Source organism: Helianthus annuus, chromosome 12 (assembly GCF_002127325.2).
Source record: "Helianthus annuus cultivar XRQ/B chromosome 12, HanXRQr2.0-SUNRISE, whole genome shotgun sequence".
Taxonomy (NCBI): Eukaryota; Viridiplantae; Streptophyta; class Magnoliopsida; order Asterales; family Asteraceae; genus Helianthus; species Helianthus annuus.
In genome coordinates, this window is record NC_035444.2 from 71,882,364 (window position 1) to 72,026,542 (window position 144,179).

General features: G+C 38.1%; 4 protein-coding genes and 3 long non-coding RNA genes across 9 annotated transcripts; 2 read left to right on the top strand and 5 right to left on the bottom strand.

Annotated features, from left to right (window-relative positions):
• The first annotated feature begins 16,853 nt into the window (after nucleotides 1–16,853).
• Nucleotides 16,854–18,678, top strand: LOC110899169 (salutaridine reductase). Its single transcript, XM_022146040.2, has 5 exons — nucleotides 16,854–17,016; nucleotides 17,082–17,322; nucleotides 17,781–17,858; nucleotides 17,936–18,118; nucleotides 18,194–18,678. The coding sequence occupies exons 1-5, from the start codon at nucleotides 17,003–17,005 to the stop codon at nucleotides 18,572–18,574; spliced, it is 897 nt and encodes a 298-aa protein (XP_022001732.1). The 5' UTR covers nucleotides 16,854–17,002; the 3' UTR covers nucleotides 18,575–18,678.
• Nucleotides 18,679–19,224: 546 nt separating this feature from the next.
• On the bottom strand, nucleotides 19,225–20,121 carry LOC110901599. Its single transcript, XM_022148410.1, has one exon. The coding sequence runs from the start codon at nucleotides 20,119–20,121 to the stop codon at nucleotides 19,225–19,227; it is 897 nt and encodes a 298-aa protein (XP_022004102.1).
• Nucleotides 20,122–22,884: 2,763 nt separating this feature from the next.
• On the bottom strand, nucleotides 22,885–23,605 carry LOC110903174. The gene is made up of 2 exons (XR_002571715.2): nucleotides 23,243–23,605; nucleotides 22,885–23,150 (listed from the first exon to the last, which is right to left on the bottom strand). It is a non-coding gene; the product is annotated as an uncharacterized LOC110903174 (long non-coding RNA).
• Nucleotides 23,606–24,242: 637 nt separating this feature from the next.
• LOC110903173 lies at nucleotides 24,243–26,250 on the top strand. 2 transcript variants are annotated; one of them, XR_002571713.2, is made up of 4 exons: nucleotides 24,243–24,549; nucleotides 25,087–25,263; nucleotides 25,373–25,544; nucleotides 25,862–26,250. It is a non-coding gene; the product is annotated as an uncharacterized LOC110903173 (long non-coding RNA). The 2 variants fall into 2 exon arrangements; XR_002571714.2 differs by lacking the exon at nucleotides 25,862–26,250 and having other exon boundaries at nucleotides 25,373–25,786.
• A 15,529-nt stretch (nucleotides 26,251–41,779) lies between these two features.
• LOC110903172 (epoxide hydrolase 4) lies at nucleotides 41,780–72,805 on the bottom strand. 2 transcript variants are annotated; one of them, XM_022149308.2, is made up of 4 exons: nucleotides 72,131–72,805; nucleotides 51,079–51,171; nucleotides 42,099–42,166; nucleotides 41,780–42,022 (listed from the first exon to the last, which is right to left on the bottom strand). In XM_022149308.2, the coding sequence occupies exons 1-4, from the start codon at nucleotides 72,791–72,793 to the stop codon at nucleotides 41,896–41,898; spliced, it is 951 nt and encodes a 316-aa protein (XP_022005000.1). In that variant the 5' UTR covers nucleotides 72,794–72,805; the 3' UTR covers nucleotides 41,780–41,895. The 2 variants fall into 2 exon arrangements, with proteins under 2 accessions (XP_022005000.1, XP_022005001.1); XM_022149309.2 differs by lacking the exon at nucleotides 51,079–51,171.
• Nucleotides 72,806–93,663: 20,858 nt separating this feature from the next.
• Nucleotides 93,664–100,331, bottom strand: LOC110899167. Its single transcript, XM_035981295.1, has 10 exons — nucleotides 100,279–100,331; nucleotides 99,650–99,705; nucleotides 99,369–99,377; nucleotides 98,121–98,195; nucleotides 97,944–98,016; nucleotides 97,809–97,857; nucleotides 96,748–96,864; nucleotides 96,603–96,621; nucleotides 94,125–94,215; nucleotides 93,664–94,033 (listed from the first exon to the last, which is right to left on the bottom strand). Exons 1-9 carry the CDS (start codon nucleotides 100,329–100,331, stop codon nucleotides 94,133–94,135), a joined length of 534 nt encoding a protein of 177 aa, XP_035837188.1. The 3' UTR covers nucleotides 93,664–94,033; nucleotides 94,125–94,132.
• On the bottom strand, nucleotides 94,286–96,547 carry LOC118484730. Its single transcript, XR_004874198.1, has 3 exons — nucleotides 96,122–96,547; nucleotides 94,964–95,018; nucleotides 94,286–94,520 (listed from the first exon to the last, which is right to left on the bottom strand). It is a non-coding gene; the product is annotated as an uncharacterized LOC118484730 (long non-coding RNA).
• Nucleotides 100,332–144,179: the final 43,848 nt, after the last annotated feature.

The window sequence follows — 144,179 nt, forward strand, 5'->3', positions numbered from 1 at the left end:
GTGCGGCACCTGGGTTCCAAGTCCTACGATCAAAACAAAAAGATTGTTGGTCAGAAGTCTCATCACGGCCCCATGCTCAGCTGAACACGGCCCCGTGGTCGTGGTTACAGTGATTTTTTTCCAGATCCCTGTTACTGGAGAATTCAACACGGCCCCGTGCTACACCAACACGGCCCCGTGCTCAGCTCTCTATAACTCGGAAAATAAAAACTGCCAGTAAGGATGCTGGGTACGGCTTGTGTCCGACCAGGCACGGCCCCGTGCTGCAGTCTGCAGAAACTGAAAAATTTAGAAAAATCCTATAAAAAACAGAAAAATAAGAAAAACGATTAGGCCGTTGATTCGTAACTTTCATAAAATCCTTGTGTCCCTGGCAACGGCGCCAAAAACTTGATGCGTGTGTAACGTGATATGTTTTTGTTTATATTTTAAGCCCTTTTTAACACTTTAGTCAAGTTTTAAATTTATAAAACACGATATTCTACTAACACTAAACACACATATGGGCAAGTGCACCCATCGTGAGCGTAGTATAGCGTTGGTAAGATACAGAGGTCATCCAAGGACACAAGAGCTTTTAGTACCAGTTTATCCTCAACGTCTAATCAAATTAAAAGTTTTAGAAAAGGTTTTAAACATGAAAATAAAGACTAAAAATGCTGAAAAATAAAATAAAATAAAAACAGATAGACAAGATGAATCACTTGGATCCGACTCGCCTTTAATGTAACCTTTGATGATTTCCGCACTTATGCACTTTTTAAGAGATTATCTTAGTTATAGTAGTAGGCCCCTCTTTTGAAGGTGACGTTACCCTCAACCCAGTAGTTTGAGTCAGCAAGGATACAACCCTAAAGGGTCAGAATATTGAAAGATAAGTAATTAAGTTATTAATGCGTAATGTGGTAGGCCCCTCTTTTGAAGGTGACATTACCCTCGGCTAAGTGGTTTGAGTCAGCAGGGATACAATACCAAGTAGCCGGGTTAATGTATTAATAGTAGTTTACATATGAGGGGATCAAGCCATTCGCACCCCCGCTATCCAATACCAGTGGGTATTGAAGGAGGTCCTAGTAAGCTTGACCCAGGTTCTTGCAGGATCTATACACTGAACAAGGGAAGAACCTTACCAAATCATTCCCTTAACCCCCGACCAGGTAGCCAACACATCTCTATATAGGCTATAGAGATATGAATGGTGTAAATCTTTTATTTTATATAGATAGTAAAATAACGCCAAGACACCACGGACAAATGATAAGGAAGTCCCACCTTCAACATAAGAAATTAGTTATTAAAGTTATTAATACAAAACCAAATAAAAAGTGCGAAAAGATAAAAATCAAAAGTATTACATTAAATGCTTGTCTTCATCAAGTGATGTAAGAGACTTAGGCAAATATGGCCTTTGATTGTCAAGAACTCATACTATCAATCTTGGATCTCGAGACTACTATACACACTCTAAGGTGGATGATGGATGATGGTGGTGGATGTGGGTGTTGTAGTAGTGGTGGAGTGGTGGTGGAGTGGTGGTGAAGTGGGAGAGAGGTGGTTTGCCAAGGGATGCCTTTGAAGTGAACCAAGCACCCCTATTTATAGCCTGCACAGAAGCCCGGACACGGCCTGTGTCCATTGGACATGGCCCCGTGTCCACTCTATTTTTTTCTTCATTAATTGCAATTGTCTGCATTAGGCTCCACACGCCCCCGTGTTCGCTGGGCACAGCCCCGTGTGCCGAAGCTTATCTGTACTATCAAGATTTGCTGGATTCTGCGAATCTTAGCGTTGACCGCAGCCCGTGTTGAGCTAGGCACGCCCCCGTGCTGGGAATAGAAGCTTTTATAGCTTTGTCTTTTCTGGAGACATCTGGCCACGCCCCCGTGTCCGCTTGGCACGGGGCCGTGGTCAGCCTTTTGTTTCTTTGTTTTTGCTTGGGAAGATGCTTTCGAGGGGTCGGGCATGCCATGTTTATTCCTTTTCTTTGTATTTATGTTAGATTTGGCTGTATATTTGTTCCTTTTGTTCAATTAAGTTCATTTGGTCCTGAAATTACAAAAGGAAGACAAAAGCACACTTTTTCCAACATTAGTACTAAAAAAGGGTTAGTTTAATGCCTCATTTGATGTAATTTATATCTTGCATTTTACACATCAAGGCACATGTGTATCACCCCAAAATATTTAAAAGCGGTAAAAGAGGAGACTATGTACTCACTTGATAGTGCTTAATAGTCTTGAAATAACAACCAAGAAACGCTCAAAGGATCACGGAATCAAACGGCACCTAATATAGGTAAGTATGTTAATAAACCGAACCTAAATTTGAGGATCGGATGGAATTAGGTCTCTTAAACCAAATGAGTATTGGAACTCATATAATATGGTTTAACAAGGCCTACATTCTAAGTTGGAACCTATCCTAAGTGCTTATGACCCGTTATGACTCGTTAAAGTAGTTTACGCTACTTTAACGTGTCGTTCGCACAAAAGCGCGTTCGGACCGCCTAACTAGTCCTATGACAAGTATTATATGCCTTAACATGTCTAATAACATTGAATAATCAGTTTAGATGTCAAAATTTAGGTTACATATGGTTAAAATGAAATTATGCGTAAAAAGGGCATTTTGGTCATTTTCCGAAGGCATATAAACTATCTATCATACAACTAACTAAACAAAGTGACCATAAGGTATAACCTCGGAAGGTTATTCCCTATACAACTATGGTCACAAAATATGTTTGGTCAGATCCTAATGATCGAACAAACGGGTCGGGTTCAAAAATCCAAGCGGTTGTTTAGACCGCTTAACTTACGACCCTAATTAAGCACTAAACTAAAAGTGACGAGTTAAACATGTTAAAACATGTTTAACTAAGTTGGAAAACATGTTTGATATCAAAACAAAGTGTTTTGATACCCGAAAATAGTTTCGTCGTAAAATGCGCACAATCGGCATTTTGACCGAAACTATGACTCGTCACTACGCCTAATCAACGTGGTAATCAGTAGGTATAGTCACAAGGGACTATAACCATCGTGATTATGCTCATGTTGCAAAGTTTAAACGAACTTTGTGTTGACCAATCATGGTCAAAGAAGAAAGTCAAACATTATTTGACTTTCATGCTTAAAATGCATAACCAAGCATGAAAGAAACTTACAAGAGGTCCAAGCTTGGAACAAGAACAAAGAAAACTGATGTTTGAAGCCTTCAACCAAGTGGGATAGCTTCAAGAGAGCTGAGGGAGAAGAAAAGGAATGAATGAGCAAAGGTTGAGGCAAAATGCTTGGGTATTTATAGAAATCCTTGATCCATTAAGATTATTCCACATGTAATTGAGTTGTTCAAAGCTTAATCTTGGCCATACACATGTTGCCCATAGATTTGAATACTTGGGGAGCACTTAAACAAGCTCCATGTATTGAAAAAAACCATTTTAAAAACCAAGGAACGGCAGCTGAAATGCAGATTTAAATTTTTTTGGAAACTGGAGCTATGACGTGGCGCGCCACGGACACCTGGGTCTGGCACGTGGCACGAGGGAGGTCAGTTAAAAGTTTCATGTTTTGACAGAACAGGTCCCTGCATGTTTAAAACTTGTTTTTCGATGCGTTTAAGCCCCGTTAACCCAATTTCAAGGCTCTACAAGGATGTCAAAGTATAGGGGACTTGAAATATGCTTGAAAATATCTCGGATGTCGGTTCGTTTGGTCGTACGATCAAGTTATTCGGTTAATTACGACGAAACACGAACGGATGCGAAAAACGATCCAAATTACGCGACGAGTGGTATTTTAGCATTCCTATCACTAAAATAAAATATTTTAATGATTACAAAAATTTTTGGATGTCCGGATATGTTCGGAATGTAAGATATGCGCGTAAATGCAAACTTATGCACTTTTTGACGCTTTTAGTCCCTGTTGGTCAAATAAGTTTCTTTTTGCACACCGAACCCCTCAAAGCTTATTTCTAAGCTATGTAAAGGATATTTATGGTATGTTTAACATGTGATCATGTTCCGGAGTGTACGTTACTATATGAATCGGCAGACTTTTGCAGTTTGACGCAAATAGTCCCTGTAGTCGAATAAACTTGTTTTTGCCATACCAAACTCTTTAAAACTTATTTCTAAGTTACGTAAAGGTTATTCAAGAAAGCGATTTAGAGTTTAAAATCGAACAAATTCGAAATGTGCAATAATGTCAAACATAAATAAACAAATATTGGGGTCAAAACACATTGATTTATTAATAATTGAAATGTTCAGAGTTGTACAATGATTACACAAACACAGTTGTCAAAAATGACCCTAATAATAGTTTCTGGGTCAGGATTGCCCCCTCTAATCAGATGCACTGGAGGATCGAGGAGCTAGTTAGGAAACTATTGGAGTTTCTGGGTTTTTAGTGATAAGTGTTTGTTTTGTTTATTCTCTGTTGGTAACCCTATTTAGGATTGCATGCCACCAAGATATTTTAGGAGGAAATTCAAGGAAACTTGTCAATGGTGTTTGATTTTATTCACACCAAGTTTTGTTAGTCCTTTACGAACAAGTGGTGTGATTTCCATGATAAAATATCAATATAACGGGTTTTTGGCTAATTTGTTTTTCTAATTGTTACTTGATGGTGATTAACTTCGCATTTTTTAATCCATTCACATTTGACGATTGAATTATCTAAATATTGTCTTACGTTGTCATTATTGTCCCTATAATAAAAACGTCAATATGTCACCAAAAGCGAGACCAATTTCTGGAATTTAACCATGGGAGACTTGAATGTCAGAGCTTATATGAATCGATGCAATGATCCGGCTAGGTTGGTTCCTCGAGTGGTCAGTCCTGATTGTGTTAAGGTTGAAAGGTATATTTGGGAATTGGCGCCACAGATTCGCAGTCTGGTCGCGTCAGCGAAACCCACTACCTAACTGGAAACTACTTCACTAGCAAAGTCACAGACCGATAATGTTATTCGCAAAAGTAGCCTTGACAAGAAGAGTGAGACAGGGAAGTTGTCAGCGAAAGCTATTGCAGACAAGAAGTTCGATTGGCAGGAGCACTCTAAACTTAGATCTGGGGATTCAAGGAAGCAAAAGTTTGAGAGTTCAAGGAAGGACTCTGATGAGAAGTGTGAGAAGAAACTTAATACTGGTAAGGCATTTGCAGCCAACACCGGTGGTCCAAGGGAAGGATGTGAAAAGGAATGATAAGGATGACTCGGTGAGGACAACTCAAGGAAAGAAACTAAGGAAATGCAACAGATTCGGTCGATGTGGACATGCGATCCACGAGTGCTATGCTAAAAGCACCTTGGATGAAGTCTAGCTTGAGGGATGCTTAGAATGTGGAAAACATGGATATATCGGGCGAGACTGTCCTAAAATGAAGTTATTTCATGGTTTTAGTATTCGTTTATGCGAATATACTTTTAAGTATTGACTTATTACCAGGGGAGCTTGGTAGTCTCCATGTTGTGGTTAGGATGGATTGGCTATCCAAGATTGAAACTGAGATTGATTCTTCAGAGAAGCTAGTGTGAATACCCCGCCCTGGTGGTGAAGCAATAGTGATTCTTGGAGAACGAACAAGTCGGAGATCGAGAGTCATTAGTATTATGAGGATGTTCAAGATGTTGCGGAAGGGTGATCCTGTATTCTTGGTCTACGCGGTTGATACAAAGACTGAAGAAAGATTGAAGATTTCCCTTTAGTTCGTGAGCATCCAGAATTTTTTTCCCTGAAGACTTACCTGGAATACCCCCTACAAGAAAGATCAAGTTTAGGATTGATCTTGTTTAAGGTGCAACACCAATTGTAAAATTTCTTTATAGATTAGCGCCTTCGGAAACGAGAGAACTGTCGAATTAGCTTCAAGAGCTACTAGACAAAGGTTTCATTCGACGAAGCTTTTTGCCTTGGGGAAACATCTGTTTTGTTTGTAAAGAAGAAGTATGCTTCCTTTAGGATGTGTAAAGATTATTAAGAACTGGACAGACTAACTATCAAATATCGGTACCTACTACCGAGGATTGATGATCTGTTTAATAAATTGCAAGGATCCAACTATTACTCGAAAATTGATCGTGTTCAGGCTATCACCTGTTGAAGATTGCTGATGAAGATGTTCCGAAGACTGCTTCTAGAATGCGTTATGGCCATTATGAGTTTTTAGTCATGCCTTTTGACTTAACTAATGCACCTGTAGTGATCATGGATCTCATGAACAGGGTAGGCAAACCCTACTTGGATAAAATCATAATAATATTCATTAACGATATACTTATCTATTCATGAACCAACGAAGATCATGAGAAACATGTGGAGATTATTTTGGAGCTATTGAATAACGGGAAGTTGTATACCAAGTTCTCTAAATGTGAGTTTCGGATTCAAGAAGCCATTTTCTCGGACATGTCATAAATGAGACAGGTATACATGAGGATTCATCAAAGATTGAAGAGATTAAGAATTTAGAAGCACCAAGGACTTCCTTAGAGATGCGATAAACCTTAGGAATCCCTAGTTACTATCGGAAATTCATAGAGAATTTCTCTAGATTAGCGCAGCCATTGACAGTATTGACCCAAAAAGGATTAGAAGTTTGATTGGACTGAGAAGTAGGAGAAAGCTTTTCGGTTGTTGAAGGAAAGGTTGTGTAGTGAACCTATTCCATCCCTGTCTAAGGGAAATGATGATTTCGTTGTATACTATGATGTGTCACGTTTGGGCCTTGGATGTGTGCTTATGCAAAAGGACAAAGTGACAACCAATGCGTCTAGACAATTGAATGTGCATGAGAAGAACTACACAAATAACGACTTAGTTTTAGGAGCTAATGTGTTTGCCTTGAAGATTTGGAGACATTATGTGTATGGCATGAAGTGTACGAGTTACAGTGACCATAAGAGCCTCCGGCATATCTTGATCAGAAGGAACTCATTGTGAGACAACGACATTGAGTAGAATTACTCAATGATTAGGAAGGCGATATTCCTTATCACCAAGGCCAAGCCAACATTGTAGCAGATGCGTTTAGTAGGAAGGAACAAGAGAGCCATTCAGACTTTAGAGGATATGTTGTGAACATGTGCGATAGATTTCGGTAGAAGTTGGGATACTCATCTGCCAGCTGAGTTTTCCTACAACAACAGTTGTCATGCGAGTATTGTAGCAACTCCGTTTGAAGCATTGTACGGAAGGAAGTGTTGATCGATCTTCTGTTGAATTGAAGTTGGCGAAAGGAAATTAACCAAACCTGAGCTTATCCATGAAACCACCGATAAAGGTTTTCCAAGATCAACGAAAGGTTAAAAGCCGCCATCGATCGACAGAAGAATTACACGGACAATGGAAGGAAACCGTTGCATTTCGGGTCGGCGATCGTGTTTTATTAAAGTGTCACCTTGGAAAGGTGTAGTTAGGTTTAGAAAAAGGGAAAAGCTAAGCCTGCATTATATAGGTCCTTTCAAGAGCCCATCTTGAGTGGATTAGTCGCTTCTAAGCTCAAGCTACCATAAGAATTGAGTGAAGTACATGATGTGATTCATGTATCCAACCTGAAAAAGTGTCTGTTAGATGAGACACAGACCATACCCCTGATGAGGTTTACTTAGGCGATAAACAGAAGTTTATCGAAGTACCTGTTGAGGTTTTAGATTGGAAGATTTAGAAGCTTAAGAGGAGTCGGATTAAGTTAGCAAAGGTCCGCTGGAATTCCAAACATGGACCCGAGTTCACATGGAACGGCATGACCAGATGCAATGAAAACATCCGCATCTCTTTCCATCTAGTGCGAAATCCAAACATGTAGTGTAAAATCTCGTGAACGAAATTTCCTAAACAGGGGGAAACTGTGACACCCGACTATTTTGAGTCCGTACCGTACTAGTGTGCCACGTGTAATGAATAAATGAAGGCAATATTTATTAAATTTGGTGCTAATAAGTAGTACTTGATGTGTTGGTAAATCCAAACTTTTTTAAAAATTATGTTGGCAATAATAAGATAAACGCTTATCGCGTAACGAACAAAATGCGAAACGAATGTCGGTGACCGCCCGATTAATGTTAAAATCCTTAAAATATTCCATTGTGATTAAAATTCTATATTTAATCGTATTCTTGAAGAAAAATTAATTCAAAACGCTTAAAATCCCTATTTTGAGAATTTAAGCGCATACTACGCAATCCCGCACGTATACTTCAAACTACAGACAACGCAGCTAGTCTAGGCAAATAAAATATTGTTTGGCAATATTATGGTGAGTTAATTTTTATAGAATGATAAAAATAATTTTAAACACCTTAAAACGTGATTTAAACGCGATATAAAATAGCCGGTAGTCAGTTAAATACCTGTATTTGACTATACATGCAAGAATGCATGTAAAAGTGTGTGTGTGTGGTGTAGGTGTCGACCAAAGAGTCCACCTTTTTGCCACTTTCTTTGCTACTTGCGAAGTGTCAATTTTTTTCTACAACATCATACATATTACATGCATCCATGACAAAATTCAAGATTAACAAAATTCCTCCACTTTCTCACTCTAAAAACCGTATACAACATCACCATTTTCATTTCAATTCTTCTTGATTATTTCTTGAAGAATCAAATGCCTTCCAAGCCATTTCCAAGTTTCATCAAAGATTTGAAGGGCAATCCATGGAGTTTTTTAGAAGATGCAAGCTCTTTAACACAAAAACCATCATAAAAAAAACCCATTTATGTTCTTGTAAGGTATAAATATATTTTAAAATTTATATTTTTTTTCTTGATGATGACGATGATGGAAAGTTTCTCAAAAGGTTGGAATTTTTCACAAACTTGAAATCCAACAACAAATGGTTTTTAATAAAATTGAAAAATGGAAGATCATGTGTGTGTGTGTGTGTATATATATATGGCTATATATATGTTAGAGATTGTGTTTTGTTTAAAAGTTGATATTTGATTTTGATGATTCTTGAAAGATTGATGCATGTATGATCAAGAAGGATTTTTGAATAAATTTCATATAATGGATGATGAATATATAAAAATTTGATTTTTTAAAGTATGTATAGGTATATATGTGCGTCGTATATATGAATATATGTATGCATGCATATGAGTTTTGTAGGCTAGTTCATAAAAGCATGAAAATGTTACATGCTTTAAGGTTATGAATGATTTGATGAATGATTAGATGAAGATGATTTTTTGAATTTATTATGGTAGATGCATTTAAAAATCTTGGATAAGGATGATATGATAAGCATGCATTAGGTACTTGTACATAAGCATATATGATGATTAAATGATCATAAGTTGGTTAATTTGAAATGATAAGATGAAATTGAGTTAAAAAGAATATGAACATTAAAAATAATGTTATATGATGTGTTATGATGACACAAAATTATGTCTTAAGTTTGGTAACTTTGCATGTTGTACATGAAGTTTGAAAAGTAGTAAATGACTGAAATTGCATGATTTATGTGTCTTATGTGAGACCTGCACTATCATGAGTATAGCCACCATTTTAATCAGTGAATAACACGTGTTATGTTAAAATATCAAGTCACGAAGATTTGGGATGGTTACAGTAAAGTTCTGTAAAAGACTATGCGTTAAAAACGGTAAAAAATCGGCTTTTAAAGTGATTTTTGCAAAACTATTTTAAATCAGAATGTAAACTGATATTTTTATGATAAATATAAGTATTTTAACTAATATTAAGTAACTTTTGTGTTTGGCTAGTCATACGTGACTTCCGACACCCGAAAACGTTACCGAAACGTTAAAATACGCATATTTCAACGTACGCGAAAACGAGATGTTCACGGGTGAACTTTATATATTACAATGTGATATGTTAATATGAGAATGTGTAATGTGATATTAAGAGTTGACATGATAGTAGGAGTTTAGACTACGCATGTGTGTTTGTACGGTTAAAACGATAAACTATTTTAAAAGTCACATTGTGCATAACTTATTAATCGAGCATGAAAAATACATAGGTTAACTTGATGAATTATTTTGTGTATAAATTCATTAAAAATGATAAAATGTATACGTTGATGTGATACGTGTATAATGATATATGATAATATGCTCACGTTTATGTAAATATCTTACGAAGCGCAAATCGTAGATATATTGCTTATAAATAGGTGTGATAACGGATATAACATAATGAGGGTCACGAATAAAATCGTTCAAATCGCGAAAATCTTAATATGTATATATGTGAACACATATATAAATAAATGTATATACATAATCAAAATAAAGACTTTTCGAGAAAATCTCAAAATATGTGAAAATTCTAAGTATTGGAAAAACTTAGTTGGTTGTAGAATAATTGGTTATTAAATCGTTCCTACTTAATTTAGGACGTGTAGACCAATTTGAGGGATTGTGATAAAATAAAACCCACCCAAAGGTGAATATCACTAAGCCCCTCTTTTTGTTGTTTTATGTATTGTTTTGGGGGAAGAACACGCCTTTAAAAAGGGTAATTAAATGATTTAGTATGAAACATGCTTTTGAATAAATGTGTTTTAGTGAATGTCACGAGAACCCCTTTTTACTGTTTTATATATTTTTTAGACGAAGAACACGTCGTTATAAAGGATAAGTATACGTTTTTGTATAAAATATACCTTTGAATTATATAAAAGTATATTTTCATGGAAAATATGATTTTCGGAATGATATAATAAGTTTTATGGAAAAACATGGATTTGGAAAGGTGTATGACTTAAACTGTTTTCGAGGAAAACGGGTTTTGATTGATATAAATATGTTTCGGGAAGAAACGAGAAAAGATTACGGTGTTTTAGGTAAAATAATCATGGGATATTTTGAATTTCGGTTGGGAGAAGTTTACCGTGTTTTAAGAGTGTAAGTGATGGTCAGGCTTACATTGCGTGGGGGACAGTGGAAATTTGCACAATATTAGATATTAAATTATTATCTAGTAGATTATATATTGATGTACTTGAGGAAGCACAATGGATGCATACATGCTAATTTTTAATCATTTAAGTATTGCACACGTGGAATTGTTGATAAATCTATCGGGTTGACAACCCTGTCGTGATCGGTAGCTACGTGTCCACATAGCGGCGAATTGTATTCTATAATTGTCTAGTACTGATTAAAACCTCAATCGTAATATATAGCTCATAACGTCTTGAAAACTTACGAAACTGATAGAATGGCGGAATTTAATATCAAAAACCGTGGGTACAAGTTTTCATCGGAGACATGTTTATAAAACTACTTCGGATGTATTAACCATGGATTTTTCAAAGAAAATAAAATAAACTTTCTTAAACATATATGGATGTTTTAAATCAATAAAAATCTACAATAAGAAAGTTTTTCCTTGTACAAATTGTTACGAATTTGGATATGTGAACTCACCCTCCATTGTGCTGACACTTGATTTTTACTTGTTCTTCAGGTACATGAGTTCGGCTTCGGGATTTTGGCATATCTTATGGTAGTGATGCTTGTCATGTTTAATAATGTTTTGGACAACTTTTAAAACTAATTTGGGACCGTGTGTATTTGGATCCATAAGTATCAAGACAACTATGTTGTAATTATGGACTCTATTACTTTAAACTCTAAAGTCATGCTTTAAATAAGTGTATGTCCAAAATAAACAATGCGTCGACCACTAAGACGTTTACGGGTACCAACCTCCGTCACCGCTACGTTTGTATTTCCGCTACGACGTTTTTGGGGTGTGATAGAAGTTGGTATTAGAGCCAATGGTTGTTAGCGAACTAGATATTTTCTTAGGAAACACTAGACTTCAACCAAAAATTTTTTAGATTTAATTCCAAAATTTACGAAGCCAATGATTTAAAATAAACATGGATTTTAATCATGTATGAAGATTATAAAGAGTTTATGTGCATACTTGTTAATCTGTTTATCTATGCCTTATGTGTTATTTTTTCATTTTGAACACACACTTACTTAGTACGGTTACATTCCATCACAAATGTCAAACTCATACGAGATTATCGATATTCATGAATCCGAGAGCGAGCATGAATTCGAGACCTCTCTGACCTCAGTCATACCAAAGTTGCCACGCACTACCTTATAGTTTGTTGACATGCCCAGTCTTTCCTCGTCATTTTATGTTGGCCCCACTACTCTTGCCAGTCAGGTTGACCCACGTTACGCCCATACAAGTAACGGTTGGATTGACAATGGTGATTCGATTGTTCCTCCCTCAACTTTTGAGATTGGATAATCACCGGGTATTATGCATGTAGTCGAAAAGCTAAGATAGAGGTATTTCTATGATTAAAGAATCTATCAGAATAGCACAGATGGTGGACGCCACTGTCGTCACGACTCGGCCTTTAGAGCCATTGATAGTTCCACCCACCGCTATTGTTTAGCCTACGTCTGAGTTCCCTTCGCCAGTCATACCAGAGTCGTCCGTTCCGCAGTCTGAGACATGAGCCGCTACTACTCCTGTACTGGTTTATGCCCGTTGTAGGAAGGGAACTCGACCCACTGGAGATATAGCATCGACTCTTAGAGCCGTTACTGAGCCTGCTTTGAAAAAGCAAAAAGGAGTTTGGATAAACCGATACTCTCACTGTGATCGTCAGATCGTAACCAGACCTGGAGACGACCAAAGGCAAAGTGAAGGAATCTTGAAGGCCAGATGAATTGGAACCATGAGATTCAGGAATTACACGACAGTGCCATGGATCAGATGCACTTGAGGATCGAGGAGCTAGTTAGGAAACTGTTGGAGTTTCTGGGTTTTAAGTTATAAGTGTTTGTTTTGTTTATTCTCTATTGGTAACCCTATTTAGGCTTGCATGCCACCAAGATATTTTAGGAGGAAATTCAACAAAACTTGTCAACGGTGTTTTTGTTAGTCCTTTACGAACTACTAACAAGTGGTGTAATTTCCATGATAAAATATCAATATAATTGGTTTTTGGTTAAAAAAAATTTCTAATTGTTACGTGACTGTGATTAAATGCGCATTGTTTAATCCATTCACATTTAGTGATTGAATTATTTAAATATTATCTTACATTGTCATTATTGTCCCAATAATAAAAACGTCAAAATGTCAATTTTCAGAACTTAACCATGGGAGACTTGAATGTCAGAGCTTATACGACTCAATTCAACGATCCGGCTAGCTTGGTTCCTCGAGTGGTCACTCTTGATTGTGTTAAGGTTGAAAGGTATATTTGGGAATTGGCACCACAGATTCGCAGTCTGGTCGCGTCAGCGAAACCCACTACCCAACTGGCAAAGTCACAGACCGATGATGATATTCGCAAAAGTAGCCTTAACAAGAAGAGTGAGACAGGGAAGTCGTCAGCGAAAGCTATTATAGACAAGAAATTCGATTGACAGGAGCACTCTGAACTTAGATCTGGGAATTCAAGGAAGCGAAAGTTTAAGAGTCAAAGAAGGACTCTAATGAGAAGTGTGAGGAGAACTCAAGGAAAGGAACTAAGGAAATGCAGCAGATGCGGTCGATTTGGACATGCGATCCATGAGTGCTACGCTAAAAGCACCTTGGATGAAGTCAAGCTTGAGGGATGCTTGGAATGTGGAAAACATGGACATATCGGGCGAGACTGTCCTAAGATGAAGTCCTTTCATGGTTGTAGTATTCACTTATGCGAATATAGTTTTCAGTATCGACATATTAGCAGGGGCGCTTGGTAGTCTCGATGTTGTGGTTAGGATGGATTGGCTATCCAAGAATGAAGCTGAGATTGATTGTTCGGAGAAGCTAGTGTGAATACCCCGCCCTAGTGGTGAAGCAATAGTGATTCTTGGAGAACGACAAGTCGGAGATTGAGAGTCATTAATATTATGACGATGTACAAGATGTTGCGGAAGGGTGATCCTGCATTTCGAATTTTAGGATCATTATCCTCACTTTCGGCTATCTCTTGAATTTCCAGAATAATTCGCGAACCGCCAGAGCAACCAGTTCTGGCTGCGGATCTAGGTTGGGTCGGGTTCGCAATTGGAGCTTCCGGGTCACTAGGATCCCTTATCGCATACGCAACGAGAGCAGTTTGCTCCATAAACATGCCACTTTCCCCAGTCGTTTCTTAGAAGTTAAAATTTACATATGTAAGGCGCGGAATCTTCAATGCGTACCGAAGAGACATAACGGAACCTGGCAAATAATAACAAAAAGATGTAAGATTCGTGTAAATAAACCAAAAAGAAAATAGTGTCATAGCCTGAATTAGGCCAAATCACTCACGATCTTCCCTACAAACTATCACCAGCCAGTCCCTATCCCATGCTCCCATATCCTCTGACTGATATGGCCCAAAAGTGAAAATGTTCTGGGAGAGGACGAATGGGGCTTCGGTTATCAACCAAGTTCTGGGCCAAAACTTGGTCAAAAACAAGGTTATCTTTAAGCTTGAAATTCATAGACTGATCCTTGAGCCTCCAAGGTAAATCGGCCGGAAGGCACAAGTCGTCTAGCAAGAAAAAATGAGCTTTCCAGTTTTTTAGACTGGACTTCTCCTCTGCCGAAATGCTGGGGACAGACTTCCGGTGTGCAAATGTAAACCAATCTCCGGTCGTGATAAATTCATAAAAACAGCGAAAAACATTTAAATCTGGCTTACGGTCCAAAGCCCGACAAGAAATTTCAGAATGGTTTATACTACTAAGCCAAATGGGTTGGGTAAGGTGAACTCGAAAAACCGAAGGACTTTTATCAGAAATTTTGTGAAAGGGACATAGTAGTTAGCAAAGTTATACACACGGGTTTAAAACTCAAACTTTCCGGCCAAAAACGGACGCCTTGACTGATCTTTCCCAGGAAGCTCAGGGTTTAAGAAGGCAGGGATCTGATAAACTCTAACAAACTTATCTAGCTGCTTCTGCGTTAAAACACTAAAACTCACAGACATATTTTCTTTACCTGGAACCATGGTTAAAGAAAAAGGCGAATGAAGGAACGCACCTTTCGTAGATTAGGAAGAAAGGAAAGGAATGACCACCGGAGGTGAAGGTATTGCTTGTTGGCACAGACAGAACAAAGGAGAATAAGAGAGTAGAGAAGAAAGGATAAAAAGAAGAAAAGAATCTCTCTTAATATAAGCAAGAGGCGTTGAAGGACAGCTGGTCGCCGACTATCCAATCAGGGGTCACGTCAAACGGGCGGTTACGATTCCCGAGGTGGGAACACTACAGACACATGAGGATGACTAACAGACTTGTGCCACGTCATCTTTTTTGAATGACCACGCACATCGCAAAATTTCATCAAGTCTCAACTAGAACTTAATGAAACTGGGGGACTCGTAGCTACATGACCGAGTCCAAATCCCGGCCAAAGGCCGGACAAACGTTTACCCATACAAAGTCTGGACACTCAAGGCACCTTTGCCAATACCAAAAAGGTCCGTCCCTCCTCCAAGAAAAGGACGCACATCATAAAGTGCGTCCTACTGGATGACGTCATCTGAAACCAACTAATATAAATATCCTCTCCAAGTACACCTCAAGTACGATTTTCTGAACACTCGTCCTTATTTTCTCTCTCTAAACAAATACTTATCCTCACGCTGGAGGGTGGTCGTAGAGTGGCCCTCCCACATCTGCGGTGAGCCTAACTGTCTGTTGCTTGTACAGGTTCCACTTGTTTTCAGGCTTATCGTGGTTGAACCAGTGTTTAGTCCACTTTTTAGATCTTAAAAATTGCCATCGCCACCAACTACCTAACCACCACCGCAGCACCACAACTCGGCCTCACCACCATGGCACCACAACCACACTACCACCACCACCACCAACACCGTCACCATCACTATCACCATCTTCATCATCTCACTCCATAGATGAAACCGAGCATAACACCTCCAACCACCATAACCCATCTAGGCGCCACCATTGCAACACCACCACCGCCCCATTTCTCTATCTACAAACATTCTCCCTAACACAGAACTTGTTGGAATGTTACCATCCGGGTATTGGTCGATCTGTTTGGCGGAATACGCCGACGGTTGGTGAACCTTTCGTCACCCCCGATCCAAACAAAGTCCGTCACCACCGCTAGGCTGCCACCAAGCAACTCAGGCAGCAAGTGTTTAGGTTTCCGGCAAGGCTAGTAGAGTGCTTTGTGAGATACATTTGTGTGTGAAAGTTGAATACGTAGAGAGAGAGAGGGAAACCTAAGATAAGTGAAAAAGTGAAGATGGATGATGATCCTAATACATCTAAAAATAAAAGTGACAAATAATATAAGGGAAATATGGAGTCTGGTGGTGCTACTTTCTTTTTGGCCTCAAGCTATATAAAAGGTTAGTTAATTTGATTGTATATACACTCACAAGATATACCATAAAAGAAAAAAAATTAACTTGGTAAGTATAAACTTTTTTAGTTTATTGTTGCTGATTCAAAGCCCGGATAAATGAGGTGGCTTTGTATAAAGAGTCTTCGCTTTTTGAGAAAGGGCTCGAGCACCTTAGTTCGTTTTAGGTCTTCAAAAACGTTAAGCCGACCCTACCTAAACCTCCCAAATGAAGGTTAAATAGAAGAAAAAAAGGCTCTATATTGCATTTTTATAATATATAATCAATCAAAATATATTATATTAATCTTTATATCTAAAAATTAAAATAAATGAAAAAAAACTTAGCACGAAGCGGTGTGAAACTCCAAAAAAACACTTAATTTCTGGATATCTAAATTAAAAGTTAGCTTTCTAGGAAATAGAATATAATTACTATCCAGTTTTTATAATATTTGTACAACTTTTATTGCTGAAACTCTATTAACTAGGAAATGTGGACAAACAGGTGGAGGTATAGAAAATTGAGTGGTTCAATCGGGAAAAAAAAAAAAGAAAAACTCAACCAATTAAACTGAGTTATTATTCATAAAGAATATGTATTTTATATACAGTATAAAATAACAAATCAAACAAGTTAGATTACTCTGACGAACAGCCGTTGAAATCAAGAAAATGGTATCAAAAAGGTACTCACAAATCCTCTTCTTCTCTAAATATGTGAAACTTGAAACCCTTCACCCGTTTTGTTTAGGATTGCTGTTGTTACCGGTGGAAACAAAGGCGTTGGTTTAGAAGTATGCAGGCAGTTGGCCGATCAAGTGGTGGTGGTGTTGACTTCAAGAGACGAGAAGAGAGGTGTAGACGCAGTCTCCAAGCTACACTTTTCCGGTTTACCAGATGTCATTTTCCATCAATTAGATGTTACCGATCCTGCCAGTATCACTTCCTTGGCGAATTTTATTGATGCTCGCTTCGGGAAACTTGATATATTGGTTAGACATGCTTTTCGTTTTGAAATCTGTATATGAAATTGTAAACTTAATCTAGATTAGATTGTCTATATTCAGTTGATCAGATTTGCAACCATTAGTTTGCTGTAATTTTGAAAAGAAAATAACATAAATGAAAAACCATGACTTAAATTTGGTTTGGTTCAACCAGCCAAACTAGTCAGTTTGGTTCGCCTTTGTATCTAGAGATTAAAAAATTTTAAGGTATTCATATATAAATTCCTGCCGATAGCCTCTTGGCCTAGTGGCACCAGATGTTTATTTCCAACAAAATTGGTGTAGGTTCGAGTCTTAAAAAGTGAGCAATATATAGGTGGATTTTTAGGAGTAAATTTTCTGGAGTAAATTTTATGTGGGGGTGTGTTCGCCGTTCAAAAAAATAATAACACACAAATCCTGCATAACATGGTCTCAATCAAATCTTGTTATATATGCTATAGGTAAATAATGCAGGAGTCTCTAGCACTATTGTGGATGAGGAGTCGTTTCTGAGTTTAGACCTTGAGTTTCCAAGTGCGGTAAGGCTTGTTCTTGGTCGAAAGACAATGAATTAACAAACCCGTTGATCAAAACTTTGTGTTTATCTATGACATAGTTGATTGAAGAAAAGGCCAAGGGATCCAAGAAAGTTGTAACACAAACCTTTGAAGGAGCTCGAAAGTGTATGGAAACCAATTATTATGGAGCTAAACATGTCACTCAAGCTTTACTACCACTACTTCTTAAATCTACCTCACCAAGAATAGTCAATGTCTCATCCAAATTGGGGCAATTAGTGGTAAGAAAACCACTAAACCTTTTCATGAGTATTGCGATGCTATTTGATATATGATCAATGTTTATGTTTTTGCAGAATGTGCAAGACGTAAGTGCTAGAATGATTCTGAGTGATTATGATGGACTCACAGAGGAACGTGTGGACGAGGTTGTGTGTGAGTATATGAAAGATGCCAAAGATCAGGAATTCTTGGTAAAGAAAGGGTGGACTAGTAATCTTTCTGGTTATATAGTCTCGAAAGCGTCTCTTAATGCCTACACAAGGATCGTGGCCAAGAGATTTCCCTCTATTTGTGTAAATGCAGTTAGTCCTGGTTTAGTTGCAACAGATATGACATTTTTTAGAGGAACTTTCACTGCTGAAGAAGGTGCTAAAGGGCCAGTGCGCCTAGCATTGATCCCTAATGGTGGGCCCTCGGGTCAATACTTTTGGATGATGCATGACTCGACATTTTAGTATCAAGAACAATTGAAAGTTGTTATGTCATGTTGCCCAGAATCTTCTTAACGAACAATGAAAAACACAATGAACGAATAAACTAACCTTGATTTCTGAATGAATACAAATTGTGAATGTATGTACAAGTGAATGATATGAGAGTTTTTACAATAGAAATCCTAACCCTATTTATACTAACTGAAGAGGTGCGAATCCAATAGACGTGTCCCTTGACGAAGAGTCGTGTCTTTTGATCTTGTGGCTCTTAATCGATTTGAAAAGTTGCGTCCCTGTGTTCTTGTTTCCTGCCGTCGATCAGTGAAGGGGTGTGTCCCCTGGATGTGTCGATTCTTTGATGTTGTAGGTTATTAACTTTCAAGTTGTCATATCTAGTCCCCGCACTTCTATCACTAATCTAATTCTAATAAAACTAACTATTAACTAATTACATAAGGAACCCTAATACTTATAGGATGTGAAGAGATTATGATTTCATTCACCCCCCTAATCTCGAACATCCTTAAGTTGCACCTTGATCTTTCTCCATGTCTTGCTTGCCATCATGTGCTTGTTGAAGTAGATCATTGCAGTCTTCTTTGATTGCCATTAGGAGAGTTGGTTCCTCGTCTTCCTGTACCAGATTTGTTTCTTCTCCTCTTTGATTTGATTCAGGACAAACAATCTGAGGCATAATGACCAAACTTTTGGCAATTGTAGCATTTTATCTTGCTTAAATCCTTCCCAAACTTCTTTTGGTTGCTTCTACTCTTGTAAGCATCATGTGATGAATCTTCATCATCATCTTCTTGTTTGAACTTTCCATCACGCCATTTGTCTTGCGATGAGTTGAACCTTCCTTGTCCATTCTTCCCAAAACGCCTTCCACGACCATAGTTCTTATCGCGTCGCGTATACATAAGTTTCTCTTGATTATATACCGGGTTTTCATCCATCAAACTGGTCCTTTCTTCATAGGCTTTCAACCTTCCAATTGTCTCGTCTAGCGTCGTTGTTTCTAAATCAGCGAATTGTTCAATGGTTGCAACAATTTGAACGAACCTTTTTGGTACAGAACTCAGAAGTTTCCGTACTAAAGTTGGTTGATCAAAAGTTGATCCAAGACCACTTGCCCTCGTGACAATGCTATTTAGTCTTGCAGTGAACGAATCGATAGTGTCTTCCTCCTTCATCTTTAACATCTCAAACTCTGTTTTGAGCGTTTGAAGACGTGCCTTTTGCACTCGATCTGCACCGATGTGTCTAGTCTTTAATGCATCCCAAATTTCTTTTGCACTCTTGCAACTTGCAACTTGTATTATCATATCTTCCGGTAGTGCTTGAAATAAATAAGCGGTCGCCATCATATCCTTCTTTTCATCCGCTTGCGTATTTTCTTTTGGTTCTATCATTTCCCATAAACCGTTTGCCCTTAAAATGGTTTTTATACGGATTGCCCATACCGTATAGTTTGTAGACTTTAAGATAGGACACTGAAACTGAGAGAACGAACTACCAACTTTAATCACTACTGCGTTTGACTGAGAGGCTCCTCCTGAATCCGCCATAATTTCTTTTCCAACAATTTTCACTTTCAAAACTTTGGTTTTCTCCTAAAACCGAAGTCTATGATTCCAAAAAATTCACACTAACTTTCTAACGTGGAATCAAACCAATTTCTAAACCTTATATAAATTCCAGAAAAAAATAGAACGTAGAACCTGGAATTTGCGAACCGACCGACTTCTCTTATCGTGATTCTCCGCACGGTTTTCTGACTTTTCTTAACAACCCTCTTGGCTGCGTTTTTTTTTCTTCCTGCTTGATTCGCGACTCTCTAAATACAAACCAAAAATCAGCCCCAAACCCGCTTGATTTGCGACGTAAACTTCTCAACCGAACACCCTCTTGATGCTTTGATATCACAAAACTTCTCAGATTTTGTGTCTTTTGCAGATTTCAAACTTCTCAGATTTGCGATTGATTCTTCAAACCGGAATACAAATTTCTCAGATTTGCTTCCGTCTTCTTTAACTCGAACCGTGGCCTCTTGCCGTGATTTGAATTAACAAAAAACTCAGAATCTGAACACCCTCAGTAATGATCAGATAAAAATCGAACACCCTCCTGATGAACGATTAACGAACGAACAACAATCGTACCCGCTTGATGCGATTGGTGTTAAAACTTAACAAAAAACAACCTAATCGATGCCTCCTGCGTGATCAGAATTGTTAGGGAATTCAACCACCCGCCTGATGATTGTTTTCCGAAACGAAATTTGAGCCCTAGGCTCTGATACCACTGTTGCCCAGAATCTTCTTAACGAACAATGAAAAACACAATGAACGAATAAACTAACCTTGATTTCTGAATGAATACAAATTGTGAATGTATGTACAAGTGAATGATATGAGAGTTTTTACAATAGAAATCCTAACCCTACTTATACTAACTGAAGAGGTGCGAATCCAATAGACGTGTCCCTTGACGAAGAGTCGTGTCTTTTGATCTTGTGGCTCTTAATCGATTTGAAAAGTTGCGTCCCTGTGTTCTTGTTTCCTGCCGTCGATCAGTGAAGGGGTGTTTCCCCTGGATGTGTCGATTCTTTGATGTTGTAGGTTATTAACTTTCAAGTTGTCATATCTAGTCCCCGCACTTCTATCACTAATCTAATTCTAATAAAACTAACTATTAACTAATTACATAATGAACCCTAATACTTATAGGATGTGAAGAGATTATGATTTCATGTCAATCGCTGATGAATTAATGATATTGAAATATATGTAGTTGAGAGAGTTGGATGACTTCTTTCATTTGGTAACAATAATCAAGAATAAAATGCAATGAAAGCTGATGTTGTGTTGCTTGTACTTCATTTAGATATGTAATATTTAGGAAGACATCATGTACCAAGTAATTATATTATATATATATTAAAATTATATATATATTAAATTAAATTAATTAAAATTAAATTAAAATTAAGTTAAATTAAATAAAAATTAAAATTAAATTAAATTAAATTATTAAATTAAATTAAATTAATTAAATTAAATTAAATTTAAATTAAATTATATTAAAATTAAATTTAAATTAAATTAATTAAATTAAAATTAAATTAAATTAAATTAAATTAAATTAAATTAATTAAAATAAATTAATTAAATTAAAATTAAATTAAATTAAATTAAATTAAATTAATTAAAATAAATTAATTAAATTATTTAAATTAATTAAAATTAAATTAAAATTAAAATTAATTAATTAAAATTAAATTATTAAAATTAAATTAAATTAAATTAATTAAAATTAAAATTAAAATTAAAATTAAATTAATTAAAATTAAATTAAAATTAAAATAAAATATATTAAAATTAGAAGTGAATGAATAGTAATATATATAGTTTTTTAATACTTTTATTATTTTCTTTACTTTTTAAGTTGGATAAGCTTGTGTCAACCGATACTGGTGTCGAAATACCGGTACACTTATCGATACATGAAGGTAAAAGCCGTCACCAACCTGGTATAGAAAACGCCAAAAGTCGGTATCAAATTGATTTTGAAATTCTTTTAGTTCGAGAAATTCGACACTGCTATCCGGTACCATTTGCTCATCCCTGATCACGGGTACCATGCGAACAACAACGGTATCATGCAACTTTTTTTGTTGATTTTCTTCAACTTTTAACGATTTTTTTTAGTTTCAGGGGTAGAGATGAGCTCGGTAGCAACCAATACCGAATCGGTACTGGTACTGAAAATACCAGTTACGGTACTGGTATATAAAGGTAAAAACCGGTAGCCAACCAGTACCAGGAACGCCAAAAGTCGTACCGAATTGGTACTTAAGATCTTTCGATTTAGGAAATTCGGTACCGGTAGCCAGTACCATTTGCTCATCTCTGACCACAGGTTTCATACAAACAACATCATTACCATACAATTTTTTTTGTTGATTTTCTTTTGGTTATTTGTTAGTGTTTTTTTTTTATATTTTCTTTTTATTCTTGTCAGTGGTTCCGTGCGCAATATGCTCGTAGTAATTTCGAAACATATGTAAACATAGACTAAACAACAAAATACGTTCGCCGCAACGCGGCGATAGTAAAAAAGATATGTAAAATTTAGGAAGCCATCAAGTACCAAGACGTGTTGAAAAAGGCTTGCACTGTAACGGTATCATAGCATGGTCGCTGTAAATGTTTTCTCCCTTAGTAAATTAAACTAATAAATCATTTTCAAAAACAAACCTAATATATGGTGAACTAGTAGGTAACCCGCGCGTTGCGACGAGACTAAAATTGAATCAAACTGTATCCATACTTTAGGATGTAAAATTCATCCCAATTTTTTTATTTAGTCGATATATCAAACAAGATTAAATATGATGCATGTAGTCTGTAAGGCAGAACACAATAACAAACCAATGATCATGCAACTTCTGTCTCTCTTCTTCCTCAAACAGTTCATATGGTTGAACACAGAAACCGTCAAGATTTCCTAAAACAAGATTAAGAGACCGTGGTTGGATGCTGGTGTTAGACTGTTTCATACTGCTTTTAACTCGTTCGTGCTGCCCCTTGGTAACCTAACAATTTAATGAGAAATTATAACTAAACTTAATGTACTAAAAAAATAACAAATCATTTGTTTACATATGATTCGAAACAAAATAAACACCTTTATATGTGAAATATATTTGGCACCATCACTACACCCTAAAAAAATGCCTTGATTTAAATAAGGCTCAGCTGTGGTTTTCTATACCTGTTGAAAGAAACAAAATGAAGTTAGAGAATACGAACATTGACCCATTGAAGGAGACATGAATCAGTTGCAGAAATTGATGATTGAGTTCAATGGTATTGAATCGATTGCCACCAAAAAATCCAGTCACCTTAAGATAAGAACAAAACATGTTACATAGTAAAAAAAAAAAAAAAAAAACAAGTAAAAAAATCAAGATCCATCATCCAACTACTTACATTTGATTAAATGCCACGTTGTTTTTGACCCAAAACTTTTAACGGCAATGTGGCACACGGAAATAGCAATGTGGCACACGGAAATGCTGAATGTGACACCCGGCTATTCTGAGCTAGCATTGTACTGGTGTGACATATGTTATGATTATATATAGGCACTAAAATTATTAGATAGGACATTTAATTGAGCTAGTTGAAAGTTTGACAAACTCAAACTTTGCTAAAAATTACGTTGGCAATAATAAGTTAAACGCTTATCGCGTAACAAACGAAATGCGAAACGAACGTCGGTGACCGCCCGGATAATGTTAAAATCCTAAAAATATTCCGTTATGATTAAAATTCTATTTTAATCATATTCGGGGAGAGAAATTAATTAAAACGCTTTAAAACACTACTTTTCGAATTAAAGCGCATATTGCGTAATACTGCGCGTATACTGCGAAATACAGACAACGCAACCAGTCTAGGCAAATAAAATATTATTCAGTAATATATTATGGCAAGTTTACTTTTATAGAGTGACAAAAATAATTTTAAACGCCTTAAAACACAATTTAAACGTGAGATAAAATACCCCCTAGTCACTTAAATACCTGTGTTTAACTTTATGTGTTATATATATGTGTATGTATACATGTGCATGTGAGTGTGTGTTACAAGAGTCGACCAAATGAATAAAGTTGTGCCACCCTTCTGTTAAACATTGCCATGTGTTGATAAAGTAAAGAGTGGTCCAATCACATTTCATGCAAAATGACACATTCCAAGATTTAACTTTCAAAAACTTCATCTTTCTTCTCCATCACAACATCACGGCCGAACACCTCAAGAACACACACACTTCAAATTTTTCAAACTTATTTCTTGAACATCATGGCCATTCCAAGCTAGTTTCGGGTTGGTTAGAAGATCTAAAGTTGATTTCAAGGTGATTTCAAAGAGGAACAAGCTTGTTTTCATCAAGATTCTCATCATAAAAACCCACTTTGTTCTTGAAAGGTATTAAGTTTTATTTCTTTTAAAACTCACTTGATGATGATGATGATGAGCATGATTCTCGGATGCTTGGATTTTTACTATTCTTGAAATCAAACGAAACAAATGATTTTTATAAAAATAAAAACATGAAGATATGTGTGTCTGATGTTGGACAAAAGTTTATGTGTGTTTATAGTTTTGTATTTTGAATTTTGTATGCAATAATACTTGCAAGATGATTTCTTGAATGAACAAGATAATGTGCAATGTGTTAGAGATATAAAGGAATGAATGAAACTTGAATTATGATTTGAAAATAATATTAGTATAAAGGCGTGTATATGGCCGAAAATTAATAGGTGTGTTTGTGAGTTTTTAAGTTGTAGCATGTTCTTGAATGATAGTTAAAACGCACGTGTTTGATGATTTGTGTATCATATAATAAATATTAAAATAATGATAGTTAAAACGCATGAGAAATATGTTTAAAATAATTTGATGAGTTATTTGATATATATTAAGTATCTAGACATGATATATATATATATATATATATAGGTAAAGAGTATGGTACAAATATGGTTATCCTACATTATGTACGCTATATTGTGAGCTGTACAAGTGTCCTGATTCAGTTCGGTTTAAGAAGGTTAAATCAGACAATTAACCTAACCATCAGAGGGCAAATTCGTCTCTTCATTCATTCAGCGAGAAGTTTGTTACACTGATATCCCGGTAATTATTATTCAAATCAGTTTCAAATTTTCTATAATTCACAATTTGCAGTTTTCGTTCGTACGTGATAGGGTTTCATTCAATTTGTCTATTTTCGATGGATCCACAGACTAGCACTGGACGAACAGAAGATGATTTTGAAGAAAATCGACCGATCGGTGATCATGCTCAATTATCTGCTTATCAGAGAGTTTCGATTGAGGATGTTTTAAATCCGCGACCTGCAAATCCAATTCCAATTCCAGTTTCAAGTTCAAGTGCTGCAAACGAGATTTCTATTGGTAATTATGTTAATTCAGATATCTAAATTGTTCGTATAATTGTTTTTTTGTTTAAGCGTAGCATTGTTGTAGCTGTTTTTGTAGTTTGAATGTTTGATTACACTTATGTATTTTTTTTGAGAAGCAGCATGTATAACTTCGCATTATTACTCTTTACAATTCGCATTGGTTTTGTTTTTTTGTAATTTCGCATTTGATTATGTAATAAATCGCATATGTAATTCAGATTAATCAATATCATCATTTCGCATGCTTTGATCAGACAATTCGCATGTGTTTTATATGACGATTTATGTTTTATATTTTGATTCATGTAGATGAAAGGGTTTACACTCCGGAGGTTCAGGCATCAGCTACACCTGTTGTTGGAATGCAATTTATCTCTATTGAACAAGCATACGCGTTTTATCAATCATATGCTAAGTTAGCTGGTTTTTCTATTCGGAAAGGTGGTGAAGTATACAGTGGTGGTATAATCAAAACTAAGTATTTTGTTTGTTCTAAAGAGGGACATAAGCCTCTGTGTATTGATGATCAATCGAAGTCAAAAAAGCAATTCAAAACAAGGAACAGGGGGACTATTAGGACCGGATGCAAAGCTCAACTTATGATTTGCACTCTGGATGGTAGATTATATACAGTAAAGAAATTTGTTGATGGCCATAATCATAAGTTTGTATGTCAAAATGACATTCACATGCTCCCAGCTTACAGACAATTGTCAGGTGTCCAGGAGGAGATGGTATGGGAACTTGGCACTTTAAACCTTGGTCCTGTCAAAGCTTTCCATATAATGAGGAAACGTTATGGTGGTTTTGAGAACGTTGGTGCCACGGTTGATGATTGCAAAAATTTTAGGAAGCGAATAAACAGCTATATAGGAGAATATGACGCTAACATGGTAATATATAGGATGACTGACAAAAAAAAATATTTAGCTGATTATTCGTTTGAATACTCTGTTGATGATGGCAAACGGTTAACTGGGTTGTTCTGGGCTGATGGTTTATGCAAGCTTAACTATATGGAATTTGGCGATGTGATATCGTTCAATGCAACCTTCAAGACAAACATGTTTTGTTACTGATTTTTCGCATGTTTTGTCTGCTAATGAGTCTTCAATATCGCATGTGTAGACAACAGAGTGGTGTTGAATATATCGCATGCTTTTCCCCCCTGGTTTCGCATTTGATTTTTATTAATTAGCATATAATAAACGTGATTTGGCATTTGTTGTTCAGGTACAAGATACAAGATGGTGTTTGTTCCGTTCACATGCATTGACAACCACTGTCGGAATGTAACACTCTCAGCTGGGTTATTGGTGATGTGTGTAAAATACAACATATAAATTACATCAATTAAGGCATAAAACTCACCCTTTTTAAGTACTAATGTTGGAAAAAGAATGTTTTTGTCTTCCTTTTGTATTTTCAGGATGAAATGAGCTCAAATTCACAAAAGAAGCAAAAAGACAGCTAATTCTAGCATAAATACAAGAAAAGGGATAAAAGTAGACTGCCCGAACCCTCAACGGCATCCTCCCAAGCAAAGAAGAGAAAACAGAAGCCCACACGGGGCCGTGCTCAGCCAGCACGGGGCCGTGCCCAAGAAGCAGCAGAAAAGACAAACCTGTAGAAGCTTCTATTGCCCACCACGGGGCCGTGTCCAGTGAGCACGGGGCCGTGGCGAAAGTACAGCAGGCGCATTAATTGTAATTGTGAATTACAATTAATGAGGAGAGAGAGTGTCAGATGAGCACGGGGGCGTGTCCAGCGGACAGGGGGCCGTGCCCAGCCTTCTGTTCAGCCTATAAATAGGAGTGCTTGGTTTCATTCCATCTCATCCCTTGGCACACCACCTCTCTCACACTTTATCCACCACCCACCACCACCATAACACCATCATCCACCACCATCATCCATTGTCCATCGTAGAGTGTGTGAGTCGTCTCGGGATCCAAGATTGATAGTAAGAGTTCTTGACAATCAAGGCCATGTTTGCCTAAGTCTCTTACATCACTTGGTGAAGACAAGTGTTTAGTATAATACTTTTTATTTTTAATCTTTTGCACTTTTTATTTGGTTTTGTATTAATGACTTTAATAACTAGTTGCTTATGTTGAAGGTGATCTTTCCTTATCGTTTGTCCGTGGTGTCTTGGCATTATTTTACTGTCTATATAAAATAAAAGATTTTCACCATTCATATCTCCACGGTCTATATGGAGGTATGTTGGCTACCTGGTCGGGGGTTAAGGGAACGGTTTGGTAAGGGTCTTGCCCTTGTTCAGCGTTTAGAGGTCCTGCTTGGGACCTGGGTCAAATTTAGTAGGATCTCCTTCAATACCCATAGGTATTGGATGGCGGGGATCCAAACTCTTTGACCCCCTCATAAGTTAACTACTATTAATACTATAACCCGGCTATTTAGGACTGTATCCATGCTGACTCAGACTACTTAGCCGAGGGTAACGTCACCGCCAAAAGCGGGGCCTACCATAATTTGCATTAATAACTTAATTCATTATCTTCCAATAATCCAGCCCTTTAGGATTGTATCCTTGCTGACTCAAACTACTGGGTTGAGGGTAACGTTGCCTTCAAAAGAGGGGCCTACTACAATAACTAAGATAATCTCTTAAACAAGTGCAAAAGTGCGAAAATAATCAAAGGTTATACTAATACACGAGTCGGATCCAAGTGATTCATCTTGTCTATCTGTTTTTATTTTTATTTTATTTTTCAGCATTTAGTTAATTTTTATTTTCTTAGTTTAAAAACATTTTTCTCACTTTTTGATTTGATTAGACGTTGAGGATAAACCGGTATTAAAAGCTCTTGTGTCCTTGGACGACCTCGGTATCTTACCAACACTATACTACGTCCACGATGGGTGCACTTGCCCATATGTGTGTTTAGTGTTAGTGAATATCGTGTTTTATAAATTTAAAACTTGGCTAAAGGTGTAAAAAGGGCTTAATTATATATCTAAATTATATACACACCAACACACATCAAGTTTTTGGCGCCGTTGCCGGGGACACAAGGATTTTAAGAAAGTTAGGAATCAACGGCCTAATCATATTTTTATTTTTCTTTTTAATTTTTTAGGATTTTCTTAGTTTTTCAGCTTCTGCAAAGCTCAGCACGGGTCGTGCCCGCTGAACACGCCCCCGTGCTCAATCATTGGAACTGGCAATCCTGTTTTAAGTCAGACAGTAAGCTGAACACGGGGCCGTGTCCACTCAACACGCCCCCGTGCCCAAGATTCTCTTACTGAAAACAGAACCGTTAGATCCCGGCGGTTGGTAATTTCTGACACAAACATGAGTGATAGTAATTCTTTTTACTTTCGGCACTCTTATGGTATGTGGTGTCAATTATGTGGAGGCGAACATGAAGAATTAAAATGTTATTTTCTAAATTATAGGCCCCACTATATAGACCCACCGATTCCTTATAACCTTAAGAGGGGCGAAAGTAAAAATAAGCACTATCTCTCCCTCGAATGCACCCAGCCAGATATTCTAGGGGAAATGCTCCTTGACGAGTTATTTCAACTAGAAGAACTAATTCTAAATTGGTCAAAGGAACTTAGGAAGGATTTTATTGATCCGCCCCAAGACGATGACCATGAGGAAATGTTGGAACCGCATTCCGACAACCTCGTTGCTCCCGAAAATACCTTCATACCTAGAAAAGACTTGGACGATAGTCGTCCCTGTGCCGATTGTGCCGTGAAGGACTCTCCATCGACTTTGTTCGGTGCATACATAGACCTGAGCGATTCGGCATACACCTTCTTTAACGAGAGCCCGGAAAAGGGTTAGACTTGTCCACCTAGAATGAAAATAGGAATTACCCTCACCGATAACCTCTTGCGTTCTCGCCTTAGTATAGGACAATTAAGGTATCTTAGGCACTTTGGGGTTGTTCCAACAAATCAAGAACCACCCGATATAAATAAAATCCTTAAGAGCAACAAAACTCCATAAGACAGCCTCCTGACACGGGGCCGTGTCCGGTCAACACGCCCCCGTGCTCACCCAGAAGATTCTCTGCTGATTTTGTCAGAATACGGACAAAATGTGTCAGGATTTTCTCTGCACACGGGGCCGTGCCCAGCGAACACGCGGCCGTGTCCAGCGTGCTGTCATTTTCTTTAAATGCAGCCTGATTCCTGCTCATTTTTTACCACTTCACTAGACAGAGATTATTCGCTACGGATTCTTGTTTGAAGTTGATTGTATAACTTTGTTTTAAATTATCTAAGCTTAAACCACAGTAAAAAAATTATGAAAATAATTTAAAACCCCAAGAATCCTTAGCCAAAAATCCTGCAGACAACTGAACACGGGGCCGTGCTCAGCGAGCACGGGGCCGTGTTCGAGGTACTGTTTTGCAAATGTTTAGTTATCTTCTGTTTCTTTCACAGAAAATGGCCAGCAGAACTAGCGGATCATCTTCAAGAAATAACCGAAATGGGAGAAGGTCGTCCACAGCAGAAGACTCCCTAGTGAACTACGTTTACGCCTTGAGGGAGGCCATAGACGAAATGACGGGAGTAGAAGAAGCGTTAGTGGACCGTATTAATCATCTGACGGTGGGGTTGGAAGGCTGTCTTCGAGAAGTGAACCTCCTGCACCAGAGGTTAAACCTTCTCGCCTCCCCGCCTTTGGTTCCCGTAATAACCCAAAGAGCGTGGAATGTAGTGCCCGAGGTCATCATTCCGGCCGAATGGTATGCCATGCACCAAGGGCTTCAGCAAAGGGTGATGCAAGGAGTCCCGGTGAATGTTCCTCCTCAAGCCGCTGAGGAGAATGAAGCCGCTTTCTTCCTTCCAAGGGAGATAGAAGAGTGGCTTTGAACAATAACCGAGGAACCATTGGCTAAAGGTCTTACTACATCGGGAAATTATTCCCGAAATTTTCTTAAATAAGTAGAACCCTTTATGATAACCTCATGTATCCCCCTAGTTATTTAGTTAAGTTTTTAGTCTATTTTAAAACTATATGTAATTCTCTACGTTTACAATGAAGTGATGGTTTCTAAGGTTTGATGGTTAATAAAACACACTCATGGTGGTAATGGATGAAAAAGGGAATGAGAAAAATGGCCCCATGCACAAAGAACGGAGCAACCCGACATAAATCTCCATCACAGAAGGCTCAACACGGGCCGTGCTCAACCAACACGGCCCCGTGCTGAGCCACCTGCAGAAAAACGCCCAGTTCAGGTAACTGGACACGGGCCGTGTTCACCAGACACGCCCCCGTGTCCAGGCTTCTGTCTCATTTCTTTAATTTCTGTTACTGGCACCTGAACACGGGGTCGTGTCCGGTCCCCACGGGGCCGTGTCCAGACTGCCAGTAACATAAATCTTTGCTTTCTAACACCACATTACACATCCAATCAACCTAAAAATTCATTTTTGGGACACATTGAGGACAATGTGTAATTTAAGTGTGGGGGGGGGGGGGGGGAAGCTAACACTTTGAAATTTTGCAAGTCCTAACAACAAGCCTTACACAAAACTCTATTGGAACCGCTAAACACCCCAAATTTTTTCAAAAATTTTTCATTTTTTTTTACTTGTCTAAAGTTTAAGTTAGGAATCACAAGATTAATAAGGTTATATTTTTATAAAATTTACAACCGAGAGCGTCGTGATAACAAGAACCAACATAAGAAAATTATGAAACGGCATAACAAGCCTAGTTAAAATTTGATTATATATACTTGATCACATTAAAAACCCATTCCCACAAAAGTGAGTTTTGAGCCTTTATTGAGCATACAAATTTACATCTTTAGACTAAATGCTCATTTTTCGTTTCTTGTGTGAATAGCCGCTTGGTTCTTACAACTCTAGAACTTGCCATGACGATTCATTCCCGGTCCTTACCAACTTAAACCCAAGTAAGTAAATGATGGAGGCATTAGGACTAACCATTTTTCTTTCTACACCATTATTTTTCATTTTTTTACCACCTACCCAAAATCCCCCTAGTTAACCCCTTTGAGCCTAAACCTTTCATTTCATTACCCTAAACCCTTTTTACCCACCGAAAAACCCTTTTTATTTTTCACCCTTTATTTTAGTAACAAGCTCGGTTTTTCGCAAGCTCGTTCTTTTATGTGACTGATCAAAAAATAATAATAATAATAATATGATGATGAAGTTAAAAACAAACAAAGCTATACAAACAAGAGCTTGTTTGGAGAAATACTTCAAAATAAAAAAGTCACTAAAAACAAAGTGTGTTACGAAAACCGATGCTTTTTACGTTTTTCGCCCTTTTACTAACCACTAACCCAGCCACCCACCTTTAGCCCAAGCCTAACCCTTCACCCAAAAAGTCCTCTTGATATTTACAAAAGTATAAAGTTAAAAAGGAGGAGGATTGATTGCTTGGCAAGCCTATGGAAGGCGTAAGTTCCATGCTGCTCTCGAGTGATTCACTAAAAAATACACCTTCGGCCGAGTGTTGAGTGATTTATCCCGTGAGGTATGTGAACTTGTATATAAATGAAATTTAAAAAAAAAAGCATGTTATGCCCAAATAAGTAGTTTATCCTATGAAACGTTCTAAATAAATCATAACGAATAGGATTGTAAATAAATAAAAATAAAACCCAAAAAGATCTTGGATTCCCGACACTCTATGACAAGCCAAAAACCTTCTCTTCTACCCATTCCATTTGAGAGTGAAAGCCTCATTTAAAAGAGTTTTGCTTGAGGACAAGCAAAAGTTCAAGTGAGGGGGTATATGATGTGTGTAAAATACAACATATAAATTACATCAATTAAGGCATAAAACTAACCCTTTTTAAGTACTAATGTTGGAAAAAGAGTGTTTTTGTCTTCCTTTTGTATTTTCAGGATGAAATGAGCTCAAATTCACAAAAGAAGCAAAAAGACAACTAATTCTAGCAAAAATACAAGAAAAGGGATAAAAGTAGACTGCCCGAACCCTCAACGGCATCCTCCCAAGGAAAGAAGAGAAAACAGAAGACCACCACGGGGCCGTGCTCAGCCAGCACGGGGCCGTGCCCAAGAAGCAGCAGAAAAGACAAACCTGTAGAAGCTTCTATTGCCCACCACGGGGTCGTGTCCAGTGAGCACGGGGCCGTGGCGAAAGTACAGCAGGCGCATTAATTGTAATTGCGAATTACAATTAATGAGGAGAGAGAGTGTCAGACGGGCACGGGGGCGTGTCCAGCGGACACGGGGCCGTGCCCAGCCTTCTGTTCAGCCTATAAATAGGAGTGCTTGGTTTCATTCCATCTCATCCCTTGGCACACCACCTCTCTCACACTTCATCCACCACCCACCACCACCATAACACCATCATCCACCACCATCATCCATTGTCCATCGTAGAGTGTGTGAGTCGTCTCGGGATCCAAGATTGATAGTAAGAGTTCTTGACAATCAAGGCCATGTTTGCCTAAGTCTCTTACATCACTTGGTGAAGACAAGTGTTTAGTATAATACTTTTTATTTTTAATCTTTTGCACTTTTTATTTGGTTTTGTATTAATGACTTTAATAACTAGTTGCTTATGTTGAAGGTGATCTTTCCTTATCGTTTGTCTGTGGTGTCTTGGCATTATTTTACTGTCTATATAAAATAAAAGATTTTCACCATTCATATCTCCACGGTCTATATGGAGATATGTTGGCTACCTGGTCGGGGGTTAAGGGAACGATTTGGTAAGGGTCTTGCCCTTGTTCAGCGTTTAGAGGTCCTGCTTGGGACCTGGGTCATATTTAGTAGGATCTCCTTCAATACCCATAGGTATTGGATGGCGGGGATCCAAACTCTTTGACCCCCTCATAAGTTAACTACTATTAATACCATAACCCGGCTATTTAGGACTGTATCCCTGCTGACTCAGACTACTTAGCCGAGGGTAACGTCACCGCCAAAAGCGGGGCCTACCATAATTTGCATTAATAACTTAATTCATTATCTTCCAATAATCCAGCCCTTTAGGATTGTATCTTTGCTGACTCAAATTACTGGGTTGAGGGTAACGTCGTCTTCAAAAGAGGGGCCTACTACAATAACTAAGATAATCTCTTAAACAAGTGCAAAAGTGCGAAAATAATCAAAGGTTATACTAATACACGAGTCGGATCCAAGTGATTCATCTTGTCTATCTGTTTTTATTTTTATTTTATTTTTCAGCATTTAGTTAATTTTTATTTTCTTAGTTTAAAAACATTTTTCTCACTTTTTGATTTGATTAGACGTTGAGGATAAACCGGTATTAAAAGCTCTTGTGTCCTTGGACGACCTCGGTATCTTACCAACACTATACTACGTCCACGATGGGTGCACTTGCCCATATGTGTGTTTAGTGTTAGTGAATATCGTGTTTTATAAATTTAAAACTTGGCTAAAGGTGTAAAAAGGGCTTAATTATATATCTAAATTATATACACACCAACACACATCATTGGCATCAGAGAGTGTTGAATCATATAAATGGCTTCTAAATTCATTTTTAAAGTCATTTGGTCGGCAGCCTAATGTTGTTGTGACGGATCAAGAACCTGCTATGAAACAGGCTATTGAGGAGGTTTTCCCTATTAGCAGACACAGATTGTGTATGTGGCACATAATGAAAAAAGTGGCAGATAAGGTAGAGCATGCAACATTTTTTGTGTTTTTGTTGGTGTTATTTTTTATTATTATAGCTTTTTGTAATAGACTGATATAAAATGCATTTATTGTTAAAGGTTGGGCACGAGTTGTGCAATAATGATGAGTTTAAAAGGAGGATGTGCGACATTGTTTGGACTGATTCGATTGAGCCCGAAGAATTCGAGAGACAGTGGAAGTTGGTGATGATTGAGTTTGGTCTTACTGAAAAAAAATGGATTGATGATATGTTTGGGATGAGATCCATGTGGATTCCGGCTTTTTACCGGCATGAGCCAATGTCAGGTCTTATGAGAACAACTTCAAGTTCAGAGAGTGAGAACTATTTTTTTTTTTGTCAGGTTGCTAATTCACAACTCACACTCGTAGAGTTTATGAATCATTTTGATGGGGCAATGGATGTTCAAAGGTTCAATCATAGAAAAAATGATCATATTTCAAGATATACTGAGCCAGCTGATTGGAGTCAAACTACATTGGAAAAAGATGCTGCTAAGATCTACACCAGGTCTATATTTTTTGATCAGCAATTAGAGATACATGGAAAAATTTCTGAATGTTTGCCGATGGACACCAAAGTTGAAGGTCCACGTATCAGAATATTGCCGAAGGACTTTAAAGCACATGGAGATGGTTTATTGGAGGTATTTTTCATGTTTTTTTAGATATGCGAATTTGTTACTTTTACGTATGCGATTTAGTTTATTTATTTTACATTATTTTTTAGAAATGCGAAATTGTTATGTTCCACATGCGATATTAATTTTACTCACTTACATGATTGTTTAAACATGCGAAATTGTTATGTTTATACATGCGATTTTAAATCTTATTATTATTTTTTTTTTTTGGTTATTTGCTAGGTGTGGTTCAAGAATCTCGAGAATGATGTAACTGCACAGTGTAGCTGTTTGCGTTTTGAGCAGTATGGGATGCTATGTAAACACATCTATTTTCTTTTCAAGATGTTTGGTGTTAAAGAAATTCCAAACAAATATGTTACGAAGAGATGGACGAAGGATGTGGTGCCCAATGAGTTAAATGTGAAGTATAATCTAAATATTGGTGGTAAGGATGTGCAACACAAGGCTAAACGGATTGCTTGTGAAATCATTCATACAGGGGAGTATTTGGTTAGTAATTTGATTTCCGACCTTGATCAACTTGTTTTAGTGAGGGATCAAATGATGCAGCTTAAAGAGAGAGTTGATTAGAGTCGCATAACCAAGCAACTTGATCCAAAATTTGACCGATTTTCAAAGTTGATTGGTTATTAACAACCAGTAACTAATGCTCCCTCTACTGTTCGTGTGCCGGCTGGTATAAGAAACAAAGGTCGCGGCTCGCATAGAAGGATTAAATCTAAGAAGGAACAAATGATCAGCCGCAAAAGGAAAAGGTCAAGGACATGTAGTGTATGCAATGTAAAAGGTCATGACATTCGGACTTGCGGCGAGCTGAAAGCCAAACAACAAGGTAAACAGCAAAAAAAGAAGATGAAGGGTGTCCAGATTGAAGATGGTTTGAGAGACAAAGACAATGAGGGTGAAGACGACGAAGAGGAAGATGATTTTGAAGATTACATTAGTGATGATGGATCTGAAGAAGAAGATCAGTGGTAAGAGGTGTCTGGAGATGAAGATGACGAGGATGAGTAATGTTTTTTTAAATGTAAATGCGAATATATATAGAAACACATGCGATTTTATATTCATTTATGTATATCATTTTTCACATGCGATTTTAGTATTATAAACATGCGATTTTATATGCATCAGTTTATATTTAGTTTATATGATTTTTCAAATGCGATTTCTCTTTTAATACATGTGATTTTGAGTTATCTTGTTTTTTTTATGTTATTATGGCAAAGATCCCTAATTCATTCATGTGATTTTAAATTATATTAAAGCATAAGATTTGTTCAAAACATATATCCAAAATACAAAATAGTGGTTATTGTCAAACACAGCTACAACCATAAAACGATTTAACAGAAATTTAGTTACTTGAAGCAAAGATTTTGTCACGTTCAGTAGAGCTGAACTCCATCTTCTCCTTCACTGTGTTTAGAGCATCTGTCAGGAAAGAGAAGGCTAAGTCATCAGCTCGAGATTGCTCTTTTATGTGATCCAAAGCTTTGTCTCTGAAGCTTGATGGTGGTTCTTGAAGTAGCTTTTCCCATACTGCTTGATTGTTCTTGATTTGTTCAAGGATTTTGCCCTGCACATCAAGAACCAGATGAGAAGAGGTGACATCAGTGCTTATTTCTGTCAACGTGCGAGTTGACAATAGCTCCTTGATTGCAATGTTTTTGATTTTTTCCATATCTTCAGATGCCATTTTTGTTTTTGTCTGTGTTTTTGTGTGTGTTTTATTTGGTCTTCTATGTCTTAATATGGAAGGTAGTTATCAAGGTTTTTTATATTAATATAGTAAATTTATTATATAGGTAGGGTGGTAAGTTCAGTAGTATTTATTGTAAAAATCATCATTACATGTCAAATTATAGTCACATCGTTAATAAATTAAGTTTTTTTTATATAAAATAATATCATTTTTAGTTTTTAAGATTGGTAGTTTTTTTTTTTTTTTTGCATTTTTATTACAAAGTTTTTTTTTTTAAGTTTTTTTTTGCACTCTTCCTTATTCGAAATCGCACTTGATTCGAAAGTAATTCGCAAACTGTAAGAAACAAACATTTAAATATCCTTTTTATGATATCGCATGTGTAATTTATCTGAAATCGCACACTATATGAAAAGATTTTGTAAAGTTTTGAAATCGCACGTGCATTATCCTGAAGTTCGCAAACTATATGAACTCTCAAAGAATTCTTAACTTTTTTACTGATATCGCATATGCATCCCATGAATTCGCAAACTATATGAAATGTCAAAGAATTCTTTTTATATCGAATTCGCATTTGCATTGTCGACGTTTCGCACATGATTTGACAAACTGCATCATCTTCTTCGATAGTCAGTGCATACAGAATTTCTAAATTCATCAGAAGTTCATTTTTCCCAGAAGAATTTGGTGAATAGGAATCGATCGATTTGGTGAATAAGAATCGATCGATTTTTGGTTAATTGTTATAATTTCGTTTTTGGTTTTGATTTAGGATCGTTCGTTATGATTTTTAAGGTTTTGTTTGCCGTTTATCAGGTGTTTTGATCTTAAATTTGACGTTTTTAACCTTGGCGGTTTCTTTTTTATGAATCCTATGTTGATAAATTTAATAGAAAAACGCGCTGTTTAAGGAAGATGATCTGACGGTTGTGGACGACGCGTACATAATGTACGATTAGAGTATTTGTATGATAACCGGCCTCTATATATATATATGTGTGAAATAACATGATATGTGAATTTTGATGAATATTCTATGAATATATATATATATATATATATATATATATATATATAGGATTAGGTTCAAACGTGAACAAAATCCTAAGAGTGAACTGCGTGAACTGATATGGGCCCTTGATTTTTATGATCTTGAGATTAAAGTTAGTGGCATGATGGTAATTATTTGGTTAATTTTTTCCATTTAATTAAATACAAAAAGGGTATATGTGTAATTTCAATCTTAAATTGATTGCATAAATCTCTCAAAAATCAAGTAATCAATTATCCTCTTAAATTGATTGCATAAATCTCTCACAAATCAAATCATGGATTAGGAAAGATGTAACTTAATTCAATTATTAAAATAATTATTTGTTTAAATGCGATGTACACATGTGTATTCTAATTTTGCCCTCTTTTTAATGCGATGTACACATGTGTATATCGTCTGTTTTTGTGATATCTCGGAATTTTTTTTACATTGAATGTTGATGTACACCTGTGAATTACTGTACACGTATGTACGATGCTGAGTACACATGTGTACTGTTCTATTTATATCCAAGTACACATGTGTATACCGTTGAAATATGAAGGTTACGTGGATCTTAAAAATCAAAATTTGAATTCTGGTGATGAAATCTGAAATAAAAATTAAAATTGAAATCTAGTGATTTGTTGTTTGTTTTGATAATTATCTTATTAATAAATAAACATAATGTGGATAATGAATTTAAATTAGGAAAGATGTAACTTAATTCAATTATTAAAATAATGATTTAAATCTAATTTTTTATATAATTACAATCCTATCCTTAACAACTAAAAAGGAAATCAAGGGTCCATATCTGCTCACGCAGTTCACACTTGGGAGGTTGTTCACGCTGGAATCCTACCCTATATATATATATATATATACACCGAATATGTCTATACTTATGCATATATGTTACGAAGCGCAACTCGTAGACATATACTGCGAATAAGTAGACATTATAAAGAGTCACCAACAAAATCGTTCGAATCGCGAAAATCTTAATATGTATATGTATATGGAATTACATATATATATGAATGCCAACATAATTAAAAATAAAGATATTTCTTGAAAACCTCAAAAAATATGTGAAAATACTAAGTGACAGAGAAACTTGATTATTTTAGAACAATTAGTTAATAGATTATTTCTATGTAAATTAGGATATGTGGATTTGATCCAATTGATTTCTATATTTAAAAACGCACCCAAAGGTGAGTGTCACTGAACTCCACTTTTACTGTTTTATTAACTGTTTTCGGGGTAAAGAATACGTCTTTAATAAGAATGAACATATGTTTTTGTATAAAACATGATCTCGAATTAAATGTATTTTAGTGAGAATTCACTAAAACGTCATTTTTACTATCTTACATAATGTTTTCAGAGAAAAACATGTTATTAAAAGCTAAGTATATGTTTTCATATAAAATATGGTTTTAAATTATATAAAAATATGTTTTCATCGAAAATACGATTTTTAGAGTATGATAATGCGTTTATAAACTCAAAAGATGAATGACCTAAACTATTTTTAAGAAAAACGAGTTTAAAAGTGAATTATACTGGTTTCGGGGAGGAAACTGGGTAAATAGACGACGTTATGGGTGTAACGATCGTAAAGATTTAAAAACGAATTTTTAAATCTAATTTGGAACAAATTCATAACGAAAATTTAATATTTATATAATCAAAATCATAAGTATAAGTTTTCATCTGAGATAGGGTTGCGAAGTTATTTCGGACGAATTCTTCCATGAAAATTTTTATATAAAATCCGGTACATGTCGATTTCATTTAACATTACAACAACATCATTTTTATTAAAATGAATGTTATATTTTTAAAACATATATAAATGTTTTCAAATATGTAATGGTTTTTAGACCACTAAGGGTCAAAAAAGGAAGTTTTTCCTTTAATAAAATATTACGAAAATTATATGTGAAATCACCCTACATTGTATTGACACTTGATTTTTAATGTGTTCTATAGGTACATGAGTTCGGCTTCGAAGAATTTTGGCTAATGTTGTCATGTGGTAGTGAACGGGTATGGTCCCAAAAAGCCGCGCAAACCTTTTTCAGGTCGTGTGCTGGACCATACTCCTTATTCAGCAAGCTGATAAATCTTAGACTCGCGCAGGTTACTTAAACAAAGACTGACCTCGCACGAGGTCCAAACAAGAGAGAACATCAGTTTCAGCACTTAGCATTCTGAATGAGAGCCTTCAGCACCTATAACCCTGCGCGGGCTAGTTACGTGCTCAGCAAGGGTCACACAGGAGTTAGAGCGCAAGGCCACTTCAGAGAGTACACAAGGTACAAGTGGCAGAAAAAAGAGCAAACCAGCGTGCACCAGGCTGTGCTCTATCATGCTCCACGATCGTTTGACGAACAGGAGACAATAAGTACACAAGGACGTCTATGTGGCACCAATCAAGGGGCGGCGACACCTGCCCCATGATCTCCACTTACTTGCTGATGGCAGAGGGACAACAAGGCCGACAACAAGGACACGTGGCTCCAATCAAGGTGCGCCAGCACCGGAGATCTTCTAGAAGGCACTAACGGTCGATACCAGTGAGACAAGAATGATATTCTCTGTTGTCACCTTCCGGCGCAAGGCCCATCAGCCCATCTCTTTTTACACCTCTCCGGCTATAAATAGAGGACCTTCATGCACAGGTTAATTCACTTTGCTCTTTTCACTCTCACTCTTAACACACACTTATTTCCTCAAAGCAGATACTTATTCTCACGCTGGAGTCTGGTTAAGAGGGAAACCCACATATTCCCCTCTAAACGAGCTAACGGTGTTCTGTTTTTCAGAAATATCGGATCATTACGGAGCTCAGGAAAGCTAAAGAAGATTAACCCTCATGTTTGAAACATAAACCAAACTAATTAACTCTAAAATTAGTTCCGTGTTTCTTCATTGGCGCTCACCGTGGGGCTCGAACCCACGACCACAAGGTTAAATTTTTGAATTATGTAATTAAACTATGTTAGTCACTTTTTGAATTATGTGACCATGTTTGTAATAAGACCCCTAAGGGTCAAACTACTATGACTTGCTTATGATGACGTGGTAATCTTAAAAACTTTGTTTTTAAAATAACGAAATATCCAAATTAACTAAAGCATCGACCACTAAGACTTGTATGGGTACCAACCTCCGTCACTGCCACGTTTGTATTTCCGCGCCCGACGTTTTTGGGGTGTGACATTGAAGAGGATAGAAAAAAATAAGGCAGATAAGCAAATTAAGAGAGGAGGGCGGGGGAGTATTCATTTATCATAACTTGGCTCAGGGGTGTGAGTGACAAAACGGGCAGGTCGGGTCAGTTGCACAACAAGTTAGAACTGGTTCAGCTTAAAACAAGCAGCTTTAAAAATTCATGTGAAATTGCTTCAGGTCAAAACAGGTTGAATCATATTATCGACAAAATCCTGTAGATCAGCACTGGAGAAATGTGATTAGGTCAGCATATGGATAAAACAAATGAACACCATAACAAATATGTGAAATGAATATAAAACATCGTGATTATCATATATTATTTAATAACTAAATTTGATGTTTAATTTTCCACCATTTCGAGGTCGTGTTATTAGTAGTGTGTACAAGTAAACGAAAAAATAGTCGTACATGTTATGAGAGAGAAATGTTCGGCTTAGTGCCCCCCCCCCCCCCCCCCGCAACGTTGGCGGGGCAAAAACCAATTTTACCTATTGGTCTGGGTATATTATGATTTTACCTTCGGTTCAAAATTACGAATTTGCCAATGTTCAAAATTATGATTTTGCCCGGTTCAAAATTACAGTAATGTCATCACTTTAGGTTTTGACAGATTACGATTTTACCTCAGTCAAAAATTACAATTTTGCCATCTGTTCAAAATTACAGTGTTGCTATCGTTTTAGTGGTTGACTCAATTTATTTTTTATTCGTGTTAAGGAACTGCCTAACACTCGTTCATTAGTCATGAAAATTACAGTTTTGCCCCAAGTTAAAAACTACGGTCTTGTTATCGTTTTGTTTTTTTTTTCTAGCAAAACTATGATAGTATTTGTTTAACTAGTTGAGAAATATTCGGCCTACCGCCCCGCAACGCGTACTGGGCATCAACTAGTTAAATAAATTTAGAATACTATGATATCCCAAAAAGGTGATCAACAACTAGGTTCATAAATTTTAAAAACTGAATTTCATGGTTTCAGGTACTACATGAATACAAAGCATTAAAAACCAATACGAAGTGTCTAATGAATACTTAATCATCAAGTCAGAGATACTTTGTGACACGCTCAAGAATACATTTAAGAAGTTCATTATACTTGAATGGTTGCTCTAACGGTATTAGATGCCCTGCATCTTTTACACAATACAATGTTGTCTTGTCTCCCAATCGCCTATAGTAACACATAGTGATCAGTAGTCACAATGTTACAGCTTCAAAAGGCTACAAGTCAAAGGGACATGACTTACGCTTTCATGGTCATAGCAAGGTCGAGATCGAAGATCTTGTCATAATCAGCCCACACCATATGTATCTCCTGTGAAAATATCAAGTTAGAAGCACATTTGTTGTTTACGTTAACGCTTGCGCGTCGCACATATGTAATCAAAATGTGTTTTTTTAAGGTTGAATACCATAAAAACATCTTCCATGTATTTTCTCTTAAAACTCTCTTAACAAGCTTTTACATATTATATTAAAGTCTCTCTACATGTTAAATATGAACAAAATTGTGTTTTTTCACATATTAATACTACGTGTGGAAAAATAAGATATATTGTTTTAGATTGGACATTTGGACACGTGCCATGACAAAGTCTGTTCAACATTCATCTTTCTATTTCCATTTTATAATTGAGTAAACTTCCGTTTTGCTCCCTATGGTTTGGTCACTTTAACGGTTTTGTTCAAAACCTTTAAAAATAGCCATTTTACTCCCTGATGTTTTGGTTTTTTTGCCAGTTTGCTCCCCGCCTCTAACTCCATCCAAATTGTTTGTTTTTCCATTTTGCTCCCCGCAGGGAGCAAACTGGCAACAAAACCAAAACATAAGGGAGTAAAATGGCTATTTTTAAAGGTTTGGGTCAAAACCGTTAAAGTAAACAAACCACAGGAAACAAAACGGAAGTTTACTCTTTATAATTTAATAAACTGGTGATAATAACTAATCCTAAAATAAATTTAATAAAAATACATACAAGAGCGGGTACGAATTAACATAAAAAACTAAAATAAAAAAAAACTAAAAACTAAAAACAGATAAAACGGTCTATGTAAATTTAGAATGTTAGAAATTAGAAACAAAGTATTTTGGTCGTTGTTATAATGTAATTTGTCAAATAGTATTTTCATTATTTCATCTAATCATAATGAAGAGAAATTTTTATTTTAAGTTTAACATGTAAATTTTATGATAAAGAGTAGAACGTGTGTTTATTTTTTAAGTGCAAAACTGTTTACCGACTTTTACAACGAAAAAAATCTAAATATAGTGCGAGGTTCAACGTGGAATCATAAAAAAATAGGAGGTTGAGAAACCATTTCTTTAATATAAATATAATATAAAAAATCAATTTAACATTTAAAAAAAAGAAATTTTAAAAATCTTTCTGAGCTTTTATATATAAAGATGTGTAGAAGCCATTCAAATTAAAAAAAAAAATCATTCTTGTTAAAAAAAACCTTTTTAACTGTTTTTTAAGCGTCTTTTTATTTTTCTTTAGTTTTAGATTTTTTTATTAAAAAGAAAGGCTTCTACATTTATTTATATGCAGAAAGAAACTTCGAATCTTTTTCCTTTTTTTCTAAAATCTAACTTTTTACATGTTGAATTGATTTTTTTATATATTTAATATGTTAAATGTATGGTTATCTGGTTTCTCATTTTTTAGGTTCCCCATTAAACCTCTCACTATATATATATATATATATATATATATATATAGAGAGAGAGAGAGAGAGAGAGAGAGAAACGGTAAAATGATAACCACCTTGAATTTTGAGAATCATGAGAATTAGGCCTTCAAAAGAATTTTTCTAAAAAAAATCTCAAAAATCTTAAAAAGAATCACTTGTTAGCAAAAAAATAAAAAATAAAAAAATGTCGCATTCAAAAAGTTACATCAGCTGTAAAAAAAAACTCATTGTCGTAACAAAATTTACATCAGGCGCAAACAAAACTTACATCAGGCGTAACTACCGACTCGACAATTTTTTTTTTTTTGTTTTTTTTTTTCACAAATGTGTTTATAATATTTTCATCTACGTTTGTGCCAAAAATTAGAGCCCAACTTGCGCGGGAAGGAGGAGTTCTCATAGTTCTCACAACTCGTGGTGGTTCTTAATTGAACCGAAGCCTATATATAGGAGATGTATCACGAAAATACTAGTTTAAATAAGAAAACCAAAAAATTAATTAAAAAGGCCTAAAAAGCATACCAATTTTTTTTAAATTTTTTTTTAAATTTGCTATATTTAATATATAAAAAAATCAAAAAAAAGTTGTACTACACATGTGCAATAATACGAAAAAGCCTAAACCACCTAACCCACCCCCCACCGACACCCCTAAAAACCTAAACCCCCTCCCCTTCCCCCCACACCCAAAAATCTAATCTTAATCCTAAACCTACAAAAGAACCTAACCCTAAAAGCTAAACTAAACTCAATAGCTAATTTTAAGCATATAATGCACATGTGCAGTATAAGTTTTTTTTTTTTCGAAAAAAATGCTTTTTTATACATTAAAACTAGCGAATTTTTATAAAAAAAATGTCATGTTTTTAGGCTTTTTTAATTATTGTTTTTGTTTTCTCATTTATATGTTGTTTTCTCATGATCCTCTCGCTATAATTATATATATATATATATATATAATTATATATATATATATATATAATTATATATATATATATGGAGAAGATCATGCGAGAACCACCTCTTATTGTGAGAACCGCGAGAACCAATGTGAACACACAAAAAATGCCTAAAAATAACTAAAAATCACACAAAAAATTTTTTTTAAAAAAATCGCTACTTTTCAAAACCAAAAAAAAATTAAAAAAAAAAATTTTGGCTTCTAAAAGTAGCGATTTTAACATAAAAAATATTAAAAAATTCAAAAAAAAAAATTTAGATTTTTTTTTATTTTTTTAGGTTTTTTGGGGGTTTAGATTTTAGCATTTTAGCTTGGGGGGAGGGGGGGTTTAGGTTTTTGGGGGGTGGGGGAGGGGGGTTTAGGTTTTGGTTGGGGGGGGGGGGGGGGGTTAGGTTTTCTTTAGGTTTTTTTTAGCATTTAGCTTAGGGGGGGAGGGGGTTAGGTTTTTTTTTTTTTTTTTTGGGGGGGGGGGGGTGTTAGGTTTTTTTTGAGGGGGGGGGGGTGGGGGGGAGGGGTGGGGGTTAAGTTTTTTTTAGGTTTTTTTAGCTATTTTAGGTTGTGTTCACATTGGTTCTCAAGGTTCTCACAATAAGGGTGGTTCTCGCATGAGCCCCTCCCTATATATATATATATATATATATATATATATATATATATATATATATATATATATATATATATATATATATATATAGGGGAAGGTTCATTTGAGAAGAAAATTTTATTGAGAAGAAAAAGAATAAAAGGGTATAATTGTAAAACATTAAATAGTTTTTTTCTCATCTCATTTATCATGATGTTTGACTAATTAATTAGTCATTAAGACTATAATCCTCCACACTAAATATTTTTGCCTACACACATCAAAAGTTATCCTACACATTTCGAAATTTATCCTACACATATTGATATTTATCCTACACAACTCGTAATTTATCCTACACGCATCGTATTTATCCTACACTATAAATGAATTTTTATTTTTATTTTTTGTGGAAAATATATATTTTAAAAATAAGTTACAAATTTAATATAGTTAGTTATTAAAGATGAAACTACCAATTAATGATGTATGTAAGTTTACTAATATACCCTTATAGTTACATTAAGTACAAATACTAAATGAAGTCTAATGAAGCATTTCTATTGGTTGAAATTTCTTTTTTTTTTCTTCTTACAAAGAATTTCTTCTCATTTGAACCCTCCACTATATATATAGGGTAAGGATAGTGTAAAATGGGCCTAAAGTGTGAGAAGTGTATTATAACACTATATATAATACTATATAACACCATATAAACACCGTATAACAATATGTAACACCATGTAATACCATATAACACTATGTAACACTATATAACATTATATAACAAATATAACACTATACATCTATCATAGACATGCTATCAGACAACCTATAGTGTTATATTCGTTATATAATGATATATTGTGTTACATAGTGTTATATGGTATTATATGGTGTTACATATTGGTATACGGTGTTTATATGGTGTTATATAGTATTATATACAGTGTTATAATACATTTCTCACACTTTGAGCACTTTTTACAGGATTCTCTACCTGTATATATATATATAAGGGTATGATCTAGAGAAAACACATAAAAGTGTGAAAACGGTGAGAACGATTTTGGTGTTGACATGTGGCATTGATGCTAACTTACACTAAGGGTGATATTTTCAAAAAATCCATGCACATGCCAAAGACTTGCGCATCTAAGTCAGATGCAATTCTCACCATCTTTTTTAAACTTTCGTAACCTTTTAGTAGGTGGTTATTTTTTTTTAAATTACACCACAAAATCGAGTGTTTTATTGTCTTTCCAATGAATATACTATTGTTATACTTTTGAAGTTAAAAAAATAACATGAACTGAGTGTTCAAATAAAAACGCCATAAAAACACTAGTTCAGAAAAGCGTCATGAAAAACTCAGTACAAAACACCATAAAACACCGTGTTAAAAAACACCATAGAAAACCTAGTTGAAAACGCTATAAAAATATCTAGTTAAAAAAAAACCATGAAAAACTCAGTTTACTAAGTCACATGTGCTCTAGATCTGTGATTTTTGTGCGTTTTTGTTCAAGATGTAAAAATGGTGAAAATGAGAAAAACTCAGATCTGGACCCGAATATTCAGATCTGTGCTAAAACGAGTGTTGGGTTTTATGTTTTTCTCCTAAATATTCAAGTTATCATCATCAAAAACCGTTTACAAAGCGTTTTCATCAAATCTGCATATGTACACGGTCTCCTGTGTTCTTGATGTTCTTCACATCTTCATATTTTGAAAGATGTAAAGAACTTCGAAGGATCAGGTTACTGTTTCGAAAGGTCATCTTCAGTACTTTGAAAGATCATCTAAATTTTCGAAAGGTCAACTTTCTGTTCGTAGGGTCATTTTCATCAACAGAATCGAAAGATCTCCTTTATCCCTTAACAGCCTCGAAGGATTAACATCAATTTATCCCACCTCCCCAACACTTCGAATGATCCAACCCATTTCGAAGGATCATCATTCACAACAGAATTGAAAGATCAAACAAATTTTCGAAGGGTCAGATTAACCAAATTCGAAAGTTCAACAATTTCGATGGGTCATGTTCAAAAACAGTTTCGAAGGATCAGATGGTGACACTTCGAAGGATCATTGTGCTGTTCTTGTCGAAGGATACAGTTGATGTTTTGCTTCGAAAGATCATTCTAATCTTCAACAGCCAACAACTTCGAAAGTTTAAACTGATATGTTCGAAAGATCCGTGTTTGACTTTCGTTTGATTCAGAGTTCGAAGGTTGCTGTTTGGGGCTCGAAAGATTGATCAGATGTATCGCAGTTGAAAGATGTTGGTGGCTGTTTGGAGGTGTGTATCGAAGAAAGGGACCAGGAGAGAGAAAGAAGGTGATGTCGGCTGTGATGTTCTTGAAGATGTAAAGTAGGGTTGTTGACTTTGGAGAAAAGACAATGACTTTTTGATCCATGATATGTTGTCGGCTGCTTATGTTTTTTTTTAAAGAATAGGGTTGTTGAACGACATGGTGGGCCTAAAAAAAAATTTAACCATTTTTATTATGGGCCACATGGTTTTAGATGAAGTTTTGACCTGAAACTATTGGACCGAACAAAAGGCCCAACAATGTTGGAACAAAATTTTCTTTGGTCCAAATTGTCTTTAGGGAAATGATTAAAGATGGGATCCTTTGAACAAATATTTTAGATGAGACCCGTCTTAATTCAGGTCCCTGTTCCGTAGACACGTCTCTATTCTGTGAGTTGCAAAGTGGGGTCGGGTATTCGCGAAGATTATTTGACCGGGCTTCTAAATGTCGACGCCAAATCCGTATGGGTTCGGAAGCGCGCGGGATGATGCGGTATGATGAAAACAAAAGATGATGATATTTTGAAAATTGTGGGGTAGTCACGGTTACCGATGCAAATGGCAAAAATGGTGACGCGACTATAATGGGCCAAAAACAACACGGTATGTTCGCTTCCGCACGTCAAAATTTATGATTGTTACCGGTTATTCGGAAATGTTCGAAAGGATTTTGTTTATTGTCATATTCTCGCATTTGAAGACGAACGTATGAACCTGGAACGTCTATACCGGTCCTAACGAGTCCACAAAGTCTTTGGATCTTTGGGGGGATACTAGTCCGATCCTACGGGGTACTAGGGGACGTTCTTATTCAACTAGAATATGCAAAGAAGAAAGTCGTTTTCGTGAATTTTCGGAACCGAGAACATTCAATGAAGATTGATGACAGTTCCGCTCAGTGGAGGGAATTGGTGAACAGTTGAAGATAAATTCTACTCAGTGGAGAGAATTTGTTATGTGAAATTGACGACAGTTTCTTTGAAGTGGAAAGAATCTGTTAAGGTTTAGAGATTTTACCAAAGAAATGGGGGGATAAAAATTTCCATATGTTGAATTTCTTCGGTAAATCTCTAAACGCAATCATAGGTGGTAGAGTTTGTGATTTTCTGGTGATACAAACAGTTCTGCGTGGAATGTTTTGCACAGACACATATTTGAGGATTTTAATTAATTCTCCAGCCAGCGTGAAGGGTTTTGCACGGAAACATACAGGTATCTAAAGTCGACAGTCGTTTCAACGCGCTGTTTACTGAAGACCTGGGGAATCTTTATGGAAGTTGATAGTTCAAGGCTGAAGACCTGCAGGATTCGGTTTTGGGTTTGATGTTTCTTTGGGATTTTACAGGGATCTGGGGGTAACTCAATTCGTTGAGTTTGCAAACGATGTACTTGGTCAAGCTGACTTCCTGGGTACTGATGCTGAAGATCCGTAGTGCATTACGTGGTCAACTTCACAAAGGCGAGACAATGAGATCTGGATGTAGTTCAACTAAGCGTGCCGTTTGGTTGAGCTTGCAAGGGATACACTTGGTCTAGCTGACTTTCTTGAGTGTTGATGCTGAAGATTAAAGTGCTTTACTTGGTCGATTCCACAAAGACGGTTTACAGAAGACAGTTCACCAGAAATCTCTATCAATGTAGTATGCTTGAAGATCAAGACTTGATGCAGTTTTTTTTAAAGAATGGAACCCTTATCAAATGCCGGTTGGCGTATTGGAAGATCAGCGGAAGATCGGTCAATTGAGCCTTTTGAGGAAATTGCACAACACCCAACATGGATATGCGTACTTTGAGGGGGAAATATTAGACAAGGAGCATCAAGATACTACTTACCTGGATCATCGGTCAAGGGGGAATTTGTTAACGCACAGAAGATGAATACTTGACTGAAGATCGATTGCAGTTGCATTTTCAGCATTCGACAGCAACGGACAAGGGGGAATTTGTTGATGCAGATTTTGTGTCCGATGCTTGTCGAATAGATTAGTTTTAATTTACGCTGAATTTGTAATAGTTAGTGAAACGGTCTATCGAACGTGTATAGACCCGCTCGTTTGAAGTGGTCAAACGAGAGGGTTGTTGGTTTGACCGTGTGTGTGTTGCTAGACAAATTATGGTTGTGTTATGTTTGGTGTCGAAGGATAAGGCATCGAAGGATTATGAATATCCTTCGATGAGCTCGAAAGATACCCATCGAAGGATGAAGATGGACCTCGAAGGATATGTTATCCTTCGAGGTATGTATGTGTCTTTCGAAAGCTGGATGGTCGACAGATGATCTATCGACCAGTCAGTGTTATCCTTCGACCGTGCAACCTGTGTTTGGTATAAATACCAACACTTTGTCATTTGCAACACAAGAGTGAGAGCACAAGTGTGTGCAAGAGAGTGAGAGGAGGTTTGAGACCTCACCGGGAGAAATCACCACTTGATTTCTCCCTGGATGTATACTTCTTTGGTATTAGTTCGGTTATCATGTAATCGGGCCGACTTGTAATGTTTTACTACCGGATTAATGCAAAGTTGTTTGTTTATCATCTCTATCTTCTTCCATCTATGAACATAATCATGAAAATCACGGTTTCGATCCCGAAACCCGGACCTTCAAAAACGCCATAAAAACACCTAATTCAGAAAAACGCCATAAAAATCTTAGTTGAAAACGCTATAAAAACACTCATTTCCGAAAAACACTATAAAAGCCAACTGAAAACGATATAAAAACAAAAAGTTGAAAACACTATAAAAATATCAGCTCATTTTTTTTCGAAAAGCGTATCAATGCTATACTCGTTAGAAAGATATAAAAACGCTGGATTTTATAGTGTAATTTTTTTTTTAAAAAATAACCATGTTTAAAAAAGTTATGGACGTTTAAATATGATGGGGGAAATGACATGTGATTTGCATGTGCACCATTGTTTGGATATTCCCAATTTACCCCGCGTAATTGTAAGGCTTCCAAAATTTACAAAAAAGTCATCTCATCAATCTCATGTACAAATCATAAAGATATTGTGCCTGAAAATCGTTCTCACCGTTTTCACACTCCAGCTGTTTTCTCCTGATCCCATTTATATATATAGGGAAAAGTTTAAATGAGAGCGCTAAATATTGTGAGAACCATAAGAATGAATAAAAAAACCACAATAACTTGGTCAAAAACAATTTAAATTCAGAATTTCTTTTTACACTTATCATTATTATTTGAATACAATATTAGAAATTAAATTTACACGTTTAAATCAACACAAATTCGTAAATTAACAAAATTGTAAAACCCTTATTAAGTATGATTTTGAAAGGGGAGATGAAGTATTTAAAGAGAAAATTCTTTTTTTTAATGTTGTATTTTAATTATGATAAGGTTTGTATTAAAAAAATTGGTTTTGTTTAATTTTCTCATTCGTTCTCACGGTTCTCGCGATATTTAGCGTTCTCAAGATAACACTCTCCTATATAGATATATTTTCTATGTTTAAAAAAATAAAAAAAAAAAAGTGTGAACGTAAAAAAAAATATAAAATTATATTGGTTATTTATGGTATTTATTTTTTTTAAATGTTTAACGGTATAATCATTGTGCAATTTGAAGTATATTTTTCATATAATATGATGATTTAGTAAAATTAAATACAGATTATTAATTTTACAGGATAAAATTTTAGTTACCTGCGAATAGCTTGTATGTGAGGTAGCTTCGTTATCGGAAATGACCAAATCCTCTAATAGCTCATGTCTCTCCTTTCTGTTAGTATACATTATCTTCGAATGACATACAAGATAATATTATTATGTTTATTACAATTTCACTACAAGAAAAAACCCCTATAGAAACGACACCTATAGGGATAACAAAGGGCCTCTCTATAGATCACTCTATAGAGACGACATGTCGTCTCTATAGGGTCTTTGTGCCTTTTAAGATAGCCTACCTTCTAGAGACCACATATCCTCTCTATAAGTTGAAAATATTTTTTTTTTTTGCTTTTTTTTACTTGAACTGGAAACTTTAAAAAACATTTTAACTTATAGAGACGAATTGTTGTCTCTATAACTTTAAATAATTTTCTTTTAATTTAATTTTATTAATGATCAATATGTATGAAAATTAAAATAAAACCAAAAAATAAAATTTAACTTATAGAGACGACATGTCGTCTCTAAAAGTTTGATAGTCAAAAAATTATTTAAATTTAGGCGGCATAATTTCCTACCATTCCAAATTTGTTGTGGAAAAAAAGACTAACCTATAGAAAAGACATATCGTCTCTATAGAGAAATATAATTTTGTTTTTTTTTTTAGTTTTGGTTAATAAATAATTTATTCTTGTTTTTTAACTAATATATATATATATATATATATATATATATATATATATATATATATATATCGGGGATGGATCATGAGAAAACTAGTTTAAATGAGAAAACTAAAAAACTAACTAAAAAAGCCAAAAAAACATACCAAATTTTTTTTAAATTTTTATAAAAAAATCGCAGCTTTTTATGCATGGAAAAAAAATTTCAAAAAAAAAATAATAAAAAAAGTTTTTGGTTGTATTGCACATGTGCACTATTACAGATATAGTGCACATGTGTAGTACACATATAATCACATATATTGCACATGTGCAGTACAACAAAAAAAATTTTTTTTTTTTGAAAATTTTTTTCTAGGCATAAAAACTAGCGATTTTTTTTTATTAAAAATTGTAAAAAAAAAAAATTTGGTATGTTTTTTAGCTTTTTTTTTTAGGCTTTTTTAGTTAGTTTTCTAGTTTTCTCATTTATATGTAGTTTTCTCATGATTCTCTCCCTATATATATATTTAACCCTATAGAGACGACATGTCGTCTCTAAAATATTGGACCATGTATGCAAAAAAAACTTCAACGAAAAATACATTAGTATGCTACTATGACATATTTCTGCAGTATTTATTGGGCTTTTACTGTAGTATTTTTTTGCTTAAGTTTTACTCTTTTATTAGGGTAAATTACACTTTTCGTCCTTTATGTTTGTGCAATAAATCAGGTATGTTTTTTCTTCTTATATGCATTAGATTTTCTGATCTAATTTTCCTGCATTTTAACATGTGTTAACAGGTTTAAATTTGTTTGATTATTGGTATTTTTTTGTTTAAAAACCTGGAAAAGCAAAATTTTTAATATTTTTTTATTTTTTAAGACTTATAGAGAGGACATGTCGTCTCTATAGCTAAAAACAATATTTGATATTTTTTCAAAGAAAAACTTATAGAGACGACATGTTGTCTCTATAAGTGAAAATTATAAATAATTTTATTTAAAAGAATACCCTATAGAAATGAAAAGTCGTCTATATAGATGAAATGATTAAATTGTTTTATTAAAAAGGAAATACTAAAGAAACAACAAGTCGTTTCTATTGGTGAAAGAGGTGAAATTATTTTATCTATACTAAAATCCTATAGAGAGAACAAGTCGTCTCTATAGGTGAAAATCTGTTTTTTTTTTTTTTTTATAAAGAAAATCTATAGAAAGGATAAGTCGTCTCTATATAGCTTATATGATTTTAATTTTTTTTAAATATAACCTATAGAGACGATATATCGTCTCTATAGGGTTAAAAAAATATTAGAATAAACATTTCTTTTATTTAGTAAATATTATGTTTGATTTTTAATTTTTTTTTGCACAAACTTGTAGGGACAATATGTCGTCTCTACAAACTATTCTATAGCAACGACTCCTATAAGGACGACTTGTGTAGCCTATAGGGACGAGGCTGTAGAGACAAATTTTATAGAGACGATATGTCGTCTCTATAGGTGAAAAAGGTCTATAAAGACAACATGTCCTCTCTATAAGCTGAAAAAATGTCCTCTCTATAAGGTTTTTTTTCTTGTAGTGCGTGATTAGTACGTGTTCTTATTATGCTTATCCCGGAAAGCAAACTGATCTATTTTGTACATGCATTTCATAATAACTCTATATATTCGCTTATAGTACATATGGGTAGTAGGGTTTTTTCTTCACCAAGTTAAACCTTTCTGAAATTAACAGGTGAGTTTCATATATAAAAAAAATATCACAGAAGAGTATGTAAATGTATTTTTAATATCACAAAGAGTATGTAAATGTATTTTTGGTAACCCTGAGAACTATTATCAAAAAACGATAATAAACTCACCGCACCCGGGATTACCATGCTGAACTGTTGAAATATGTTGATCCAATATTTAAAAATAATAGTTTAAGTTTTATATATTTTTGTTCTAAATTGCTTTATTTTTATATTGGTATTATATATTTGGTTGAGACCAGTACTGGATGTGGTGCAAAGCTAAAATGGGCCATATGAGCTGAAGAGATAAAGGAACTCATGGGCTGAGCTGAAGTATGGATGTGGGTTTGGATTGGGTCGGGTTGGGTCATGGTAGATCATATAAAAGAGCATCCATATATTTTCCAAAGTTGTCATCTCTCTCTCTCTCTCTTTAGTGGCGATTAGGGTTTGCTCCAGATCTTGATTCGTCTTGAAACAAATCCTCGTGTTCTTGTTTAGTTTGTGTCATACAGAGATAATTGTTGTGATAATCTCTAAGATTTTTATAGAGATGTTAGGGCTTGTGTCTTGAATCGTTTATTGTCATATTTGGGTGAATTAATGGTTTTGGTTTGGGTATATGTGTATGATCTCTAGATCTATGATAGATACTGATGAAACAATGGTTAATCGGGCAGGTTTAACTCACTGGTCTCGTCAAGAAGGGTTAATCCCTTCCTCTCGAGGATCGCTGGCCGGATCACCGGTGGGTTGATCTCCTGCACAAGGAAACAAATCGTGACTCGTAACAAGGAGGATGGGGTGGGGGGTGCTCCTTGTTACCACTCTCCAGCGTGAGAATCAGTAATTTGCTTGGGAAGCAAAGTAAGATAGTAGTAGTAGTAGTGAGAGAGTTGTGAAGAGATACCTCAAACCTGGTTTGGGGTTGGTATTTATAGCCGAGGAGTGAAGGAGGAGGTGGATGGATAGACTGACGGCATGCTGCACCTTTGCAGGTGTGTCAGACATGTCGGCCGGGGAGACGACGCCACGTCAGTCTGTCGCTTATGTAGACCTGACAGGTGACTGCCATTGGTTCTACTTGCACTGTGGTGTCAGTCCCACTTGTTGAGCGTATAGGATGCGGTGCTGGCCGCATCGCTGCCTGCGGTAACATCTGATGTTATCGCGTCTCTTGCTTGTGATCAAGAAATACGCGAGATGCAGTGCTGGCCGCATCGTCGCCTGTGGTGACTGTTGCTGTTATCCAGCTTCCTTGTATTGATAGAAGTGTTCACTGGACGCGGTGCGAGGCCGCATCGCTGTGAATACTTCCGTTTTCATACATCAGATGTGATGCTATGTCGCATCACTCTACCGTTCTCATGTTCCAGGTAAGTCCTCCTTCATCACTAGATAGATTGGATTCAACCCTTGTGTCGACGCGTTCTCGCATGGGCACAAGTTGTTGGCTGATGGGGGTTTTGATAAGGGTAATGGTCACTCGCGGTCGATGCTGATGCGAGATCTGGGACCATACCCCTTCAAGTCCCCCCCAGTCTAGTGTTGCTGCCACATGCAAGTTGTATGTGGGAGGAGTACTGGACTATGGTGTTTAGAAGGTAGTTTAGAGTCTGGAGAAGATCCTAGACCATGTGGATGGTCTTCTCTGTTTGTAAATCAAGCTGGAGGTCTGGAAGGGTCATTTGACGCCTCTTTCGTACCGGTGAAAATGTTTCGTCTGATGCGAAATTCTCAGCCTTTGGCTAGTTGCCACCTGTTGGTGTGCCGAACCAACTGTGGGAATTAGTTGGAGGAAGTGTACAAACTTCGAACCAATCTCTGAGATGGTGGTTGAAGGTGTGCACAAACTTCGAACCAACCTTTGAAGTGGTGAATGAAGAAGAGAGCATGCTTCTCCCATGATTGGATATCTAATGATGATTCCTTTCGTAGGGTGTTCATGTTCTTCCCATTAGCTCTCAAGTAACCGCACGTCCTTTGCGGTTACCTTGTTGCTTGACATTGTTGGCCACGGTTGTGGGAACAACGTTGGGTACTTGCGTCATTGTTGGCCATGTTTGGTCGAACAATGTGATTCTGGATAACGGTCAAATAAACATGATCATAGGCATGGTAATGCTTACCATTGTTTATTGTATCCAACTTACAAGTAGGGTAACAAAGTCATAAGCAGACTTGTTACCGTTTGTTCGATCGCTTGTTGTTCGACAAGGGCTCGTATGATCATCGGGGATCTTGTCCGCATCTTTTCCTTAGGCACCTTCCTTCACGCTCCAATACCGAGGAGTTTTTCCTTGAAGTAGTTTCGTTCCTCAATGTGGAGTTAGTTGTGGCTCTTCCGTAACAACCATTTGCGGAAGCTATGGTTATGTCCGCAGCGACTCATGAGTGTCTGCGGTTTTGCGTTCCCATATTTGCTCGAAACGGGTGTGTTGCTCGGATGTGGCTCTTGAAGGTTCAGGAGTCAGGGTTGCTGATGTGCGCACGCGTACATTCCCTTCCTTCTTCTTGTTAAAGAAGGGGTGCATGCACCCTCTGTGGTTGTGAACCGGACAGGAGGGATTTGAAGCTTGAAGAGAATGAAGGCAATGCGGTTTACCTGTGTCTGAGATGCGGTTCAGTTCAAAGAACAACCCTGGTTCTGAGTATCTGACACACCTGAACGGGCTCGTGTGTGTTATTTCCGCATATTCCACGTGTGCTCGTGGGTAGTGCGGACAGGTATTATACCCCCTTATAGTGTGGAGATATATATTTTTGCCTATTTTTAGGGATATGTAAAAAAAAACGACATGCGGTATGGGTTATGGTGCGGTATACCAGAAAAACCGCATGCCGCTTGTAATTGGATAAGGTAGTCGCTTTTTGTTGCATACGTGGTTGATCTCACGTGTGAGTTGGTGGAAGTTGGTGAGATCTTTCTGGCATGTGCTGAAATGAAAGGACGTTTGCACTGCCCGAGGCATTAAATGCACTGTAGCAAGGAGTGTAAACGTCTCCTTTGTCAGGCGCGTGGGCGGCCACGCGCGCGTGATAACCGTCAGCGGAAACGGCGCTTGACACGTGGTGTCGCGCAATTCGTTCTTTTTGAACGTGATGATTCGTTTTCTCCCTCCTCATTAATTGCGATGGGTATATAAGGGGAAACCGTTCGTGGTTTCCCCTCACTTGTTCGAAATTTCAAAAAATTTGCCGGTGAGAGAAAAGGAGTTACTTTGTCTTCTCCGATCAATTGTTTGAAGTTTCCGGTGAGGTTGTCTGAGTTTATAGTGTTCGTCTTCTTTATTCCTGATGGCTGAACCGTCGAGTCCACACAATGTGGAGGGTGAGAACCCTGAACAGCCGGTCATAGCAGCTGATGAAGACGAAGATGATGACGTTGATGTTCCCGGTGGTGGGTTACCGGTGTTGAAGTGGTCGAAGGGTGGTTTCAAAACCCTGATAACCACCGTTCAGATGGCCGACGAGTGGGATGCTACTTACCCACAAGAGGGGGATACCGGTGCCGATGCTCCGGCCGGTTATATTACTTTGTGGGCTGATTTTTTCAACGACGGCAACCTTAGGTTGCCGGTGACGGTGTTCGTTGCGGAGGTGTTAGAGTACTATCATCTCCATATCTCCCAACTTAGTCCCTTTGGAATGTTCCGAATCAGGAACTTTGAATATACTTTCCGTGCCCATGGCTTGCCCATTACTGTTGAAAATTTCCGGCGATTCTACCAGTTGACGGTGAACACTGGTTTTTTCTCTTTTACTCAACGGCATGGGAGCTTGAAGTTGATGACGCCTCCTAAGGGTGTGACAGGCTGGAAGAAGAAATTCTTCTATGTTAAAGCCTGTGCGGTCTATGCTAGCATGTCTTTCAGGAATGTCAATGTTGGAGTTTCTGATGAAGATATCCCTGTTGCCACCACAAAGACTGTGGATTGGTTCTCTAGGCTGCGGCCTATTGAACTCAAGAAGTTGGATAACAATCAGCTGTGGGTGTTGCGGATGATGCTCACTAGACCGGATAGGAAGGCAAGGCCCGTTTTGCGGGAAAAGAGTGGTGGTAAGTTTGTTACTCTTTGTTGTTTTCCTTACTTCCTAGTCCTTGTAATAACATGCATGCATGTGTTGTATCAGTGGATGCGGTTGGCTTGTGGAGAATGTTCGAGCCCGATTTCGAGGGCCGGGTTGAGCTTATTTCGGTTGAGCTGAAGAAAGGCTTCAACCTAGAAATTCTTAGCAACTTCCGCGTACCGACGCGCGCAATGTTGTATGCCCCTGTGCCGGGAGACGCAAGAGGTATTTCGTAAGTTGCATCTGTTTTTCCAGTTTATCTTTTTAACTGGTTTTCTTGACTGTTTCAATGCAGGTATCCTTGCGGATTTGGGGAAGTTTGAGAAGCGCATCCCCAAAAAGCATGCGGAGAAGAAACCGGTGAAGAAACCCGTGCGGGGTCGTGGCAAGGGGAGGGCTGAAGGCTCGGTTGCCCCTTCTTCAGTGTCTGAAGCCGCAGGTACCTATCGATCTTGTTATCGCGGATATACCGATTACGTGGTAGTATCTGACACCCTTGAGGGTTTGGGTGTTATAGGTAGTGGTGCGGCTGCGGGTGGTACTGCTGCAGGTCCCCCCGTTGTTGGTGAGAAAAGAGGACCAAAGCAGAAGGCTGCTGGTGGTGGTGAACCAAAACGTCGGAGACTGCAGTCCAAAAGGGCTGCTCCGGCGCAAAAGAAACCTGCGGTTGCTGCTGGTAAGTATATCTTTTTTCATTATTTTGTATGTACAATGTGTTGGATTAACAATTGTTGCTCTTTGTGTTGCAGAATCCCAAGATGCAGGGTTTTCTTTTTTTGACTTCCCTTCGTCTCCCTTGCATACCGCTGCTGCGGGTGCGGGGGTGCCGAAGGAGCCTATTGTGCCCAAGGAGCCTGCGGCTTCTTTTGTTGGGCCGGTTCGCGATCCCACCGTGGAGAAGACGGTGGAAAAGACTGCTGCCCAGATTTTCGATACTGTAGATTCCTCTGACAATCTGATCTCTCCAAATGAGGGTGATGGATTGGACTTGAGGTTTTCAGATGCTGGTAAGCAGAAGTCTGATGCTGAGGTGCGGCAGCATGATGCTGAGCCGCCTAAATCTTCTGCTGATGAGAAGGCTGCTGGTTCTACTTCTGGTGGTGCGGGTTCCGATGAGTCTCCCATTCAGCCTGGGGAGTCTGAATTGGAGTACTATTACCGCACCTACACGCAGGATCGCGGTACCGCGTATCATCGACCTCCCTGGACTGTTATGCAGGGGGATGATGTTTCGAACGATCCTTCCGCGTTGTAGGGAGATTCTGGGTGGTTTGGGTACCCCCTTTTAAGTTGAACGTGCCCGTGCCGCGCCTCGTGAGCTGCGCATCAACCAGCTCTCTTCAATGTTAGTAGGAACTTCCATTGTGGCGAATGCCATTTTGGAAGATTACAAGGTGCTGGGTCGCCGCGAGGAAGAAGCTGCTCGCTTACGGGCGGAAGCAGAGGAGTTGGTCAAGGCTGCTCGTGCGGGTGCGGAGCAGCTTGAGAAGGATAGAGCTGCTTTTGAGAAGCAGAAACAGACCTCGGAGTGGGCTGCCACTGCTCAGCTGAAACAGGTTCGTACTCGCGCATGTAAGTATCCCTTGCTTTTCTATTTGCTTAGATTAGTATCCGAGTCTTATCATCCTGTTATTGCAGATTGTTCAGGCTATCATGGATGCACCTGAGACCGCGACTGGTTTGGACTTGGTCAAGGAACGTGCCCGCGATGCCGGTTTTAAAGCTGGTTACAGCCGCTGTGTCAGTCATATGAACGTGATGTCTGCAGGCGGTTTTACCGCAGAGCGATCCGGGTTTCGTGACGTGGACACCGAAGGTCGCCTGAACGCGGCTGTAGCCTCCTTTTATGATAGGTCCCTCTCTTGTGTGGAGAAGTTGGATGATTGTTTAGAGGCTGCGGATTACGTTGATCGGTTGCGGATGCTGTATGCCGATGCAGAAGAGGAAACTCCCGTTGGCGGCGGCGAAGATGACGCGGGTACCAGCGGTACAAAATAGGGTTTAGGTTGGCTAGCGTGCCCCCTTTTTTGCTTTCGTTTTGTAAATGTGGGAAACCCTATGTAAATTCATTAAGCATCGCGTGGGTGCTTGAATTTTTTGAATGTAAAGTTTATTGTTCAATTTGTACAAGTGTTTTTAATTCTTGCATGTTTGAACGTATGTATGCGGAACTTTACCCATTTGTGAATGGGGTCAAGTATATTCCATACCTTTGTCGTATGAGTACGCGTCAATTCCGTTATTTACCCCGTTAGGGTTTTAGAATTGTGTAAGCTTTGTAAAAACTTATATCCGGAACTCTACCCATTTGTGAATGGGGTCAAGTATACTCCATACCTTTGTCGTATGAGTATGCGTCAATTCCATTGTTTGCCTTTTTGGGCTCAGGAATTGTGTTAGGTTAACAAAAACTTGTCTATCCGGCCGGATAAACACTCAAGTCTTTTTGCCTTTTGCTGGCCTATTACAATATTTGTGTGTGGTTACCACTTTTTATGAGTATCGCGAATGAAGATTTTGCCAATCTGTTTTTGGGATACCGCAAGGTGGAACACGCATTTGTAATAGTAGTAACAAACAATAATGTATAAAATTGCTTATTTATTTATTTGCCAATGGCCTGCGGCCCGATAGGTTACATAGAAAATGTAGGAACATGGCTTACATATAACAGCGTCGAAGCTGTTGTGCGTTCCATGTTCGTGCGATAGGTTCGCCTTCTAACGTTTGTAATTTGTATGCGCCTTTCCCTAAGACCTCTTTGATGAGGTAGGGTCCTTCCCACTTGGGGGCAAGTTTGCCTGGGCGCTCAGCATTAGATGCTTCATTGTCGCGTAGGACGTAGTCTCCTGGATTGAAAGTACACATGCGGACGCGCGTGTTGTAGTACTTTTCAAGTTTGGATTTATATTTGGCCTCGTTGATGGCAGCGTTTTCGCGCCTTTCTTCCAAGAGGTCCAAATCGATCCTGCGTTCTGTGATGTTGTCTAGTTTTTCAATAGCCAACATTCTAGGAGAGGGGAGACCTACTTCCGCGGGGATCACCGCTTCTGAACCGTAGACTAGGCTGAAGGGTGTTTCTCCGTTGCTCGTTTTTGGGCTAGTACGGTGAGCCCATAAGATACTTGAGAGTTCGTCGACCCAGCCACGCCTGGCTGTTCCCAACCGTGCCTTGATGCCTTCGACTAGACTTTTATTGATACTCTCGACTTGGCCGTTCCCTTGCGGGTGTGCCACTGATGAGAATATGTGCTAAATATGTAGTTCTTCTAGCCATTTCTGGAATTCGTCGGCAGCGAAGTTGGTACCGTTATCGGTAACAATGCACATTGGTAAACCGAAACGGCAGATGATGTGTTCCCAAATGAATTTTCTTGTTATCATAGCAGTGGTTGAGGCGAGCGGTTTTGCTTCTACCCATTTTGTGAAGTAATCAACCGCTACTATGATAAATTTGACCGCACCCGGAGCGTCAGGGAAAGGTCCCACGACGTCAATTGCCCATTTCTGAAAGGGCCATGCGGTTGTGACGGGGACTAAGTTGTTCATTGGCCGCAAAGTTTTTGGAGCATGACGTTGACAGTCAATGCATTTGCGCAACTCTTTGACGGCGTCCAAGTGCATGCCGGGCCAGTAATACCCGGCATTCATGATTTTGGCCACTACCATGCGTGGTCCGGCATGTATGCCACATATGCCCTCGTGTATTCCTCGGATGAGGTATGTGGCATCCTGCGGGTTGACACATCGCAGGAGTGGCCCTAAGTATGATTTTCGGTATAAGATACCGTCTCCCATTTGATAGTGGCACGCTTTGTGTTGTAACTTACGTGCCTCTGACTTGCTTTTGGGAGTCACACCTGATTGCAGATATGCGATAATAGGTGTCATCCATGATGTTGTACCGTATTGAATGACGTTGAATTGGCGCAGGGGTACCGAAGGATTTTGCAGAATTTCGATGCGTATCTCCTTTGCCAAGTGCTGGAAGCTGGTGGATGCGAGTTTTGATAGTGCATCCGCGGACTTGTTTTCACTTCGATTAATATGTCGGATATTGAACGAAGCGAATTTGGATGTTAGTTGCAGGGCTTGCTCGAGGTAGAGGATCATGATGTCCTCTTTTGCGGCATAGTCGCCGCGTATTTGTCCTGCAACCAACAAAGAGTCGACGTGTGCTTCCAGGTGTTGCACGCCGAGTTTGACTGCTAAACGTAGTCCTGCTAACAGGGCCTCGTATTCTGCCTCGTTGTTTGTGCTTTTGAAATCGAGGCGGATTGCATATGTAAGCTCTTGGCCGTTAGGGCTGACGAGTCGCAGACCTGCGCCCGCACCTTCCTCGTTGGAGGCACCATCGGTAAATAGTGCCCATGTTTCTGAGGAAGATGGCGTTGGCGTAGGATGTTGTGCTTCTTCGCATTCTTGGATGCGATTCACCGGTACTTCGGCGGCGAAATCAGCTAAGACTTAGCCTTTAATCGCGGGGCGCGGTTTGTAGTGTAGCGTGTGCGCGCCCAGCTCGATTGCCCATTTTGCTAATCTCCCAGAGATGTCAGGTTTGGATAGGATCGGGCCGATCCTGTAATTGGTTAGCACTGTGATGACGTGATTTGCGAAGTAGCGTCGCAACCGTCTTGAAGCATGCACCAATGCTAGCACCAACTTCTCCATGATTGAGTAACTCGTCTCTGGGTCGTTGAGCATCTTGCTGATGTAATAGATGGGTGTTTGAACTCCCTCCCGCTCCACTATCAATACCGCACCCACCGCGTTGTCCGCGGCGGATAGGTATAATATGAGTGGCTCATCTTTGCGTGGTGCGGTTAAAGTTGGGAGTTGTATCAAACACTCCTTCATTTCCCGGAAAGCGTTTTCAGCCTCTGCGGTCCACTGGAATTGTTCTTTCTTTAAACAGTTCCGCAGGGTCTTGATAAAAGGATAAGACTTAGCTGCATGGTTGGCTAAGAATCTGTTGAGTGCTGCTAGCCTGCCGGCTAGTCGTTGCATCTCTTTCATCGATGAAGGTGATGGCATGCGCTCGATCGCCTGAACTTTCTCCGGGTTTACCTTGAATCCATCTTTAGTCACGATGAACCCAAGGAATTTGCCTTCTTCCATTCCAAACGAGCATTTCCCTGGATTGAGCTTTATGTTAACGCTTCGCAGAGTCTAGAATGTTCTTTCAATGTCTGTGAGCATGGTATCTTCCTCCATGCTCATGACGACTAGGTCGTCCATGTAGATTTCGACACTTTTGCTTATTTGGCCGCGGAAAGTGTCGTTCATCAGCTTTTGATAAGTTGCGCCCGCGTTGCGCAACCCAAACGACATTTTTGTATAACAGTAATTCCCGGTGGGAGTGCGGAATGCCGTTTTGTCTTCATCCTTGACTGCCATTTGTACCTGATGGTACCCTTTGTAGCAATCGAGGAAGCACTTCCATCTGAATGGTGCGAGATTGTCGACTTTTTCGTCGATTTCTGGAAGCGCATAACAATCCTTGGGGCATGCTTTGTTAAGGTCTTTGTAATCGACGCACATGCGCCAGCCCCCGGACGATTTTTCTACCATGACTGGGTTGGATAACCAAGTCTGGTATTTAACTTCCCGCAGGATGCCTGCGGAGAGCAGTTCTTCGACCTGCTCTTGCATTGCCTGGTTTTTAGCGGATCCAAGGTGGCGTTGGCCTTGGATCACCGGCTTGATACCTGGTAAGGTATTCAAGTGATGTTGCGCAATATCACGCGGGACTCCTGTCATGTCTGCGGGTGTCCACGCGAAAATGTCTTGGTTCCTGAAGAGAAGCTGCTTCAGGTGCGCTTTGATGGTCGGGGACAAGGCGTGGCCCAATGTAACCTTTTGTTCTGGGTATCTCGCGTTGAGAACCCATTTTTCTGGTTGGTCGTTGGGAGTGGGCCTTGCGACCTTGGTCGGACGTACTTCGTCCGACATCATGACGTCCCTGCGGGCATAGATTATCGCGACCCCTGATTCGGTTGGGAAACCGACCGCAGAGTGGAGGACGGATGTAATCATATTGAAATCTCCTTGGGATTCTCTCCCAAGGAGTACGTCATATCTGGAGGTGTGAGGTAAAACCATGAAGTTTACCTCTTCTGTTCTTGTGTGCCTTCCGCTGGTAAGGCACACAGGAACAGTGATCTGGCCCAGAGGAAAGACAGTTTCCCCTGCGAACCCGGCCAATGGGTAATCTACTGCTTGCAACCGATCTTTGTCCTCCTGGTCGAACTGGTTGAAGCATTGTTCGTAGATTATATCAGAAGTACTGCCCGGGTCGATGAATAGACGCTCGGTGCAGTAATGTGCCAATTGGCCTAAAATAACGACGGCGCGCCTATCGCGCGGTCCGCCTCGGACTTTTGGAAAGACGACTTGCTCGTCTTTCCAGTCATTGTCCGGCCTTCTCGCCGCTTTGCGCGGCCTACCTTTGCCTCCGTTGATCATGTGAGTGGAAGCCACGTACATGGTTCTCTTTCCGGAGGAGGTACCTTCGCCATGAGGGGTGATGCGTTTGGTGGGTTTTTGCCCACCTGGCAAAAGGTGTTGCAGTTTCCCCTCTTTTAAGGCCCGCTCAATCTCCAACCGGAGACTGATGCAGTTGTTGGTGGTGTGGCCCGAGTCCTTGTGATACTCACAGTAGAGTGTGAGGTCCTGATTTTTCTTGGACTTCATTGGTTGGGCCGGTCGCAAGAATTGCGGGTCCGCAAGAAGGACCTCGCTTGGCGACATGGTGATCTCGGTCCAGTTGCGGTCCCGAGAATCTTTGTTTGGTGCCCGGTTGTCCCGTTGAGGACTGCGTTTCCTCGGGTTAAACGAGTTGGTCCGCGGGACATACGGTCTGGAAATATCGCTATTCCCTACGTCCCGGTTGCGTTTATTGTTACGCTTGGACCCTTGGTTGGAAGTTTCGGCCTGGTGCTCCGCCTTTGCCATATGCGGTTCGAGGGACCGCTGTGTCTGGGCATATGTCTTGACTGCGGCCATGACATCTTCCCATTTTTTAGGCAAGCCTTCTTTGCCGGAGATGGTCATAACCACCTGCTTATCTTTCACGGCCTTGATGAAATGGTTCCGTGCCATTTGATCTGCCACGTCGCCTATTTCTAGGCACTCTTTATTGTATCGGACAACGAATGCTTCTAGGGATTCGTTGTCTCTCCGCCAGATATTCATGACGTCCAACGAGTCACGCGCGTGACGTCGTTGCTGGCTGAAATGAGCGAGGAATTTTGCATGAAAGTCCTCGAATGAGGCCAGTGATCCCACTGGCAAAGAATCGAACCAAGCCCTGGCCAGACCCGTAAGGGTCTGGGGGAAAAAATTGCACCAAGTGGGTTCGTCCCACTGGCCATTGCACCCTGCGCCTATGAAAATGTTCATGTGGTCGTCCGGGTCGGATGAACCACTGTATTTCCCAACGTTGAATGGGAATTTTGTTGTGGTGACATGGGCGTGGGCTATTCGCGGGGCGAATTTGGAGTTTTAGGCCGCAGCTTTCGGCCTATAGGGCTGGTTCTCAGGGCGTTTTGCAGCCCTGAGGTATGTACTGTGGGGGTGAGTGGGAGGAACATAGTTGCGTCCTCCCGGTCTGCTGCAGGTGTCATGCGAATCCCCACAATATGTACGGTCGTCCGGGTCGGTACGACCATACCCTTCGGTGTACGGCTGTGGGCCCAACCGGCTCTGAATTCCAGAGCCATGTCGGGATGCGGATCGTTGCCTGTTCTCAACGTAGGGATCTAGGCGGGTATGCACTGGTCCCCTAGTGTGGGATCCGTATGTGGAATCATTCTCGTTGATCGTGTGGACCGAACAGTAAGATGATCCGCGGTCTTCACGTCGGCTTCTCGAAGCCGGACGTGAATGTGCCCTGCCTGCGTATTGTAAAATACGGTCGGCGGGGGTGTGCGGTGCTGGGGTAGGCCCAGCTTGTATCTGCGCTTCCGCACAAGCGCGGTTGTATGTTGCTGTCAGCAAGGTTGCCTGCTGGTCGTACCGGGCATGAACGTTCGTGCCTGGTGGGATCACAGATGCGTACTGTGATAAGTCATGTCCAAACGTAAGGGAGGGACCCCTTTGTGTGGACGTGCCGATGTGTCCGGGTTGCGATGTTGAGGGATTGACCCCTACCGGACTTGGATTTGTGGGATCTTGATTATCCCCAGTGTTGTTTTGGTGATCAGTCATGATTTTGAGAGAGGAAAAAAGGATGATCGAAAAAGTGCTAAGAGTAGCGGTGGGCGCCAATGATGAAACAATGGTTAACCGGGCAGGGTTAACTCACTGGTCTCGTCAAGAAGGGTTAATCCCTTCCTCTCGAGGATCGCTGGTTGGATCACCGGTGGGTTGATCTCCTGCACAAGGAAACAAACCGTGACTCGTAACAAGGAGGATGGGGTGGGGGGTGCTCCTTGTTACCACTCTCCGGCGTGAGAATTAGTAATTTGCTTCGGAAGCAAAGTAAGATAATAGTAGTAGTGAGAGAGTTGTGAAGAGATACCTCAAACCTGGTTTGGGGTTGGTATTTATAGCCGAGGAGTGAAGGAGGAGGTGGATGGATAGACTGACGGCATGCTGCACCTTTGCAGGTGTGTCAGACATGTCGGCCGGGGAGACGACGCCACGTCAGTCTGTCGCTTATGTAGACCTGACAGGTGACTGCCATTGGTTCTACTTGCACTGTGGTGTCAGTCCCACTTGTTGAGCGTATAGGATGCGGTGCTGGCCGCATCGCTGCCTGCGGTAACATCTGATGTTATCGCGTCTCTTGCTTGTGATCAAGAAATACGCGAGATGCGGTGCTGGCCGCATCGTCGCCTGTGGTGACTGTTGCTGTTATCCAGCTTCCTTGTATTGATAGAAGTGTTCACTGGACGCGGTGCGAGGCCGCATCGCTGTGAATACTTCCGTTTTCATACATCAGATGTGATGCTATGTCGCATCACTCTACCGTTCTCATGTTCCAGGTAAGTCCTCCTTCATCACTAGATAGATTGGATTCAACCCTTGTGTCGACGCGTTCTCGCATGGGCACAAGTTGTTGGCTGATGGGGGTTTTGATAAGGGTAATGGTCACTCACGGTCGATGCTGATGCGAGATCTGGGACAATACCCCTTCAGATACCATGTTATTATGACATGGTATGAGAGCTTTACGGCTCTTTGATATGTGATTTCTTCCGCTGTTGTGGTTATTGTGAGAAATTAGGGTTTTGTTCGATCTTATCTCTAATAAAATATTGTTTGGTGACCAGAACTTGGTGTTTGGGGTTTTTTGTTTCAAGAAGTGTGAGTGTATGGTTGTAGAACCCTACTATGGTTTTCTTGAAGCTAATATAAGAGTTTTATGAGATCTGTTCGAAATAGCATATTTGTTATCTTTCTAGCATCTGTAACCTTAAGTGAAGGTTATAGATCTAGTTTCTTGGAAGGAATCCTAACTTGGGTGCTTTGAGGTTAGATCATTCCATTCTATTTGTTTTATTTCTTGTTACACGAATTACTTTAGTTTAGGCATTGTTTGATCAAGTTAGGGGTACCATTGTTGTTGAACATAGAAAGCGACACCTTGTGTTCTATGTTGCACCGATCTTTTCAGTGCTGCATACTGTTGTGATCACATCTTTTCTATGATGCATACTTTTGTGATTGTTTAAATTGTTTATCAACTATGTGCTTGGTGTTTGTTAAGATTATTATAAGGCTCCTACGTTAAGACTTGTCATGGCACTCTTGAATGACGAACAAGGAGTCTTGACACTAACATAACTTCGCGTTTGTGTGCTTGTGTGTATTTTCATACACTATTTGTTAATATCATGGCTGATGGTGAAGGTGTTATAGTCACCTTAGTAAACTAGAAGCAAGTGATACTTTGTATCCCCATGCTAGTGATTTTGCTAATTTGACTCTTGTAAATATAAAACTAAAAGGAACTAAGAATTATAACATTTAGGCTAACATAATGAATTTAGTTCTTCAAGTCAAGAATAAGCTAGGGTTTATAAATTGTACTTATCTTAAATCTACAGATAATGAGGTTCTTAGTAGACAATGGGATAGGTGTAACTCTATTGTCCTCACTTGGGTATTAAATTATGTGTCTGAAGAGTTATATTTAAGACAATTTTATTCAAAACTTGCTTCTGATGTGTGGAAAAAGATGAAAGAAACATATGATAAAGTATATGGTTCTATGGTATTTGATTTATATCAGAAAATTAATTCTTTTTTCCAAAATTGGTCTTCAATTTCTGAATATTATCATAAACTGAGTATTATGTGGATATAACTAAATCAGATACTTTAGTTGCCTTCTTGGACATCTAATGCTGCTAAAGAATTTAATAATTTCAATCATATGATAAAGCTAGTGCCGTTTTTCATGGGTCCTGATAAATCAAAGATCAATTATCTTCTGCTAAAGAAGCCTTTGCTATTGTGTCCAGGAAGGAGTCTCATAGGAATACTAGTCACAGTTCTAATAAATTCAGTCACATACTTTTGGACTTGTTTCTAAAACTAATCAATCAATTGAGTCAAAGAAAAAGTTTATTTAAAACTGAAATCAAAATCTTAAGTGTAATCATTGTGAGAACACTGGACATAGTATTGATAAATGTTTTGAGTTAATTGAATACCTTTCTTGGATGAGATCAAGAAGGGGGTAAGGGAAAAAGTTTAATACATGTAATGCATCTATGTCTTAGAAGTGATGATTCTCTGACTATTCCTGCTAGTTCTTTAATTGCTGAGTAGGTGTTTAGGCTTGTGAGTTTATTAAATGATAAGTCTAGTGATGGTTCTCAAAGCTGCGTTGAGTAGGTGTTTAGGCTTGTGAGTTTATTAAATGATAAGTCTAGTGATGGTTCTCAAAGTTGCTTTGTGTGAGGTAGAATTACACTTTTTTCCAATTCTATGTGTTAATAATTGTGTATATACACTAGCTCTATTGGGGTGTTAAGGGAACATGGTGGATAATTGATTTAGGGGCAAACCAACATATGGAAATGTCTGAAAAAAATATGTCTAACTATGTAGATATTTCTAAACTAAGTATTAAAGTGAAACATCCTTGAAGTACTAATGCAGTTGTAACTAAGATTGGTGATTTAAAATTAAATGATGAAGTTACATAATATGATGTGTTTGTAGCCCCTGATTATTGTATCAATTTTATTTATGTTCATAAACTTGCAAAGGATAATAAGTTGTTTGTTGGTTTTGATGAGAATTGTTATTAGATAAAGGATCTATATTAAAGAAAGTCCTAATGGCTGGTAGGAAACTAGAGGGTTTGTATGTTTATGGTGATAATTGTTTGTCTTAGATAAGGTGTGTTTTAGTAGTTTTGTTTTTGTTGATCAATGGCATGCTAGACTACGCCATCCTTCTAAGGTGGGTTTTAGTACTTTTGTTTTTGTTGATCTATAGCATGCTAGACTACGCCATCCTGCTGATGTAGTATTAACTTCTTTAAAAAGGATATTAAAAGTTATAAATGTTACAATAAATAATCCATATGAAGTGTGTCATAGGGCCAAACAGCATAGAGAGCCTTTTTCTTTGAGTGAACATAAATCTAAATAAGTAGGAGAATTTATTCACTTAGATGTTATGGGACCATATAAGGTGTCTAATGGTGGTAGAGGGAGGGTTGTTGCAGATTTAGGGGCTACTATAGTGGAGACTCAACAGTTGAGGGTATGTGGTGGGTGGCTGCAGAAGGTGGGTGGTGGAGGGTGGTAATGGTGGTGAAGGTGGCTATGACAGATGGGCGTGGGTGGTTGAAAATCTGGTCGTTGCTGGTGGTGGAGGGTCGTGGTTGTTGATGGTTGATAGTGGTGGATGTTGTTGGTGGTGGAGAGGTGTAAAGACATAGAAAGGTAGAGAGACAAAGGGGTTTTATATGTATGTATACATATATATGATATTAATTTTATTAATTTATTTTTGTTTTATTCATTAAAATATTTTTACATAAATGGGTAAAAAGACTAAACTACCCTTATGTGTTCATATTTAGAAGAAAGTTTTAACTAGTTTACAACAAAGGACATCATGTGTAGCATTCGGAAACATGAAGTACAAAGCTCAACAATTTTAAAGGCAAATGACACCGCCTGAAATTTAGTATACAGATAAAGGACAAAACTTGTAATTCACTCTTTTATATATTTTGTTTTGTTTTTATATAATTGGGTTGAGACTATTTCTGGATGTGGCCGAAGCTAAATTGGGCCATGTGAGCTAAAGAGATAAAAGGAACTCATGGGTTGAGCTGAAGTATGAATACGGGTTTAGAACGGGTCGAGTTGAGGTGCATCATTATAAAAGAGTATGAGAATGGATTTCAGCCATTCATTCCACATATTTTTCAAAGCTCTCATCTCTCTCTCTCTAGTAGTGATTAGGGTTTGTTTCATATCTTGATTTGTCTTGAATCAGATCTAGGGTCGGCCCATTAGGGTAATTGGGCTAGGTGACGACTTAGGACCTCCGAAAAAGTAAGGCCTCCAAAATTTAAAAAAAATAAATCTATATTTATAAAAAAGAATATTATATTTACGGTGATTTTTGTTAACATTAATACAAGTGTAGTCTGGTGGTAAGAACAAGATTTGGATTTTGTAGAGGGCTAGGTTCGAATCTCACCTACTACCCATTTTCAAAATTATTAATCACTCCACTCACCCTTTTAATAAAGGGTTATAAATGCATCATTTTTAATCACATCTCTTAATTTAATAAGCTAAAATATTTTTTTGTCCACACATTTTTTAACATGATATGTTCATGTAAAATTTCATTTAAAAAAAAATCGTTTCTAACTAATAACAATAGAATACTTAAAATAAGTAGCATATTTTAATTCCTTTCACACATAATGTAAATTGTTATTTGTTAGGTTAAACTCTTTTTACCAACTTAGATTTGATTAATGTAGTAGATCCTAACATTATTTGATTAGGGAAATCATCTAGTTGATATAATGGTTAAGTGCTTTATAAGTTTCTTCATAATATATTTCATGTTAGATACAAACCGAAATTACGTGCCTAAAAAATTAAAAAGGACCTCGAATTTTTAATTCAATTTAGGTATCCAAAATTCTAGGACCGGCCCTAATCATATCCTTGTGGTTCTTGTCCAGTCTGTGTCATATAAAAGATTATTGCTGTGATGATATTTGAGATTTGTATAGAGTTGTTAGGGCTTCTATCTTAATCGTTTATTATCATATTTATGTTAATAAATCGTTTTGGTTTGGGTATTTGTGTAAGATCTTTAGATCTATGATAGATATCATGTTTTTTTTTTGACATAAAACAACAAGATCAAATTAATGTGTTGGAAAAGGTGACCTTCACAAGGTTAAGATAAGATCTATGATGGATATCATGTTATTTTGAGATCAACAAGGAGATCAAGTTAAAGTATTAGAAGGAGTACGATCAAATAGAAACTATATTTTGTATACAAACTGTAAGAACTATTCAAAAAGTGTCATGTGTCATTCAACCAATTATAGATAAATGGTGAAACGATAACCTAAATAATATTAATTATTTTTAATTACTTATAATTATGTTAACAAGCAATTAATTCTTTATTTGGATCTTCCTTTTGTTTTCAATTGTGCTGATAAAGAAAAGTGCTGATATCGTTTCACATATGTGCTAAAATCAATTATCTTAATTAATATTAATGTGCTAATATAATTTAAAAGTACTACTTTTATGTATGTATTGTTTTAGTATGTGTTAATTTAATTGTTTTAAGTGTGAGGATCTGTTCTTACGGTTTGTAGGATAAATATGATTTGTACCGGAACCAACCCTAGTATTGGAAAAGGTGACCTTCACAAGGTTAAGGTAAGATCTATGATTCGATGTCATGTTATTTTGAGATCAACAAGGAGATCAAGTTAAAGTATTGGAAAAGGTGACCTTTAAAAGGTTAAGGTAAAAAAACCATTAACATTTGGAAGCAAGATTCATAACTAACTAGTAATAAGACCTGTGCGTGTTGTGGCGCGGGTGCATTGCAAACATCGAACGGATTAGTCAAAGCGTTATGTGATGTGTGAACCTTATAAAAACACGCGTTTTGACGTATCCGGTTGAACTCAACGTAACATATAGTTGCATTGCGATTGGATCAAAACATAACACAAATCGAATTTATACCGTACAATCATAACGTATTATATGCGACCCGACTAACTTGAATTTTTACCGTCAAGTCAAAAACTCTCAAGGGGTCAAAGTGACATTTTACAAAGTTCATAAAAAGTTATGGGGTTAAAAATTATATTTCCTAAACTTAAGGGCTAAGAGAGGGTAATAATGAGATTTGACAAAGTTGGGGGTAAAAAAGAAACTATAACAAAGTTGGGAGTATAAAGAATACTACCATAAAATTAAAGAGTAAAAAGCAAACAACTTTTTTTTTTTTTTTTTTGTCAGTGGCTAATGCCACCGACTTTCTACTTTAAGAGTGTATAGAATATCTCCATTTTAAGAAATCATACCATTGCACCAACCTTCAACGAAAGTAGTTAAAAACAAAGTTCATGACTCACCTCAAGAAAGTGTCGATAAACGAAATTAGGAAGCCACGGGAACTTATGAAAGCCAAACGAGAACAATCTCTTCATGTCCCCTATAGTTTTGGGCATCAAAAGTTCCGACCACCTTGTAAAACCAAACTTCTTATAAAAGTCACTGCTAATGGACTCCGTCAACTCCACAACAGTTGCCGACACCACAATAGACTTGACCAACTCGGGGTACAACTCAGCCATCTTGAACCCAACCATCCCTCCATAACTTAACCCCACCAATGTCACCTTCTCCACTTTTAGTTTCCCCAACCCCTTAGCCACAAACTCGGCCTGAAAACTTGCTGACCTCTCGTTTCTATCGGTGATCGACCCACCGAAGAACAACAAATCAGGCACGTAGACCGCATATTCCCGGGTCAATGCCAGAACTTGTGGAAACCATGTGAAAATTCCATCCATCGTGAAAGCGTGGAGGAATAGTACTGCAGGCTTGGTGGGAGGAACAAACACGAGATCTTGGTCCTTTTTGGTAACGGTTTCTTTTGGAACCCAAATATTCATCAAGGTTCCTGGCACTATCTCTATGGTTTGTGGGGTTAAACCAGCCACCTTCACGAGTCCATGAAGGAGAGGGGTTAGCACGGCAAATGCATTTACCATTTTATTACTTCTTTGTATCATTGATAGAAAGAAAATAGAGATTGTGATATTGTATGTATATGCATGATTGTGACACTAAATATTATTTGGTAGGTGATAGAATTAAATTACCAAGCCCATATATTTTTTTTTTATTTTTTGGGAAGAACGACCATTATATGTGAAATATTATATATTATCAAGTTTACAACTTATTTTTGATAATGCATTTAATTTGCATATACAAATAATAACATTACACACTTATTTGATGAATATATAGGTTAAGAAAATCCCATACCTAAATATCTATATCTATATTCAATATATAAGTAACTAGTATCTCTACGTGTCACTATGTAAACCATACATTTTTTCGGCTTCTATTATTTGATTAATTTGTAGGGTGGAGATATGATATGAAGTTTATTTCGCTAGGAAACATAGAAAGCAACCATGATCGTCCAATTGCACAATCTACGGTCTAGATTAAAATCAAATTAAAAACTGTCATTTAAACACGCTCTCCGGGCTTTCAAGGGTATTATCGTCAAATTTCAAAATAACCGTCATTGAATATACACAGAAACGCTTCAAAAAAAAAGTTCATTACGTTTTACACTTCCATTAAACGATGACAAACATATAGAAAACTGAGAAAATCATACTCCATTGGAGTTCATGGCGTCTTCGAGAGATAATTTGAAGGTTTACCTTCGAGTTACTGAAAAGAAATCCGTCTCTCAAAACCCTAAATCATCAAAGAAGCCAAAAACATCATCAGTTGAAGAAAACATAGATTAACAAGTAAATATTAGCCGAAAATCAACAATGAAACAACATAGTAGTAGAAAACGCAAAGAGATTTCAGACAATGGTAATTTTATGTATTTTTGCTTTTTAACTGAATTCAAGTTATGTTTTATGAAGTGCAATAGACTTAATGTATCATATCCCTTCCTAAAAATTGTTAATGAGTGATATCTTATCCCTATCTTATCATTGAATTGCTTAATTAGGTTTGTTATTAGAGACTGCATTGCGTTTTACGTTAAAACTATGACCTAGGGTGCTAATGTTTTTTATGGGATTTATATATTGTGAACTAACGCGTTTTATCTTAATAAATTTGCAGAAACAAAGAGATTATTATTATGATAATTGTAATCGAATTTTAAAACATTGCGTTTTATCTTATCTTTGAATTTGCTGAGATACATGTGTTGTTAACTATTGCGTTTTATCATAATACTTTATCAAATGCTTTTTTTTTTCTTGACTAATCATAAAAAACAAAATGAGATTATGTAATGTTAATTTGCTATGTTAAATTTAATGTGATGTAAAGTATTGCGTTTTATCTTAAAACTGTGAATTACTGCTTTTTATCTTTATAGTGTTAGCTAATGCGTTTTATCTTAAATTTGTTAATTGACATTGTTTCATTATTTTGTTTAAAGTTAAAAAACAAGAGGAAAAACAAAAAAGGAGAAGAAAGAAGGTGGTGATAGAATCTTCAGAAGATACAGATTCTGTTTCAAAGGATGAAAATAATAGTCGAGCTATAATTCTGCATACTTCTGAACAACAACAAGTAAATTCAGGTAACATAAAACGCATTAAACAAATTTCATGAAAAAAATATATGTTTCTAAAACACTTCAATGTATCAGATGATGATTTTGTTGATCCACCACCAAGAGTGAAACAAACAAAATATCAAAAGAAGGAAAAAGCAGAATCAAAACCAAAGAGATTATTGAGGAAAAATAAAACAGAAGAACAACAACCATATTATGATTACGACGGAAAAAAAATGAACATAAGATGTGCAGTCAATAATCTAAAAGATTATATTGAAAATTTGTCAAAAGAGCAAAGGAAAGTTGTTAGAGAAATAGGGTTTGAGAGCATACTATCATTCAAGTCGCATTCAGTTCCACGCAAATTCGGATATTGGCTGGTAAAAAACTTTGATGCTGAAAATGATGAGATAAATACTGGAGATGAAAAGATTAAGATCACAACTGAATTGATCCAAAAGGTATTTCAAATACCAAATGGAAAAACAGAGATTGAGGAAAAATTGAGACCAAAAGAAACTGATCTTATAATTAAATTCTGGCGCGGTCAATTCAGCAAAGATATTTTGAAGAGAATGTATGCTGCCAACTTGATTAAATATTTAAAATCAAGAAATGAGCTTGGAAGACTGTTCAAACTAAACTTCTTGGTTGTATTTTTTATGGTCTTTGCAGAGGCAATGCAAAGTAGTAACTTTAATCAAAGATTCTTGCCATCGATAAAAAGTGACAAAAAAACCCAGGATTTTAATTGGTGTGAATATATTCTGAATGTTCTAAGGCGTACAAGAAGACAAGGCCTGGAAATGATAAGCTCTTCAATGGACCTATTGCATTGTTAGCGGTATGAAATCTGATCTTTCATTATTGCTACATATTTGCTGAATGCTTGTTTAGGCTGCTTGTTTATATTCTTTGTTTAAAATATGTTTGATTAAAACGCAATGTATATAAAGTTACAAAACGCAATAACTTGTTTATATTATTTGTTTGTTTGTTTAAAACGCAACGTTTATAAAGGTACAAAATGCAATAACTTGTTTATATATATTTTTTTCAAACCATGCTTTATTAAAACACAATGTTTGTGTAAAACACAATTTATTTAAAGTTATAAAAAAAATAGTTGTGTAAGTTGTTTACAATGATTTACATTATAAAACGCAACAAAATTATAATTGAGTATTTTTTTTCAAACGCAATGATTCATACAGATTCTATATGCTTACAAAAAACTAGGATTTGACGATGTTGAAAACACTGAAGAGTTCTCTCTAGATAAAATTGACTCTACAACATTACAAGAATTTGAAGATGAATTGGAAATTGCTGCGCAAAATGAGGGGAGAGGTCTTGTAATGGATAAAAAGAAAAAAGAGAAAAATGTCAGAAAGAATAAACAAAAAAAAGAAAGATGAGGAGGATGAATTTTATGTTTATCCATCTGAATCCGAGAATGAAAACGAAGAAATTTTTCAAGATGAATATGAAGAAAAAGATGAAGACGATGCTGAAGAACAACCAAACATCAATATCAACTCAGAAGAGATAGAAGATGGAAACACCTTACTTAAAGTTGCAACAGACTGGATTGAACAAGAGGATCAAGAGGATGTTCAAAACAACCAACTTAAAAACACAAACAGAAAGTGGAGGATCATGGGAGCAATTCTTCGTAAAACCATCAAAAGGAAATAAAGATAAAATGTGGGTAGACAGTCAATGCCGATTGCGTAATTTCATGCCATCACAAATTCAAAGTGAAGGTCTTTCTGACATTCATTCAACAAAAAGTGGCGATGAAAATATGAAGAACATTGAAGGTAAAAAATCAAATGAAGAATATGTTGTGTCTGCCTTGGATTATCATTTTAAAGGATTTGAAGAAGTTTTCGAAAGCATCCAATCACGCAAAGATGAGATCATTGAAGAATATCCAAACAGTGAAGTTGTTCATAACAAAGTAAATGAATGGGCGTCATTGATTTAAAAGTTCAACGATCAAGCTAAAAAGCACAAGAAAGTTAATGTTGATTCAACTCTGATCGAAACACCATCAAGATTTCTAAATTTGAGCCAAAATGAAGACACCGAAAATTAAATCATTTCAACTCCATTGATTGTAAAACGCAATGATGATGCTACAAAACACAATGAAGATAACACAGCTGTAGTCCAGCCCTCCAATCCAGAAAAAAATCATTGAGAATGAACCTACATCGAGTCTGCAAACACACATTGAAAACCCTTCACCGGTACAATCATCATTTAGCGAAGAAACTCCATCATTAATGTTGGAGATAATCAAAAAGACAGATGAAGAAGAAAAAAAATCAAATAAAAAAATTCAAAATGATGAGGTACCATCCTTTGATTTGAAAATTTCTCAGTTGTCTTCAAATGTGGATGAAAATGAAGTGGAAGTTGATACTACTCGCCACGCTGCACAAACCGAAATTCAAACGGAATCTGAAAATAAAACAATCGAAAAAGAAGTTCAAATTACTGGAATAGAAACAATGTTTGAAAGAATTGAAGAACAGAAAACTGAAAAGGAAATCAGTGATCTAATTCAAAACACATCATTCCTCAACCCACAAGAAGATCCGTATAAAACACCTGCAAAATCAGTTCAGCAAGAACAACCAACAAGTGATATAACCAAAATAGAACATGTAATCACAAAGATGGTACGACCACATCGAGAGAAAAATGTACCAGAAATATTTTGTTCACCATACTATCAAAGACAAGTAGCAATGAAGGAAGCAAGAACAGCACACGAAAACAACATATCAGGATATGCTTTCCATGCAGAAGGAGAAATAACGTAAAAAATCATTTATATACACTAACACAAAACAAAAATCAAAATATTATAATTTAATTTTTTTTATTTGCAGGGACAATCTCTTTGAAATTAGAGATCATGTATTTTTGTCGAGATATGGTGCAGAAACAATGAGGCCAGGATTGGAAATCACCGGAGAAGTAATCAATTGTTGGGCATATATTTTGAATGAAGAAGAAAAAAGAAGATCAAAACACAACAAAACTCCAAGATTTTTCTGTACTATTCGAATGCTGTTAAGATCTATAAAACGCAATTTGTCTGTTTTATAGAAATAATATATGTTTAATGAAGTTTTTTGAAGTTTGATTGAATAAAATTATATAAAACTCAATTGCCAGTTTTATTTCTTTCATAAAACGCAATGTATACTTTGTTTGAATGAAGTTTTATAAAACGCAACTGTATGTTTTATTACCTTCATAAAACGCAATAATATGTTAATTTGTTTAATGTTATGCAGGCTTTAACATCTAGTGATAAGGAAGAAACTGAAAAGGAAGAAAAAATGATAGAAGCGTTCACAAAGAACATTGAAAAAATTCTTCAAGGTGCAAAGCTAAAAAGCATAAAAGATTTTAAAATTATCCTTGTCCCGATTCTCCATTCAGAGCATTTCTTTGTGATCTCATTTGATCTTGAAGAGAAACAAATATTCATCATTGACAACAGTGTGAAAGCGGTCACAAATAAAGAAAAATATGCTGATGTGCCTGAAAATACAGTAAGTTTTCCGACTTATGCTTTTAAAACACAAATATAAACCACCTAATCTTTTTGTTTTTTTTTTCTGTAGAGGAATGCTTTGGCAGGTTACCTTAAATCTGTTGGATATGAAAATGCAGATGATATAAAGGGCATAACCCCTGTTAGAATGGAGATGAAATGGAGGACACAAGATAACGGCATTGACTGTGGTAAATTCTGTATGCGTCATATGGAATGTTATAATGGCGAAGAAGTCGAAAAATGGGATTGTGGGTTTAATGAGGAATATGAAGAACCTGCAATTATCAAGAAGGGTAAAAACAAAAAACAAGTGAACAAACAGACCGCACAACTCGATGATTTAAGAAGAAAGTTCATCGCAAAGATATTATTGCACGAAATCAACGAACGCAAAGATTATGTTATTGAGGACTTAAAGAAGTTTCGGAACCTCAGTGCGAAACTTAAAAAACAATCTTATGACACTAGTTTAGAAAGGATTAAAGAGAGGCTTGCTCTTGCTGGTTTACTTTGATTTAGAAATGCTACTTATTATAAAACGCAATGTTTTTTCTTTTAGCATAATTTTAATATAACGCAATATTTTCTTGATCTTGCTGGTTTACTTTGATTTAGAAATGCTACTTATTATAAAACGCAATGTTTTTTTATTTTAGCATAATTTTCATATAACACAATATTTTGTTGATATATTTGCTTTAAAACATATACTTAGAGTTACAAATGCTGCTTTTTGTTTGTTATTTTAAAACACAATATGTATCCTTTATTTTAAAGATATTACTTAAAATTTATACAATTTATCAATAAAAATTTTAAATAATATGTTTAAAAGAAAGGATACATGTATAGTGAAATGCTATTATGATAAAATGCAACATTTTAATAGTATGCTATAACTCAACATTGTCTATTTAGTTGTTGTTTGACATAAGTTATTTTCTAAAACACATTACAAAGTGTCTCCTAATTATTCATTTTGGACCAACCTGTATAAAAAGCAATAAAATTATTAAACATAAAACATAATAATTTAAAACGCAATATCATGAAAATGATAAACATAATGCATTAATGGTAAAACGTAATTGTTTTGTTATATTAAAAAGCAATTCTATTGATAAAAATGTTTGGGGATCTTATTGTATAATACATAAAACGCAATAATAAACCTATATAAAAATTGCAGTTTATTATATCATAAAACGCAATATAATACCTTTGTCTTCAATTTCCAAACATATAACGCAATATATCTTTATAACGCAATACAAGTTTTTTTACTATTTTTATAACGCAAAAAAAAAATAAATAATGACAATAATGACAATCATAAAACTAATATATTATACTCTTTCTAAAACGCAATGTTATAAAATAAAATAATAATAAATGAGGAATTGATAAAACAAAGAAAAAACTAATAGCTTAATGACAAAGAAATTGATTAGAAAAAAAGCCTTAAAAAGTCTTAAAAAGCCTTTTGGATTCCTGATAAAATACTGTATGATTGAACAATCAATTCAAAGAAAAAACTAAAATATAATCATATTTATTATTAACACACTTGATACCAATCCCTCTACCATCCATTATATAAGAACAAAAACCCTAAATTATTTTCACATTCCTCATACACCAATACCCAACAACAAACGCACACAAAAACCCTAAATGGCTAATCAACAACTATCAGTTTGGTGGGTTAAAAGAAAGAATTTCGTTCTTTAATTTCTTGATGGAAAAAAAATAAAATACCATTCTGTTGCTTCTGTTCTTCAAAACTGCAATGAGAATGTGTTGAGAAGGATGAATGAAATAGGTATACCACCTGCTTGTTACACAAATCAGACAGCCGCACTATTCAGAATTCTACACAAAAGATTTGGAAATCCGCATCAAACTGCAACTGAAGAAGCCCAAGTTACATCTTGGGAGTTCATAGAGGAAACTTTCAAAGTTTGAGTTACTTGGGACGATGGTGATGTGGAGATATATGACCCAAAGGACATATCTTCCAGTGAAGATATACAATTTTTGAAGCAATTATCTGAAATACCAATCATCAACAACTCTGCTAGCAAATTTGTAGAGAAGCTTCAAAAGGCAGTAGTCTCACAGGTTGAACTTTGGACTGAATCTGAAAGTGATGAGGAAATCCCTAATGGAAGCTTAGGGTTCTCATCTGAAGAAGAAACAAACTTTGATCCATGATGCTGATCTTGCTAGTAATTTTTATTTAATTTTGTGATTTGTAAACATCATCTTTATTTTTAACTATCATCATCTATATAACGCAATGTTAATGATATCCACTTGCATTTCATGTTTAACTTGATCCGTGTTATAATAAAACGCAATAATCAAAAAATTCCATTTACAGTATATTGTTCTATGTATAAAACGCAATAACAATATACTGTTGTTATCATAAAACGCAATTAACCAAAAAAAGCTGATATTTATGGAGGATATCACAAAACGCAATAACAAAAAGAGCTGAAACCTATACATCATAAAACGCAATGACAAAAATTTTTTCTTTCTTATTAATATCAGAATTTGACAGAATTTGTATACATACTTACATTGTATTGCTAGAACCTATAGCATTAGAAGAAACCTTATGTTTACATGTGCGACTGTTATGTCCTTCTCCACCACATACACGACACGATTTCTGGATCTTTGATGATTTCTGAATTGCAATCTGACAATTAGACTTGATCCTTTTTTGTACACCGCATCCTTTGGTCCTTATTTTGATCGGGACACGAATCATAGAATCTGACTTTTCTAAGTTCCCTCCAATATCAGCAAATCTTTCTTTGCGACTAGGAGGCGGCGCATCAACCATAACCTCATCCGCTTTATCAATTTAACTTTTAATATGATCTCTGTAACGACACAGCTCATCTAAATCCCCAACCAACCTATTAACCACATACTCATTTGCAACAACGATTTCTCTAAAAACTTTATCAATTCCACTATTCCTACCAATTTCATCAAACTGAATATTGCAATGATTTGATCCATTTGAAACAACATCTCTCATCCATCTTCTAAGAACATATCTTCTAGGAAACTCAGTTATATCATCATACCGTAGAACATAAAATATATGGTGGCACAATATACCAAATTGTTCAAACCGTTTGCAAATACAACTTATACCTAAACCATCTTCTTGTTTGCTGTATTGAACCTGTAAATAAAATTAAAAAGCTATATAAAATTAGTAAAATGTAATATAAAACACAATGAATAATAAATATAATACAGAAATTAAGTATATGATCATATAATGATAAAACGCAACAAATGATGGAAAAAAATAAAACGCAATAGATGTGTAAAACAATATAAATTTAAAAAATTACCTTGAATAAAGATGTGCATGGCTGTTTGAAATCCTTTATTTCATAATATTGAGCATCACCCACAGTATCATGAGACTTTGACATACACTTTGTAATGGCAGCATCAATTTCAATCTGAACATCTTTAAAAATTGTTTTGGTATATATTTCTGATGCTTGTTTCTCCAATACAAAGTCACTCTAGATCTTAGACTGAATATATGTAACACCCCCAAAATTCCACCTGCGGAAACCCCGCGAGGCGAGTTACGCATCAGAGTTCGAGCCACCAATCACATTGAACCAATGATAGATATTAAATACATCATGACATTAACTACTAATATAAAATGTCAACATGTTATCAATTCTCAAAAGTTGTGTAGCGGAAGCATGTATTAATTCGTTTAGTAATAGTTTCATGATAACATTCAAAATCAATGTAACGTTTATAAGTCACCCAAGAGTCTCGATCCATGACCACTCCAGCACTCCCAGATAGCAAGTCCATGTTCCAAACGTTAACGACCTACAAGCATGCAAACAAGTGTGTCAGACTACGCTGGTGAGTTCAAAGTGTTGCTTACGTGTTGTGTTACCAGTTATATGTTAATGCGATTTAATGATGCGTTACGATGTTGCTCATGTTAGATACCCTAGGGAGTGTGCCCATGTGTATCCCGGGAGTGGGTACCCCTTAACGACCGTTTGCTATGTTGCCATCGTTAGATACCCTAGGGAGTGTGCCCATATGTATCCGAGGAGTGTGCCTCTAACAACCATAGCCCTATCCAGATAATTAGTTCACGCCCGTCCTTACGGCCCGGTGTGAGGTTTCCCACCTAATAGCGCTATCAACTAATCACCCCCATTGCCCTCCAGGCAATACCCAAAACCGATTAAGTTGTTTACCCATAGTTTCCCTTCCAAGTGTTTACCAGTTGTCCCAAACCACCGGGACGCATGCTTGAGAAAAGTGCAGTGAACTCACCTGGGATTGCTCGGTAAGATTAATTACTCGTTCTAACAGTTGCTCAAATGCGTCCTATCATGATTTACCAACCATATTCAGTTCTACATTCTCGTTGTACAAGGTATGTTATCACACACTACACACGTTACATTCACGAAATATTCTCACCTTTCATGCAGGTTATAACAGTTAACTACATCACACCCGATCCTAGTTAACACCGTTGATCCGCATCACATATTTTCATGGCAAATACATGTTCACTTCACTAGGTTAAGTTCCAATCACACACAACAATTTTTATTCCATAATACACACCCTAGTTCCAACACTACCACATTTGTTTACTAAAGTGCACTTAAATAACAATTTGATCCAGCCCCAGCCGGCCAAACCTGTCAACAGCCCATCAGGTGACGCAGATGGGCCATGACCCGTGCGACCAAATTTAGTTAGTGCGTGTTCAACTGCACGCAGCCCACATGTTTCCTCAGCCTGTTGATCTAGTATTCTGCCCATATGCCACAACTATTTTGCGGCCCAGTATGCTCGGCCCAATCCCATGTACCTTGTTATAATTCCAAAACTCATACATATCTATTATAAATTATCTAGTGACAACATGTAAACAATCCATTTAAATGGTGGCCCAAATCAAACCGCCCAATCAATATATGATCCAGTTTAGTGGTTGTGTCATATGAGAACTAACCTAACACTCTGTGTTACAATCGGCCCACAAACATTGTTATCATGCATACTAACATAACAACTAATTCCTTGTTAATGGATCTCGGCCCACTTATCACATACTCAATTCATAGTATTAACAGCCCATCAATCATAACATAATATTAACTAATTCAGGTCTTAGTTATTCTCGTCAAGAAATCATGTAACCATTCAGCCAATGACCTGATCATAAACAACCTAACCAACTATGCGTCCACAATTCTATCATTAATATTGATTTTCAACCATAATTCTAATTGCATACAACTATCAGGTTATAATATTAAAACAGATTTATCACTATGCATTCGGAAGATCACATGTAGCATATTAATCACTATATATCCAAGAAATCATATACAACATATTAACCGCTAATTGTTCACAAGACCACATATAATAGGAGACCAAAACAACTTAAAGAGAGTAACCTACTGACCGGAAATCAGATGAAATTGAAGGGAAGGCTCCACGGATTAGAGGTATTGCCGTCAGGTTCAAGAGAGGCCCTAGGGTTAGCGTGTTTTTTTAAGAACTAATGTACGTACCCCTGGACATGTAAATATACGCAACTCAAAGAAGGTTTGGGCCGGTAATTCTCAAAGAAGGTTTGGGCCGGTAGTTATGAGTGTGGGCCGTGTGAATTGAGAATGTGGTGTGTAGGTGTATGGCATGGCCCAATGTGCGCGCGGCGGCCCAAGCTCATGTGCGGCCCTTATGACTAAGCCCGAACACTACAACGGATCCTACCAATCATTCATACACAAGTAACTCACATTCGGCAGATTTAACATAGCCGAAATTCAATAATAGTTTGGTATAACAAGGACGTGCAAAGAGAGGATTATGAGAAGTTAAAATCACCAAACAAAGCGTTACAAAACTCGGGAGTTCGGGTTGTCACATCATCCCCAACTTGAAAGAAATTTCGTCCCGAAATTTGACAAGTAAGAACTGAGGAGTGAAGTGAGGAAATTAGGATTATTGCGGATTTTGCTCGGGTGTCACATCCTCCCCATGTTACAGAAATTTCTTCCTCGAAATTTAGGCTATATTATACTCTAGGCTCCAATTATGAGTTTGTCGATAATTCACTATACACGTAGTTAAATACGGTTTCACGAAAGTTCACTAAATAATATATAAGTCATATGGCATATAAAGTCAGATAACATATAAATTCACATAAGTTATATTTCTTTATTTGTTCAGGAATAGTGTTCTAATTGTTCATCAACGTTCGAGTACAACCCATGTGTAATTCCGTATTTCCCCGAATTACCGTTATGTGAGTGTTATGCATGAATGAGTGTTTGAGGTAATAGAGTTTGTGTTAATTGTGTTAAACTAAAAATGTCTTGCCCTTAAGTAGAAACACAAGTTGAGTTAATAGGAGCTTGATAATGAAGAATGTTGTGACAAGTTATGCTAAGCTCAAGAGATGCTCACAAAAGTTGAAATACGAGTGTGTCATACATCTGTATGGCATTGCCTGATGCATTTAACATGTGCGACCGGGGGGGGGGGGTTGTTGCACTAAATATAACTTGGGTGAGCTATACGCCTTCGAATTTGGGGACTTGCAAAAAGGCAGTGTTTAGTTATCATGGATGTTGTATATTAAGTAGCCAACACTTCACGAAGCAAGTGTATCTAATGTATATCTAGAGCTTACCAGAATTGAGGCGAATGTCGTACATCATAAACGAAGGGTCGACGAGATAAACCGAACTGGAAATACGTTAAGGTAGTTTGTTACAGGCTAAAATGCTCAACCCTCAAATCACGTGTGTCGGGTGCACCACCAAGATTTTCTCGAAGCAAAATATGTGAATGTGATAAAGTGAGTGTAAGAGATATATGTTTATATATGGTATCGCTACTGGCGATCAGAACTGGTGCAGTCACCCCTATCGAAGATCAAAGGTGATGCCATCGTATGTAAGAATTCGAGAAAGAAAATATAATTTCTTGGAACAGGTGATTCAAGCAATTCAATCAATCGATTGAATGAAAACTCAAGTTAGGCATTAATCCCTATTTCAGACTGGTATCATCTTGACTCGTTCGTTCAGAGGGAAAAGAGATTTTCAGTTGATATTGATCGTGATATTTTGGTCGCAGTTGGTTGTAGTAGATGACCAGCCTTCGGTCAAAGGGAGATAAGCATGGAACAAAGAGGTCGATGAAGCTATACATGAGTATGGTGCTTTCACACAAGAGGGGATTTTTGACCTTGGCATACCTTACGTAAGTAAAAATTTTATTTTTATGTTATTGCACATTGATGATCTTAAGTATGACTCATTCCTCGAGTGACGTTCGTAGAGAGTGATTTAGCCAAGCGAGGATTAGCGTATAACAGGGCTATGCAAGAACTATGGTATTCATTTTAGCACAACAAGATAAGACGCGAAGAATATACCAAAACGCGGTTATCATCAATCTGTTCCATCTAATTGTTTTAGAATCATGAGTAAAGTGGCAAACCCGATGATGATGGTGTAGTTGGTTGCACACACAAGCGGTATAAGTAGAAATAAGGTGACACTACCGGTCATTGGAAGCGTTACATTGAGGGTGTTGACACAATAAGAATTATGTTGAAGAGTAACGGTTGGTCGAATTCATAGTGATCCGGTTTATTCGGAGCGTTTTCCACAGTCATCAAGCCTGCCGTATGCGAATAAGAATGGTTTACTAAAATCTATGTACGAAATTGAGTGTGTAATTAGTCGAACATGTATGAAGCCAACCTTGAAGGGTTGAACTAAGGCGTGTGTATTAGGAACATCAAGTACGTCACCAAAAGGTTTCATTACAAGGACACGAAAATATTTTCGAAATGATATGGTCATAAAATAATATACAACCATCCTCAGAGTACAAGAAGTGATCACTACGTATCAAAAGAAGAGTTTATCAGGTTATTTTTAAACTAGAGCACAATGTTATAGGAGTTTATGCGTAGACAATCGAGAATGTAGTGTGACCATGATAATGGAATGATAGGTTTATCTATATCAAGAACAGTAACTAACTGTCACCTTAAACGGTAAGCGTCGGCCAAGGCAAGGGCTAGGGGATAGACTAGTTTAGAGAGGAAAACTGTTATGTAATAGCAATTCTAGCAATACAAGGAGTAAGATTATTGTTTATGTCATCATGTTTATCCGAGAGTTGATTAACTTATACCTCCGTCCTCCGTTGTCCCTCATGGTTCTATATAAGAGAAGGGAACAATCTTAAGGGTCGAAATGAGGTAAAAGTCGAGTATCACATTGAAATCTACAGACTACCAAGTTTACACACAATAGGGCAGAACCCATCTCGCGCTCATTAAGCCTCACTGGGATTTGCATGCACCTCGCGTCATTATTATGTGTGCACCCATAGTAATAAGGCGATTTGCATGCTTATCTCAATGCCTCTTAGCTTGCGCTCGAAGTTTCCCCCGTTCAAACAACACAACAGATGATATCACAGTTCTATGGTTTACATGAGTCGAAGAGTAGTGTCACACTATCAAGTCACTATGGTGTTAAACGTTTCAGTTCATGTATGCTGTGAGTGTGTGACTACTAAGCAAGTAATGCATAAAGTGAGAGAGAGACGAACCTTGCAATCTGGAGCTGAGTGTCATGATCGATTTTCGAAGTTGTTCGGTTATAGTCTGGTTTTACAAAACGTTTTAAAACCTAGTTCACTATAACCAGTGGCTCTGATACCAACTGTAACACCCCCAAAATTCCACCTGCGGAAACCCCGCGAGGCGAGTTACGCATCAGAGTTCGAGCCACCAATCACATTGAACCAATGATAGATATTAAATACATCATGACATTAACTACTAATATAAAATGTCAACATGTTATCAATTCTCAAAAGTTGTGTAGCGGAAGCATGTATTAATTCGTTTAGTAATAGTTTCATGATAACATTCAAAATCAATGTAACGTTTATAAGTCACCCAAGAGTCTCGATCCATGACCACTCCAGCACTCCCAGATAGCAAGTCCATGTTCCAAACGTTAACGACCTACAAGCATGCAAACAAGTGTGTCAGACTACGCTGGTGAGTTCAAAGTGTTGCTTACGTGTTGTGTTACCAGTTATATGTTAATGCGATTTAATGATGCGTTACGATGTTGCTCATGTTAGATACCCTAGGGAGTGTGCCCATGTGTATCCGGGGAGTGGGTACCCCTTAACGACCGTTTGCTATGTTGCCATCGTTAGATACCCTAGAGAGTGTGCCCATATGTATCCGAGGAGTGTGCCTCTAACAACCATAGCCCTATCCAGATAATTAGTTCACGCCCGTCCTTACGGCCCGGTGTGAGGTTTCCCACCTAATAGCGCTATCAACTAATCACCCCCATTGCCCTCCAGGCAATACCCAAAACCGATTAAGTTGTTTACCCATAGTTTCCCTTCCAAGTGTTTACCAGTTGTCCCAAACCACCGGGACGCATGCTTGAGAAAAGTGCAGTGAACTCACCTGGGATTGCTCGGTAAGATTAATTACTCGTTCTAACAGTTGCTCAAATGCGTCCTATCATGATTTACCAACCATATTCAGTTCTACATTCTCGTTATACAACGTATGTCATCACACACTACACACGTTACATTCACGAAATATTCTCACCTTTCATGCAGGTTATAACAGTTAACTACATCACACCCGATCCTAGTTAACACCGTTGATCCGCATCACATATTTTCATGGCAAATACATGTTCACTTCACTAGGTTAAGTTCCAATCACACACAACAATTTTTATTCCATAATACACACCCTAGTTCCAACACTACCACATTTGTTTACTAAAGTGCACTTAAATAACAATTTGATCCAGCCCCAGCCGGCCAAACCTGTCAACAGCCCATCAGGTGACGCAGATGGGCCATGACCCGTGCGACCAAATTTAGTTAGTGCGTGTTCAACTGCACGCAGCCCACATGTTTCCTCAGCCTGTTGATCTAGTATTCTGCCCATATGCCACAACTATTTTGCGGCCCAGTATGCTCGGCCCAATCCCATGTACCTTGTTATAATTCCAAAACTCATACATATCTATTATAAATTATCTAGTGACAACATGCAAACAATCCGTTTAAATGGTGGCCCAAATCAAACCGCCCAATCAATATATGATCCAGTTTAGTGGTTGTGTCATATGAGAACTAACCTAACACTCTGTGTTACAATCGGCCCACAAACATTGTTATCATGCATACTAACATAACAACTAATTCCTTGTTAATGGATCTCGGCCCACTTATCACATACTCAATTCATAGTATTAACAGCCCATCAATCATAACATAATATTAACTAATTCAGGTCTTAGTTATTCTCGTCAAGAAATCATGTAACCATTCAGCCAATGACCTGATCATAAACAACCTAACCAACTATGCGTCCACAATTCTATCATTAATATTGATTTTCAACCATAATTCTAATTGCATACAACTATCAGGTTATAATATTAAAACAGATTTATCACTATGCATTCGGAAGATCACATGTAGCATATTAATCACTATATATCCAAGAAATCATATACAACATATTAACCGCTAATTGTTCACAAGACCACATATAATAGGAGACCAAAACAACTTAAAGAGAGTAACCTACTGACCGGAAATCAGATGAAATTGAAGGGAAGGCTCCACGGATTAGAGGTATTGCCGTCAGGTTCAAGAGAGGCCCTAGGGTTAGCGTGTTTTTTTAAGAACTAATGTACGTACCCCTGGACATGTAAATATACGCAACTCAAAGAAGGTTTGGGCCGGTAATTCTCAAAGAAGGTTTGGGCCGGTAGTTATGAGTGTGGGCCGTGTGAATTGAGAATGTGGTGTGTAGGTGTATGGCATGGCCCAATGTGCGCGCGGCGGCCCAAGCTCATGTGCGGCCCTTATGACTAAGCCCGAACACTACAACGGATCCTACCAATCATTCATACACAAGTAACTCACATTCGGCAGATTTAACATAGCCGAAATTCAATAATAGTTTGGTATAACAAGGACGTGCAAAGAGAGGATTATGAGAAGTTAAAATCACCAAACAAAGCGTTACAAAACTCGGGAGTTCGGGTTGTCACAATATACCTTGTATCATGATCATTCCTCTTATGCTCATGACTTAGAAAATCCATTGCAGTCTCAAAATGAGTGAAAAATTCAACAAGTGTACATCTTGGATTGCAAATCTGACCAAAGAAGTAATTCTCGCTTTCACATCTAGACGTAGTACGCATAAGACTAGCCAAATTCTCTCCATGGTAATAAGCGGGAATCCAATCAAATCGAAGATCGTACATATCTTTTAACCACTCATGATTTTCCAATCCAAAAGTAGACATTATTGAATGCCACTCAGTTTCAAAATCTTCTGGAATAATAGTATCATTCCAAACAACATGAGTCATTCTTGTATTAAAATCAATGTTTGATGACAAAACAGGACCAACCTGTATAAAGTAATAAAATTATTAAACATAAAACGCAATAATTTAAAACGCAATATAATGAAAAAGATAAACATAATGCATTAATGGTAAAACGCAATTGTTTTGTTATATTAAAAAAGCAATTCTATTGATAAAAATGTTTGGGGATCTTATTGTATAATACATAGAACGCAATAATAAACCTATATAAAAATTGCAGTTTATTATATCATAAAACGCAGTATAATACCTTTGTCTTCAATTTCTCCCATATATGCCACATACATAACCTATGCCTATTTCTTGAAAGTACATCCTTAATAGCTCTCTTCATTGCAGCATCTTGATCAGTAACAACAACTTTAGGCTCATTTCCAAAAGCATTAACAAAGCACCTTAAAAGCCATCTATAAGAATATGCAGTCTCAGAACCAAGTAATGCACCACCAAATGTGACATTCCTAAAATGATTATCAATCCCAATTAATGATACAAAAACCAAATCATATCTACATAAAACAAATTAATAGAGCACTAGAAAAAATAGAACAGGAATATATAACGCAATAAATGAAAAAAACTTACTTGTTTGATTTATAAGTAGCATGAAAACCAACTATGTCACCAAACACTGTATAATTTGTTTTTGATTGCTCATCAGCCCAGAAAAGTCCTTTCAATCTTCTATCTTCACCAATAACATAATCACATGTGAAACCAGGAGAACATTCTTTCTTTCTAATAAGACGCCTAACTACCATTTCTGCATCATACTCTCCTATGTAAAGATTCAAATCCCTTCTATTGTTCTTACAATCAACTTAACTAGCACCAACTTCACCAAAACCACCATACATTGTTTTCATAATATTGAATGCTTTAACAGGTCCAATATTGATTGCAGACAATCCAAATATAAAACTTTCTTTAACATAATCAATACTTCTGGCAGCAGGCAAGAAATGAATATCTTCATCTTCAACAAAGATATGATTATGTTCTTCTTCAAAGTAGTAGATTTTAAACATATTATTGTTCTCTAATATTAATTTCACATGAGCATTGCATCCAACTCTTTTTGAACCTCTATTACGTCTAACAATCTTTTTACTATTTTCATCAACTGAAGAAGAATCTATTGCTTTGCTAACATGAAATCCTTCTTTTGAGCAGACAATATATCTTATTTTCACTAAATCACCACTTTTCCAAGAAGTATTTTTTCTTGCAGAAAAACCTGCAGCAAGTGCATATCTCTGATAAAACGCAAAAGCCTCATCAAATGATTTAAAAAACATTCCAACAGCAGGTGTAATGGATCCACTGACTTTAGGTTTGAAAAACTTTATTCCACTGTTTAAGCATACACGTTCCTCCCACTTGAAAATGTGATCTAAAACAATTAACAAATAACTATAAAACGCAATACCTCTTATATAATAATGTTTTTAGTGTTAAATCTCAAAATATGTTAATAAAAATTTAAAAATACAGACATTTAAAGTTTGTATATGAACTAATATGGATAAAAGCATAAAACGCAATACGTTCAGTAAAACGCATCAAATGATGAACAAACAAAACAATGTATGAAACGAACAAAACTCTAAAATTGTACAACAATGACAGTTATTGCTTTATATTACATCAATCTTAAATTTAAAGTTTGTATGCATATAATGTGAATCAAATCATAAAACGCAACTCTTCACTAAAACGCAATAAGTGACGAAGAAACAAAACGAACAAATTATGTTAAATTATACAACAATAAAAATTAAACTTATGAAAAATCAAATATTAATAACAGAAAGACGAATTATAAAACATAAAACAATGAATTTCGGAAAAAATAACAAAAAATTACTCAAAATTGAAGCTAAACTTACCAATAGAGTCTGAAGAAGATATTGAGGTTATCGAATTGACGAACGAAACAAGATTATTGCTTGAAAAAAGGTGAATTTGCGATCAGTTGTGATTTAGGGTTATATAATCTTCAATTCTGTTATGAAATTGATGAACTAAGAAGAGAGGTAACAGAATCTAGAATCGTATTATGACAATGTAAAATGACGTAAAAGCCCACACGTCCAAAATTTAAAAAAAACAGATGAACGGCTAAGATTGCTTCCTATACTTTCTAGCCAAAATAAACTTCCTATTTGATCCCCACCCTTGATTTGTATTGTATTTTTTAATCTAAAACGGATAATGAAAAAAGAAATAATAATAAAACATAGTAATTCCTAATTTTTTTATTAACTATTTAATATTTTTATGGAAAATTTAAAATTTTTTTTTATCATAAATAAGCATTTGTAGTTTATAAACGTTCAAATCAACTAGTTAGTATTTGTTTTATTTAATTCGTTTAATACATTGGTTTACTATGTATTTGATATTACTGAATAATTTTTCAAATATCTAAAAATTATGTGTGTGAAAGAAATCAGGCTAATTGGTGAAGTAGGGGTGTTAAAAAACCGGATATTAAAAAAAAAGATATCCGAAATTTTCGGATACCTAGTTTCACAATCTAAATTCGAATCTGAAATTTGGATATCGAGTAGATAATGAATTGGATACTGAATTTCCAATTTTTATATTTTATATTTTATATTTTTTATATATCCGAAACTGGATATTTCAGATATCCTAATTTAAATTTTCAGATAATTTTCGAATATTTCATATAATTTGCAGATATTTCCGATATTTCTCAATATCTAATAAAAAAGAAATATAAAATTTTTCGTATATTTTGGATATACCCGAAAATTTTTAAAATCACTATCCAAATTCGAATATCTGAATTTCAGATATCCAAATTTTTCGGATAATTCGGATTTGGATATCGGATAATTCGAATTGGATTTTCGAATTCAGATCTTTTTATACACCCTACAATGAAGACGCAGACTAAAAGTATTGCTATGAATGGAAAGATACTATAGTGCAAATCGGTTGGGGGTAGTGGCGAAACTTGAGATTTCCGACCGGGGGCGGAAGTAACCGAACCAAAAATTTTCTATAAAACCGGGGGGTCGAAAACGTATATAGCCAAAAATTTCTATACGAAAACTATATACTCTCCAGTACTGAGACATACATGGTTAAGAAATATAAATCGATCCACATCTCTAAATATTTTGTCTACGAAATGAAAGAAAATGAAATTTACATGGTTAAGAAATATAAATCGATCCACATCTTCAAAGATGTTGGGTATGGAGCTTTTAAAAGATTTTAGCTTTAACCTTTTAAGAAAAAGCTCATACTCAATAAAAAGTATTGTTTGGTTGAAGAAGCTTGAATGTTTTAGGTTAGGAGTTTGAAACTTTTGGTTGAATGCTCCTACTAGTAGCGTTTAGAAAAATCTACAAGCTTTAATGGAAAAAATATATATTTTAACCTCTAAAGATAATAAACTTTTTAATGTATAAACTTTTTAAATTTTTAGTTATGATCATTTTGATTATTTTATCCATTTTATTAAAAGTTCGGCTAATTTATTATATGATAGCTACTTTTTTGGTGCTTGAAACTTGAAAAGACCTAGATCCATTTAACTTAATCATGCGATAGCTACTTTTTGGGTCCTTAAAACTTGAAAATTATATATTTTTTTTGAAAGGCAGCAAATATTATTGAAGTAAGTTCCTTAAAACTTGAAAATTATTTTGGGTCCTTAAAATTTGAAAATTATATTTTTTTTGAAAGGCAGCAAATATTACTGAAGTAAAAAAAACACATAAGCAAGCAGCTCAATGTGTTTGGTACAGGAAAAAGAAAAATATAATCCAAACTGATACATGAATTAGCTCATTGGTAGAGGCTTATACCTTTTAGAATGGAGGTCTTGTGTTCAATCTCATGCAAGAAGTATTTTAGGAAACCTACCATTTCATACTAAATTCTCTCTATTCTTTCCATTCCATTTTAACAATAGCCGCCCTTGAACTGATCCACATATATGATAGAGCCTTAGTGTCCCCAATTATCTTAAAAACCTTATTCACCTTGTTGGTGAAAATTATACATCTATACATAAAGTAAATCATGAAACCGTTGCGTCTCTTCACATCAGCCGGTTTAAATTCAAGAATGTTTCTTTTTAGATAATACTAGGTTATCACCCGGGCAACCCGGGTAGGAAAATTTATATTTTTTAATCATAAGTGTATGGATAAAAGTAATGCAAATAAAGTGACATTACATAAAATAGTAACAAAGTTTTCTTTAGCCGTGTACAAAAACATCAAGAAATAGACAAATATCAGTTATGTATACAACTTAGAAATTATACATGTTTGGTACCACTTGGACTAAAGGCTTGTGAATCGCTCTTGACCATCTTTTGACACAAGTAAGAATAATTTCCTTGACATGCCGAGCAAAATGTTTGATTGTTGTTTCCAACCTAACCAACCACAAATTATACACATTAAGTACACAAAATTATAATCACCAAACAAATGCCTTGACAGCTTTGGAAACGGCACTTGGCCCGTCAAACTGAAGGGGGCCGGGGTTTCTGTAGACACCATCCAACAAGAATCTTATTGCATTTTGTCTAAGCAGCCTGCACCAATCACCACCATTAATAAACCATATTTTCGATTGTTCCCTCAATATAAAAGCCTTATAGTACAAAATAAAAAAAATTCACTTACTCGTATACTTAGCCTCTCAAATCTACGGTAGCAGGATGAACAAAAGGTTTCCCAAGTGTTGTAGCCCCTGACCCTGACCCGCGACCATAATTGTCACACCCTCAAAATACCACCTAGGGAGTGTCCCTGATAGGCGTGTGACGTACCAATAACGAGCCACCAATTACATTGAACCCATACAAGTTATAATTAAAATCCCCATTATTAATAAAAACATCTTCAATAAGTTTAAACGAAAACCGATAAGTTCAGCGGAAGCAAATAGTAAACGAAGTTAAACTGTTTCGAAATTCAAATATAGTTTTATGAAATCAATCGCATAAATCCTTCTTGTCGACCCATGACCACTCCAGCTACTTCAGACAGCAAGTTCCCAGATCCAAAATACCTAACGACCTGCGAGCATGCAACAAGTGTATCAGACAACGCTGGTGAGTTCATAGTTTTACAAAAACGTTGGTTACCAAGTGTTCAGTTAATCCATTGAATTTAATTCCGAAAGATGTATTGAAAACAATGTTGATAATACCCCGATACAAGACGGCTTCTGATTATTTTGCCCTTTCTCCAATGCTCCTATCAAAGCATTGGTCATGACTAGGTCATTAGTTCAACACCCGTTCTCCCAGATACGGGGTGAGGTTGCCAAACCTAAGTAGCGCTACTAACTAATACCATGTTACCTTCCCGGTAACCAAACAACACGGAGGGACTTTAAAGGTGATAGGAAGAGTATATTATCCAACATTCCCGTTTTTACCCAAAAGACTTGTCCCTCCCAGGAATACCCACTGACTGTCCCAACCACCGGGACGCATGCTCAAGAAAGATGAACTCACCTTTGGTTTGCTCGGTAAGATTTAAGTATGTGTTCACAGTTTGATCAATCCAATCCTAATATGGTTTCAGATAACAATCAGTTTCATGTACATACATACCGCACGTTTCGCATATGATTAATTCACATAGTACTCAGTTGCACACCCCACATTTCTAATATTAAATAACACTCATATAGTTCAAATGATAATTAATCGCACTAATCCCACATCATCAAATAACATATAGCAGGTAACCAATTCCTAAGCTCATTTACCTCATGAGTTCATATAAAAGACAAATCACATGACATACCAATATACCATATGCATACATAAAACAACCTAATATTTCTTTATTGATATCCTACATGCTATCCATATATGTGATAATAATCATATAATAATCGAAATTTATAATCAGTTCATGTGGTCAAATAAGTCATGCAATCATCACATACTTCGAACCACATACACTCTTAGTATAACTCATTTAACTCCATATCATCTTCATAATTATTATGTCACAGTTATAATATTATGTCAAAGTTATAATTATTCAACCAAATAAAACAATACTAAATCCTATGGCCACAAACTACAACCCCATTGGACCAATGTTTGGCCCACTAAACGATTAGCACATCAAATTAATTCCTATCTCCATTACTAATATTCACTAGTCTGACACCTCCCACATGAGCCGCCCATTTGACTAGTTACACCCCCTATTATTGGACCAACCATGCCACTATCATCCACTTTATAAATCATATACACATATTTTACTTTAATCAAATTCATGCATATTATTGGACCAACCATATTTATCATAATCATTATCCTAACAAAATTGCCTAGATTATCAAGACACACATGGCCGCCACCTGTTCAAGACCCACTTTTTGTTTAAATCAAGACCATCATGCTAGACTTGACATATCTTGAATTTGTAAATTTGGTGGACACTTTTAAGTGGACCAAGTAGAATATAAAGACTCACACAATTAAACAAAATAGTAACTATTAAATCCACAACAGTTTCGATCATGTATTATCTCATACAGTCATCATACTCATCGTATACTCATAACAAATCATCATGTAACTGTGCTAATCAAGATTACACACAAATAAGATTAAACAAATAAGAGTTTGAACAAGTACAAAGCCACTAACCAAACTTCGACCAATCGAGATGCTATCACGAGGGGGGGGGGGGTTGCTACTTCCGTACGCAGAATTGATGGGGGTAGGGTTGGTTTAGAGTTTTTGAAATTAAGATAAACAACAACACGATAGGTATACATATATGATAACAGTTTGGGGCGGCTCAACTTTGGCTGGGATGATGGGCTTAAGCCCAAGAAAATAGGCTGCCGAAACTGATTGAAAAAGGCAGCCAATTTTTGATGATGAGTTAGCTCAAGTTAGGTTAGCACACTAGGGCGGTTCATTAATCAGCCTGCCATGGTAATGGGTTCAAGCCCATTGACAAATAGTCAATATCTAGTGATCGGCCCACACATATACTTATAAATATTTTAGCAATTAACAGTTACTAATTTTTATAGTTGTATATAAAAAATATAGGAATATCGAGAAACAGGATCGCGTGATGAAAGATACAAACCTTGAAAGTTCGGGTTGTCACAATAATGCTTGACGGTCATCATAGCCTAGAATGTCCAGTCAAAAGTATGAATATCACTAATCCACATTATTCGACAAAAATAAAAGACAATGAAACAGAATAAAAACAATAATAATAAATATGGCGGTTATTCCGAGGGTGGAAACCCTACCGTTATTAGAGCTGCACCACAACGCCATTTGTTTGAAGGACTTTTGAGGTTGGTGACACTGGCCATATAACCATTTAAACCAGCAACCAAAATATGGTAACAAATATGTCCAAGAACCTACAATAATAAATGCTTTGAATTTAGTTGATCAATAGCTGAAATTTAGTAGAGGTGGTAATTTCGACCCATTTACTTAGAATAAGTCGAGGACTCTAGGTCACCCAAAGTAATTGAATACATGAAGCATCTTAAATCATTTTATTAAAAAAAATATATTCTTTAAAATACTTTAAACTTTGTAATCATATTATGCACGCTAAGCACTAAAAGAAATTATGAACTTTCTTTAGAAAAGAGGTGCTTCATACAAACTTGAACTTAACCACCCATTGATTAAGTAAATAAACTTACATAGACAAATATTTCAAATTGAAACTCTAAAACACTACAATCTGGTTAGTGGCAATCATACGAGTAGATTGTTTCGCCAACTCCAACTCTATAATTACACTAAAAAAACTTTTTTTTCTCTCTTTTTCAATTAAATAATATTTTTTTATACTTTTATTATTACCTTCTCTCTTCTCTACTCACAACAACCTTTAAAAAATATTAAAAATTTGTAGAGGGTAAGAAGTGTCTCCTCTAAATTTACTGATAAAAATTATAAACAATAACTTTTTCTTCTTTTTCTCTCTTCTCCAACACAACCATTCACAACCACTCTAAAAATATAGATAATACACTCACATAAATTACATGGTTTACTATCATATTGCAGTTGCTCATAGTTTAATTGTCTTGAAGCTTTATACAAACCAATGCCAACGCTAACCGAGAAATTCAGACATCATACATACGTTTCAACCTTTGGAATTTTAAGCGTCCCACCACCAAGCGGCTCATTTTTGCACTCATTCAAAGCCTCGGGTGGTAGCCCACTGGTTTCTGACCCGAACACCAGCCACTCTTGTATGAAAAATCATGTATGCACCAAACACATTTTTAGTTTTATATTTCATAATTAGTTTAAAAATAAATAATCAGTTTCGATGACTTACAAAATGTATGCTTGTCCCCCTTTTGGTAAATGCCAGCAACCTTTTCTCCCTACTCCGTACATTACATATAACTTAAGTTATTAAATAACATGTTACTAAAGATGCTTAAACCGAAAGCTTGAATATTCAAGTCACCTGTTGCTTAAAATAGTCAGGAAAATCAGCCCACGAGCTATGCACTTTAACAACTTCACATCTGATGTAAAAACTGAAAATCAAAGAGAAAACTATAGTTAACCCACTAAATCTCCTCTCGAACAGTAAATTAAAAGCATCGTAAATGACCTAAAAACCCTTTCATAAATCACAAACCAATGCTGCACTGCTTCGAGCCACCAGTCAAATTTCCAGCTGAACTATTAGCTGAGACCCGAACCGACAAATTTCCTGAAGCCGAAAAGAACAAAAACCGCGATCAAATAATACTGACCAAGATGAAACATTAAATTATAACAAATTTCCTGCAAAAAGACCAAAAGACCGCGATTTGTGTAATAATACCTAATAGGCCGTGTAATTATATGGAATTTTGATTTGATGAAAGGAAATTTAAAAAAAAATGAAAACCTAACGTGTAATTATGTGTTATAATTATTAAAAGTTTTCTAAATAAAAAGAATGAGGGTTTCAAATTTATACACTTAAAAATTTTGAAAATACACGCCTTAAACCACTCCTTAATTATGGTTTCTCATTAATTAAGTTGGTTACTTTAGATGTTAGTCAAACAATAAAAATTTTAATTATAAAGTTGTTAAATTTAGAAGTTAATAAATGACAATTACATAAGAATCAATTATTGATGTTGATTGTTTATCAATTGGGAAATATATGATTATGAAATCATCTATAAATAAATTTATCCTCAAGTTTTGAAATTTGAATTTGAAAGTAACTGTAAAATGTATTGCAAGAATAAAATTCTATAAAATGACAATTATATGGAATGGTAAGATGATAAGTAAAAGTCCATCTAAATTACCAAACTCTTTAATTTATGAATGTTTTAAAACTCGAAATAGAAACTAAAAGCAATATAGAGATCAATCATTATCAACATATAGTTAGGAAATATGATATTTACACTTAATTAAAAAGTGTATTATATTACAATATGATTATGTTACAGCATAAAACTAAACCTCAAAATTGTTGCAGGAAATAAAAGGGTAATACTAATACTCACATTAAACATAGTTGCTGGGTCTAAACACCCAAGTCATAATATAAAAAGTACAAAACAACCAAAACTATACATAACATCAAAAAATATACACCATCCCACGCGTCTCTGGGCTTGATCATTAGAATTATCTAAACGTATAATCATGATGTAAAAGAACATTTGGGGAAGTAACAAATATAGAAAATCTATATCAAAGTTAAAATAATATTTCATTCAAATCATAAGAATAGAAAAAGAATAACAAAAAAAATTAATTAATTTGTATTTATATATGTTCGTCATAAACATCAAAATTCTAAAGAACACCATGAAATAAAAAAAATACAAAACCCAAAGATAAAAAAAACCCTAAATTAAAAAGATGAAATTGTTACCTGATGTTCCTGTTGTTGAAGAAGATAAAGAGATCAATAAACATATTGAGGACCGAGAAGCATCATATGCAATAAAGTAGAAACAACAAACATTAACAATGATCAGATCGGTAATGAAGTATAACAAACAAATGGGAGGGCTGCTAGGTTTCCAAGAGAATCAAAATATTAATGATTAACGATGATAAAAGCAACAAACCATCACCCATTCACCCTTTCCAATCTTTGCAGAAAAGATAATGGAATTAGGGTTTTTTGTATGCAGAAAGACATAATCGTACCTGTAATGAAGATGTGAAATCGGTGTTTGATGTCGATTTTTTTGAAGAAGATGTGTCTGCGGCGCTAGGGTTTTGAGAGGGACGATAGAGAAAAGGAGTTCTCTTAGGTAGCGTTCGTTTCATGGAATGGAATGGAATGGAATTAGGAAGTTTTTCTTTGTAAAATTGATCTTGGTTGGGGGAAGGAGGAATTTGAAATCCCATGAATTTCTTTAATCAATGAAATTTGTGACTATTTCAACATTCCTTAGAAATCCTTCACTTTAATGAAGGAATGGAATGGAATGTTGAAATAGTCACAAATTTCATTGATTAAAGAAATTCATGGGATTTCAAATTCCTCCCTCCCCCAACCAAGATCAATTTTACAAAGAAAAACTTCCTAATTCCATTCCATTCCATTCCATGAAACGAACGCTACCTTAGTGTTGTTGAATGAAAGGAATAAAGGATTTTGGATTTTAGTAGGAATATATAGTCGGGTCAAAATCCGGATCCCGCATAACCCATTAACAAAAAAAAAATGACCCATTCAGTTTCCCGCCAAAACCACATCTAGGAAGCCCTAATATTGTGCCAAGTGTCCTAAATTTTTTTTGTTTATTATATATAATAGATTTGTGGCATACGTAATTCCAACTTTGTACTGGGCGACATCAATCTGAAGATTAGTCACTTCCATTCCTTTTCAAGCCATAGTCATTACTCCAACTTTGTACTGCGCAACATCAATCTAAACATTAGTCACTTCAATTCCTTTTCCAAGCCATCGTCATTACTCGTTAGCTTGTAGTTTATTATTTATCATAAAAATGTCACTTTGCAATCGTATCTCATTAACTTTCTTACACGACATATATTATTGTATACTAACTTAAAGGACAAAGTCGGTGGCAAACTCCACCGACAACACACCTTAAATTACAGTTTTGTCCCTTTGCCTTAAATTACAGTTTTGTCCCTTTGATGTAATTTTCATTTAGGCTCCTCAATATTTTTCATTTTAGCTCCCTCATTTTTAACTAATTTGTTTTCCTTCTAAAACTTACACAATAACAAATCTATCATCTAAATTTCTAACTCTTCACTTTTATTTCTTTGGTTTTTAATTTTTTTTCTTTTTTCCCTTTGTGTTTTTAGTTTATAGCACGTTTACATGTTGCGATAAATTTAAAACGGGTAGTTGGCTCGTCACAACTTAATACATTTCGTTTAATCGTGCCGTATCTTTATACGTTTCTTGCGTGTGCTTGAACACGTTAATGTCACCGTGCCAGCGTGCCTAACGAACGATAATGTGCCCTTAAATGTCACGCCACAATGCGCGAGCACCTTATTTTCATTCTTTAACTTAAAAAAAAATTATTTCCTCACATGCTTATTTTTATGGACATTTCGGTACATATTCATGTATCGGCATTGGACGTAAACAGTACCCATTTACGTTTCGACCTAAAATTTTCCTAAAAATGAGTCAGGTCTAATATAATACGTTTTCATACCTACTTTTATGTATGTTTTAAGTTGTTATACGTTTTGATGTAAACACTTTATTTTCTCACATGCTCATTTTTATATGTACATGTTAATATAAATTCATGTTAATGAACATGATCAAATATAATATGTTTTCGTGCTTATTTTTATGTACGTTTTTAGTTGGTTTATGATTTGACAAACGAGTCACTATGCGTATTGATGCCACTAAGTCTTAATGAAAATGTAAGGGTTATGTAGTAATTAGGTGGAACCCCACTAAATGAACCAACCTGGTTTGGATTTTGTTATTTGATTTAAATGCTTATATAAGTTACATTGATTTATATAGAATACGTCAAAACACACGTTTTTATATGATTGACACATTACATAACGCTTGCGCTAATCTATTTGATGTTTGCAATGTACCCACGCCGCAACGCGCGTGGCCTTATTACTAGTTAAATCTTATTATTTGACAAGTGCCTATACACACACTATTGATATCATTATTTATTTACCATTTATACGTAACAAATATAAAATAATATATATAATATTTTCTAAGAAACTAACATTCCACTAATGGATATGCTAACAGTATTGATGACGGGTAGCCCAAAACCAAATAAAATGACTTGAACATATTAAAACTTAAAATGTTAAAAGGTTCAAAGGTTGGAAATCTGGGAGTTTAGATAAAACAGTACGTGAACAGTAAGAAGTCACATCTCTGATTGCTTCACCAAACTCTCCAGCCGCAAAAGGAACACGAGTCCACAGAGTGCAGCCTTTTATCCGCAGGTCAAAAGGCTTCAACACCAAAAAGGGCAATACCCCCACTGCAAGCATGTTCACTAGTCAAATAGCTTCCTCTTTGAGCAATGGCTTTCCCTATAAATGTGACACTTCATTAAGTGTGAAAAAACATTCCGAGATCAGCTCTGATTCCTGACGAATCTCTGGTCATTGTTCTTGAGTACTTGCTTCATGCAAGTCACTTTCTTTCACATTTAACACACACAATTCCTTTGCTCCCACATCCGAAACTGAACACATTTCATGGAGGATCTCGAGCAAACAACAGAGTTAAACTAGTGAACCTCTCTCCACATCTTGCAAACGTGGGGGGACCCCACGACCTGCTTAGGCAAAGTTGAACCCTTCAACCCTTTTGCCTAACCAGCCCTGCTACTATCCTTGGTCTACTATTTGTTGCATCAACAAGTTGGCGCCCACCGTGGGGCTACGCCACTATTTTTCTTCAAAAGACCTAGTAGTGTAGCTCCATTATCTCGAAATTACCATGTCAGAAAGTGGATCCCCGGGGGAGGTGAATCAGGTTCCAAATACCTCCACCCCAAGCACCGGCCAAGCCCATGTGGCTATACCAACGTCTTTCTCGACACCGGGGAGCACTCCCGAGTTTCTCACTTTCAATACTCCAACTCCATCCAGATCAGGGGTCCCTTCCCCTAATGTTGGTGTCTCCGGCACCCCATCACATGTTGAACTTACCCCTGAAAGGGTCGCAAACAATTTCCTTGAGTTGAGGTCTCTCCTCAACCAATATGTGAGTAGGGAGAGGGACAAAGGAGTGAGGATTCGTTTAGACTATGACGAGCCGGAACCAACACTATCTCCTGGACCCCCCGTCCCTCCTTTTGCAAACTCACAACCTTTGGTGTCTAGGGATAAGGCTGGCCCCAGTAATCCTCATCCAAACCCTAACCCATATCTGTCCGCAAGGCCAAATCCAACAACATTTCCTCTCTTTTCATCCCAACCAGCTACAAACGGTGCTCTTTTGGGCCATGAGCTGACCCTCGACCAGCTCCTATAGTCTCCAGTGACAAGTCTTCCACCCTCAACAACAACTTCATGGGAACAAGCTTTGTCCGTACTCCCTTTGGCGCGAAGTGCCATTATGAGCACTCCTACGGGAGTTAGTTGCCCAATGGCACCCGGAAGCCTTCAAGGCTTCAACCTTATGCCCCAGATGATGGCCTAGATGATGGCCAGCTTCCCGTGGCAGCACTTTACTAATCAGGTGCTGGCCACTCAAGGGAACAACAATAACAACAACAATACGGGTGCAAGGGTTGAAGAAGATTTGGCCAAGCCTTACAAGCCGAGTAACCTCTCATGCTTCTCACAGCAAATAGCCAATTATGATTTTCAGACGAAGATTAAAATGTCGTCCCACATCAAGACGTATGATGGGACTGAAGATCCTGAAGACCATCTTCAGATCTTTACTGGCGCTGCTAGAATCGAGAAATGGTCAAATGCTGAATGTTGTTTAATGTTCATGCAAACCTTGTCAGATCAGCCAGAATCTGGTTCAATGATTTACCTGCTCGAAGCGTTCGAAGCTTCGATGACCTCATCAAGGGGTTCCTGGCCAATTTATCCCAGCAGAGGCGATACGTTAAAGATGCTACAGTAATCTTTCAGATAAAACAAAGGGATGATGAAAGCCTTCGAGAGTTCATAGAAAGAGACAAGAAGGAAGGTCTAACATATGTAGGGGCAGACGAAAAGATGAGAGTGGCCGGTTTTATGAACGCCATTACATCCAAATATCTCACAAGAGAGTTCAACAAATCCCTGCCCAAGACCTTGGAAGAAGCTCTCGAAAGAGCTGAAGCCCACATCCGGGGAGAGGAGGCAGTAGACATTAAAGAGCAAAGGAAAAGGGGATCCAGCTGGCGAGGCAACAACCCAACTAGAAAAAGGGGGAACTTTAACTCCTATGACAGACGCCAAAAGGGTTCAGAGCAACGAAGGTCTGAAGGCCGGAACCATTACAGCAAGGAGAAAGGCATAAGTTTCACATCCCTTACCAAGACCCCTCAAGAAATCCTTGCAACAGAAGAAGTTAAGAAAAACTTTCGGCCTCCTATACCTCTCCCTAAAAGCAGGAAGAACGAGAATTCCACCCAATACTGTGAATTTAACGAATAAAAGGGGCACCACACCAATGACTGCTTCCAGCTTAAGAAAAGGATCGAAGAAGCCGTTAAGTCCGGGGAACTTGCTCACTTGGTGAAAGGAGTAAGGGACAAAATGGACGAGGGAAAGGGCAAGGAAGTCAACATGGTGGATTTTGATGGAAAGGTTCCACACAAAAGGCAACGGTTGGAAGCTTGGGAGCTTCAGTGTGTTTGTTTTCCTCCAACAGAAAAAGACCCTCTTTCAAACCCTCTTGTGGTTGAGGCTACTGTGGGAACGTTACAAATAAGAAGAGCATACATAGACACTGGGGTTGGCAACGAAATCATGTTTGAGAAGTTCTTCAACCGTTTGAGCAATGAAGAGCGTTTAAGGCTTCAACCCTCCGGGACCTCGATAAAAGGTATTGCTGACATACCTCTCAAGCCTTTAGGGCTGCTGACCCTTAATGTCTGTTTCAACGAAGGTCAAAAGAAGAGAGTCCAACCTCTCACTTTTGTAGTCATCAACATACCTTTAAATTATGATGTGATCATTGGAAGGCCGGGGCAGTGTGCATTTTACATGGTTGTGTTTGTTGGCCATGGCATTGTCAAATTTCCCACCGAGAGGGGAATCGCAACCCTTCAACCTACTCAAGAGGCCTATATGGTTGAGGGTGAAAGTTCCAAAAGTGAAGAAGACAAACAAAGGCTAATTATAAACGCTAAGTATCCTGAGCAGAGGATAAGGGTTAATCCAAGCCTTTCATAAGAAACTCTCTCATATCTTGAAAAGTTGTTGACACATTATACTGATGTCTTTGCTTGGTGCTCGGAAGACATGACGGGCATCCCTCGAAGCATCGTTGAACATGAGTTGAAAATACCACCTGATGTCAAGCCTGTTGTCCAAAAGAAACAAAGTTTAGCACCCGAAAGAAGCTTGGCTGCATGCCAAGAGGTTGAAAAGCTTGTGTCAGTCGGCATTCTCCGAGAAGTCAAGTATCAATCCTGGGTTGCAAACCCGGTCATGGTTCGAAAGCCGGACAACTCTTGGAGAATGTGCATCGACTTCAAGGATCTTAACAAGGCTTGTCCCAAAGATTGTTACCCGTTACCAGAAATTGATCTCAAGGTTGACTCCCTCACCGGTTACCCGTTCAAGTGTTTTCTTGATGCTTACATGGGTTACCATCAAATCCTCATGATGGAAGAAGATGAAGAGAAGACCGCCTTCCACACAGACAAAGGGATCTTTTGTTACCAAAAGATGCCTTTTGGCCTCAAAAACGCTGGAGCAACCTACCAACGCCTAGTTGACAAGGCCTTTGCAAGTCAAATTGGCAGAAACATGGAGGCATATGTCGACGACTTGGTGATCAAAAGAAAAATGGAATATCAAATGCTCGATGACATCCAAGAAACCTTCAAGAACCTAAGGAAGGTCAACATGAAACTTAACCCTGAGAAATGCTCATTTGGGTTTGATGAAGGTAAGTTCCTTGGGCATATTGTGGGAAAACAAAGCATTAAAGCTAATCCAAACAAGGTGAAAGCTGTTCTTGAAACCAAACCACGACGAAGCAAAAAGGAGGTTGAAAGCTTAAACGGGAAGCTTGCAGCCTTGAAGTGTTTTACCTCAAAATTGGCTGAAAGGTCTTTACCTTTTTTCAAAACGCTCAAGGGTTGCTCCGACAAGAAGGACTTCAAATGGACTGAGGAGGCTGAAGAAGCCTTCAACCAGATGAAGCAAGACCTAGCTTCCCTACCTAACATTGCAGCCCCAGAAACGGGAGAATTGATCTCGGTTTACCTTTCAGTTGCTGAAGAAGCAATAAGTGCGGTCCTCACCATCGAACGAGACAAAGTTCAGGTACCCATTTATTTCTTTAGCAAAACTCTAAAATTGGCGTAAATCAAATATCCTCCCCTGGAAAAACTTGCTCTAGCCCTAGTCAAAACGGCTAGAAGGCTTCGGAGGTATTTCCAAGCACACCCTATACAAGTGGTCACACACCAACCTATTAAGAGTGTGCTTGAAAAACCAGAAAACTCGGGACGATTAGCCAAATGGGCAGCGGAACTAGGTGAACATAACATCACCTATGTCCCAAGAAAAGCCATCAAAGCCCAAGTCTTGGCTGATTTCATTGTAGAAGTCCCAAAGCAAACAATCACTGAAGTGAACACAGCTGCCACTGAACTCTCAGACCTTGAAGCCTGAAGGCTTTTCACCAATGGGGCTTCGAGCGTTGAAGGGTCAGGGGCTGGGCTCATTCTGATCAACCCAGAAGGGTTAGAATTCACGTATGCTCTTCGCTTTGATTTTCAGACCACCAATAACGAAGCTGAATACGAAGCACTGATAGCTGGCTTAAGACTGGCTAAAGAAATGAAGGTCCAAAAGCTTGAAGTGTTCACAGACTCGTTGCTAGTATCAAGCCAAGTGAATGATAGCTACATTGCAAAGGAGCCCAACATGAAGAGGTACAAAGAAAAATCCAAAGAATTGATGAACACCTTCCAAACATATACCATCAAGCAAATTCCCAGGTCTCAAAACAAGAAAGCGGATGCCTTGAGTAAACTCGCATCTCTCACTTTTGCCCACCTTACCAAAAAGGTATTGGTAGATGTGTTAAAAGCTCCGTCAATTGATGAGTTGGAAGTTCAAGACGTAATCACCGAAGAAGATCCAAATTGGATAACTCCAATCAAGAAATTCCTTAAAAATGGTGAATTGTCTGCTGATCAAATAGAGGCTGAAAGGGTTAAGATTAAGGCAAGGCAGTACGTATTGCAAGGCGAAATCCTCTACAAGAAGGGCTAACTTGCACCCTTGCTAAGATGTGTTGGTCCCGAGCAAAGCCAGTATTTGGTCAAAGAGGTTCATCACTCAATTCCACTGGTTCAGAGGAAGTGGATTGAGGAGCACCCTTCAACAAGCGGCGAGTAGATCGACGGGTTGAAGCCTTAGGAGCAGCAGGCTTAGAAAAACCCTTAACATTGGAGACACTAACATACCCAGCATCCTCAAACCTCTATTCTATACCCCTACCAACAACATTATCTCCTTCAGCGGCTTGGGCATCCGTAAAAGCAACGTCAGATGTATCATCACTCTTGATAAAGTCCAAAGCAGACATGACTGCAAGATGTTTCAAAAACAAAAAACAAACAAGTTTCCAAACAAAGATGTTCCAAAAAGACAGAATAAGGAAAAAGCATACCCTGGCCATTCCTCATAAGAACCGGATCCCGATTGGCCTTTTCCCACAATTTACTAACCCCTAACAGAACTAGCAAATGTTCAGGGACGGGACGAACCCTTGAAGGGCACTCTCGGATGGCCTTAAGAAAAGCATCATTTAAATCAGATTCGGAAGGTTCCGGTTCATTGAGAACAGCATCCGAGTGCCTCCACACCATTTTGAAGGGGATAATAGAATCAGAGACCCAGAAAAACGATCTTTCCAAGTGCCAAGTGTGGTAACCATGGAAGAAATGAGACAAGTATCAACCTTGGATGTTTCAAAGGTGAACCAATCACCGTTTTTTCCAAACGAAAGAACCGACGAAAAAGCAACAATGAAGGATTATAACCAAGGGCACGACACGAAACCTCGAAGTGTAAAACCCTAGCCATGCCTTTCGGATGAATTTGGCCAAAGGAAACACGGTATTACTCCAAAACATTCAATACAAAGAGCGAAAAAGGATGACGAAGGTTGGAAAACTCAAAATGTCAGCAATACAGAGCAATCGAACCAGGGGGACATTGATCAACTGATTTATCACAAGCCGGTGCAACCGGATTGAATTTAAGGCCAATGCCCTAATAAATACAAAAGTTCTCCACTTCCTCTTGAGTGAGGCGTGAAAAGCTAACGGAAAGATCCTTCCATGCACCCATGATCAAAATAAAGAACAAGTAAAGCAAAGAAAGGAAACCGGAACTAACCTGAAAATGGAAAGGAAATATGGAGGAAACTTGAGAGAAAATGAAAGATTACTTGTTTGCCTTGAATGATAAATGAAAATAAAACCCAAATAGAAGTTATGATTGCATAACAGTTATTAACCTATCCTCTGCAAAAACCGCCGACCTATAAACTACCACACATCAATCAAATCAGTTGTCAGTTTTTAAAATTAAAAAAATTCTCAAATGACTCCAAGCCTTCAAGCCTTCAAGCCCTTAAGCAATAAAAACAAATGTGTAAAAGTCAGAAGCCTTTAAGCTCACTCCCAAAAACCTCTGACTTGGGGGGGCTGATGACGGGGGTAGCCCAAGACCAAATAAAATGACTTGAACACACTAAAGCTTAAAAGGTTAAAAGGTTCAAAGGTTGGAAATCCGGGAGTTTAGATAAAACAGTACATGAACAGTAAGAAGTCACATCTCTGATTGCTTCACCAAACTCTCCAGCCGCAAAAGCAACACGAGTCTACAGAGTGCAGCCTTTTATCCGCAGGTCAAAAGGCTTCAACCCTAAAAAGGGTAAAACCCCCACTGCAAGCATGTTCACTAGTCAAATAGCTTCCTCTTTGAGCAATGGCTTTCCCTATAAATGTGACACTTCATTAAGTGTGAAAAAACATTCCGAGATCAGCTCTGATTCCTGGTAATCTCTGGTCATTGTTCTTGAGTACTTGCTTCATGCAAGTCACTTTCTTTCACATTCAACACACAGATTCCCTTTGCTCCCACATCCCAAACTGAACACATTTCAGTGGAGGATCTCGAGCAAACAACAGAGTTAAACTAGTGAACCTCTCTCCACGTCTTGCAAACATGGGGGGACCCCACGACCTACGTTAGGCAAAGTTGAACCCTTCAACCCTTTTGCCTAACCAGCCCGACTACTATCCTTGGTATACTATTTGTTGCATCAACAAGCATCCACAACGGTCCTTGTTTGGCGTCGTTCAGATGTAGCAGACCAACTCATTTCCAAACTTCCCTGTTGTAGAGCATGTCCGACTGCGGTGTTTAGATGGAGGTCTGGAGTTCCGGACAACCCGACATGCATAGGGTGGGGCCTTCTACCCTCACAAATGTTATGCACACACACAATAGGTTAGAAAACGTGTATTACACGGGTTGAATAAATGAAATATTAAATAGTTACTAAACTAAGGCTTAAAAATTACAAAATGATAGTTTGAGGTACAATATATTTAAAAAAATAAGAGCTAGAATACGATTGAGGGAAATAAAAAAAGTGTGGAAAAGATTTTTGGACTCACAGAATTGCGTAACTTGATGCAACCAGTTGCTTATTTATTAGGTGTGTGTATATATATGTAATAACTTTAAAATTTTTAAGGGTGTTTGTGGAGGTTTGTTGTTGTGGTAAAATATTTTTTTTTAAAGGAGGTTTTGATTTTCATGTAAAACTGAGATGGAGGTTTGTGAAGGTTTATTGTCATGGGTGCTCTAAACAGGGGCAGACCCACTGTATCACGTAGGAGTGCAGGCGCTCCCTTGAACATTTTTATTTTAGTGTTATCGGTTTGTGAAAATCTCGAGCACCCCTTAATATATTGCAATCGCATCCCTTGAACTCATCGAATCTATGTGAACTCTCTACCGGAGAAGAAACTATACATGAATTTACTGAAAACATAGTTATCGATTGCGGCCATAGCGACCGCTATCGCGAATAGCATGGCGATGCGTTGAACCTTCGCTATATGGTATGAAAACGGTTGTATAGCATGAAAATAGCGACTTATTGTTTTTTATTTGTTTCCTTATAAATAGCACATATTAGGTTTTTCTATTCACGTAACATATTGATCTTTCAAATACCCATGTCTTCCTCGTCTCTTCATTTTCTGCCGAATTCTGCTTCCAACAGACTTCTTCTCCCTATTCAGTTTCAGCCTTTCAGATACGATCTTTAATTTCAATCTTCTATTGAATGTTGATTCTTTCTTTGTTCTTCAGCAAGCTTCTTTCTTTAAGATTTAAATGATGTGTAATAGGATAAACATCATGCATAAGTTTTTAAAAACCACAATATTGATTGTTATTTATTACTTGAGAGTTGAGACTTATTTATTGTGACATATTACTTGCTTGGGTTCTGTTCTGATATTGATTATTAATTATTACTTGAGAGTTGAGACTTATAACTTATTTAAAACCACAATATTGTAGGTATTAAATAAATATTGATTCTTAATTTGTTATATTTCTATATAATTGTTATAGGTGAAATTCCGAGCCCATATCCTGGATCATATCTTGGATTATATCTTGATTACATAATAGCTGTTCACAACCAGGATGCTGGATCAGGATATTGGTAACATCCTGATGCTGTATCCTGGTGTTTACTAACATTCCGCTTGCAGGTCACGAGTGTAGGGTGGTAACGTTCACCAAGACTTGTTCTCCTGAAGACTCGGCCTAAATGGTTAGAAGAAAGACATTGAAGCCGCAATACCTGGTCAATAACGTTCACTAAGGAATATTCCAAGGCATCCCACCATTTTAGGAGAATTTGTTTTCTTTGTAAACTATAAATATGTGGATAACAAGATCGATAGGACACATCAATCACACTCACTTCTCTCGAATTCTCACACTTTCTCTCACAATCACACACTTCTGTCAAGCATTGTAACACTTAGCAACGATCTTGGCATTATTCTGAACTGTCTCCTGAATTTTGAAGTAATAAGAAGAACAAGGCAGCTGCGATTGTCAGCTCCTGAGGTTTTATGCCGGAGATCTAGATTGATCAAGGGCTTTCCTCATACATCTCGTGTCAACCTTTACATTTTCGCTCATTGTTTGATTGTTGGTATAGCTTGATATCCTGAGCTATATCCTGAAAACTGTTTTTGCAAACAACTGAATCAGCATATTTTCTACAAACATTGCTAGCACACTACCTCACAAAACTAATTTGATCACTAAATTGCTTAGGTAATTTTTGACCAAAACAATTTGGCGCCCACCGTGGGGCAAGTGGTGCTATTCTTGCGAAAAGCGTTGCTAAAATCTTTACTTGGTTTTCTTTTTTCGAAACTTTTTGCACAACTATTTTCAATGGCCTCAAAATCAAACATGAGCTCTTCTACCGTGTCTGCTACAACCTCTGCAACAATCGGTCCGGTGCTTCCACCACCTCCAAGGACGCAAGCTTCTTCACAACCTCAAGCTCCTCCAAGGAGGGTTGAAACTCACACATCTCGGGATATTGTTCCTACTCAAAATGTCCATGGATCTGCTGCCTCAGGGAGAACTCCTATTATGGCTTCTAATGATGAAATTCTAACTTTGTTTGGTAGTATACAGGACCAGATGAAGCAACAACAGGAGACCAATCAAATGCTGATAAGAGAAATACAACTCTTGAAATCTAACTCTAACAGGCCTGCTGAGGATACTGTCACTGCCTTGCAGCCCAGAGCACTGAACTTCAGCTCGGCAGTATATAATGAGGATAATCAGGGCAATGTTGTACCAAGCCACTCCCAGGGTCATATTCCTGAGATACCTTCAACAATCAAGGTATCAACTATGAGAGGCTCAGGATATGCTCTAGGATATGGCCAGAATCCTCAAGCTGGTGACGTGTCTAATAATGTTAATACTCCTGTTACTAACAGTTTTGGATCTTTGCAGGATACAGGTGTGACGTCGACACTCTCTAGGGAGCTTCAAAAGTTGAAGGATATGATAACCAGCATACCTGGGGTAGTTCAGCCAATTCCAGAAGTGTCCTAGGATAGCCACATGATATCCCGATTTGCATATCCTGTGTGTGATGCTGAAATTCCAAAAAGATATCAAACCCCCAACATGAAGCTTTATGACGGGACCACGGATCCTGAAGAGCATATTGCTCATTATAGGGAGAGGATGGAGATTAACCTTATTCCTCCAGATCTCAAGGAAGCATGTCTCTGCAAGGGTTTTGGCTCTACCCTAACAGGATCAGCCTTAAAATGTCTCTTAAACGTTCCACCTCATTCAATTACATCATTTGCTCATTTGGTTAACTTGTTTAATAGTCAATTTTCTTGCAGTAGGAGTTTTGAGAAACTAACCAGTGATCTCTACAGGATAACTCAGGGCCCTCAAGAATCCTTAAGGGATTATGTGAACAAGTTTAGTAGGGAATCCTTGGACATCCCTCACCTTGATGTTGCCACGGCTGTACAACCATTCAAAATGGGATTGCAGAAGGATTCCCAGTTTTATCAGGATCTCGTAATGAATCCTTGTAGGAACCTGGATGAAGCTTGAAACAGGGCTTTGAGATATATCAGACTTGAAGACGACAAGAAGATGCAAGAGAGGATGAATTCATACGCAACATACGAATCAACTATCAGGAAGTCAGAATCCTCATACAAGCCATATCGCTCTAAGCCATATGGCAGGAATGACAGTAAGAAAGTGAATGCTGTTGAAGATGAGGATCCTGAGGAGTATCCTGAATTGTCAGAAGATTGTTTTTCTGTTAATATACCCGAACTAATGTATGCTATGCAGGGTTTGGGAGTCAAAGCGAGGTGGCCGAGAAAGAACCAGCAAAAGGCTGACTGGAAAGATAATCCAAGTGGTGTGCTTTCCATGAGGATTTTGGACATATGACGGAAGATTGCATAGCCCTAAGAAAGGAAATAAGCTACCTGCTAATCAAAGGATACCTGAGGATCTTCTTGGCAGAAAGAAGAATAAGGGTCAGGATATTGAGAAGGATCCTGAACGAGCAGCATCACCTCCTCCAGATGCCAAAATAATTAACTTTATTTCAAGAGGATGCGACATTTGTGGAACCTCTTACTTTGCAGCAAAAAGACACGTAAAGGAGGCTAAGGCAGAACGGGGAGACAAGCCGACCAGGATGACAACTCTTACAACTGACAAAATGATAACATTTGATAGTGATGACCGGGATAGCATCCAGGATCCTCATCACGATGGTTTGGTAATCAATTTATATATTGCTAATCATTTTGTGCGCATGATACTGGTGGACGATGGCAGCTCCGTTAACATTATCTAGCTGGAAACGTTGAAGAGAATGAACATCCCCCAGATGGAGATCACTTCAAAGTCCACTATACTTGTAGGATTCAGTGGAGAAACAAAGAACAATGTGGGAGAAATAAAGCTGCTCGTATATGTTGAGGGAGTGAATTCAATGCAACGTTTCAGTGTCATGGATTCATTATCCTGCGACAATATTATATGGGCAGATCAAGGATCCATGATATGAAGGCTATCTCATCAACCTGTCATCAGTGTTTCAAGATTCCAACCCCTTGGGGGGATGTCAAGGTGGAAAGCGATCAACAGGAGGCAAAAGAATGTTATTCTTCTTCAATGAAGTCTTCAACAAAGCCTAAAGCAGGATAGCAATTAAAGATACGGGCCCAAGATATCGTGGAAGCCTCAGAGCAAGATGTTAAGAAAATTATCCTGGATCAAGATAATCCAGATATCTCGGTGCTCGTAGGAGCTAATATCCCTCAGGATATTGAGAATCAGCTAACTAATTTTTTTTTAAAATGCAGGATGTCCACGTTTGCATGGAAGCATGAGGATATGACAGGTATTTCTAAAGATATTATAACTCATACGCTTGGGATTGACAGGTCTTTCAAGCCCGTTCAGCAAAAGAGAAGAAAGTTTGCTCCTGAAAGAAACGCGATCATACAGGAAGAGGTTGAAAGACTATTGAAGTCCAAGATGATTAGGGAAGTTAAATTCCCCAAGTGGCTAGCAAACGTGGTTGTGGTTCAAAAGAAGAATGGGAAATGGAGAGTTTGTGTAGATTACAAAGACCTAAACAAAGCATGTCCTAAAGACCCATTTCCTTTGCCTCATATAGACTCAATGGTGGATGCAACTGCCGGTCATGAAATGCTGACCTTTATGGATGCAACCTTAGGATTCCAGCAGATCCAAATGGAGCCGTCTGATCAGGAGGATACTGCTTTCATGACACCAACAGGTATTTATTGTTATACTGCCATGCCTTTCGGTTTGAAAAATGCAGGTGCAACGTACCAGAGATTGGTGAATATGATGTTTAAAGACAAACTGGGGGACACCATGGAGGTGTATATTGATGATATGGTGGTAAAATTCAAAAAGACTGAGGATCATCTGCAGGATATTGAAGGTGCAGTTGATATCCTGGACCAATACAATATGAAGCTAAATCCTGCCAAATGCCATTTCGGAGTGGGGGCATGAAAGTTTTTAGGATATATGGTGACTAAAAGGGGGATAGAAGCAAGCCCGGAATAGATCAAAGCTATCCTGGATATCAAATCACCATCCAACATGAAAGATGTGCAAAGATTAACAGGACGAGTAGCGGCGTTGAACAAGTTTATTTCAAGATCCTCAAAGAAATATAAGGAATTCTACGATATCCTGAAGAAGAATCAGAAATTTGAGTGGGGAGAAAAGGATGAAGCGGCCCTACAAGAATTAAAGCAATATCATTCAACAGCACCTCTGTTGATGAGCCCGAGGATGGTGAACCATTATAACTGCTAGGGCTGGATTTTTATGACCTATGATCCTTACATGTGATCCTAACATGTGATCCTAACAAGTGATCCTTGTTTCTTTGGCAGATAGTGATCCTCAGAGGAGCTCCAGGATCAGGATCACGGATCATTCCAAGGATCCTCATACTAATGACTGTTCTCTTTGGACTTAATATTATCTTGCAGGAATTACGAGTTGGATCCGGTCTTAGCAACGTAAACAAGGAATCTATCACGCTAATCTCGCACATGCATAATCAAAGATGGACGTTATGACAAATATGGAAACTCAGCACAATTCAAGGGCGATTATTTAGGCTAAATTTACTTCTATTTCTAAAGGGGTAACGAGCTAGTAGTTAGGTGATTTGCCTAAAATAGAACCACACACACTTGTATAAATAGTACTCTTGAACATTCGCAAGAGGACACACATTTCTCACACGCTTTAGCATATGATACTATAGTGATCCTTGTACCTAGCTCGTTACCATCCGAAGTTGTAACCATTATTTGTGATATTGAAGTTTGGTGATCGGTAGTTTCCATCACCCGAGGTTTTTTATGCCGGAGATCATTCATTGATCAAGGGCTTTTTCCTCGTATAAATCCTTGTGTCATTTGTGCATTTTACATTTGAGTGATCCTTCACTTTGTTCATCATACCAAGCATCATTCCCCGTTTACATAAAGTTTGGTTGCATTATCTTTAAGTGATTTTTGACCAAAACAGTTTGGCGCCCACCGTGGGGCCATTGGTGCTTCATTCATAAGAAAATTTTTCTGTTGGTGATCATTCCGGAAGTGTTGCGTGGCTTCATCGTTGAAGAATACTTCCGCAACGATGTCTGCAGTCAATTCATCTAATGGCATTCCACCTTTGCCTCCACCACCAGCTGGATCTCAAAAAAATGCTGAGAAGAGACCAACTCCTATCTTCTCTAAACCTTCATCCTCTGCTCTAACTTCTTCTGCTCCTAGTACTAGTGATATATTTACTTTGATTTTGCAGATGAGGGATCGTATGCAGCAGCAGGATGAAACTAATGACAGGATCCTCAGAGAAATCGGAGATCTCAAAAGGCAAAAGAAAACGGCAGAGGATCATTCCCCACTGATGCCCAAATCTTTGAATTTTGATACTCCGATGATTACTTCACAGCCATCAGAGGCCCCAGACGTTCAACATATGGGTGGATTAAGAGGAGTACATTTCGGCCCAGCAGTAGTGACTCAGGCATCAGGATCATATTTCCAACCGGCAGGATCCAATACTCAGCATATGGGATCCTTCATGAACTCAGGATCTTCCTTCGTTCCAAGATCATCTCAGGTTCAAGGATCCTCCTTCGTTCCAGGATCATCCCAGGTTCAAGGATCCTCCTTCGTTCCAGGATCATCCCAGGTTCAAGGATCCTCCTTCGTCCCAGGATCATCCCAGGTTCAAGGATCCTCCTTTGTTCCAGGATCATGCCATGTTCAGGGATCCCTTCAGATACCAGGACCCTTAAGGAGTTTGCAAACAGGAAGTCCAGATGTCCATCAAGGAGATTTTATTCCGATGCAGACCATTGCTTCCACTGGTCCCTCCATCATCCCAGGATCCCAGCAATATGGATTCACATCCAATGTTCCTAACTTGAACCCGATGGGAGGTAACACTTTTAATAATTCTCTTACCACTAACCATGGATTCATGCAGGTATCAATCATGCTATGGCCAGAGAACTACAAAAACTGAAGGATATGATATCAAGTGTTCCAGGGGTAGTCAAACCTATCCCGGAGATTGCAGATGGAAGCCATAAGGTATCTCGTTTTGCACCACCAATTTGTGATGCTGAGATACCCAAAAGATTCCATATCCCTACTATGAAGCAGTATGATGGTACAACGGATCCTGAGGAACACATAGCACAATACAGGGAGAGGATGGAAATCAATCCAATTCCAGAAAAGTTAAAGGAAGCATGCCTGTGCAAGGGATTTGGATCCACTCTTACTGGATCAGCTCTTAAATGGCTGCTAAGTCTTCCCCCTTACTCTATTACTTCGTTTGCTAATTTAGTTAACTTATTCAATAATCAATTTTCTTGTAGTAGAAAATTTGAACGATTGACTAGCGATTTATACAGGATAACTCAGGGTCATAATGAATCATTAAGGGATTATATAACCAAATTTAGTAAAGAATCCTTAGATATTCCTAACTTGGATGTGGCCACAGCTGTTGAGGCCTTCAAGATGGGATTGCTTAAGGATTCATTGTTCTATGATGATCTTGTTATGACACCATGCAGGAACTTAGACGAAGTAAGGACCCGGGCACTCAGGTTCATCCGGCTAGAGGATGACAAGAGGATCCAGGAGAGACAAGTAGGATCCTCAAAACAAGAAAAACAAGGATCCTCTTTCAAAAGCAACAAATTCAAATCCTATAACAGAACTGACAATCAGAATGTGCATGCTGTAGACCAAGAAGAGGATGATGAAGATTATCCTCCAATTTCTGAATAGTGTTTTTCCGTTGATAATCATGAACTAATCCTTGCAATGCAGAATCTAGGAGAAAAGGCCAGATGGCCCAGAAAAAATGACAAAACAGCCGCAACTAAAGATAAATCCAAATGGTGTGCATACCATGAAGATTTTGGGCATTTGACAGAGGAATGCATCGCATTACGAAAGGAAATTGGATATCTGCTGAGCAAGGGGCATTTGAAAGAATTGTTGGGAAGAAAAAAGCAAAGGACTCAGGATCCTGAAAGGATCCCTGAAAAAGCTCCGGCTCCTCCAGTAGATGCACAAGTGATCAACTTTATATCTGGAGGATCAGACATCTGTGGTACATCCTTCTCAGCAGCTAAAAGGCATGCAAAGGAAGCTAAAATGGATAACGGAGAAAGACCTATTCGAACATCAAGTGTCTCGGAAGGAAAAATCATAACCTTTGATGAGGATGATAGAATTAACATCCAGGATCCTCATCATGATAGTTTAGTTATTACTCTTTTTATTTCTAACCATTTTGTCCGCAGGATCCTTATTGACGGAGGAAGTTCGGTAAACATTATCCAGCTTGATGTTCTGAAGAAAATGGGTATCCCTGAATCAGACATCACACCAAGATCCTCCGTGCTCGTGGGATTTAGTGGCGAAACTAAGAAAACCCTGGGGGACATCAAACTCCCAATTTACGTGGAAGGATTACATAATTATCAAAAATTTTGTGTTATTGACTGTTTGTCTTGCTGCAATGTTATCCTTGGCAGGCCCTGGATACACGATATGAAGGCAGTCCCATCCACCTACCATCAATGTGTGAAGCTCCCTAGCCCATGGGGAATAATCAAGATCGATAGTGATCAACAGGAGGCTAAGGATTGTTACACCTCTTCAATGAAACCAGCCTCGAAACCAAGGGAGCAATAGCAATTAAAGTATCCTCCAAGGGGTGTCTTGGAGGCAAGAAAGCAGGATGTGGATGAAATCCTCTTGGATCCTGATGATCCTGAATCCAAAATCTACATCGGATCAGGGATCCTTGATAAAATGAAAGAAGACATAGTATCCTTCCTCAAAAGAAGAAAATCTACCTTTGCATGGAAACATGAGGATATGACAGGTATATCTAAGGATATTATCACTCATAAACTTGGCATTGACAGGTCAGTTAAACCAATCCATCAAAAAAGGAGGAAGTTTGCACCAGAAAGAAATGCCATTATCCAGGAAGAGGTAGAAAGATTACTACGAGCAGGTATGATCAGAGAAGTGAAGTATCCAAAATGGCTGGCCAATGTGGTTGTTGTTCAAAAGAAAAATGGAAAGTGGAGGGTATGTGTCGATTTCACTGATTTGAATAAGGCATGTCCCAAGGATCCTTTCCCATTACCCCACATTGACTCCATGGTGGATGCAATGGCGTGTCATGAACTGTTAACCTTTATGGATGCATCATCTGGATTCCAACAAATTCAGATGGAACCATCTGACCAAGAGGATACGGCTTTTATGACCCCAGCCGGTTTATATTGTTATATTGCTATGCCTTTTGGATTAAGAAATGCAGGTGCAACATATCAAAGGCTAGTGAATATGATGTTCAAAGATCAAATTGGACAAACTATGGAAGTGTACATAGACGATATGGTGGTGAAATCCAAAAAAGTTGAGGATCACCTAAGGGACTTGGAGGAAGCATTTGATATCCTTGATAATTATAACATGAAGCTTAATCCTTCAAAATGTCACTTTGGTGTTAAAGCAGGTAAATTCTTAGGATATATGGTAAACCAGAGGGGCATTGAAGCAAGCCCGAAACAAATCAAAGCGTTGGTGAATATCAAATCCCCTGCCAACGCTAAGGATGTGCAAAGGCTAACAGGCAGGATAGCAGCTCTAAACAGATTCATATCCAAATCCTCAGAAAAGTGTAAAGATTTCTATGATATCCTAAGAAAGAACAAGAAATTTGAATGGACTGAAAAGCATGAGAATGCTTTACAAGCCCTAAAAGAATACATGTCCTCAGCCCCAGCATTGATGAAACCAGAAAAAGGAGATGTGTTATCCTTATACCTTGCGGTATCCTCAAAAGCAGTAAGTGCAGTACTTGTTAAGGATCATTAAGGTACACAACATCCTGTCTATTATGTTAGTAAGAGTTTACTTGATGCTGAATCCAGGTATTCACACCTTGAAAAACTTATCCTTGCACTGATTATGGCATCTACTAAACTAAGACATTATTTTGAAACCCATGTTATTGTTGTTAGAACTAATTTCCCAATTAAGAATGTCCTCAGGAAACCAGAGATGTCCGGAAGAATGGCTAAGTGGGCAGTAAAGGTTAGTGCCCATGATATAAGATATGAGCCCAGAACAGCCATCAAATCCCAAGCATTAGCAGACTTTGTGGCTGATTTCAGTAGTGATTTACAAAAGGAAGCCGAATTGGAAGTCCAGCAGCTGGATGAAACTAAGGTTCCTTGGATACTACATACTGACGGATCCTCAAATATTAAAGGCTCGGGGCTTGGTATACTACTAAAATCGCCACAGGGGGACATAATACCCCATTCCATAGCTTGTGAGTTCCAAGCCACTAATAATGAGGCTGAATATGAAGCCTTAATCGCTGGTTTGCAAATTGCTAAACATATGGGGATCAGGTATCTTGAGGTATACGTGGATTCATTGTTAATCACTAATCACTTTAATGGATCCTATGCTGTTAAAGGTGAAAAACTAACCAAATATTTAGAGATAGTCAAAGAATTGGCACTCTCCTTTGTTTCTTTCAGTTTAACACAGGTACCAAGGGAGGAAAATACAGAAGCTGATGCATTGGCCAATCTAGGATCATCTTTGAAGATCCCAGAGGATATAAGTATCCCCATTATCCATATCCTGGCTCCTGCTATTGAAAATCAGGTGGCCATGGAAATAGAAGAAGATACTGGAATGATCCCTAGTGAAGATACTCAATCTTGTTCAGGATCATGGATCTCACCAATCATGAGATACTTACAACACGGGGAGATTCCTATGGGAGAAAATCCTAGGGCTTTCAGAATTAAGGTATCTCAATTCACAATCTTAAATAATATGCTATATAAGCGATCTCTTGCAGGACCATATTTAAGATGTATCTAGGATCCTGAAGTTCAAGAAGTATTAAAAGACTTCCATGAAGGAGATTGTGGAAACCACACTGGGGGCAGGGCATTGTTCTCAAGGATCTTAAGGACAGGATACTACTGGCCAACTATGAAAAGGGATGCTGTGGAGTATGCTAAGAAGTGTGATCCTTGTCAAAGACACAACAATATCCTTCATCAGCCGGCCGAATTTCTACATCCTATACCATCCTCTTGGCCATTTATGAGATGGGGGATGGATATAGTTGGCAAGCTCCCTAAGGCACCTGGTGGAAAAGTATTCATGCTTGCTATGACTGACTACTTCTCCAAGTGGATAGAGGCTGAAGCTTTTGCCCAAGTCAGAGAGAAGGAAGTTATATCCTTTATTAAGAGAAACATTATAACTAGATTTGGCATTCCTTTCGAAATTGTATGTGATAATGGTTCCCAATTTATTGGGAGCAGGACTACTAACTTTTGTGACAGTTGGGGGATTAAGATGATAACATCAACACCAGTCCACCCACAGGCCAACGGTCAAGCAGAATCATCCAACAAGATCATCATCAACAATCTGAAGAAGAAACTTGGATCCAAGAAGGGGAAATGGGCAGAGGAATTGCCTTATGTGCTTTGGGCTGATAGGACAACCCCCAAGAATGCTACTGGTCAAACACCCTTCTCTTTGGTGTTTGGGGCAGAATCAGTGATCCCAACAGAAATGGTGGTTCCAACTGCTAGAACAAGTACCCGAGATCCTGAGGAGAATGATGCAAACCTGGCTCAAGACTTGGATACCATTGAAGAAATCAGGGATCTAGCTAGGATAAGGATGGCTAGCTACCAACAAAAAATGGCTGGTGCTTATAACAAAAATGTCAGGATAAGGAAATTCCAAGTTGGGGATATGGTATTGAGAAAAGCATTCCAAAATACCACCAATCCTGCTGATGGGAAATTGGCACCAAGATGGGAAGCCCCTTATTTGATTGAAGCCGAAGCAGGAAAGGGGGCATATAGATTGCTTACCATGGAAGGTAATCTGTTACCAAGAGCCTGGAATGCTGTCCACCAGAAAAAATATTTCATGTAAGCAGGATCCTTCTGGCATGAATGATCCTTACATTGGAAGTATCCTTCAAGGATCCCTGAAGCATCAATGATCCTTACTCTGGTAATGTCCTAAGCTTGAACTCTTATTTACATATCTTCTTATTTAAGGATAAGGATCATGTATCCTTCATCCTTCTCTCACGAGATTTTGAGTTCTGATAAGTCCAGGTATCCTTAGCATAATGTCGACAATCTTCAGAAGCAACTCAGATACTTGGGCTTGTCCCCAGTTATCCTAGGGCTTGTCCCCAGTTTTCGCCTGTAGCGCACGATGATCCTGGTATAGTTCACGTCTTTGGGACCAGTACTCGCTTTAGGGGCTGATAACCTCATCGTACTGGCTATACCTAGGATCCTACGTATAATGGTAGACGTACCATACATCCGTTCCTAAGGTTTCTAACGTCTTCACATTAGCTAAGGTTTTGGCATTTTCATGTCACTAAGTTTGGATAGTCGCCAGTGAGGGCCATACTCCAGTTTACATACGATCCTTGGGCTTGTCCCCAGTTATCCTTCGGGCTTGTCCCCAGTGATCCTTTGGGCTTGTCCCCAGTTATCCTTTGGGCTTGTCCCCAGTTACTAACTTATCTTTTATATTAGCATAGTCCCAAGTTATATTCCATTTTTCAGGTTTTCGAAGTTAAACAATTAAGGATCCTTAATCCTTATTATCCATTAAAGTTTTACTTATGGTTATCCTGATTAAAGGTTAGGATCCTAACTAGGATCCTCAGGTATGATCCTTATCTATTTTTAATTTCATTCATTATTCATTTGAATAACCCTTAGACCTTGACAACTGGACCCATGATCCTTAAAATGAATTACTTTCTGGAAGTTTTCAACTATAGGATACTTGATCCTGGATCGTATCCTAAACTTCTTAAACATAATTTGATTAAGCTTTTCTCACAAGTATATATCAAAACAATTGGAAATTAAAAGGATAACAACACAAGATAAGCCAAAAAGATTAGAGTTATTTTATTAACAAAGGTTTAAAACCGTTCATAAGTTGTCAAAATTGCCAACCCACGTTTCTACCAGCAAAACGTGGCCCGTCCACATGGGTTGGCAAAGGGTGTCCATTGTTTGTGGGGTCATAGCATGCAGGAAATTAAAAGGCGGCAGGATCACAATGGCTTCATCCCCCAAACAGAGGATCCCTCCACCATATGTAATCCTACCTATTGTTCACAGGATCCTAGATCCTCAACCCTAAACTATTGTTCAAATACAGACCATAATTGTTTAAAAACATCACAAACCACCAAACAAAAAAATTGGGCTCCGGCTATGTCTAGAAGTTTCCTTCATCGCCCAATCCTGCAGCTCAATCCTTCGCTGCACCATCACCACCGGCTCCACTTGCCTCTCCACCTGATCCTTGCCAGCATCTCCACCCTCGAGCATCGGGATCTCCTCAGCTTCATCATCATCCTCCAACTCTGCCAGCCTCGCCTTCCAACCCTCTACATCCCACGTGCTTTTGTCGAAGGCAGGATCCTGAGCCTCCATAGCCATCTGCAGCTGGATCTTATACATGGTTATTGTAGCAGAGACCTTGGCATCCTGGGTGATCTCATGCTTCTCATAATCAAAATTGATCAGCATTTTGGCAGCATCATCCTTGGTGGCCCGGAGCTCCTTCTCAAGATCAGCAATCTTGAGATCCTTCAGCACACCCATTTGTTGGAGGTCAGCGATTTGACGGTCTTGATCCTCGACGTGGCCAACATAAGTCTCTATCTCAGCAAATTTCTGCAAGGAAAACAAGGCATAACATCAGAAACAAATGACCCTCAAAACTGTCAGGATAACAAACAGGGGCAGTGATCCTTACCTCATTGAAGTAGTCCAGGAACTGTTGGCGGAGCAGGGGCAGACCTTGTAAATCCTCAGAGGCCTTTCTCTTCTTTCTTTTACCTCTGATAGGTGCTTTAGGGGCTGAAGCAGTTGGGCTAGCAGCAGGAGTCTTCTTCCTTGAGGATTTGACATTTGTAAGATCATCAATGCCAAACTTTGAAGCAGACTTAGAGGATTTCCCAGCACCTACACAACCAAAATAAGATAAGTATTCTAATTAAACTTGAGAATCCTACATAGAATTACTTTTCAAATGAGGATACTTACTTGACATTGTGACAGAGGCAGAGGATACTTCTTGAGAATCCTGGATGGCAACCTGAAAAGTTCTTGTCTCCGGATCAAGCTTCCTAAAGGCCGAGAGTCTCTCTTTTGCAGCAGGAGTCAACCTAAGATGAGCAACGGATATAGCTGCACAATAAACAAGAAAATATTAGTGATCCTTAAGATAAGGAACAAGTTCTATGGTGATCCTTCTAGGATCCTCTATCCTACCATGGGTAGCCCACTCCTTGGGCAAATCCTTCCCATTAGGGATGGAATCTCTTCTAACAAAAAAGAATCGTCGCTTCCAGTTCGTGTCATTTTTGGTCACTTTGAAAACAGGGTGATCCTCTCCAGCTTTTCGCTTGAACAAATATCGGTGGGATCCAAAAGTTGTAAGATCATACATCTCACCTAACTCCGCCATACCAAGGTCAATCCCCTCTTGCTCAATGATCCTTTCAAGGGTGTATAACACCCTCTAGATGATCGGCATAGCCTGGATATAGCAGATGCCGGTAAGGGAGAAAAAAGATTGGGTGAATTGAGGAAAAGGATACGAATATCCTATCAAGAAAGGAGTGACCGGGAAAGCTACCCAAGTCTCAGAAATAAAATCACTCAAAGTGGTAGGACTAAAAGATTTGAAAAGGGTTTCCGCCGGGAAACAACGACGGATTTTATCGATTTGAGGGTCGGTGAAGCAACACCTATCGGAGGGGGAATCTTTGATGATCCCTTGACCCTTTAAGGGGTTGTTCTTCTTAGGATCCTTGCAAGGGGAGTTCCGGAGCAACATCTTTTACAGAAGAATAGAAGAAGAAGAAAAACAGAGCAAGAGAGAAGAAGATGAGAAGGAGAATACCTGGTTGATCTTCTGAATACGGTTATAAAGGGAGTTGCTTTGAATTTAAATGCATTCGATCCTATCCCTATTTCTATTTATAATCATGATTGTGCAGGGCTGTCACCTCCATGACGTCAGACCGCAACGGATAGTTCCACCTTAACGGCTATATATCCGTTGAGTTAGTTATAGATAAGATTCAGCAAAATATAACTCGTTTATATTACATAAATACTCCTTATATTTTGGGGGCAATTGTTAGGGCTGGATTTTTATGACCTATGATCCTTACATGTGATCCTAACATGTGATCCTAACAAGTGATCCTTGTTTCTTTGGCAGATAGTGATCCTCAGAGGAGCTCCAGGATCAGGATCACGGATCATTCCAAGGATCCTCATACTAATGACTGTTCTCTTTGGACTTAATATTATCTTGCAGGAATTACGAGTTGGATCCGGTCTTAGCAACGTAAACAAGGAATCTATCACGCTAATCTCGCACATGCATAATCAAAGATGGACGTTATGACAAATATGGAAACTCAGCACAATTCAAGGGCGATTATTTAGGCTAAATTTACTTCTATTTCTAAAGGGGTAACGAGCTAGTAGTTAGGTGATTTGCCTAAAATAGAACCACACACACTTGTATAAATAGTACTCTTGAACATTCGCAAGAGGACACACATTTCTCACACGCTTTAGCATACGATACTATAGTGATCCTTGTACCTAGCTCGTTACCATCCGAAGTTGTAACCATTATTTGTGATATTGAAGTTTGGTGATCGGTAGTTTCCATCACCCGAGGTTTTTTATGCCGGAGATCATTCATTGATCAAGGGCTTTTTCCTCGTATAAATCCTTGTGTCACTTGTGCATTTTACATTTGAGTGATCCTTCACTTTGTTCATCATACCAAGCATCATTCCCCGTTTACATAAAGTTTGGTTGCATTATCTTTAAGTGATTTTTGACCAAAACAATCACTGTATCTTACAGTATCAGGGAATGCAATAAGTGTCGTTCTGGTAAAGGATCATGAAGGTCAGCAATATCCAGTATATTATGTTAGTAAAAGTTTATTAGATGCTGAAACTAGATATTCACACTTAGAAAAATTGATATTAGCTCTAGTTATGACATCAACCAAGCTTAGACATTATTTTGAGACACATAGGATTCATGTTAAAACTAATTATCCTGTTAAAAATGTGCTTAGGAAACCTGAGATGTCAGGTAGGATGGCTAAATGGTCCGTAAAGTTAAGTGCCTATGATTTAGTATATGAACCTAGAAATGCTATAAAGTTTCAGGCTTTAGCAGAATTTGTGGTTGATTTCAGTAGTGACATTCAAAATGAAGTAGACCTAGAAGTACAACAACTAGGAGAAACCTCAGAATCCTGGACATTATATACTGATGGTGCATCTAATGTAAGAGGTGTAGGATTAGGTATACTCCTAAAATCGCCACAGGGGTACATATTACCCCAGGCTATTAGGTGTGAATTTCCTGCCACTAATAATTGTTATGAGTGAAATTCTGAGCCCATATCCTGACTTTGTATCTTGATTTTTTATTAGTTGTATATGATCAGGATACCGGATCAGGATACCGTATCAGGATACCGGGCCAGGATATTGGTAATATCCTGAGGCAGTATCCTGACTATTACTAACGATTGGCTTGTAAAACGTTGGTTGCAAGGTACCAACGTTAAAAGACTTGATCTACCTGAAGATTCGCTCAAGGTGGTTGAAAAATGGACGTTGATGGTGGAAGAATGGGTCTTGTAACGGTCAGAAAGGCATATTCCGTGAGAATATCGGATGTTGGTCAATGTTATTGACATTGTAACGGTTATATGAGCTGAAGACCCGGTTTTGTAGTCAATAAGCACGTGGAAAACAAGTAGAAAGAGTCCCCCAACATTCAGAATGGAATATTCCCAGCATCTCGGAATAATAGGAGAGTTAGTTTGTTTTTTGTAACTATATAAAGGGGCGATCGGATCATAGGTAGACACAACTTTTCACACACTTTCACTCACACTCTTTGCTCTCTAGCTACTAGCAACCACTACACACAAACACTTGTACTCAAATCTCATTGTAACACTTAGCGATCCGATCAATATCCTGCACTGTATCCTGACGTTTGAAGTAATAGAAGAACAAGGCAGCTGCGATTGTCAGCTCCCGAGGTTTTATGCCGGCGATCTAGATTGATCAAGGGCTTTCCTCGTACATCACGTGTCAACCTTTACTTTTTTGCTCATTGTTTGATCACAGATACAGCTCTATATCCTGAGCCGTATCCTGAAACTGTTTTTGCAAATAACTCAATTAACATATTTTTGAACACATTCTCTTAGCACACTACCTCACTTAACTAATTTGATCACTTAATTGCTTCGGTAATTTTCTACCAAAACAATTTGGCGCCCACCGTGGGGCAAGTGGTGCTATTTCTACTAAAAACTTTTGCAAAATCGTTACTTGGTTTTCTATTTTCAAAACTTTTTGCTAAATTATTTTCAATGGCCTCGAGATCAAACATGAGCTCTTCCACCATGTCAGCTACAACTTCTGCAACAACTGGTTTGGTGCTTCCTCCTCCTCCACAAGTTCAAGCTCCTTAAAGAGAAATGAAAGCCAAATATCCTGAGACACTCCTTCCGTTCAGAATGTCAACAGATCTGGTGTTCCAGGGAGAACTCCTGTTATGGTTTCTAATGATAAAATTTTAACTTTGTTTGGTGATATACAGGATCAAATGAAGAAACAACAGGAGACTAACCAAGTCATAATGAAGGAAATACAACTCTTGAAGTCCAACTCCAAGAGACCTGCTGAGGATACTGATACCCATCTGCAGGCCAGGATGTTGAACTTTAGTTCAGCAGTATATACTGAGGATAATCAGGGCAATATCATACCGAGTCGTTCTCAGAGCAATATTCCGGAGATACCCTTAACGGCTAGAATGTCGACTTTGAGGGATCCAGGATATGCTCCAGGATACGCTCCAGGATATGGCTAGAATCGCCAAAATGGTAACTTGTCTGTTAACACCAGTATCCTTGTTACTAATAATCGTGGATCATTGCAGGATACAGGTGTGACATCAGCGATAACCAGAGAGCTTCAAAAGTTGAAGTATATGATATCAAGTGTGCCTGGGATAGTGCAGCCTATACCGGAAGTATCCCGGGATAGTCACAACATATCCCGCTTTGCTCACCCCATTTGTGATGCAGAAATCCCAAAGAGATTCTAGACTCCCAACGTGAAGCCGTATGATGGGAAAACGGATCCTGAGGAGCATATTGCCCAGTATAGGGAGAGGATGGAGATTAACCCTATCCCGTCAGATCTTAAAGAAGCATGCTTGTGCAAGGGCTTCGGCTCTACTTTAATAGGATCAGCCTTGTTATGGCTTTTAAATGTTCCTCCTTATTCAATTACATCGTCTGCTCATTTAGTTAATTTATTTAATAGTCAATTTTCTTACAGCAGGAGCTTTGAAAAATTAACAAGTGATCTTTACAGGATAGCACAGGGACCTCAAGAATCCCTGTGGGACTATGTTAACAAATTTAGTAGAGAATCCCTGGATATCCCGAACCTTGATGTTGCCACGGCAGTACAAGCGTTCAAAATGGGGTTACAGAAGGATTCTCAATTTTATCAAGATCTTGTGGTGAATCCTCGCAGGAACTTAGACGAAGCTTGGAACAGGGCCTTAAGATACATAAGGCTCGAGGATGACAAGAAAATGCAAGAGGGGATGAATGCATCCTCAACATATGAATCAACTAACAGGAAGTTAGAATCCTTGTATAAACTATATCGCTCTAAGCCATATGGTCGGACAACAAAAAAGTGAATGTTGTTGAAGACGAGGATCTTGAGGAGTATCCTGAGTTATCTGAATACTATTTTTCTGTTAATATACCTGAACTGATGTATGTTATGCAGGGTTTAGGAGACAAAGAAAGATGGCCCCGAAAGAATCAACAAAAAACTGATTGGAAGGATAAATCCAAGTGGTGTGCCTTCCACGAGGATTTCGGACATGTTACTGAGGATTGCATTGCTTTAAGGAAAGAAATAAGCTATCTCTTGAGCAAGGGATATCTGAAGGATCTCTTAGGAAGAAAGAAGAATAAGGGTCAGGATACTGAAAAGGATCCTGAACGAGCAGCCTCACCTCCCGCGGATGCCAAGATAATCAACTTCATTTCAGGAGGATCCGACATTTGTGGGACTTCGTATTCGGCGGCGAAGAGACATGCAAAAGAAGCTAAGGCTGAAAGGGGAGACAAACCTGTCAGGATGACTACCCTCACAACTGACAAAGTGATCACATTTGATGCCGATGACAGGGATACTGTCCAGGATCCTCATCATGATGCTCTAGTAATAACGTTATATGTGTTAGGGCAGGATTTTTTATGACCTGTGATCCTTACCTAATATCCTAATAATGATCCTTGTTTCCGTGGCAGATAGTGACCCTCAGAAGAACTTCAAGATCAGGACAATGGATCATCCTAAGGATCCTCATACTAACGATTGTTCTCTTTGAATTTAATGTTGTTTTGCAGGAATTACGAGTTGGACATGGTCTTGGCAACGCTATTAAGGAATCTTTCACGCTAATTTCGCACATGCATAACCAGAAATAGACGTTGTGGAGAATATGGAAACTTAGCACAAATTACGGGTAATTAGTTAGGCTAAATTTACTTCTGTTTCTAAAGGGGTAACGAGCTAGTAGTTAGGTGACTTACCTAAATTCAACCACACACACTTATATAAAGGGCACCCTCGAGCATTTGGAGAGGACAACACATTTCTTACACGCTCTAGCATACTACACCATAGTGATCCTTGTACTTAGCTCGTTACCATCCGAAGTTGTAAACATTGTTTATTATATTGAAGTTTGGTGATCGGTAGTTTCCATCACCCGAGGTTTTTTATGCCGGAGATCATTCATTGATCAAGGGCTTTTTCCTCGTATAAATCTTTGTGTCACTTGTGCAGTTTACATATAAGTGATCCTCTTCTTTATTCATCATTACAAGCATCATTCCCCGTTAACAGAGAGTTTGGTTGCATTATCCTTGTGTGATTTTTGACCAAAACAGTTTGGCGCCCACCGTGGGGCAATTGGTGCTTCATTCATAAGAAAGTTTTCTGTTGGTGATCATTCCGGATCGTTGCATACATGGCTTCATCGTTGAAGAATACCTCTACAGCGATGTCTGCAGTCAATTCATCTCAGGGCATTCCACCTTTGCCTCCACCACCTGCTGGATCTCAGAAAAATGCTGAGAAGAGACCTACTCCCATTTTCTCTAAACCTCCATCTTCTTCTGCTCCAACTTCTTCTGCTCCCAGTACTAGTGATATGTTTACTTTGATTTTGCAGATGAGGGATCGTATTCAGCGGCAGGATGAAACTAATGACAGGATCCTCAAGTAAATCGGAGATCTCAAGAGACAAAAGAAAACGGCAGAGGATCATTCTCCACTGGTGCCCAAATCTTTGAATTCTGATACTCCGATGATTACTTCTCAGCCATCAGAGATCCCAGACATTCAACATGTGGGTGGACCAAGAGGAGGGCACTTCGGCTCAGCAATAGTGACTCAGGCATCAGGTTCATATTTCCAGCCAGCAGGATCCTATCCTCAGCATATGGGATCCTTCGTGAATTCAGGAGCCTACTCAGGAGCGCAGCAGGTTCAAGGATCCTCCTTTGTTCCAGGATCATCCCAGGTTCAAGGATCCTCCTTTGTTCCAGGATCATCCCAGGTTCAAGGATCCTCCTTTGTTCTAGGATCATCCTAGGTTCAAGGATCCTCCTTTGTTCCAGGATCATCCCAGGTTCAAGGATCCTCCTTTGTTCCAGGATCATCCCAGGTTCAAGGATCCTCCTTTGTTCCAGGATCATCCCAGGTTCAAGGATCCTCCTTCGTTCCAGGATCATCCCAGTTTCAGGGATCCCTCCAGATGCCAGGATCCTTGAAGAATTTGCAAACAGGAAGTTCAGATGTCCATCAAGGAGATTTTATTCCAATGCAGACCATTGCTTCCACTGGTCCCTCCATCATCCCAGAGTCCCAGCAATATGGATTCATATCCAGTATTCCTAACTTGAACCCAATGGGAGGTAACACTTTTAATAATTCTCTTACCACTAACCATGGATTCATGCAGGATGCAGGTATCAACCATGCTATGGCCAAAGAACTGCAGAAACTGAAGGATATGATATCCAGTGTTCCAGGGGTGGTCAAACCTATCCCGGAGATTGCAGATGGAAGCCATAAGTATCTCGTTTTGCACCACCAATTTGTGATGCTGAGATACCCAAAAGATTCCATATTCCAACTATGAAGCTGTATGATGGTTCCACGGATCCTGAGGAACACATAGCACAATACAGGGAAAGGATGGAGATCAATCCGATTCCAGAAAGGTTAAAGGAAGCGTGCCTATGCAAGGGATTTGGATCCACTCTTACTGGATCAGCTCTCAAATGGCTGCTAAGTCTTCCCCCTTACTCTATTACTTCATTTGCTAACCTAGTTAACTTATTCAATAATCAATTTTCTTGTAGCAGAAAATTTGAACGTTTGACTAGTGATTTATATAGGATAACTCAGGGTCATAATGAATCATTAAGGGATTACATAACCAAATTTAGCAAAGAATCCTTGGACATTCCCAACTTGGATATAGCCACGGCTGTTGAGGCCTTCAAAATGGGATTGCTTAGGGATTCATTGTTCTATGATGATCTTGTTATGACACCATGCAGGAACCTAGACGAAGTAAGGACTCGGGCACTCAGGTTCATCCGGCTAGAGGATGACAAGAGGATCCAGGAGAGACAATCAGGATCCTCAAAACAAGAAAAGCAAGGATCCTCTTTCAAAAACAACAAATTCAAATCCTATAACAGAACTGACAACCAGAACGTGCATGCTGTTGACCAAGAAGAGGATGATGAGGATTATCTTCCGATTTCTGAATATTGTTTTTCCGTTGATAACCATGAACTAATCCTTGCAATGCAGAATCTCGGAGAAAAAGCCAGATGGCCTAGAAAAAATGACAAACCAGCCGCAATTAAAGACAAATCAAAGTGGTGTGCATACCATGAGGATTTTGGGCATTTAACAGAGGAATGCATCGCATTGAGAAAGAAAATTGGATATCTGCTGAGCAAGGGGCATTTAAAAGAGTTGTTGGGAAGAAAAAAGCCAAGGACTCAGGATCCTGAAAGGATCCCTGAAAAAGCTCCAGCTCCTCCTGCAGATGCACAAGTGATAAACTTTATTTCTGGAGGATCAGACATCTGTGGTACATCCTTCTCAGCAGCTAAAAGGCATGCAAAGGAAGCTAAAATGGATAATGGAGAAAGACCTATTCGAACATCAAGTGTCTCGGAAGGAAAAGTGATAACCTTTGATGAGAATGATCGCGTAGACATCCAGGATCCTCATCATGATAGTTTAGTTATTACTCTCTTTATTTCTAACCATTTTGTCCGCAGGATCCTTATTGACGGAGGAAGCTCAGTAAACATTATCCAGCTTGATGTTCTGAAGAAAATGGGTATCCCTAAATCAGATATCACACCAAGATCCTCCGTGCTTGTAGGATTTAGTGGAGAAACTAAGAGAACCCTGGGGGACATCAAACTCCCAATTTATGTGGAAGGATTACATAATTATCAAAAATTTTGTGTTATTGACTGTTTATCTTGTTGTAATGTTATCCTTGGCAGGCCTTGGATACACGATATGAAGGCAGTCCCATCCACCTACCATCAATGTGTGAAGCTGCCTAGCCCTTGGGGAATAGTCAAGATCGATAGTGATCAGCAGGAGGCTAAGGATTGTTACACCTCATCAATGAAACCAGCCTCGAAATCAAGGGAGCAATAGCAATTAAAGTATCCTCCAAGGGATGTCTTGGAGGTAAGAGAGCAGGATCTGGACGAAATCCTCATGGATCCTGATGATCTTGAATCCAAAATCTATATCGGATCAGGGATCCTTGGCAAGATGAAAGAAGACCTCGTATCCTTCCTCAAAAGAAGAAAATCTACCTTTGCATGGAAACATGAGGATATGACAGGTATATCTAAGGATATTATCACTCATAAACTTGGCATTGACAGGTCATTCAAACCAATCCATCAAAAAAGGAGGAAGTTTGCACCAGAAAGAAATGCCATTATCCAGGAAGAGGTAGAGAGATTGCTACGAGCAGGTATGATTAGAGAAGTAAAATATCCAAGATGGCTGGCCAATGTGGTTGTTGTTCAAAAGAAAAATTGAAAGTGGAGGGTATGTGTCGATTTCACTGATTTAAATAAGGCATGTCCCAAGGATCCTTTCCCATTACCCCACATTGACTCCATGGTGGATGCAACGGCGGGTCATGAACTGTTAACCTTTATGGATGCTTCATCTGGATTCCAACAAATTCAGATGGAACCATCTGACCAAGAGGATACGGCTTTTATGACCCCAACCGGTTTATATTGTTATACTGCTATGCCGTTTGGATTAAGGAATGCAGGTGCAACATATCAAAGACTGGTAAATATGATGTTCAAGGATCAGATTGGACAGACTATGGAGGTGTACATAGATGATATGGTGGTAAAATCCATAAAAGCTGAGGATCACCTAAGAGACTTGGAGGAAGCATTTGATATCCTTGACAGATATAACATGAAGCTTAATCCTTCAAAATGTCACTTTGGTGTTAAAGCAGGTAAATTCTTAGGATATATGGTAACCAAGAGGGGCATTGAAGCAAGCCCGGAACAAATCAAAGCATTAGTGAATATTAAATCTCCTGCCAACGCTAAGGATGTGCAAAGGCTAACAGGCAGGATAGCAGCTTTAAACAGATTTATATCCAAATCCTCAGAAAACTGTAAAGAATTCTATGATATCCTAAGAAAGAACAAGAAATTCGAATGGACTGAGAAGCATGAGAGTGCTTTACAAGCCCTCAAAGAATACCTGTCCTCAGCTCCAGCGTTGATGAAACCAGAAAAAGGAGATGTGTTATCCTTATATCTTGCGGTATCCTCAAAAGCAGTAAGTGCAGTCCTTGTTAAGGATCATGAAGGTACACAATATCCTGTCTGTTATGTAAGTAAGAGTTTACTTAATGCTGAATCCAGGTATTCACACCTTGAAAAACTTATTCTTGCACTAATTATGGCATCTACTAAACTAAGACATTATTTTGAAACCCATGTTATTATTGTTAGAACTAATTTTCCAATTAAGAATGTCCTCAGGAAACCAGAGATGTCCGGAAGGATGGCTAAGTGGGCAGTAAAGCTTAGTGCCCATGATATAAGATATGAGCCTAGAACAGCCATCAAATCTCAAGCATTAGCAGACTTTGTGGCTGATTTCAGTAGTGATTTACAAAAGGAAGCCGAATTGGAAGTCCAGCAGCTGGATGAGACCAAGGATCCTTGGATACTACATACTGATGGATCCTCAAATGTTAAAGGCACGGGGCTTGGTATACTACTAAAATCGCCACAGGGGGACATAATACCCCACTCCATAGCTTGTGAGTTCCAAGCCACTAACAATGAGGCTGAATATGAAGCCTTGGTTGCTGGTATGCAAATTGCTAAGCATATGGGGATCAGGTATCTTGAGGTATACGTGGATTCATTGTTAATCACTAATCACTTTAATGGATCCTATGCTGTTAAAGGTGAAAAACTAACCAAATATTTAGAGATAGTCAAAGAATTGGCACTCTCCTTTGTTTTCTTTAGTTTGACACAGGTACCAAGGGAAGAAAATACAGAAGCTGATGCATTGGCTAATCTACGATCATCCTTGAAGATCCCAGAGGATATAAGTATCTCCATCATCCATATCCTGACCCCTGCTATTGAAAATCAAGTGACCATGGAAATAGAAGAGGATTCTGCAATGATCCCTAGTGAGGATACTCAATCCTGTTCAGGATCATGGGTCTCACCAATCATGAGATACTTACAACACGGGGAGATTCCTATGGGAGAAAACCCTAGGGCTTTTAGAATTAAGGTGTCTCAATTCACAATCTTAAATAATATGTTGTATAAGCGATCTCTTGCAGGACAATATTTGAGATGTATCGAGGATCCTGAAGTTCAAGAAGTTTTAAAAGACTTCCATGAAGGAGATTGCGGAAACCACACTGGGGGCATGGCATTGTTCTCAAGGATCTTAAGGACAGGATACTACTGGCCAACTATGAAAAGGGATGCTGTGGAGTATGCTAAGAAGTGTGATCCTTGTCAAAGACACAGCAATATCCTTCACCAGCCGGCTGAATTTCTACATCCTATACCCTCCTCTTGGCCATTTATGAGATGGGGGATGGATATAGTTGGCAAGCTCCCTAAGGCACCTGGTGGAAAAGTGTTCATGCTGGCTATGACTGATTACTTCTCCAAGTGGATAGAGACTGAAGCCTTTGCCCAAGTCAGAGAAAAGGAAGTTATATCCTTTATTAAAAGAAATATTATAACTAGATTTGGCATTCCTTCTGAAATTATATGTGATAATGGTTCCCAATTTATTGGGAGTAGAACTACTAACTTTTGTGACAGCTGGGGGATTAAGATGATAACATCAACACCAGTCCACCCACAAGCTAATGGTCAAGCAGAATCATCCAACAAGATCATTATCAACAATTTGAAGAAGAAACTTGGATCCAAGAAAGGGAAATGGGCAGAAGAATTACCTTATGTGCTTTGGGCAGATAGGACAACCCCCAAGAATGCTACTGGTCAAACACCATTCTCTTTGGTATTCGGGGCAGAATCAGTGATCCCAACAGAAATGGTGGTTCCAACTGCTAGAACAAGTACCCGTGATCCTGAGGAGAATGATGAAAACCTGGCTCAAGACTTGGATACTATTGAGGAAATCAGGGATCTGGCTAGGATAAGGATGGCTAGCTACCAACAAAGAATGGCTGGTGCTTACAACAAAAATGTTAGGATAAGGAAATTCCAAGTTGGGGATATGGTATTGAGAAAAGCATTCCAGAATACCACCAATCCTGCTGATGGGAAATTGGCACCAAAATGGGAAGGCCCTTATTTGATTGAAGCCGAAGCAGGAAAGGGGGCATATAGATTGCTAACCATGGAAGGTAATTTGTTACCAAGAGCCTGGAATGTTGTCCACTTGAAGAAATATTTCATGTGAGCAGGATCCTCCTGGCACATATGATCCTTACATTAGAAGTATCCTTGAAGGATCCCTGAGGTATCAATGATCCTTACCCTGGTAATGTCCTAATCTTGAACTATTTCATTTTCTTATTTTCTTATTTAAGGATAAGGATCATGTATCCTTCATCCTTCTCTCACAAGATTTTGAGTTTTGATAGTCCAGGTATCCTTAGCATATTGTTGATAATCTTCAGAAGCAATTCAGATCCTCGGGTTTAACCCCAGTTGTTTGGGCTTGTCCCCAGTTATCCTTGGGCTTGTCCCCAGTTTCGCCTGTAGCGCATGATGATCCTGGTATAGTTCAAGTCTTTTGGGACCAGTACTCGCTTCAGGGGCTGATAATTCCATTGTACTGGCTATACCTAGGATCCTACGTATAGTGGTAGACGTACCATACATCCGTTCCTAAGGTTTCTAACGTTTTCACGTTAGCTAAGGTTTTGGCATTATCATGTCACTAAGTTTGGATAGTCGCCAGTAAGGGCCATACTCCAGTTTACATACGATCCTTGGGCTTGTCCCCAGTTATCCTTGGGCTTGTCCCCAGTTATCCTTGGGCTTGTCCCCAGTTATCCTTGGGCTTGTCCCCAGTTACTAACTCTTATCTTATATTGGCTTAGTCCCAAGTTATGCTCTATTTCAGGTCCTTGAAGTTAAACAACTAAGGATCCCTGATCCTTATTTCTCTCTAAGGTTTATCTTATAGTTATCCTGATTATGGTTAGGACCCTAACTTGGATCCTCAGGTATGATCCTTAGCTATTTTTATCTTATTCATTGTTTATTTGAATAACCCTTATACTTTGACAACTGAACTTATGATCCTTAAAACATACACTACTTTTTGGGATTTTTCGACTATAGGATATTTGATCATGAATCATATCCTAAATGCTTTCAATCTGAGTTATTCAAAGTAACCTATTTAATAAGTATACATCAAGACAATTAAAAATTAAAAAAGGATAACAACACAGGATAAGCGACAAAAGTTAAGATTTTGATAAGGACTAACCCTTCATAGGTTGTCAAAATTACCTACCCCGAGCATCTACCAGCAATACGTGGCCCGTCCGCTGGGGTAGGTAAAGGGTGTCCATGATAATAGTTTTCAAGATTGTGCAGGAAAATAAAGGCGGCAGGATCACAATGGTTTCATCCCCCAAACAGAGGATCCCTCCACCATATGCAATCCTACCTATTGTCTGAAGGATCCTTGATCCTTAACCCTAAAACTATTGTTCATAAGTACAAACCATCAAACTATTCAAACAAAGAACCACCAAACAAAAAAAATTGGGCTCCGGCTAAGTCTCGAAATTTCCATCATCGCCCAATCCTGCAGCTCAATCCTTCGCTGCACCATCACCACCAGCTCCGCTTGCCTCACCACCTTGGTCCTTATCAGTGCCTCCACCCTCAAGCATCGGGATCTCCTCAGCCTCTTCATCATCCTCCAGTTCAGCCAGCCTAGCCTTCCAGCCTTCGACATCCCAGGTGCTCTTGTCAAAAGCAGGATCCTGAGCTTCCATGGCCATTTGCAGCTGGATCTTGTACATAGCTATAGCGGCAGAGACCTTGGCATCCTGGGTGATCTCGTGCTTCTCATAGTCGAAGTTGATCAGCATCTTGGCGGCTTCCCCCTTGGTGGCCTGAAGCTCCTTCTCAAGATCAGCTATCTTGAGATCCTTCAACACACCAACCTGTTGAAGGTCAGCAATCTGGCGATCCTGATCCTCAACGTGGCCAACATATGTCTCTATCTCAGCAAATTTCTACAAGGAAGACAAGGAGTAACATCAGAAACAAGTAATCCTCAAAACTAGCAGGATACACAAGCAGGGACAGTAATCCTTACCTCGTTGAAGTAATCCAGACACTGTTGGCGGAGCAGGGGCAGACCTTGCAAATCCTCAGCTTCAGAGGCCTTTCTCTTCTTGCCTCCCTTTCCTCTGATAGGTGCCTTGGGGATAGAAGCACTTGGGCTAGCAGGAGTCTTCTTCCTTGAGGATTTGACATTAGTATGATCGGCGATGCTGAACTTCGAAGCTGACTTGGTGGATTTTCCAGCACCTACACAACCAAAATAAGATAAGTATTTTAACTTAATTTGAATTCCCGTATAGAATTACTCTTAAAATAAGGATACTTACTTGACATTGTGACAGAAGCAGAGGATACTTCCTGAGAATCCTGGGTGGTAATCTGGAAAGTTCTTATTTCAGGATCAAGCTTCTTAAAGGCCAAGAGTCTCTCTTTTGCAGTAGGAGTCAACCTAAGATGTGAAACGGATATAGCTGCACAACAAGAAAACAAAAGAGTGTCAGTGACCCTTATGCTAAAGGATAAGCTCTACGGTGATCCTTCCAGGATCCTCTATCCTACCGTGGGTAGCCCACTTCTTGGGTAAATCCTTCCCATCAGGGATGGTATCTCTCCTCACAAAAAAGAACCGCCGCTTCCAGTTAGTATCATTCTTGGTAGCCTTGAAGATCGGATGCTCCTTCCCAGGGTTACGTTTGAACAGATAACGATGGGAACAAAAGGTGGTCAGATCGTACAGCTCACCTAACTCGGCCATACCTAGGTCTATCCCCTCTTGCTCGATGATCCTCTCAACGGTATACAAAACCCTCCAGATCATCGGCATAGCCTGAATGTAAGATATGCCGGTCAGAGAGAAGAAGGCTTGGGTGAAGGCCGGAAAGGGATACGTGTAACCTATGGCAAACGGGGTCACAGGGAAAGCAACCCATGAATCAGAAGTGTGATCGCTCAGGGCAGAAGGATCATAGGGTTTGAACACAGTATTTGCAGGAAAACAGCACCAAACCCTGTCAATTTGGGGATCAGCGAAGATGCAGCGTTCTTTAGCAGAGTCTGTGATGATCCCTTGGCTCTTGAAGGGGCTTTCCTTCTGAAGATCCTTGGCAGGAGAATTCCGGAGCAACATTTTGAACGAAATAGATACGAAAAGAAAAACAGAGCAAGCAAGAGAGAAGATGAAGGGGAATACCTGTTCAATACTCTGGTTGCGGTTATAAAGGGAGAAGTTCTTGATTTTAAATGCAAACGATCCTATCCCTATCTCTATTTATAATCATGATTTGTGCAGGGCTGTCACCTCCGTGACGTCAGGATTGCAATGGATAGTTCGTTCACAACGGCTATATATCCCTTGAGTTAGTTACAGATAAGATCAGCAAAATATAACTCGTTAATATTATATAATTACTCCTTAGATTTTGGGGGCAATTGTTAGGGCAGGATTTTTTATGACCTGTGATCCTTACCTAATATCCTAATAATGATCCTTGTTTCCGTGGCTGATAGTGATCCTCAGAAGAACTTCAAGATCAGGACAATGGATCATCCTAAGGATCCTCATACTAACAATTGTTCTCTTTGAATTTAATGTTGTTTTGCAGGAATTACGAGTTGGACCTGGTCTTGGCAACGTTATTAAGGAATCTTTCATGCTAATTTCGCACATGCATAACCAGAAATAGACGTTGTGGAGAATATGGAAACTTAGCACAAATTACGGGCAATTAGTTAGGCTAAATTTACTTCTGTTTCTAAAGGGGTAACGAGCTAGTAGTTAGGTGACTTACCTAAATTCAACCACACACACTTATATAAAGGGCACTCTCGAGCATTTGGAGAGGACAACACATTTCTTACACGCTCTAGCATACTACACCATAGTGATCCTTGTACTTAGCTCGTTACCATCCGAAGTTGTAAACATTGTTTATTATATTGAAGTTTGGTGATCGGTAGTTTCCATCACCCGAGGTTTTTTATGCCGGAGATCATTCATTGATCAAGGGCTTTTTCCTCGTATAAATCTTTGTGTCACTTGTGCAGTTTACATATAAGTGATCCTCTTCTTTATTCATCATTACAAGCATCATTCCCCGTTAACAGAGAGTTTGGTTGCATTATCCTTGTGTGATTTTTGACCAAAACAATATGTGGCTAACCATTTTGTACGCAGGATATTGGTTGATAATGGCAGCTCCGTCAATATAATCCATCTAGAGACTCTGAAGAGAATGAATGTATCTCTGATGGATATCACTTCAAAGTCCACCGTGCTTGTTGGGTTAAGTGGAGAGGCTAGGAACACAGTGGGAGAGATAAAGTTACCAGTATATGTTGAAGGAGTCAACTCGATACAACGTTTCTGTGTGATGGATTCTCTATCCTGCTATAACATCATACTGGGAAGACCATGGATTCATGATATGAAGGCTGTGCCATCAACATATCACCAATGCATCAAGATCCCTACCCCTTGGGGAGTTGTCAAAGTCGATAGTGATCAGCAGGAGGCGAAAGAATGTTACTCATCCTCGATGAAATCCTCGACCAAGCCTAGTGCAGCATAGCAATTAAAGATGCGGGCCCAGGATATCGTGGAGGATCTGGAGCAGGATGTGAAGAAAATTATCCTGAATCAGGATAATCCTGATATCTCGGTGCTCGTAGGAACCAATATCCCTCAGGATATTGAAGAGCAGTTAACTAACTTTTTGAAATGCAGGATGTCAACGTTTGCATGGAAGCATGAGGATATGACAGGTATATCCAAAGACATTATCACTCACAAACTTGGAATTGACAGATCATTCAAGCCTGTTCAGCAAAAAAGAAGGAAATTTGCTCCAGAGCGGAATACTATTATCCAAGAGGAAGTTGAAAGACTGTTGAAGTCCAGGATGATCAGAGAAGTTAAATTTCCAAGATGGCTAGCAAACGTAGTCGTGGTACAGAAGAAAAATGGGAAATGGAGAGTCTGTGTAGACTACACAGACTTGAACAAGGCTTGTCCTAAAGACCCATTTCCTCTTCCTCACATTGATGCAATGGTGGATGCTATTGCCGGGCATGAAATGTTGACCTTCATGGATGCATCCTCAGGATTTCAGCAGATTCAAATGGAACCTTCTGACCAGGAGGATATTGCCTTCATGACACCAACAGGTATTTATTGTTATACGGCTATGCCTTTTGGTTTGAAAAATGCAGGTGCAACATACCAGAGATTGGTAAATATGATGTTTAAAGACAAGCTGGGGGACACCATGGAGGTATACATTGACGATATGGTGGTAAAATCAAAGAAAGCCCAGGATCACCTCAAGGATATTAATGGAGCATTTGATATCCTGGACCAATATAACATGAAGCTAAATCCTGCTAAGTGTCATTTCGGAGTGGGGTAGGAAAATTTCTAGGATATATGGTGACCAAAAGAGGAATAGAGGCGAGCCCGGAGCAGATTAAAGCCATCTTGGATATTAAATCACCCTCAAATATGAAAGATGTTCAACGATTAACAGGGAGAGTGGCAGCATTAAACAGATTTATTTCAAGATCCTCAGAGAAATGCAAAGAGTTTTATGATATCTTGAAAAAGAACAAGAAATTTGAATGGGGTGAGAAGCATGAAGTAGCCCTGCAGGATTTGAAGCAATATCTTTCAACTGCACCTCTACTGATGAAGCCTGAGAATGGTGAACCACTATCCCTATACCTCGCAGTATCAGGGAATGTTGTAAGTGACGTCCTTGTAAAGGATCATGAAGGTCAGCAATATCCTGTTTATTATGTTGATAAAAGTTTGTTAAATGCTGAAACTAGGTATTCTCATTTAGAAAAATTGATACTAGCATTAGTTATGGCATCAACAAAGCTTAGACATTACTTTGAGACACATAGGATTCATGTTAAAACAAATTATCCTGTCAAAAATGTGCTTAGGAAACCAGATATGTCAGGCAGGATGGCTAAGTGGTCAGTAAAATTAAGTGCCTATGATCTAATATATGAACCTAGAAATGCCATAAAGTCTCAGGCTTTAGCTGACTTTGTGGCTGATTTCAGTAGTGACATTCAGGATGAGGTAGACCTAGAAGTTCAACAGTTAGGAGAATCTTCAGGATCCTGGACGTTATATATTGATGGTGCATCTAATGTAAGAGGAGTAGGATTGGGAATACTACTAAAATCGCCACAGGAGGACATATTACCCCAGGCTATTAGGTGTGAGTTCCCTGCTACTAATAAGGAAGCAGAGTATGAGGCTTTAATTGCAGGATTAGAATTGACTACGAATATGAGTATCAAGAATTTGCAAGTATATGATGACTCCTTGTTAATTACTAATCATTTTAATGGATCCTATGCAGTCAAGGGCGAGAAATTAATCGAATACCTCAATATTCTCAAAAAATTAGCAGGATATTTCGATGTTTTTACACTTGAACAGGTACCAAGGGAGGATAATGCTGAAGCAGATGCCTTAGCAAACCTGGGATCATCGATCAGGATACCAGACGAGACCCAAATACCAATATTACAAATCTTGTATCCTGCAACGAATCCTCAGGATAAAAAAGTAGTAGGTATTCAGGATCCTGGAGCAGAGTATCCTGAAAAGGATCCTAAATCCTGGACGGCTCCAATCATGAGATATCTCAAGGAAGGACGTATCCCCGGAGATGAAAATCCTAAGGCATTTAGGATGAAGGTATCACGATTCACTATTATAAACAATGTTTTATAAAAGAAATCTCTTGCAGGACCATATCTGAAGTGCCTGGAGGATCCTGAAACCAAGGAAGTACTTCAGGATATACATGAAGGGGATTGTGGTAACCACACTGGGGGCAGGTCATTATTCTCCAAAGTATTAAGGACAGGATATTATTGGCCAACGATGAGGAAGGATGCTGCAGAATATGCTCGAAGGTGTGATGCATGTCAAAGGCATAGTAACATACTACATCAACTAGCTGAACCACTATATCCTGTAGCGTCCCTTTGGCCATTCATGAAATGGGGGATGGATATAGTAGGGAAGTTACCAAAAGCTCCGGGAGGAAACGTCTTTATGCTAGCAATGACGGATTATTTCTCTAAGTGGGTTGAAGCTGAAGTATTTGTCCAAGTTAGAGACCAAGAAGTAGTATCCTTCATAAAAAGGAATATCCTGACCAGGTTTGGGGTACCAGCTGAAATCATTTGTGATAATGGGTCCCAGTTTATAAGCAAGAGGACTACTGACTTTTGCAAGAGTTGGGGAATCAAAATGATCACGTCTACTCCGGTGCATCCTCAAGCGAATGGACAAGCAGAATCCTCAAACAAGATAATTGTCAATAACTTAAAGAAGAGACTTGGAGCCAAAAAAGGAAGATGGGCACAAGAATTACCCTTTGTTTTGTGGGCTGATAGGACAACGGTAAAGAATGCGACAGGCCAAACCCCATTTTCCTTGGTATTTGGAGCAGAAGCAATGATTCCAACGGAAATGGCGATACCTACTGCAAGATCTATCCTACAGGATCCTGAACAGAATCCTAAAGCCTTATGTCAAGAATTAGATACTGTGGATGGAACAAGGGACGCAGCAAAGCTAAGGATGGCAGCATATCAACAGAGGATATTCGGAGCATACAACAAGAATATAAGGACTAGGAGGTTTCAATTTGGAGATTGGGTGTTAAGAAAAGCTTTTCAGAATACTACGAATCCTACTGATGTAAAATTGGCTCCAAAGTGGGAAGGACCCTATGAGATTGAATCCGAATCAGGAAAAGGAGCATACCGACTCAAGAATATGGAGGGGGATATGCTACCAAAATCCTGGAATGCTATACATCTAAAGCTCTATTTCATGTGAGTTTGGAATTTAATTTCTAACTCAGGATGGTATGAATTCTATCTCTTTTAATATGTTTAATATTATTTACTCTTTTGAACTGGTTACTGACTTAAGCATTGGAGGGGTGTTAGCCAAGCTAACACCCACCTTAGTTTAAGGATGTTTTGTAGGATATGCTTCAGGATATACCTCCAGGATATACACTCGGGATAATTCGGAAGATTAGAGGATTGGCCCCCTCTCTCACGTTTAAGGGATCCTAATCCCTTCACAGGTTTAAAGGTATTCACCTTTCTCACGAATTGGGTGTAAACACCCCGCCTGGAGCGCAAGTTATCCAGGGATAGTTCAAGGTGGCGGGACCAGTTCATGTAAAAGTGGCTGACAATTTCGTTACTGTTGGCTATACCCTGGATCCTTAAGGTATATGAGGATTGATCACCCTCTCTCGCGAAAGGGTATTTTCATACTCTCTAAGGTTTAAAGGTTTTCACCTTTCTAAGTCTTGGAGTTTATACACTCCCGCCTGTAGCGCACGAAAACAAGAGTGTTTTCACACTCTTCTAAGGTATAAAGGTTTTCACCTTTCTAAGTTTCGGGGTTTCCACACCCTCGCCTGTAGCGCACGAAATGTGGGTAAAATCCCCGGTAAAACTCAAAGACTTAAAGGTTTTCACCTTTTCAAGTCTTGAGGTTCTTATACTCCGGCTTAAATGCCTGGAAACTGGGTTTAGTCCCAATAAAATACAAATTTTTTGGATAATCCCAAAGTATATTTTCAAAAAACATAATCATTTACAAGTCTACATAAATTTTTGAAAAAAGATTGTTAAGTTTAAACAACTGGTTGAAGAATTGCTAAAGGATC

Excerpts from the sequence above, each read along its gene's own strand:
- LOC110903172 (XM_022149308.2), bottom strand. The coding sequence starts at position 72,793 with ATGATACAAAGAAGTAATAAAATGGTAAATGCATTTGCCGTGCTAACC. Across the intron at positions 42,167-51,078 it reads CACATACAAGCTATTCGCAG|GAGATACATATGGTGTGGGC; the intron begins GTAACTAAAATT and ends ATATTTTCACAG. Across the intron at positions 42,023-42,098 it reads CTTGCTATGACCATGAAAGC|GCGATTGGGAGACAAGACAA; the intron begins GTAAGTCATGTC and ends GTGTTACTATAG.
- LOC110899169 (XM_022146040.2), top strand. Across the intron at positions 17,859-17,935 it reads ACCTTGAGTTTCCAAGTGCG|TTGATTGAAGAAAAGGCCAA; the intron begins GTAAGGCTTGTT and ends TCTATGACATAG. Across the intron at positions 18,119-18,193 it reads CCAAATTGGGGCAATTAGTG|AATGTGCAAGACGTAAGTGC; the intron begins GTAAGAAAACCA and ends ATGTTTTTGCAG.
- LOC110899167 (XM_035981295.1), bottom strand. The coding sequence starts at position 100,331 with ATGGAAGTGACTAATCTTCAGATTGATGTCGCCCAGTACAAAGTTGGA. Across the intron at positions 98,017-98,120 it reads CTCGAAGCAGTGCAGCATTG|TTTTTACATCAGATGTGAAG; the intron begins GTTTGTGATTTA and ends TTTGATTTTCAG. Across the intron at positions 96,865-97,808 it reads GGGGGACAAGCATACATTTT|GTTCTTGGACATATTTGTTA; the intron begins GTAAGTCATCGA and ends TTATTATTGTAG.
- LOC110901599 (XM_022148410.1), bottom strand. The coding sequence starts at position 20,121 with ATGGCGGATTCAGGAGGAGCCTCTCAGTCAAACGCAGTAGTGATTAAA.